The sequence below is a fragment of the Patella vulgata genome, chromosome 1 (genome assembly GCF_932274485.2).
Source record: "Patella vulgata chromosome 1, xgPatVulg1.2, whole genome shotgun sequence".
Lineage (NCBI taxonomy): Eukaryota > Metazoa > Mollusca > Gastropoda > Patellidae > Patella > Patella vulgata.
The window spans coordinates 79155240-79299418 of NC_065879.2; the positions used below are offsets into that span (position 1 = coordinate 79155240).

Sequence of the window (144179 nt, forward strand, 5' to 3'; positions counted from 1 at the left end):
ACTCTGTCTCTTTGTGTCTTTGTTAGTTTGTATTGAACGCCTGGTTAAACATGTCTATTATTAATGTCTATTGTTTGTAGTAGTCTGGGTTATCAGGTAATTTGCAGGTGCAAGGTGTAAAAGGAATGTAGCGTGTGTGTATTTATTCACGGTCGAAACGACTCAATATTGACATAGATCAACCAACTAAATAACATGCACGTTCAACAACTTTACTTACAGAGGAATTCCTCTACAGTTATATTGAACATCGGAACCGGCTGAACTATAATTATTTTCCTTTTAAACGTCAAACATTATCGGGGTCAATAAAAATAAATAACAGTACATCTTTACAAGCTGTTTCTGAAATGAAATGGGGTTTAACGTCCTACTGTTCTACTCTGAACTTGGCTAATGAAGACATACGCCATATTGTGTGCTATATGAGGGAACATTTTGCCCGGACAGCGGCCTACTCTTGTATCGAATTCCAACAGTCAAGGGATCTTTTACGTGCACGCGAATCATGTGTACACGGGACCTCGGTTTTTCGTCCCATCCGAACGACTAGACAGCTGTCCTTGTCAGGCCCCCGTCCTGCATCACTGACAAGGGAAACCACGCTGGAAAATCTGGATGAACTTTCTCGGCCAATGCAGCCCTTAGCAAAAAGTCCTACAGAATAGCAGTGTAGAATTCTATAGAAAATCTATAGAGTTTTTTGGGGGGCGTGTCCCATGTGTCCCATCCGAACGACTAGACAGCTGCCCTTGTCAGGCCCTCCCTCCTGCATCACTGACAAGTGGAAACCACGCTGGAAAATCTGGATGAACTTTCTCGGCCAATGCAGCTAGGGGTCGAACACCCGACCTCCAGGCTAGCAAGACATCGTCTTACCCACTTAGCCATCGTGACCCCCACAAGCTGTTTCTAGTTTTGGATTTAAGAAATGGATGAAATGTTTATTAATCCATCAAACATATATTATGCTAGAGCCTAATCTGCCTATTGCAGGTCTTTTTTTATGTTATCTAAAACCTATCAAAAGCATAGGCAACGCTAGAGCGGTCGTTAGCCTGCGATATTTATTGGATTTGGATACATTTTGTGGTGGATAATTTAACGAAAATTGGATAATCGAGACATAATTTATTATCGCACGAAAGTTAGTAATGACGTTCGAGGCTAGACTAAAATTGTATATCTAATATCTCGGTTCAGAGTGAAGATATTAGCCTGAAATTTTCAGCATATTCTCTTTTCACATTATCTATTGTTTTAACTATTATAGCGAGAACTTTCAGCTCTTTTTTTATCTAATCATACCTAATGCCAGCAAATTAATCTCCAAATTTTGTCCACATTGACTACGGAGACTGTAAATGAAATAAAATGGAATGGGGTAACGAGACAGTTCATCTACGAGACAGTTCATCGGGATTTTCCGTTGTGACCCCCCCCCCCCCCCGGGTCAGAACAGTAGGACGTTTAACCCCATTTCATTTATCGTTATATAGATCTATGTATATAGTAGATAGATCTAGGTTTGCTTTTCTATAAAATGGATAAATACAGTAACGAGCCTTAGCAGTTACGGCGATCCCATTTTGACGCCGGTAATATACGGGATGAATATAATATTCGAATATTTTATAGATCAGGGTTTGGAACCTCCAAAGACCGGAACTGTGTATTGTATAAAGGACAACAATATAAAATAAAGTATAGAACTATGTGTTTAAAGTGTGGGGTATTTGCGTGATGTATATTTATCGAACAACAATAATACAGTTAAGTCCTGCTGAACGACCGACTCGGTACCACTGAAGAATTAAGATTCAAATATTGCGCTGTTAACGTTTAAACAATTTTATTTTGGGATAACCACTTCTCTTTGTCTGTATGCGAGGTATCGCCTTTAATATAGCTTTTGGGCACTTGGTTAAAAAAGATACATTATGTAAGATTTAGATAAAGAGCTAGTCATTCTTGCTATAATATTTCGAAAATAGATAATGTAAAATGAATAATTTGAGAATTTCATTCAAATTACTCAATTATATTGCGAGCGATAAATATCAGCCTTTGAAGGCGTGCATTAACTGCAACCACCGTTTTGCTCCTCCATTTTTAGCTTAAATCAAAATATGGCTGAATTGTTCTAATCTATTTAATATCGGATAAATCGGATGCCATCGAAAGTTGATTATGACTTGGATAAGTTAAGTGATGTCCAAATAATAATTTAGATAACATTTCAGGCCTAAAGAAAGACCTGCAATAAAGCAGATTTAGCTCTTGCATAATGTATGTTCTATGATTCGCATTAATTATCGTTTGTCTACAGTTAATGAGAGAAATCGCTTCGCTTCATTTTTTTTGTTTTTTGGCATCAAGTTTGGTTTATATTTTCCAGCCCTACAATAATAATAGATTTCACACTTCCCATTTCATAAAACACACTTCAATGTGTCTTTCTTTGTTTCCATTCACCAGTGCAAGACTTACCTGTAGGCTTTGAAGGTTGAAAAGTCCAAATATGGGTCTAACTCAATTTTTACCAAAATTTGACTTACTAGGTTTTTCCAGATTACAGGGGCTTTAATACATGCACGGTAGTTCTAAACAACGGCTATCATCCTCGGTTTTACTCACTTTTGTTTAACACATCTTACATGAATGTTGCGGATTAAGAGAGGCCTCACAATTGGAGGGCCAATTTTCAACTAAATCCTACCCATGCATACTGGTCCTAACAGCAAGGTTTTACAGTATAAAGTAAACCATATATTGATAGTGTTTAAACTGTATTTGGTTGAGGTATATTTATTGTCGTGTGTCATCCCTCGTCTACATCAACATACAATCAACATACAACAAAGATTCTCCGTGTCATGGCAACGTTTAATAGATACACTAGTTTCCTTCCACACCACGGCATCGGTCAATAAGCTGGACACTATTTTTGTAGGAATGATTAGTAGTATGGCATCTAAGTGTAGATGTGTGTGTGTTGGGGGGGGGGGGGTATAACTGGTTGTTTTGTGGATGTTTGTGATTTTGTCATCATGTATGACTGGGTGAGTGTGTGCGTGTGTGTGGGTGTATGTGTGTCTGTGTGGTAGTGGGGGGGTAATATTAGAATCAAACGTAACCCCTTATTCAAGATCCCCCCGGTGGGGGGTCTGTCCAGATCAATATTATCATTAAACATAGTCCCTTACGAAATTTACGCCGTTTGTCTACAATCAGCTCCGCTTGTGAACACACACTAAGCAAGTTAACACATTTTAATTCCTGCATAGACGATTTTCATCGAAATATTGAGAAGTATTTATTCCCCTTCCTTTTTTTATATTAATTTAGTGAAATTAAAAATGTTTAGCTTGTCTTTGTGTGTATGGAAGATCTAAAACAGTTTAGAACGGTATAGCAAAATGCCGGCCATTCAGGACAAAGATCTATTCTCGAAGTAGATATTACATGTAAAATGTCAATAGTGGTCATTTATATGTGAGCCATGTTTGTTGATTACACATAGTTAATACATACGCCACTTTTTGTTCAAATATAACAAATCTAAAACAATTCTTCGTTATGTACCTAACTGTTCCGAAAATATACTCCTTTTTGGCTTTTTGAGAGGAAAAGACACCATTTAAACTGGGTATTCTGCAGGAGGGGGCGGGGATTGGGGTGGGGGTGGGGTGTTCGTTTAAGTATGCAGAATGTGAAGATATGCCCTATTTACGTTGCCTCCTATTCTTCATTGAATTATTGACCTGGTCAACGCGACTACACGATATACTGTTTGTAAACTTTGCTGAGGGATAATTAAAACGCAGTAATAACTTGTAAATTCTATTATTTGATGCAAAACAACACGTACACGAAAGTATAGCGTAGACAAGTGTATCCCGACAATGTCGACCCAACCCCGGTTTGATCTATGTGATAAGGTCAACTTCATGTTTGGTCAAAGGTCAGGAGATGTAAACAGGGCTAGCACCTACCGCTGATTTCAACCCTAACCCTACCTGGACCTAGTCCCATTGCTTACCCTATACCCTAACCTTAACCTACAATCTCGCCGACAATCACGCCCCCTAAACATATTTAAAGCTCAGCGACCTTGACGAAAATTGAGCTGGCCTTAACAAAGAGATTTATTATAGCCACCTAACTTTACCATGCAACCGGATGTTAGTGTCTGATTAGAAACGTATCACAGTGGTTCAAAGAGTTCCGTGGAGTGGGACTAGAATAAATAGTTCTAAGAGTCTTCAACACAGAATTAACCAGTTTTATTCACTGAAATATAGTCGTTCGGATGGGATGGAAACTCGAGGTCTCGTGTACAGCTTAGCGTGCACGAGGGGTCATTTCGGGACTAAAATATGGTTCAATTTTATTTCAGTTATAGAGAGGGAGAATTGTCTCCAGACAGTGGCATTTCGACATACTCTTCTTTTAATTTCAACTACCAAGAGATTATGAGAGAAAGAGAGAGAGAGAGAGAGAGAGAGAGGTCCACTCGACACAAACTAGGTCATTTCAGGACTAACATATGGTTTAATTTTATTTCAATAATTCGCTTGCACGTAGGGGTCTTTAGCAGTAGGAGGAAACCGGGGAACCCGTAGAAAACCCACGACCCTACTCCTTGTCACGTACAAACGGGGAATCGAAAGGTAGGTCGTAGCGCCGCTATCGTGGCAAAATGTCTGTCATAACGAACTGCATGGTATTTGCCCGTATTCGTTTACTCGGTTCGAGCAAAATAAAAAAAACGAAGACGTTAAACCCCATTTCATTTCATCAATCAACGAGTCTTACTAATTTGTGGTGTTTTATTTTATCCAATCTAAAACACGAATCTTATTTTGTTTCTTTTTTTTTTTTCGTTTTTTTTTTTTTTTTTTGTTAAATTCCAATTTTTGTTTCACTTGTCTCCACCCTAGGGCCTAGACATACCAATAATCATACTGTTAAGTATTAGAAGTATACCTATAGCCTTGACAACATAATAAAGTGGAGGGCATTGTAGGAAGTATACCTATAGCCTTGACAACATAATAAAGTGGAGGGCATTGTAGGGAAGATGTAGATATATGAAGATATTTTTGTCTAATATTATAGCTGTAAAAGACAACCCGGTCACAACAACGACACAACACCCTCTCTGTTATAGCATCAAAAATATAAAGAAACGAAACGAAATTTAGAACTGTGCGAGGCTGACGATTTCGATATAAGATAATATATTTTGATAAGGATATTTTTAATATGTTTCAAAAGTAATTACCTTTACTTTCCATGGGGATAATTCCCAAATCATATGAACTGGAAAATAATCTAATATGAGTCATTTCAATAAAGAACGAACGTGGGTGTTTTTCATTATGAAACTTATTTCTTTAAACTATAAAAATAGACGTGCAGACGCACACAAAAAATGGACTTCGTGATTTTGAATTAAAATATGTGTGAGTAAAGTCTAATTACACCGGGGTAATACTATAATATGTCAGGGTTAGCAGGTACTTAAAGTGGCAATATTGTTATTTAGTAATTGAACTGTGAATACACAGGTCTCAAGCAGGGGCGGATCCAGGAATTTTTGCAGGAGGGGGTTTGCCAGGTTCCTGAGACAATGTATCCCCCGCCCCCCGCATTGCCTCTATCGTCATTTTGGCGTATATACATACACATTGAGCCTTTTAAACAGAGAAATTCAACATCTCGTTTGACGTCAATTTTGTCTATATCATTATCTCGTGCTTTGAGTGCCCATCTTGTCCCACATCTGACGATAAAGGATAAAGCACACGGTCGAGAAACTTTTCTCATAAAAAGTTTTGATTTACAAAAAAAAATATGTAGCTGAGCGGGGGGGGGGGGCGACCCCCCCCCCCTCTGGATCCGCCCTTGATCAAGTCTTTGCATACTATTAATATTACGTTCATCTACAGAATGAATCAATTTTACGAACCTCCACCAAACTTCGATTCAGGGGCGGGGCCAAAGGGGGGGGGGGCGGATCCAGAGGGGAGGGTCGACCCCCCACCCTCTGCTCAGCTACATACATTTTTTTTGTAAATCAACACTTTTTATGAGGGGGGGGGAGGGGTAACGTCAACTCTACACAAACAAAGACATTTCGGGACTAACTTATGCTTCAATTTTATTTCAATAATTCGCTTGCGCGTAGGGGTCTTTAGCAGTGGGAGGGTGGGAGGAAACCGGAGGTTGGGCAGGCGATCCTACTCTTTGTCATGTACAAGCGTTGAATCGAAACCACGCCGGTTGGTGAAAAATATTTTTCAATTTGATGTCGTTTGACTGTAGGCCTACATATTTTTCAAATTCGATGATATGCAAAATTTGAAACAAATCCTCTTGGGTATGAACGTATTAACTGTCAATTTATTATGGGAATTACACATTTTTTACGGCAAAATATCTCTGTGGGTCAGTGATTGTATTTTCGGTAACTGGGAAAGTCTAAGTTTATCTGGAATGTGATATTATTGAAAATAAATTACATTTTATTTCTTGGTCAGACTGATAACGAGTTGCCTTGATACTCTTAAAAAAAAAAAAAAAAAAAAATTGGGGATAAAATACAAACTTACATGGAATGCAAACTTTTTGCTGAAATACGCCATGCTTCAAGTAGCAATATCGTCATAGGCCGCGTCTTGTCGTTCGGAAGGGACAAAAGCTGAGGTCTCGTGTACATGTTGGCGTGCACGTAAAATAACCGTTGGCGTATGGAATTCGGGTGAATTTGGAAATAAAAGCTCCATATCCAATAAAGGTCGAAATGAACTGTCTTTTTGCGTTATTGTATGCCGAGTCATAGGCAAACCCATTGGCATTAAGTAGCCGAATTGTTTAACGCGTGCGCTTTAGATTATAAGGGCTGTCATTAGGTCAAGTGGCGTAGTTTTAATTACTCACTTGTACGTGACAAAGAGTAGGGTCGCCTGTTCATCCTCGTAGGTTATCCACGGGTTCTGCAATTTCCTCCCACTGGAAGTGAATTATTGAAATAAAATTGAACCATATGTTCGTCCCGAAATCACCTAGTGAATGTTACTCTCGGAAGATTGTACATATTGCTTAAAATAAGTCAGAAATTGACATCGTTGACCATTTTTCTGTATTTTGATGTTTACGAAAAATTCATTGTACTTATCACTGCAGTATAGTGTTAAAACCGTTGTTGTCATTCTTAGTGTTTAACGTCCGCTTACGACGAGGGTGATATCGCAGATAAGTTGTCTTTTTTTTCATTTTTTTTTATTATCTTAGCGCACGCGCATGGGTCTTTCCTCTAGAATGAAACCAGAGTACATATACGCTCACACCAGGGATCGAAACCACAACCGCAAGCCAGAGGTGACCGGTCAGCTGGAGCTCGAAGGGTGGCACTCTAGACCACTAGGCCATCCCAACCCCCCTCTTAAAACGATATGTGTTTGCATTAAAAATACAACCGTACATGGTTGTGTTTTTAATGTAAACGGGATATGTTTGGCAAAGAAGTAAACCTTACCTTATTTTTCGAAGTTTGGGGCTATTCAAACAATTACAAGATTGAACAGGTGAAACATTGTAACATAATTGTCACTTCACAATTCTGCATGTCCTAGCAAGGTTTTGGATGAGTTGGATATTATCATGTTAAATACAATGGTCCAAGGATTTATCAAAAACAGCTTCAACCCAAAACACCACGTATTTTGCTTAAAAATGCTCTTTATCATATATTTTTGGGATCTTTTGGGATATATGTTGGGATCTTTGTGGTTATAAAGCTCAAGATTATTGTAATATTTATGATTTTGAAGTTGAGAAGTTGGTTAGGTTGAAATGTAGGGCCGAAAATTGTATGTTTATTTGTCTCTACTTCCAGCTTGTGTATCTCAAGTTTTTCATGGTGAACCTCATACATACTTAAGGGCAAGAGTTTGCTACATGTTTCCATCTGTGGCAGGAAGCGTTCTACCCAACGAAAATTTGGGAAAAAGTTAGAGCCGGGGAAATATTTAGTGATCTGTGGCAATAATCACAAGGATGAAAACAAGAGTTGTCTTTCTTGCTTTTCTTCCATTTATTTACGTGTTTTTAACCATAACCAAGATAAAAGAGTACAGTTTAGGGAATATTAACAGGCCCGTAACTAAAGTGGGGGTCGGGGTACGCCCTTTTGTGAAGAAATGAACGATCATATAAAAAAGTTGCCCCCTGTGAAAAAAAATCATCGGTAGATGATATCCTCAGTGTTTCCACTTATAGGCCTACGGATATATTTTATCCAGATTTCTGGATCTTTCACCTTTATCAGTATCTTCAAATGAGGGGTATGTTGAGGTTTTTTGGTCAAATTTTCTTCAAATGAGGGGTCTTTTGAGTTGAGGAAATAGCGTTTCCGGCAGTTCAATTTTGAATTTTTTTCTGGAAGCCGGGGGGAGATACCCCCCCCCACGTGACCCCCTCCCAATAGATAGGCATATACATTGTCCGTCAAATTTACAGCACCCATGAGAACACTTTCCGTCCCCATCGTTGCTCTGAGCTATGTTACGGCCCTGAATATTAATCATCACTACATATAAAAAGGAAAAAAATATTTTTTACATGTGTTGTTTTAAGAAAAATACAGATGGTTTGAAGTAATGAAAAGTTGTTTTGGGGTGTGGACGTGGTTGTAAATTAGGACTATCCACTGAACTACGTGTCTTAACATTACTTCCTGCTGGATGAAATTTATTGAAACATCCTTGATGACTGTGGCTTAATTAACACCTAATACAAGCGTTTTAAAATATGACCAATTTGTGCAATCATGGTATATAATTATTGTAAAATACCATTATCTTCAATGATTTATATCACTGTCTATAAGTCGTTGATGCGCTTGCTTTAAAGATTTTGCGGCACTCGTATTTTTTGGGAATGTATCGTTAGAATACGACGTGCTGGAACGAAATCTTGACAGCTGAAATCCGATAACGAGTTTGTGGAAACCCGACTTCCAGTAGGCCTACACGTTGTCGTGCATGGCAGAGTTAGAATTAGATGAAAGTATACCATGCGCATAACACAATGAGTGACGTATGTCTTCCAGATCTAGAGAGAGAGAGAGCGAGAGGGGGGGGGGTAATGTCCACTCGACTTTAACTAGGTCATTTCGGGACTAACACATGGGTCACTTTTATTTCAACAATTCGCTTGCGCGTTGGGGACTTTAGCAGTAGAAGGAAACCAGAGAACCCGGAGAAAACCCGCGAGGCTGGACAGGCGACCCTACTCCTTGTCACGTGCAACCGGAGGATTGAAAGCACGCCAGTTGACTCAATGACAGACCTTATGATACAGCGCGCACGTGCTAACCATTCGGCCATTCACCCCCACAACCCCTTTCAGATCTATGGGACTCCATTTCTCGACCCTCTTTGTATCTCAACGTTTTTAACGACGTTTTCGTGGCTATTTCAGATCATGCTTGAACAAGTAATAGGACCTACCGGATAAACCTACTTATAAATTTATAAGGTCCGTTTAGTAACTTTTATTTGGTTAATAAGTTCGGCGGTTAAAAACAAAAAGACGAAACAACTTAATATTTAATGGATTCTAAATGTTACAAATTAATTAAAAATTTCCTCCTTGTGTTCATCTTTGTTATTTGTCACTATGATTCGTGCAGTAGCAGATCAATTTGTCAAACGGCGAACTAGATACATGTCTGGTACTTTCCAGGCAGCGTGTTTGACATGCTATAATTGAGGTTTGACACGACCCTTGTCCATTTCTTGAACCCATTACCTTTAACTACTACTGCTACTGGGGTCATTACTGGGGTTAACGTCCGCTACCATCGTGGTGATATCGCATTAACCATTCGACCCTTCTTAACCCTTTCAAACCCGATGGGACTCGTGTCCCATCAAATAGTAAATACAATGTATGTATTATGGTCAGTATTACATTATAAGTCAGTTTTAGGTAGGTTGGGTTAAAGAAGTGCAGTCTTAGTGCACAGAAATTTGTAGAATGTCACTTCATTGTCAAAACGAAATCATGGTAATGTTTTTTTAAAGAAAATCTGTGTGCATGTTTGAAGACACAGAGAAAGCTGAAGTAAGTTAAATGATTGTGATTTTTTTTTATGGAAATGTATCCAAATCGAAAGCCTTTCATGAACTTTATACAAAAATTGGGTAATATCTACAATTACTGTCATATTTTTTTTTCGGTGGGATCTACCAGTCCCATCAGGCAGATTGTACACCTATCTGGGTCCCGGGACTCTAAAGTATCAATATGTTTTTTTTTTCCAAATTTATGTGACTTTTCCTTTGCGAATTGTCTGTTATTTTTAAATTTAAACCTTATAATATAAATGACACATAGGTCTGTGAAATGGCGCGTAGCTCGAATCTCGTTCTCACAGTAAATTATGTTACATGTAATGTATTCTTATGTTGTAATAAATTGTAAATTATTAACTACATATTTGTTTTTCAAGTTAAAATTGTTTACACTTTTTATCAAATGAATTTAACTATGAATTATTGTTTCAAATTGTTGAGAAAATACAGTTTTCTTTGTTTGAATTGTCTTTATACATAGTCTTGCTGATTAAAGTTATGATGAAAATAAAGATTTAAACAATAGATTAAACTTTTTTGTCTTTTTCGTACTGAAAATTAATTATCCCACCGTTCGTCTGGAAGTCCCCCCCCCCCATCTACTTCGGCAGAATTTGCAAAACTTAAAAATGATTTTGTGGATACCCTAACCAAACCCAAATCATCTGTAAAATATCATAAAACAAGAAACTATTTTAAATCTTAACCACTTGGGCCTTAAAGGGTTAAACTGCAATCTCCCGAACTATCCCACAATGCACATCAGCCAGCCAAAATGGCGGCGTTAAGTTGATGATAAAAGATTCTATTATTACTGAAGTAATTTTATCGTTTAAAACAAGTTAAAAATAAATATTTATTTAGCGGAATTAGTACCGGTACAATGACATCCCTACATTTTGTTGTTCAACCCCTACCGGGTACAGACGACCAGTTAAACGACAGGTAATGTATAATCGTGGATTCAAATTGGCTTTGAATTTTTCGCTTTTCTTCAAAAGGAATGGGCATGGTCTGGCCCAATATATGGGTAAAAACTGGGGAACGTTCGTAAACGATTAGGCCTATTTGAATTTTAATCGAAATAAATAACTAATTAATGATCAGTAGTAAGCATTGAACATCGCGTTTGAATCGACAGAGAGCAAAGGGCAGTTTTTGATAAATAACTTTTTATAACCGATCGGATTAGGCCTATGGTTTGGAACTAGCCTAGTTACTTTACTTTAGAATAGTAACAATGTCTAGTCGGACTAGCCTCTCATCGCATCATTACTGCCAGTCCCTATACACATGTAATATAAAAATAAAGCTTTACACCACCTTGCTTCTAAGGCTATTTTGGAATCCTTGCCGTCTATTTTTCACCTTGATTCTTCTCTGTTCGCAAAAAGGAATCATTTCTCGACACATCTGACTCAAATTTATAATAATTCAACACTATTTTCAAGTAGCACTATGCCCAAACCATTCAATGTCCCAAATCACTCAGAAAAAACTAATCATCTTCAGCATTGTGCCTTTTAGGCTACCCTGATGTGGTCTAATTTGAAGACTAGTCCGTCCAACCAGACTAGACCAAATTCCTTGACCTGGCCCACAAACATGGCACATTTAACACGTTCCCTAAAGATACAAGTTGCAGAAGGCATTTCATAGGTCAGGCTATTATTGTTTTGGATAGTAAATAGATTTTCGTTAAATCATAAGTATGGAGGTAATATAAAACAAAATTTAATTGTGTTAGATTACAACAGAAAGACACAGATATTGACATTTTTAGGCTACAGTGCCCATGATTAGGCCTGTATCTCAATTCTTTCGGATAATATGGCAGCGTGTGGAAAATACCAAAAAGGCTTATTTATCTGAGTTGTAAGAGATTACATGTACAGTCTGTTGTTGATAGAAAGGTCGGGGCTTATTGAACATTCATCAGTACCTGTTGGCCAAATGGGACTAGCTCGGGATTCTCAAGTTAAGATTGAAAGTAGTGGGAATCTTTCAACCTTTTTATATCCCCAGCAGTGGCAGATATGGCCAAGATTGAAAGTAGTGCGAAACTTTCAACCTTTTTATATCGCTCAGCAGCGGCAGGCTTAGCCAATGTAATGGTAAATGTCATTCTAGTATGGTATGATTAGCTAGAACAATTTGATATTTTTATTATAGATTAGTCATTAAAATTTTTATGACTGCATTCCAAGCAATGATAAAATATTTATGATTACAATAGGACAGATATATTATGTCTTGGTGAAGACTAAACTAAGCTTTCCATATTATAGGACCGGTCTGCGTGTGTCACAAAGAGCTGTGCTTGTGATAGGGCGGTATAATGAGCAATACATGTAGTTAGGGAAGTTTCGAACATTCTTTTAGTGCTAAAAAAGGGTTAACACCTAGGCTATGGAGTGAAAAGATCTATGTACATTTCTGAATTTAAGTTGGAAGACCTCAGAATGGTTGACCATTTATATAGTCCATTTGATGTTTGCATTTCAGATTTCGTGAGGTTGCTGATAAATTCAGTCGACATGGTTTTACATCCTCATCGACTCTGTCCATGTTAAAAAATGTAGAAATTGTACAGTGTGTTGTTGGACCTAATTTTATAGCTTTATTATTAGAGGTAAGGTGAGATTATGTAATTAAAGGACAATATTGGTGTCAGTCATTACCACATATGTGATAGAACTGGTTAAACACGTTCCAAATATGCATTGGAAACCACATGGTTGTTCTAGACATAGTCAAACTTGTTTGTACTAACTGGGGGGTTGGGAGCCCGAATGGTTAGCACATGCCCGTTTTATCATAAGTTCTGTCATTGAGTTAGCTGGCGTGGTTTCGATTCCCGGGTTTCCTCCCACTGCCAAAGATCTCTACACTCAGGTGAATTATTGAAATAAAATAGAACCATATTATGTTAGCCCGAAATGACCTAGTTTGTGTTGAATGGATGTTAAACCCTCTCTCTCTCTCTCACTCTTTGTCAATTTGGCTGGCAAAGGTGCTGCAACCTACTTTTATTTGAAATTCCTACTACCAGGGGATATTTAACCCTTGTGCGGGCACATCACACGAAAAACATTGTCGGCAGCAAGGGGTAATCTGAGACCCCACCGCAGACATAAATTTGTTTTTGGATGCATAATTATAATCAAATACGATCAAACTATGGCTTCATATAAAGACTGAATAATAATCAGAGTAATATATTTGAGTTATTAACAGTGATGATATGAATTATAAGGTATTTTTGAAACCATACAAATCTACAATTACTTAATTGTCATTTCCATGTACAATCGTCTTTTGATGAGGTTGGTAGAGTACCTAGATTTACTTTCAGATCTAGATTACTCAAATGACCAACACAATATATTCAGTAAGAAAGATTTCAAATACAAAGCTAGCATAAGACCCCTTGTGTCCGATAATGTAATACTCGTAGTTTCTTGTCAAATGATGAATGTTGCCACTGCCTCACTTCCGTTCTATTTGCAGCATTATACTTGACATTAAGTAGCTGACAATGTATAAAATTCTCACTAGACAATTATGAACCAGTTCCTCACAAACGTTAAGGATATGTACAGTATTGTACACACACAAGAGACAGTGTGTAAAAGACATGCATGTAATGTTGATGTAGGCAGTTGAACATGTTATTTTGTTGTACATTTCAGGATGGACGCGTTTGTCGTGTGCCATTTTCTGTGGTTAATGAGAGATTGGATTTACACAAATCTAGTGAAAATAAAACGTAAGTTTATTGTTCAATAACAGGAGCCAGAGTTTGGTTTCTAAACGTCCTTTGTGGAAATGAGAAATGATAAGCTTCCTAGATGGAAATAAATCACCTTTCACAGGCATTGTCAGATACAGATTCAGGCCTTGACAGACACAATCACTCTGGTGACTGTCATTTGTTTTGGCAAAGAACAATCTGATTGAAACACAGATCCTAATTCGTTTCGTTTTTTATAGTTCAAAATTTCGTTTTACTTGTCTTTACTACACTTGGATCTGGAAGAGTTATTATATAACCCGCGTTATGGCTGTTGTGAGGGATTAGCCAATGAAATGGTCTGTTGCAATGAGTTCTTGGCATAAAACTATGGATATCCTACAAGATAACATCAATACTGATTGGTTAATCAAATGTCTAGGGGTATGGATGGCCGAATTGTTAGCACGCACGCGCTGTATCATATGGTCTGTCATCGAGTCAACTGGAGGGGTTTCGATTCCCCGGTTGTACGTGACAAGGAGTAGGTTTGCCTGTCCAACCTCGTTGGTTTTCTCTGGGTCCTCCGGTTTCCTCCCCTCTGTTAAAGACCCCTATGTGCAAGCGAATTATTGAAATAAAATTGAACCGTGTGTTAGTCCCGAAATGACCTAGTTTGTGTCGAGTGGACGCTAAACCCTATTTCTCTCTCTCTAATCAAATGTCTGATGTTATAGGGTCAAAAGCCGCTTGTATGACCCCTGACACAACCTCCCACTACAACTGGTCAGAAATTCATGTAGTGTAGGCCATTGAAAGTATAAAAAAAAAAACGAAACGAAATATAGATGCGTATTTTAATCAGATTGTGAATCTCTGTATGACCATTGACACTGTAATTAAATTTAGCACTGTTTTGTCTGAAATATAGCCTGGAATAATCAAGTCTATTTGTAACAGGCCCAGAATTCGATTTACAAATTTGTTTTGTAAAAATAAACATAAGAAAAATAACTTCTACTATACGCAATAAAATTGTATTTTATCTTTCTTTGTTTTGTTTTTCAGGAAAACTACAAAGCCGGAAAAACCGGATCGTAGTACAGCTCCAAGTAGTGGGACATTGGTTGTAGAAAGTCCATTAGTACTTGTACCAGATACTCTATCAGCCACCTCAAACCCACCTGCTGGGTAAGAGCTATTCCATTTAAAAATACATGGGGCAATGGTAACGCCAGCACCAATTGTAAATAGTAATAGTGTGCCTTTTATTTACTTGCAAATGTAACCCCATCCCTACCCACCAATAAAATCTTTTCATTTATTACTCACCAATACAGTCTTGTTTTTGAACAAGAACAGGTACAATAGACTTGGTAATCTACTTCTTGTTCTTGATGCAACTCATTTCAAAAAGAGCCTAGGCTCCGACAATTCAAGTAATATTGACATGAAACCTGGTCTCCTTCAATCAACAGAATATTATTTTGCATTAATTCATCACCCAACAGAGAGTTCTAGAATTGGCAGTTCCATCAGTAGGCCGTAGTGCTGCTGTCAGGGCAAAATTTCCCTCATAGCACACTGAATGGCGTGTGCCCATTTTCATTAGCCCAGTTCGGAGCAGAACAGTAGGACGTTAAACCCCATTTCATTTCATTTTTGCAATCCCATCACCCCAGGTAATTTTAGATTGAATAGTCCATGCAGAATAATTCTGTGATGGATTTAATTTAAAGATATATTCCTTTGTGGAATATTAGGTCATCTATTCCACTTAAATATTATTTTATGATTTATTCTAATGAATAAAATAAACTCATACACCTTAGTATTGAAATAAGGACATTCTACAGGATCAGGATGATGATGATGATGATGATGATTATTCTTGATGCTATCCATGGGACATAGTGCTAATTTACAGATTGTGATGAGTTCTAAAATATGTGCCAAATTTTTCTTTGTATTAATTTGTAATGGGACAGAAAAAAATGAGGTCAATCTGAATACACATTGGCGTGCATGTCATGTAAAAAAAACCCATGATAATTTGAAACTGAAGAGGGGGATTGGGTGGCCAAATTGTGTTATGTGTGCACGTAAGGTCATAAGGTCTTTCATTGAATCAAGTGGCATGGTTTCAAGGAATAGGGTCTTCTGTTCGACCTTGTAGGGTTTTTTTTTCCAGGTCCTCCAGTTTCCTCCCATAGGTAAAGACCTCTGTATACAAATTATTGAAATAAAATTGAACCAGATGTTAGTCCTGAAATAACCCAGTCTATAGGATGTTAAACCCCATTTCTCTCTCTGTTTCTGGAAACTGATATGTGGACAAGACATTGAACCCAAGTACTCCATTATGCTTTATTTTAGGCGATGGGGTTCTGCAGGCACAGGGGCCAACCCGACACCTACAACAAGATCAGCTAGTCAACAAGGTTACAGTCGAATACAGAGAACAGTACATGTCGGCAGAGGTCGAAGGTCAGGTGTTATAGTAGGTACAAGACCATTAGTTCCTGCTTCAGTTGTGCCAGAAGATCTCATTAGTCAGGTGAATAACAATCTTTCTATTTCTTCATAGATTTATCAGTAAATGTCTGGGTGCCGTATTGGCTTGCTAAGCAGGGAGTCAAGGGTACCATCACATTTTTGGCTAAGATTTTCCAGCGTGGTGTCCCCTTGTCAGTAGTGCAGGAGGGGAGGGGCTGACAAGGTCATTGTCTAGTTGTTCAGATGGGACGGAAAACCAAGGTCTCAATTACAAGTTGGTGTACACATGAAACAACCTTTGACATTTGGAATTCGATATAAGAGTAGGTTGTAGTGCCGCTGTCCAGGTAAAATTTCCCCCATACATGTAGCATACTGTATGGAATAATCGATGCCCGGCCGGTGCAGAAAAAAGTAGGATGTTAAATCGCATTTTATTTGATTTTGTGTTTTGTTGGTATTTCAGTGTCAAGTTGTTCTACAAGGAAAATCTAGAAATATGATAATTAGAGAGTTACAGAGAACAGTAAATATATTTAATAGATATTTTCAACATTTCTTTGATACACACAACACTACCTGTCCTTCACGTAAAACACTCCCGCCAATTTAAAAATTGAGAAAATAGCTCCCGTAAAAACAACTCTTCTAATTTATATTGCAAGAGTAATTCTACATTGTATTTATGCTTTAGTTTTGTTTCATATTGTTTTTATGTCATTTATATTTCCTCGAATTGTCGCCAGTTTGATCACTTTGGCAGCGTGATTAGTGCACACATTGCACTAACTAAAAACCAAACCGATTTTGCAAACCTATTTTTGTCCCCCCACCATGGCTATTTGCCCTACAGTAATTCCAATTTAAAAATGTTGCACAGTTCTGACCATCTCCAGATGTATTGATAGCGATAATCAACGCAATGTCAATTGGACAAGCGGTACATGAAAACATTTTAAACAAACGTAATGTTATTACTAGACGTGTCATTCTATCATTCCCGCGGATATTCTCCATCTACATCCGGCGACATATTAGGCTGTCAAGTAACATCGTATTCTATTGGCTGATTTCAGACTTTATCAAATTAAAACGAGTCTTACATTAGCATTCAATATGTTTGGTGAATAATTATAGCAGCCCTAGTTTTACCATGGAAACGCTCATTGCTTGGAGGAGGTCACTATACTAAAACACATGCAGTTTTAAAAGATAAACAAAAACTGAAAGTACGTTAGTTTATGAATCTCAAAAAGGAGAGCGATTTAGCTAATTTGCGAGCGTATTTAATGACTCCCCCGAAGTTAAGTCGAGGTGCGCCCTGAGACGCAAGAGCGAAAGAGCGCCTTGGAAACATTTTAAGCAATGTAATGTTATTACTAGACATGTCATTCTATCATTCCCGCGGATATTCTCCATCAACATCCGGCGACATATTAGGCTGTCAAGTAACATCGTATTCTATTGGCTGATTTCAGACTTCTATCCAATTAAAACGAGTCTTACATTAGCATTCAATATGTTTGGTGAATAATTATGGCAGCCCTAGTTTTACCATGGAAACGCTCATTGCTTGGAGGAGGTCACTATACTAAAACACATGCAGTTTTAAAAAATAAACAAAAACTGAAAGTACGTTAGTTTATGAATCTCAATAAGGAGAGCGATTTAGCTAATTTGCGAGCGTATTTAATGACTCCCTCGAAGTAAAGTCGAGGTGCGCCGTGAGGCGCAAGAGCGAAAGCGCGCCTTAAACGTGAAGGACTGCACAACTGTATTAGGATCGCACAATACTCAAAACAAAACCGATAAGACAAACCTGCAGACAAGATAAACTACACAGACATTGCAAGAAATAATCCAGAAATATCAAATAAAAGTATCCAGGGGCCTGTTATATTACAGGCTTCACTCAAAATGGAGAATAAAACAAGGAATTATTTTCAAGAAAGATGTAATAGAAATAATGCACCTTGGTCGTCTCATGAAGGGCGATAGTCTGCCAGTAGGATATGAAATAGAATTTCAGATAACACTAACAATTAATCTGTTTTGTTTTAACTAGTAACATGTATAATCTACCGGTCAGTCTAATGGCTTGTTTTCTTACTTTCGGTTTAAATAAATGTGACAACATTTGTAGTTTCGTTTGTCACTCATACCTTTTTTTATATCAAAATATTTCTCTGGTAAAATGCAATTGATTGGTTGTTAAATTGTTTAACCAATCATAGTTTGACACAGAAAATATCTTTCAGTGCAGCAAGGGCTTGTCGACATCTCAAAGGAAACGGAATTGATGGATTTAAAAAGATAATGGCTTCTAACTTCAGCATTTAACTGAAGCCCTAGAATAAGCAAATAGACATTGCATATTGTTATTATTGTAGAATCTAGATGTAGACATTGAGTATTGTTATTGTAGAATCTAGATGTAAACATGGCCGTCAACAATCTATTATCCCGTGATGATGAGGGTGAAGATGGTGATGAAGACTCGCAGGATTCATACATGCCAGATGATTTGATATCATTATTAGATAGCGGCATGCATACAGATCATCCTGGAGTTATAATTGATGCAGACGCCATGTTTCAGGAAGATGTCTTTGGTTATTCTTCTCTTAGAAATCGAGCTTCAGGAACTCGATCAAGATTAGGTAAGATTGTTTCTCTCAACACTTATCTTTAGGTAAAGTTGTAGTCGGTATAAAATTTACAAAATTTTCAAAATTTTCAAAATAATTAAAAGTCCTTGACCGTCAATTGATGAATCGCTTGCGCCCTAAAAGAAATATCAGTCTAAGCAAAGGTAAGATGTATTGAAAATTATTCGGCATCAACTGCAGACGATATACAGGATAAAGTCAGCCCAATCCAGCGCTGCATTTTTTTTACCGAAATCTTTTGATGTGCCTCTTTTTTTATTGCTAATAAATGCATACTGGAATATTATATAACGTTGATATTTTGATTTTGTTTCCTTAACTATATGTTAATTAATCAATTTGAGTGTGGATTAAGCCATGGCAAAACTGATATTTTCCAAAAAATTTAATGATGCTTTAATGCTGTAAAATGTTGTAATTCTAAAATATTTAAACACTAGTGGATGACCCGACGCTCCATAGACTGTGCCTATAACTCTGAAATCAGAAGTGGTATCCCAACATCACTTACCCTGTATTACTCCCCTGTCCGAGCTACCCCTATACCCCAAATTCTAGAGTCGGGACAGCCCTAGTGTAGCAACCAATCCTGAACAGAAAGGCAAACAGACAAACGATAGTCACAAATATTAGTATAGATTAAACTGGGTATTGATTCCTTGTATAGTTTGCTAATAAATTTTAAAATATAAATCAAGACATGGATATTGTCTGACAAGAATGATCTTAGTAAATTGATCACACCAAATTCCATTTCATTCACAATCAAGTTAAGTTTTTCCCATCTTCAATAGAAGGCTTGATCCTGCTTTAACTATGTGTACATCTTATCCAGGCCTTCATGTAATACCCTGCATATTTTGGCACTAATTTAGTTTGGGGACAAACCCAGCTTGTGATACTATCAAAGTCCTTGATCGTCGTGAATACCAAGTCTAACGCTTTTAAGCTAAAATGTTTACATGTGATAATCAAGTTGCAAAGTTATAGGTTTGTTCAATGTCATGGTTTCTGTGGAGGTCTCTAAGTCACAACCCCTGATTGAACGCTACTGTTCACGTGTCTGTAGATAATGTAGCTATAAGTTCGGGAATTGTGAAGTAATCTAGCAAAGGCCATATGTTGTAAATCTTGTAGTCTTTGCCTCAGGAACATGAGTGTTGCCAAGATGTAAACTTCCATTTGATTCCATTTCATCATTTTTTTGTTAACTATAGGTGAAAGAGATCGTGATTCTGACCGAGACCGCGAGAGAGATTCAATCTTTCGTATTCGAGATCGTAGACGACTAGAACAGACGTTTAGTGATGGTAATGTGAAGAACCTGGAGAGAGATAAAACTGACAATATAAATAACGACACTACCAAGAAAAATAATCCTCCTAATCAAAGTCCAATCAGTTTTGGAGAAGATTTACAATGGTGGACAGAGAAGGTAATAAATATATTGTTTTGTAGTGGAGAGAAAGAGAGTGAAATGGTGTTCAATGTCAGTTCCATATAAACTAGTTTATTCTGGGACTAGCATGTGTTATATTTTTACACGCCCACATTGAAATGTGGTCGTATATTGTTGTTGCCCCCGTCGGTCCGTTGTCCACAATTGCTTGTGGACGCTCTATAGGTCAAAGTTAATATCCGATTGAATTAAATTTATACACAATGTTTAAGGTCATGAGATGACGAATCCTATTGATTTTCAGCTAGTTTCCGATAATTACTGCCAGAGTTATGACCCTTGATCACTTTGAAAAATCTTGTGGACGCTCTAGTCACTCTAGAGGCTAAAGTTAATATCCGATTGACTTTAAATTGATACACAGTGTTTAAGGTCATGAGACGAAGAATCCTATTGATTTTCATCGATTTCCGATAATTTTTGCCAGAGTTATGGCCCTTGATCACTTCAAAAAATCTTGTGGACGCTCTAAAGGTCAAAGTTAATATCCGATTGAATTAAATTTATACACAGTGTTTAAGGTCATGAGACGAAGAAGTAGATTGATTTTCAATGAATCTTTATGACTTGAACAGCTAAATCCATGATGTTAAAAGTTTTGTATACTAAACGTTAGCATGGGGCAGAACTTTATAACAAATTCTAAAGTTTTTCTGATAATTACTTAATGAGTTGTTACTCTTAATCAGATTTTAATGTATTATAAATGTTTCATTACCGAAAAAAAGTAAAAATATGTGACAACTCTTGTTGACTGCCCGAACGATATAGCTGCTGTGGGCGTATGTTTCGTTGCCTGGCAACCTGCCTGGCAACCTATCTTTACTTCAACAATTGTTTGTGAGTAGGGGAGCCACAGCGTCTAAGGAAGTAAGATGCTGGCTTGCTAGCCGTAAGGTCTCGGGTTCGATCCCAGCGTTGACTGAGAAAGTTCATCTGGATTTTTCCGGCGTGGTTTTCCCTTGTCAGTGGTGGTGCAGGGCGTAGGGCCTAACAAGGACAGCTGTTTTAGTATTTCGGATTGGACCCATGTACATGTTTGCGCACACATAAAAGATCCCTAGGCAGTTGGAATTTGATATAAGAGTAGGTTGTAGCGCCACTGTCCAGGCCTAATTTCCCTCATAGCACACTGTATGGCGTCTGCCCGTCTTCATTAGTCCAGTCAAAGCAGAACAATAGGATGTTAAACCCCATTTCATTTCATAAGTCATACTGATTTGTGACCCTGTGTAACTGGTAAAATATTTGTAGAAAGAAAATCTGTAGTTTTTCAATCGTATAAATGCGAGATTTATTAATAATCTGTAGATTTTTCGGTCATGTAAATGCATGATTTAATATTAATATTATGCTATCTTTTTTAGGAAGGAGAGTGTCCAAGGTTTAGTCATATAGCTGCTATGTATAGTGATTTGGTTGCTATAGGAACCAATGGACAGTTATATAGTTGGAGATGGAATGAAGGTGATCCCTATAAATTTATAGATGTAAGTAATCAGTTTAAGTCTGTGAAACCTGATTTATATGCGAGACAACTCAATTACTGAGGGATCTTTTATTGTTCAGAACTAGTAAAAATATGTTTGATTAAAAATGGCTTCTTAAAACAGCTATCAACTTTTTTATTTTTTTTTACACTAAATCATACTAAGTCTGGTTTTTATTATGATATTGTTGATATTTTTACAGAATTCCATTTTACGTCATCCTAAAGCTGCAGCCCTGTGTCTGCTGTCAGAGAGGATTGTGGGTATATCGGCATGTAATGTACGAGCCTCTGTTTTCACAGAATCTGGCAAGGTAAGTTAAACATGTCGGCAATGAAACGATCCACCCTATATAAAAGACGGGCAAAAAAGTAGGATGTTTAACTCTATTTCATGTGAAAGACGGTGCCACAGTGGCTCACTGTGTAAGGTGCTGGCTTACTAACCAGGAGGTCAGGTGGTTCAATCTTTAGGTTGGTCAACATTGTTACTTTGAGTTTTTTGAGTTTGACAAGGAACAGTGTCTAATTGTTCGGATGGGACAAAAAATGACAGCCTATGTACATGTTGGTCTCCATGTAATGAATCCTTGACAGTTGGAATTCTATGAAGAGAAGATACAAATGCCGATTGGGCAAAATTTCCCTGCGTTGTATCCATATTCATAAGAAATGAAATGGGGTTTTAACATCCTACTGTTCTGCACATACACCATACAGTGTGCTATGAGGGAAATTTTGCCCGGATAGCGGCGCTACAGTCTGCCGGGCCCTGATATTGAATTTCAACTGTCAGAGAATCTTTTATGTGCTACTTGGGACCACTGTCAAGGGAAACCACGTCTGAAAATCCCGATAAACTTTCTCGGGCAATGCAAGGATCAAACATTGGACCTCCGGGTTAGCAATCCAATGCCTTACTTAGCCACCATGGCTCCCATATTCATAAGCCTGGTCGGTGCAGAAAAGTAGGATGTTAAACCCCATTTCATTTCTATTTTAAAAATCTCATTAAACCCCACTCTGTATTCATCATTAGTTTCTATGTGAACTATTTTGTTTCCTTGTATGAAATATTAAAAAATACATAGAGGTTTTTGACACAGTAATGACCTACGATGATGTAACGAGGTTAATATCCAAAATAACGATCGTGGAGAAATGATGATTACACCATCATAGGAGTTTTGTGAAACTGAAAGTAGTTTAACTCAGGAAGTGATATTTCAACCCCACCCGGCCTATTGCCCTCCTCGGCTGGAGTTTCCTTTATACCTCAAATTTCAACCTCAGGGTATCTGTAAAACCGCCAATACCAAACAGACAAACAATAAAGGTATTAATCACATAGAAATGTGACAAGATACTAAAAACCTGTTTCAATTGATAATATTTTTTTGTTTTAGGTCGCCACATGGTTAGATGAAAGTTTAGGATTGGTGTCACAGAAATTAGAACATGCAGCCCAACTATTTACTGAGTTTCAGACAGACAAAATCGTCTCATTACATACCTGTACTCTGTATACATGTGCTAGACTAGAGAGTGGGGCTCTATATTGGTGGTAGGTATTCTATTAGTAAGTGCAGGGGGACTGCACCACACACAATTACACAAAACAAATCTACGGACAAGACACAATTTTCAGAAATCACAAACAAATGTACATATCAGATTAAGTGAATGGACCGGGGGCTAGTCGTAAGCGTCCATTGCACTGTACAGTCCCAGGCCTTTAGAGTGGGGCTCTATATTGGTGGTATGTACTCTATATACATGTGCTAGGCTAGAGAGTGTAGCTTTATATTGGTGGTATGTACATTTCACACACTGCCACCCTCTTCCTACACTATGTTGCTGTTATTATTCATAAAAGTCTTCAGATATTTCTTCGCGATACAAAGGTACAAATTTATGCGGTACTTAAGTGAGGAGCCATGATGGCTCAGACAGTAAGGTTGACACCAGTGTTGGTCAAGAAAGTTCTTCCAGATTTTGCAGCAAGGTTTCTCCTTGTAATTGTTCAGGAAAGCGGACCTGGCAAAAAGTATATCATCTAATCGTTCAATTGGTACAAAAAATAAATGGGGCAGGTTGGATATGGTACATCTTGATTACCCCAGTGGTCTCATTCCGATCTATTCCACTATACCCTGGGTTCATCGATGGGGTATTCATGTATTCAAATTATCTGCCCTTGATCGTAGCTGGATTCTATGAACCAACAAAAAACAGTTTACAAACCAGCCTTAGCCTCATTGCTTACGTTCACAACAATATGCCAGCTTGCGTGTTGCCACAAGATGAGTTACTGCCCTTTGCCAACTACCTTCGTATTTAACAATTTTTTTGATTGGTTGATAAAAATAGCAGTCATCAAGGGCTGATAATTTGTTTACATGTCTCCCCCATGGATGAACCCAGGAGTTTGTGGAGTGAAATGGAATGAGACCACTGGAGATACTGAGGATGAATATTATACTGTCAATTACGTTACGGTACATTATGGCCAGTGGTGTCAAGGAATTTTTGTGTTGATCATGTATATCAATGGTGTAACTTATGTTTTTAGGGTGAAATAAAAACTGATTTCTGTTCTATAATTTAGGGGTGTGATGCCATTTGCACAGAGAAAGAAAATGTTGGAGAAAATGAAGTCCAAGAAAAAGAAACCCAAAGATTCCTCGACTGGTTTAACAGAAATAGTTGCTGGTTCTCTGGTAAATATTGTCTTCATTTCTAGAAATGTTGTGTATATATTTTGTCATAGCTTGTCTGTCCCTTCTCCATCCAATGTAGAATGTTCTTAGTAAAATGTCCACAGTATGTTAAATTCCATTTCATTCACGATTGAAGTAGGTTTTGTTAATTTGATTCCATTTCATTAATCTTTTGTTTACTATGACCGCTGGCCTAAAATTGAATCGCTAATATCTCGTTCAGAGTGAAGCAATTTGACTGAAATTTTCAGCATATTCTGTTCTCATTATCTATTTTTTAACTATTATATCAAAAACTGTCAGCTCTTTATCTATTCTTACCTAATGCCCAGTTACAAATTTACTTAACTTTCAATCACTGTTTATGATAAATATCTTTGATCCAGAAACTCAAAACTTTGCACGTGGTTTCTTATTGATGTATTTGATACATTAAAACAACAACAGTTTTTAAAGGGCTATATTTTAGTTAAAAAAAAAGGTGAAGAATTTGGAGTAAATTCTTAACTTAAGTCTGAGATTGGTTTGTGAACTTGGGCTCTGTTTTCATTAATCCAGTTGGTGCAGAAAAGAAGGAAGGATGTTAAACCCCATTTCATTTTTTTCTAAGTTCATTATGAAGAATGATTTACAGTTACAAAAATCCCAAATCAGCACATAAAAATGAGACGTATTAGCACTTTAGTTTATTACCAAAACATTGATTTACCTTGAATTAATCGTGACTAATGCACGGGATGGTCGAATGGTTAGTATGTGCACGTTGTATCATAAGGTCTGTCATTGAGTCAACTGGCGTGGTTTCGATTCCCTGGTTGTATGTGACAAAGAGTAGGGTTACCTGTCCAACCTCATGGGTTTTGTCCCCAGGTCCGCCAGTTTCCTCCCACTGCTAAAGACCCCTATGCGCAAGCAAATTATTGAAATAAAATTGAACCATATGTTATTTTGTGTTGAGTGGACGTTAAACCCCATTTCTCTCTCTCTCTCTCTGACTAATGCACATGTAAACTCAATGTTTAATTACAGGTATGTCTACGCAGTGCACCAATATATTTAGTTGGTAATCTAGGATTTACCATGGTTGATGGAGTACCAAAGGTCGGTGAACTCATGAGCTGTGCCTGGTCTTTAGCTGATACCTGCAGATTTAAAATACGTAAAACACACAGGTATGTAATTCTCTACTAACTATTTCAAACTCTGATTAACTGTCCATAGCATGGAACAAACTAACAATGTGAAACTGCTATCACTCCCTTTTGAACCATGATCTTTCACTGATGAACATTTTTGTCATTAAATTATCCAAGAAATCATTACTCTAAACTAATATTTAGTATGTATAGAAAGTGTTTAGAAATTACTAAGTAGTCATTAATTAACAGGTGTGTAACTAGCTGTAAAAGATGCCACCAAAAGTGGTGTATATTATTTAACAGTAATGGTCTTAATAGAATATTAGAATAGAAAGAGTAATTTGTACTGTGTATACAGCGTGGGGTGAGAGACGGGTTCCGGTCTGGTGTTATACATGTTTCTGTCACACCTACAAACAATTCCTTGGCAGCCTATCAGATGCTTTTCCTCCATGTTTATTGGCCTCCTACACACATATTCATCAAGTGTGGGTCCTCATGTTTTGGTACGTTTACCACCCCAACTCTCTTTAGCCCTCTCTGAAATGAAATGAAATGGGGTTTAACGTCCTACTGTTCTGCTCCTAAACTGGGCTAATGAAGACGAGCATACGCCATACAGTGTGCTATGAGGGAAATTTTGCCCGGGCAGCGGCGCTACGGCCTACTCTTATATCGAATTCCAACTGCCAAGGGATCTTTTACGTGCATGCCAATGTGTACATGAGACCTCGGTTTTTCGTCCCATCCAAACGACTAGACAGCTGTCCTTGTCAGGCTCTCCGTCCTGCATCACTGACAAGGGGAAACCACGCCGGAAAATCTGGATGAACTTTCTCGGCCAATGCAGGGATCGAACACCCGACCTCCAGGCTAGCGAGCCACCGTGATCCCTTTTAGCCCTGTCTGTATAGGAAACAAATGTTAATCACAGAATTGTAAAGTTACAACTAGAGTGTACTATACTCAATGGACTAAATGATTTATTGAGAAAATTTGAACTTTTTTTTCATTTTATTTAAGTGAGAGTAAGGTCAGTGATAAAACAACTGATGGTGGTAGTACTAGTAACCCAGAGGTCAAAGTTGAAATGCCACCACCTTCTCCTGAAGGTTCCATTAGTAGTGCTCACAGTTCTGCTTCCATGACAACACCTATATGTCACAGTAAGTAACACAATCTAAATAAAATAAAGCGATAAGTGGTTGACATCTGATTTTAATTGGTTGTAAGTAGTAAGTAACCATGACAACTTTCAATCCTCACATCCATTTACTATTATGATAACAACACCATGTAGTACTAGTAGTAGACTGACCATGTGACTAAACTGAAGGGGGAACGAGGGGCGAAATTTTTTTTTTTTTATTTAATGTTATTTTGGGATGAAACTTTGTATATACTAGAAAGACCATTTAGTTAGCTGATTTTTTTCATCAAATCCCAAATCGGACATTGGTTGCCATGGTTACCAACGAATCAAGAAAAAATGGGGAAATTCGTAGGAGTGCTAGATCTCTGTTAATAATAACTCTACATTTCTGAAACTTTCACACCTTATAAACAATGCATAAAGCTAGGAAATGACAGAGAGACATTTGGAGTCCACTGTATTTTTATTAATTTATAAGCATTTATATAATTGTGTGATTTTTTTTAACGAAACATGAACTAAAAACTGAATTATTTACAAAAATAAAAACAGTAAATACAAAAACTCTCTGTTATCTCATTCAAAAGACTTTTATCTATAACTGTTGCAAATTTCAAGTAAAAATATTAGTAACTTTTTGAGATCTAGTAATTTGAAATTGCATTTTCGTCCGAAAAATCAAATCAGAGAAAAATTACATCAAAAAGTAAATCATACTAAATGGTTTTATTTGGGTCATAACAAACAAGACTAAAAACAATTACCGGTCGACAAAGTTGGACATGGCTATAAATATTACGATCCTCATAAAATGTTTTATTTTTTTAATCACTGTTTATTAGAAATAATTAAAAAAAACTATTAAATTCATCGGTAAATATCGCTAAATAAGCTTGCTGGACATCGATCGTAGTCTTGGACTTCTTATAAAGTAATATTGTTATACAAAAAAGAGTGGTTAACTGTGTCTATATAGCGTGCGCATCACGGCATCCCGTTGCTAGGTGACGGAATTCCGTTAGACCAATGAGGAGATGTCGTTGTTATTACGTCGGATATATTAACCCCGCGATCAGGTCACCTAACCAAATAAGGAAATTCTCGAGCATTTTTGGCGCTTAGAAAAACGAGTACACACGGAAACTGACGGGAATTAATAAATTATTTTTATTCCCATCATGCTATTCTTTGTTTACTATTTCCAATGGTATATCAAACATGGCTGTCAATGGACATGTGGAGGCTTAAAATCAGGATTTTTTAGACCTTATTTTATCATAATTCGGACATGTACAGGTTCAGAAATGTTTACCATTCGACAGAAAATGTACTTTTTTACATAAAAAAAATGAAACTTTTGATATTTTGTTTTTGGGGACTCAAAGAGAAGGCTTCAAACTATCAAGAACTGTCATTACTTAAAAAGTGAAATTTTTTAGAAAATTCAATTTTTTTCGACCCCGCGTTCTCCCTTAAACTCATGACAATGCTTCAGTTACAATACCAAATATGACCAGTTATCCTTATAGCTTCTTTGCAGTTATGTCCTTTATGTCAAATTTAATAATGTTAGTAATATCGTGATTATAACTTATTTGCAGTCATGTCCTTTATGATAGTCATGTGCTTCATGATATATTTAACACTGCAATCTGATTAAAATACAGATCTATATTTCGTTTCATTTTTTTATACTTTCGATGGCTTACACTACATGAAGGTCTGACCAGTTGTAGTGGAAGGTTGTGTCAGGGGTCGTACAAACGGCTTTTGACCCTATGAAGTCATACATTGATTAATCAATCAGCGTTGATATTTCTAGTGGCTTACCACAGTTCCGTGCATGGCATGGCATTGCAAGAAGTCGCTGTAACAGACCATTTCATTGGCTAATTCCTCACTTCAACCAAAACGCCAGTAATATAAGAACTCTTCCAGATCCTAGTGTAGTATAGACAAATAAAACAAAATTTTGAACTATAAAAAAAAACGAAACGAAAAAGGATCTGTGTTTTATCATGGCAATACCTTTATATCTTAGTTGACATGAAAACATGGAATTCTTACCATAAAAGTCATAAGCTGGGACGTTTTGACACCAAATGGATTGAGCCCATTAGTAAATTTAAATTATTTGCCAATGGAAACTCTTAATAAGCTTTGATGGTCAAGAATTCAAGCCTTGAATAGCCAGGAGGCTAATAGTCATTATCCTAAACAGAAATACTAGTCATTGAAAATTTGCATATAAAAGGCCATTCAGTCGTGCAAGGCTGGTGTTGCATAAAAATGTTCACAAGAAGTTTGTTTTTTGTTTTGCTTAAATTATTTTTTTCTGTCAACAGAACGTAAAAAGACGCATACCCCAACAAAAGATGAGAGTGAGAAGAAGGAAGAAGAATCTTGGCCGTTAAAAAATGTTGTATTTGTAGAAGACAGCCATCTTAAAACGGTTCCTGTTGCCAGAGTATTAAAGGTAAATCATGAATAATCCAACATCAGTAGATATCACTGGTTTTTACACTTTTAATTTATTGAAATAGTTCATGGTTTAAAAATACATTATGGGAGATTAGATAAAGAGCTGACAGTTCTCACTATAATAGACTAAATAATGTAAAGGCAATCTTCTGAAAATTTCAGTCAAATTGATCCACTCTGAACCGAGTGTTTCGAATTTCATCAGCCAAATAGCTGGTTTCTTTAGTGAGAAATTTTCTTAGTGTGCCGTTCAAAATTTCGCGGCACACGTAGGAAGATCTCACGGCACACTGGTTGAGAATCACTGCTCTAGACCACAGGGCTATCACAAACACCCCCACACACACACACACCCCTCAAATAGTTGCAAATTTGTTGTTACTTGAATGAAATGAATAAATCTAGAGGTGGTCAGTGAATTCGAGGTTCGAATCCTGCTTGCACTGAGACAAACATTTGGGATTTTTCAATCTATTAAGTATTTGTTGTCATCCAGTCTCATGTCTTTGACTTTATTGTGTATAGGTTGATGGTTCATGTGTAGCTGTTAGTTTTACCAATAAAACAGATTATCCAGCCTCTAGTAAAGATGATGCCCAGAGTTTGTTAACAGATTGCCGTTTATTACGTAAAGACGAACTACAGCTAGTTAAAGGAGTCAACTCACCTCGTGTACCAGATTTCTTCCAACGAATTCCTAAGAAAGTAACTATTGTGGAGAATGGAACAATTTTATCTGTGGCTGTTGATTGTGAAGGTAGAACTCGATTAAATTATTTAATTAAAAGATTACCTGTATTGATGCCTATTCTTTACCATTTCATTTTCAATTTGGGAACAGGACGGAGGGCCTGACAAGGACAGCTGCCTAGTCGTTTGGGTGGGACAAAAAAACGAGATCCCGTGTACTCATTGGCGTGCACGTAAAAGATCCCTTGACCGTTGGAATTCGATAAAAGAGTAGGCCGTAGTGCTGCTGTCAGGGCAAAATTTTCCTCATCACACACTGTATGGCATATGCCCGTCTTTATTAGCCCAGTTCGGAGCAAAACCGTAGGACGTTAAACCCCATTTCATTTCAATTAGGGAAAATATACTTCAGCAAAAATGCCAACTGGACACTGAATTTTCCATGGGCAGTTTTCATTTAACCCATCTTCTATTTTATAAAAGATGTAATTCCTTAGTGTGCACACACACAGAAATGTCATTTATGGCGCTGGAAATAATTATCTTTGACAAAAATTGTGGATTTGAGCAGAATGTTTTTTGTAGCAAATATTCAATGCAAATTCATTAAATCAATCTGTAATTTATTATTCATTTCCGTGATGATAATCCATGAATTATCATACATGCCAACTATTCCGATTTTGTCGGAATCATTCCGATTTTCTGAGTCTAATTCTGAATTCCGATTTTACTCTTTATAATTCCGTTTTTTAAAATTTATTGGAAGAAATTTATTATATTTCATTCCTGACCTTTTTGATTGATAAAATCCCTCTCGTTTTATTTTTACATTGACGACTGTCTCGGCATTCTCGCTGTTTGGTGTGAATCTGATGGCGATACTGTTTATCGTAGTACGAGTCGGTAAAACAACGAAAATAGTCGAGAATATGTGTCATGTTTTCCTTATTATTATTAATATAAAATGGAATAAGCTATTATGTCTGGACTAATCAAGATCAAAATGTCATGTGGTTATTTCCGTCATTTGCCGTGTCTAATTTGCATAATTCGCGGTAAAACGACGAAAATAGTCGTAAACATGTCTCCAGTTTTCTCAATTATTATTAATATAAAATGGAATAAGCTAATATGTCTGGATTAATCGAGATTAAAATGTCATGTGGTTATTTCGTCACAGGCCGTGCCTAAGTTGCATACTTCGCGGATATTATTTGCTACGCGGAGCCATTCTCGTATACACTCGTACAGTACACGGCGGGTTTACCGTTAGTTGCCAGTAACGTTGTTGCTTCTTCCTTAGCCATATTTCCTTCTGACTTGATAAAAAATGTTTTCAAGCTGTTTTCCATGTGTGAAAAAAAAAGATTACAATTATAAATAAAACCCAGTATAAATAATTTACGACTTCTACTTCTGTGTCGGTCGTCAAGACAAACAAAATGGCCTCCAAAACAAATGTCAGACAGAAATACCGGGAAACTTACGTCAAAGAATTTCCAGGAACCATTACGTGCTCGCGTAGAGGCGACGAATTCGCATTTAGTTTAGTCTGTAGGAGTGATTGATGTGTTGCTTACGGTGGTATTACGAACATTTTGAAACTAAAAAACACTTGAGCTGCTCAAACCTAAAAGCCTCTTACGAAAAATCTTCACTTAACAACAAATTTAGGTCATGCCTACATGTAAATGACCAAAAGCATATATGCATACTTTCGTATATAAATAGGTAAAAAAAACCTCAGATGCATGGACCTAAATCACCAACTGTTTTTATCCAATAATACAAGGTACTGCTTTAAATAGGTGCTAATTTCTAAAAATTTTCATGCAGCGCCTCCAGCGCTCATGGTGCTTCGCACCGATCTAACTTGGACCTGCAGTCCTCGCTCCAGCCTCAATACAAGAGCATTCTGATTTTCAATCTCCTCAGGTTGGCATGTATGAATTATTGTAATTAATCTTCTCATAGAAGTAAAGTTCACAAGGAATATTATGAGATGATTTATATATTTATTTAATAACTAAATGCTTGGTTTCCACCCACAGTTCCATTCGCCAATCCCTCACTTCTTCCAGAACACGTCAATGATAACAACTCTTCCAGATCCTAGTGTAGTAAAGACAAGTAAATCGAAATTTTGGCACTATAAAAACGAAACGAAATAGGATCTGTGTTTTAATCAGATTGATCAGGGAAATGAATTATATATTTTTTTATTAAAATATTTTTGACTTGTTTCATAGGAATACACATTATAGCACGATGTGGGATGAGGTTGAGTTACATCATCTATAATTTAAGTAGTGGTAAAATAGAACAGGATTGTGCTTTCCCGACCAATATACCATCGTTTCTGGGGACAAATAGTAGTGAAATATCATTACATCATAGTGGAGAGGTAAACTATATTTATTATATCTTAGTGTATCTTGACAAACTTTTCATTTCATTATTCTTTAAACCATGGTTTCGATTCCCCGGTTGTACGTCACAAGGAGTAAGGTCGCCTGTCCAACCTCATGGGTTTTCTCCGGGTCCTTCGGTTTCCCCTCACTGCTAAAGACCCCTATGTGTAAGCGAATTATTGAAATAAAATTAAATCATATGTTAGTCCTGAAATGATCTAGTTTGTGTCGAGTGGAGTTACACCATATCTCTCTCTCTCTTTAAACACAGATTAACATTAATATAATCTTTTTATTTTACAAATCCATAAACAGGTTGTGTTAATTTTTTGTCTTTGCAAAATATCGCAATAATTCCATTTATCACAGTAGAGAGGTGAACCATATTAATTATATCCTGTTTTTTTTGTCATTTCATTATTCTTGAAGGAAAATGAAATGAGGTTTAGATGAGAGGTTCGAGTTCTGCCATACTTGTATTTGTGAAATCCTACATATTGTTTTGTATATACTCTGTTTAAATATTTATAGGATTCACCAGTACCAGTACGAGATGGTAATGGAACGATATATCCAATGGCAAAGGATTGTGTAGATGGTATACGTGATCCCTTATGGTTCAATCTACCACCAGTACGATGTTTGAACATTAAAGTTCAGTGTCTAAATAATGTCTCGAATAACTTGAAGAATAAAGCAGCCATTGTGGTTATGGCAGTCAAGGTAAAGTTTAACATAGTTACCTTTCTTTACATTAACTTTAAAGATACATTATGGCAGATAAGATAAAGAGATGGCAGTTCTCACTGTAATAGTTAAAAACTAGATTATGTGAAGGATATTTGCTGAAAATTTCAGTCAAATTGATCCACTCTGAACCAAGATTTTAGAGATTGAATTTTTGACCTATTGCAAGTCTTTAATTAGGCCTGAAATGTTATATAAATTATTAATTAGACATTAATTAACTGATCCAGGCCATAATCAACTCTCGATGTCATCGCTAGTCTCCGATATTTACTGGATTTGAATACATTTTATGATGGATGATTTAACGTCAAAATGGATAATCAAGACTTTGTTTTATTGTACCGACTTTAAGATGATCAAGGCTAGCCCTAAAATTCAATTGCTAATAATATCTTGGTTCAGAGTGGAGCATATTTCAGCATATTCTATTTACGTTATCTAATTTAGCGAGCACTGTCAGCTCTTTATCTCTAATCTCCCATAATGCCCCTTTAATTATTGACCATAGGTAGAGATGAATACAAACACACCTAGTTTAGATTGGCCATGTTTTCTAATGTCATGATTTTGATGATTATTTCCAGCACCAGAATTTGATGCCGTATATATTAAGATGTGATGTAGATAGAGTTAAGTCCCTTATCAATGGTATGGAGTTGGAACCTAACTCGACCACCAATCAGAAGTTATTAAAGGATATATTGGGTGAATATTGTGATGGTAATCGTAATATTATACACATGACAGTAGCTATGTGTGTACCATCATCAAATAAAGACTATGATGCAGGTTGGTATATAGTCACATCATTCCTCTGTAGTTGAAAACTTTCAATCTCAATTATTCAGTCATATTGAGTCTGTGAGTTGAGTACTGTGGTTTCGATTCCCCGCTTGAATGTAACAAGGAGTAGGGTCACCTGTCCAACCTTGTGGGTTTTCTTTGGGTCCTCCCGTTTCCTCCCACTGCTAAAGCACCCAAAGCGCAAGCGAATTATTGAAATAAAATTGAACCATGTGCTAGTCCTGAAATGACCTAGTTTGTGTCGAGTGGATGTTAAGCCCCATTTCTCTCCTCCCTCTCTCTCTCTCTCAATTATATTGACTAATCGTTACGAAAGTTATATCCATCTAAAGTAAACTCCTTTCCATTCCTTACCCCAAACTAAGGAGTATTTGGTGTTCAACAGATTTATTAAATTCTTGACGGTGGAATTCTAAAACAGACCTGTGAAAGGTTATATAGCATTTGTGGAGCCATATCAGCTGAGTGTGCAGGAGTTCCTTGGTGTCGATCTTAAGGATTTTTCAGGGTGGTTTCCCAATGTCAGTCATGCAAGGGCCTGGCAAGGAACAGTGTTTAGTCGTTTGGTGAACACGTAAAAGAACGCTTGACAATTTGATTTTGACATCTGGTGCAGAACAGTAGGAGATTCAAGCCTATTTCATTACATAGATATAATCTGTGATCTCAGATGGCATCTGTCCACTATACTTTGTACCATATTTAACTATGAAGTGTTCTAATAACTTGTTTTATGGTAGATACAGCATCCAGCAGTACATTTACATCCACTTTAGAAGCTATTAATATGGAAGCTTTATCATGTGGTAGAGAGAACAGCAGTCGAAGGTTAGTTATTTATATTCTGTATTTGTTGGGTCGGGATAGGGGTCTGTTGGTTTCTTTACAAGGCTGTTATTGGTCCCCTCCTCCATTCAACAATATTGGTTTCGTTACAAAGCTCTTAGGTTTATAATTAGGGGCAAAGATATTTGCTTATGCAATAAATAACAAGTGAAGAATATGCCATTGTATCAAGAAATGAATATATACTAGCAGTCAGTTCTTCAACTGTCACCTTCACTTGGTTGTTACATTTGAAATTATAAACAGGAACCCAGGCCACGAAACGTTTAGGTCAAAACTTCACATAGAGATTGAAGGATTGTATTGACCATTACGTTGCTGTATTGTTCATATTGACCATTACATTAATTATTGATCATATTGACCATTACATTACTGTTCATATTGAGCATTATATTTCTGCATTGTACATACTTACCATTACATTTGCTGTATTGTACATATGGACCATTACATTCCTGTATGTTTATATTGACCATTACTTTCCTGCATTGTTTATATTGGCCATTACTTTCCTATATTATACGTATTATGTTTTCAGTATGAGTGTAAGGGAGCTGATAAGAAGAGCCTCTTCCACGTCACGTGAAGTACGAGATCCAGTAGCCGACGATGGGGGATTAATCCCTGCCCCAACCTGGTCACCTGACCCGCCGTCCTACGAATCAATCAGATCAGGTGAGACTTATATGATCGTTGAATCTCAGCCCTAATATTCTAGTTATGGGTAGAGGGGAAACAGGGGTAGATACATATGGTTGAAGTGATTCAGCTGGAAAATAAATTTGTGGTTGTATGAAAGTTATGTGGGCATAACACCAGATAGCTAACCATAGCAGCTACAATAATAAACTTCTAGAAACTTTCTCAATGCCAATATTCAAATGCTGAGATAAATTAAGATATTTGACTGATTTACTAAAACATTGGCATTTTTAAGGTTTGGGACACCATATTGAAAGATCTGGTTAATATTCATGACTTCAGAATTCATTTTTTTTATTAAGAGTGCTGTTTTAATTCGGGGCACTTTGAATTTTTCTAAAAGTGGATGATCAGAGTAGGTGTCGTTATTATCTATCTTTCATTACAGCTAATATTTTTATAATTTATGCTGAAGACGGTTAATATAGTTATTATAAACTTATCCAATCGTAGTTTACATTGGATTACTACCGCAGTCTTGCTTCTATCTGGTTGCTATGGTAATGTTATTTGGGTTTGGTTACAGTAGTAATGTTTGATAAGTTAGCTGTGTAATTTTGTTTGGTTTTCTGTGGCGTTGAATTTTGGTAAAGTTGTGATGGAAGAGGGATAGTTTTATAATGGTTTGGGTTAACATGTTGTTAACATTTGTAACATATATTGCAAATTTTTGCTTACTATTTCCAAAAAGATTGAATATTTCTGGGGTTTTGTTAATGTCACATGAAATATAACATGTTAGGAATGTAGTTGCTATACTAACATTTTTGGGCGTTGTTATGGTAATGATATGATGACAAGGTGTCATTTGTATCTAAAGGTGACACTCAGAGACCAAACGTCATGAGATCATCGTCAAGCCCCGCCCTCACTAGTTTAAGTTTACAAGCCGAGCTTTCAACCTTGTCTCTTCCACCAGTGAAACTAGAGGATAAAGAAAGAAGACGGAATGCCGTGGAGATTCTCCGTATCCTGTGTGAAAGCTCTGTTTTACAACCGCATCTAGAACAACTCCTCACTGCCAAGTAAGTATTTAAAGAGACATTTATCTTTATTTAACATACATTATACAAGAGCTAAATCTCCCCATTACATGTCTTCCTTTAGGCCTGAAATGTTATGAATTATTAATTAGACATTAATTAAATTACCAAGACCCTAATCAACTCTCGATGCCATCAGATGCCTGCGATATTTAGTGGATTTGGATAATCAAGACTTTGTTTATAATCGTATTAATGATTAAGGCTAGCCAATAATTATATCACTGATTCCTTGACTCAGAGTGAAGTAATTTGACTGAAATTTTCATAATATTCTCTTTTCATTTTTTTTTTTTTTAAACTATTATAGAGAGAACTGTCAGCTCTTTATATAATCTTCCATGATGCCACTTAAATCTTTAATTTCAGTATTAATACTGAAACATCAAAGAAAACACTTTTATAGTTCCTTGAACATAAAATGTCTTCATTGGCATGGTGCAGAAATTGTAGATTGTTAAACACAGATTTCATTTCTATTTCCTAAAACATAAACAGCCAACTTATCTTTCTTAATTCTTTTCAGGAATGCGGAAGGTTGTACTCCGTTTATGCAGGCTGTTTGTGGTCGTGCATATTCAGCTGGAATTATAGTAATGGATGCAGCAAAACGTGTGGCTACATCACATAATAAATCTAAAGATACAAAAGCTGTACTGATGAAGATGTTGTATCCCAGTGGTTCTAGTCTGGATAATTCACCTCTACAGGTCATCTGTTGTAATGATACATGTAGTTTCACATGGACTGGTGCTGAACATATAAATCAGGTAAGTAGTTAGTAGGGTACTTCGTTAAAAAGACAGTCAAAAGTTACCTCCCCATAAATATGAAGGAGATAATTCCCCTCTACAACTTATCCCATAAGTATTTCCTGTGAGAATATGAAGAAATGATAAAGAACTGAAATCCTTGGGAGATAACTATCCACTACAGACCATCCTTTGTTATGCCTTGGTTGTACATGACAAGGAGTAGGGTTGCCTGTCCAACCTCGTGGGTTTTCTCCAGGTCCTCTGGTTTCCCCCCACTGCTAAAGACCACTACATGAAGGCAAATTATTGAAATAAAATTGAACTATGTGTCAGTCCTGAAATGACCTAGTTTGTGTCGAGTGGACGTTAAACCCCATTTCTCTCTCTCTCTCTCCCTCTTTTGTTATGATACAGGTAATTTCATAATAGATTAATCAGGTTTGGCATGTAGTTTGCAGGGTACTTTCCCAGTAAACAGTTAATATCCAAGTAATTTCTTAAAACTTGGTGCAATTCTTGGATTGAAAATACCAGCACTTTTAGCTTCCAAACTTTTAAAATGTGTGCTCCAGGACAGTGTTATTCATTGTTTTTCTTTTAACTTGGTTTTATATCAAGCACAGTTGACTTTGTGGCTGGTCATTATGTTTATAAAACATCTGGTTTGTTGCAATTTGAAGTAAGACCCTGTTCTTTTTATTACAGGATATATTTGAGTGTAGAACATGTGGTTTGACCGGGACACTGTGTTGTTGTACAGAATGTGCTAAAGTTTGTCATAAAGGACATGACTGCAAGTAAGTTATTAATCACAATTTTATTAACATATATTTATCATAAAGGACATGACTTTGTCATAAAGGACATGACTGCAAGTAAATTATAATCACGATATTACTAACATTATTAAATTTGACATAAAGGACATAACTGCAAGTAAGTTATTAATCCCAATATTACTAACAAAATTATATTTGTCATAAAGGACATGATTGCAAGTAAAAATTGTTGACTTTTCAATTACGATATAAAATATGCGAAGACGTTGCTGTCCATGCAAAATTTCTGTCATAGCACATTGCATGGTGTATGCCCGTCCTCATTAGCCAAGTTTGTTTTTTTTCTCTTGGTCCTTCAGTTTCCTCCCACTGCTAAAGACCCATATGCAAGATGAAATTATTGAAATAGAATTGTACCATGTTAGCGTGGAGTGGACGTTAAACACCATCTCTCTCTTTCCTCCATTAGCTCGGTGAAGAAAATTAGAACGGTAAAACCCAATTCATTTCACAAACTATTGAAATAAAATGGGATTTAACATCCTACTGTTCTGCGCCGACTAGGCTAATGAAAACGGGCATACACCATACAGTGGGCTATGAGGGAAATTTTGCCCGCACAGCGACACTACAGCCTACTTTTATATTGAATTCCAAGGAATATTTTACATGCACGCCAATGTGTACATTGGACCTCGGTTTTTCGTTCCATTCAAATGACTATGTATTGTTCCTTGCCAGGTCCTCTGTCTTGCCCCACTGACAAGGGGAACCACACTGGAAAATGACGAACACGGAACCTCCAGTTTAAGCCAATGTCCTACTCACTGATCCATCGTGGCTCCCATTATATACTATTGATGATTTATTATAACATGATTGACATGTATTTACAGGTTAAAGAAGACATCACCAACAGCATATTGTGATTGTTGGGAGAAATGTAAATGTAAAGCATTGATAGCTGGTCAACAGGGAGCTCGTAGCACCTTACTTAGTCGTCTATTGATAGAAACAGATCTAGTCACCTTACCCAATAGCAAGTAAGTTTCCATTGTGTTATATCGAGCTAGAGGAAGTCAAAGTGTCAATATGTTCCAAGTTCGAATCCCGGGGTGGTACCCCGGGGGGCTGATAAGGAAAGTGTGTTGAATCGTTCAGATGGGATATAAATGAAATTAAATGAAATGAAATGGGGTTTAACGTCCTACTGTTCTGCTCCTAAACTGAGCTAATGAAGACGTGCATACGCCATTCAGTGTGCAATGAGGGAAATTTTGCCCGGGCACCGGCACTACTGCCTACTCTTATATCGAATTCCAACTGCCAAGGGATCTTTTACGTGCATGCCAATGTCTACATGGGACCTCGATTTTTCGTACCATCCGAACGACTAGACAGCTGTCCCTTGTCAGGCCCTCCGTCCTCCATCACTGTCAAGGGGAAACCATGCCGGAAATCTGGATAAACTTTCTCGGCCAATGCAGGGATCGAAAAACCCGACCTCCAGGCTAGCGAGCCAGCGTCTTACCCACTTAGCCACCGTGATGGGATATAAGAAAGCGGGGTACCAACATATACACATTGATCAGCAAATTGAAGAAGATTACACAGAAATACCTCTGTTCAGTAAACTCCCCTCCCTTGCATTGAACATATCATCAAGAAAATGAACATTACCATATTGTAATCTCTAAAGTATTGTATTAAGGAGACATTCAACACCATTCCATTTAAATCCTAAGTCATACAAATTTATAATGGTTTTCTAGTATTTTAACGAAACATTTATTGTTGATATTTTTAGGGGTGAGAATATTTTATTGTTCCTAGTACAGACTGTAGGAAGACAGTTAACAGAACAACGTCAGTTTCGCCCTTCAAGATCTCGAGTAACTAGCTCACGGAAACCACCTATAGCTGCTGAAATGGGTAAGTTTCCTCTATTTTAAAGATATGTACCTTTGAGATTCAAGGTTTTAATCATGTAGATTAAAAGATATATCTCTTTTTCCAAGAATATTTGCTGCTCCAAAAATATAATTTTTGATTAGGAGGCGGGAGGAGGAGTCTTTCCTGTTTCAAAAGGTGAATGAGTAAATGACTCATGTGGTTATCTAATTACAAGGTTCAGCCGTTTTAATCCTAAAATTGGCCGTAATTGTGTTTAGACCAGATAGCCACCAAACTAAATTCTGGGCCCTTACTCACGAAAACTTAAACCAAGATACAATCGAAATTTTAAGAAATACTGCAATTCGATTGGCTGACCAGTAAAATCAATTTGCATATATCCAATTTGCATATTGGCCAGCCAATCGAATTGCAGTATTTCTTAAAATTTCGATTGTATCTTAGTTTAAGTTTCCGTGAATAAGGGCCCTGATCACTTAATATTTTTATATTGTATTTTTTATAACAGATATAGAAATGCCTGAACATGATTTGGAGCCACCAAGGTTTTCCCGTCGAGCTCTGGAGAGAATACTCAATGATTGGACAGCTGTTAAAGCCATGTTGATGAGTGGTGAAAAAGATTCCTCAAGGTAAATAGAAGGATAAAGTTGCTCAATAAGTCTAGATTTTAACTAGGATGAGGTCCAAATCCTGACGGGCCGAAAACTATCTTCTTGATTTGTCAGGGGTGGTATTTGAAAGGCTGACAAAGATACTATGACTTTGGGAAGGGACGCAAAAAAGAAACAAGCTCCACTCATGTACATGTTCACATTGTACACTTATTGGAACCTTTAAAAGTTGGAAATATATATATGGAATAGTAGGCTTAAACTACGTTGCCTGATGCTGTTTAAATGTTATTTTATAACTTAAATGACCTTTTTTCATAGTGCTAATATAATGCCTGAAAAACTGTTTCAATGGAATACAATTACTGTTTATTACTGAGCGACGTTTCGACTCGGCTTCTCTAGTCATTATCAAGCTAGGGGGGTTGGATGGCTGAATGGTTAGCGTGCGCGCGCTGTATCATAAAGTCTGTCATTGAGTCGACTGGCGTGGTTTCGAATCCCCGGTTGTACGTGACAAGGAGTAGGGTCGCCTGTCCAACCTCGTGGGTTTTCTCCGGGTCCTCCGGTTTCCTCCCACTGCTAAAGACCCCTACGCGCAAGCGAATTATTGAAATAAAATTAAACCATATGTTAGTCCCGAAATGACCTAGTTTGTGTCGAGTGGACGTTAAACCCCATTTCTCTCTCTCTCTCTCTCCATTATCAAGCTATGATAATGACTAGAGAAGCCTAGTCGAAACGTCGCTCAGTAATAAGCAGTAATTGTATTCCATAGAATTGTGATCTGTATATAATGCCTGAAGCTGTTTAAATGTTATTTTATAACTTAATGGCTTTTTTTTATAGTCCTGATATGTCTGATGCTGTTTGAATGTTATTTTAACTTAATTGTTTATTATGTTTTTATAGTCCTGATATAATGTATGAAGATCAGATGTTTCTACACTGTCAGAGTGGTACAGCTAGACTTGATAAATTTACACATTGTTTACTCGTTAAATGTAGCTTTGAGGTAAGTAAGGACTTCCAGTCGTAGGTAGAATTAAACTGTTTCTGTCGTTTACAGTCAGGTCTAAAAACATCTTAAAGAAATGTTTGTTTCAATGACCTGATAGCTTGAACTGTCATTTACACATTTGATGTGACCACTACAAATAAGCTACATATTCTTAAGAGAAACCAGTTATTAATTACTACTGTCAAACGTAGGTCAAGACAGCCATTGAGGACAATGCTGGCTCACTAACCAGACGGTCCTGTATTTGACACCGATGTTGGCCAAGAAAGACAGCCATATGCCGTAAAGTGTTCTATGAGGGAAATTTTGCCCGGCCTACTCTTATGTCGAATTCCAACTGTCAAGGGATCTTTTGCACGCATGCCAGTGTGTACACAGAACTTGTTTTTTCGTCCCATCCAAACGACTAAACATTGTCCCTTGCACCTGCAAAAGAACATTGTGTAGTTGAGATGAAAAAATAAAGTCCCAAGTACACGTTGGGTGTATACATAAAGGAACCTTTGCCAGATGGGATTTAACGAAGAGTAAGTACATTGAACCCTTTCCTTTTCATCCTTGAACTTAGTTATTTTTTTCTGTCTTAAAGATGTTGGACACTCTACTGACAACATTAATCCGAGAAATACAGAATGAAAATACAGCCAATCGTAAAGATGAAGCTAAAAAGGTTGCAAGGAGATTTGTTCGATCTGTGGCCAGAGTGTTTGTGGTATTGAACGTTGAGATGACACCAAACTTCATCAAGAAACGAAAGTAAGTTTTTGAAAGTTAAAAGGAATTTTAAAGCAATACATCCTAAGTAACTTAAAATAAGTAGACCTTGTTGATTTTATATGTAAATTGGTTTTGTGGTATGGCAATCTGTCTTTGCTGAAATTTTATGTCTCTGTTTCCACCCACTGCTAAAGACACCTAAAAAATGTTATTTGAGTTTAAAAACTTGAAAATATGAAATTAAAAGCTGTTGAGAAGAGCTACCCAAGTAATTTTGGTTTAACCAAGAAATAGAACACAAAATTTGAATAGATATACACAAAGAACAAAAGTTGAAATTGTATTGATTATGTGCTAAACCCCATTCCTTATTGACTAGGGGGTGTTGAATGGCCGAATGGTTAGCACCTGCGTGCTATATCATAAGGTCTGTCATTGAGTCAACTGGCATGGTTTCGATTCCCCGGTTGTACATGACAAGGAGTAGGGTTGCCTGTCCAACCTTGTGGGTTTTCTCCGGGTCCTCCGGTTTCCTCCCACTGCTAAAGACCCCTACGCGCAAGCGAATTATAGAAATAAAATTGAACCATATGTTAGTCCAAAAATGACCTAGTTTGTGTCGAGTAGACATTAAACTCCATTTCTCTCTCTCTCTCCCTTATTGCCTACAGATATTTCTTTATTTAATAAGCACTTTCCAAGGGTTTACAAGAATATTGGTCTGGTTGTTCCGATTGAAGTATTGTCTTGATGAGTCATCGTACAAGAACCCTTTCTCTACCTCGTATTGCATGCACAAAGATTAAACTATTCCTTTCGCAATTCAGTTTTACTAAGTGTAAATATTTTTTGTGATTTTCAGCGCTGGTATTACAGGATGTCAACCTATAACTAAATGTAAACGTGTGTTTCAAGCATTAATACACCTGTCTATAGAAGAACTAAGTGAGATAGCGAACTCATTGATATTACCTGTCAGGATGGGTGTGGCTAGACCTACAGCACCCTTTTCTCTAGTCAGTGCTAGTCTTGATGCATTTCAGGTAAATATTTGATAGAAGTCAGGTATAAAGCGCTAAGGGTAGGGGAGTAGGTATGGTCATACAATATTGGAATGGTCAACCCCCTCTGATATTGGCAATGGGTAACCCTTTGGTTAAGATTATTTCTTAAAATACCTTAAAAACAATTAAAACAATATGGGTTTCTGTGCAATATTACAAAATTAAAAAAAAAATTGTGATATTCTGATACTATGTGATCAAGATTTGTGCATCCTGGGTTAAGCTTTCATCACCATTTTGAAGTAGTTTTTGACTAATTATGAAATTTCCCATTTTGATTTTAGGGAAGCGAAGAATTATTTAATGTTGATCCCTTACCACCACGACCCTCATCAGCTGATTCTAGTAGCCAATCGCTGTCTTTTATTAGTAGTCGTCATCACCCAGCACCTGTTAGTGAAGATCATGCCCAGAATCAGCATAGTTTAAACTTGTCTACAGCAGATCCAGAGGTTTGTCAATAATCCACATATCGTCTTGGTGTATTTTTTTAAAATAATCCATTTCGAGTACAATTTAGTATGGTGGTTCCGGCCTTTTCAGTGATGCAGGACGGCGGACCTGACAAGGACAGCTGTCTAGTTGTTCGGATGAGGCGGAAAACTGAGGTTCCGTGCACACATTGGCGTGCATGTAAAACTGTTGGAATTCGATATAAGAGTAGACCGTAGTGCCGCTGTCCGGGCGAAATTTCCCTCATAGCATACTGTATGGCGTATGCCCGTATTCATTTGCCCAGTTCGGAGCAGAACAGTAGGACGTCAAACCCAATTTCATTTCATTTACATTTTAGTATGGATTAAGCTGTGAAAAAATTAGATAGTGTCCATAAAATACAAATTGCTATCATTGGCTTTAATCTTTCGAAAGTCAAATTTCGTCACTAATCTCTATATGGAAAGATCTTAGACTTTTTAGATCAGACAGATTTTTATGACAAATTAGATGTTTGTAGCAGACTAAACCGGGTTGGTGCCGGCGTGTCATTTAACACCATTTCATTCATTTGTTCTGTCACTAATCCAGCTAATCTGATTCAAGCATCTAGATCAAACAGGGTTAGCTCCAATCTGATTAAAATATAGATCTATATTTCGTTTCGTTTTTTTATACTTTCGATGGCCTACACTACATAAAGATCTTATCAGTTGTACTGGAAGGTCACGTCAGGGGTCAGACGAGCGGCATTTGAACCCATGACGTCAGACATTGATTAATCAATCAGTGTTGATGTTTCTAGTGGTTTACCCACAGTTCCGTGCATTGCACGCCAAGAACTCGCTGTAACAGACCATTTCATTGGCTAATCCCTCACTTGAACCAGATCCTAGTGTTGTGAAGACAAATAAAACGAAAGGAGATAGGATCTGTGTTTTAATCAGATTGGGTTCACTCCTTTAAATGAATCTAAAATTATTATGGTAAATAAACGGAATTATGCTTCTTCATTTGAAGCAAAAATTTATGTCATTCACTAAGCCAATCACTAATCTGATTCAACACCTACATCAAACCGGTTTAGCTCCTTGAAACGAAACTAAAATTATTAAACAAATGGATTTCTGCTTTTATCTTTCGAAATACAAATTTAAGTCATTCAATTGCTAATTCAAACCACTAATCGGATTTAGAACCTAGATCAAAACAGGTCCAGCTCTTATAACTCTGTGTTTGATCTGTATATAACCAGGTTGAAGTTGTGGATGGTATGGGAGGTGAAGATGACCAATCAGAACATCACTCAGACAGAGATAACCAATCAGAACACCATTCTGATCGTGACAACCAATCAGAACACTCAGATCATGAAGCAGATCATCCACCACCTGATCCAGAAGAAGGTTTGTTGAGCTGGTTTTTACCCTTTTTTTTTGGTATCCAAAGCCTGGTGGGTGCAGAAAAGTAAGACAATAATATAATGTGGCACCATATACAACGAAATTATTATCAAATCAAGAGGATGGATTTGACAGATCCGGTTGGTTTTTTTTTGCACAATCTCATCACGAATTCCCTGCTGAAATACTAACAGGGTTTTCAGATGCCCACCTCTATGGTTTATAGTTTGAAATGCTATCTTTGCAGTACTTTGAAAATACTCTGAAGCGTTAGAGTTGCATTTTAGTTGAAATTTGTATTTATTTTATGTTGGTCTGACCCACAGGACCTGCTGAGAGTGATATGGATTTAGATCTATTGGCTGAATCTGAGAGCGATAGTGATAGTAGTCATAGCAACCAGGATAATGTCAGTATTCAACGTAGTGCTGTTACTGCAGCAACTGCTGGATCAGATGCAGGTGAGTTTATTTATTACCTGTTTTACTGTCAAGAAGGAAATCTTCTCAAATGAGAAGTTGTATCGGATGTTCTAGTGTGTAGACATGCCTTGTGCATGACACTATCCTACAAAACTCAACTAGACTGTAATTTAGATTGTTTTTCTTTTTTATTTTGTGTTGTTGGAGAGAGAGAGAGAGAGAGAGAGAGAGAAAAATGTCCACTTGACACAAACTAGGTCATTTTGGGACTAACACATGGTTCAATTTTATTTCAATAATTCGCTTGTGCGTAGGGGTCTTAATCAGTGGAAGGAAACCGGAGGACCCAGAGAAAACCCACGAGGTTGAACAGACGACCCTACTCCTTGTCACATACAACCGGGGAATCGAAACCCCGCCAATTGACTAAATGACAGACCGTATGATACAGCGCGCACGTGCTAACCATTCGGCCATCCAACTACCCTGGGGTCTGCTGCATCAGCTGTGTAGTTGTTGAGTCAAATTGTCATATTGACACTTTAAATGATCTAATTATCCATCAGCTGTGTTGTTGTTGAGTCAAGTTTGTCATATTGACCCTTTAAATGATCTAAGTATCTCAGAACATCATGGCTTTGATTTCATTTATACAGGTCTCGGCAGTTTGGCTCATTTCTCAGAAGATTCGGCTGAATCATCTAATCAAGAGGATGATTATGAAAGTGAAGCGGGTGAAAGTGAAGAACATGATACAGATGAGTTTGTGTATTTAGATGAACAGTTAGAGAGACGTTCTACGCAACCTACAGGTAACACTATCTCACTTTTCAGACTGCCCAAAACTACCCTTAGACCCCCTCCCCAAACAGCCTAGTCATGTGAAGAGCTTTTGCGCCACACAGTCATAGAAAACAAACAACTGTTCACAACACTCAGGGAGGTTGGCTGTCCCCAGATATACCGATATGAACTATATTACTTTTCTTTTAATTTTCTTCAAGCATCATGGCTTATTCCATACCAAAGTGCACAAGCATTCAACTACAATCATTGATGTTACTTCTGAGCCATCTCCATAAAGGAAATTAAACAAACGTAATTCACATAAGATTTCCCACAACTCATTTGCCATAAAATTATTTAAAATAACAGTTGAATTTTAAATAAAATATTTGAAAGAGAAGAAAGTTGACATGATCTGAACGCAACATAAAAAAATCAAATATGACATAATTCACATCAGATTGCCCATAACTTCAATTTGAAGGTGTCATTACTGAAAAAGAGTAATTGCATAGTTTTAAATTTCTAGGTGTCTGATGCAGGACGGAGGGCCTGACAAGGACAGCTGTCTAGTCGTTCGGATGGTTACGAAAAACAGATGTCCGATGTACACAATGACGTGCACATAAAAGATCCCTTGACAGTTGGAATTCGATAATAGAGTAGGCCGTAGCGCCACTGTCCGGGCAAAATTCCCCCCATAGCACCCTGTATGTCTTATGCCCGTCTTCATTAGCCCAGTTCAGAGGAGAACAGTAGGATGTTAAACCCCATTTAATTTCTAAATGTCTGATTAATTTTCTTTAATATATGTTTACAGGGTCACAAGGACAGAGAACTCTACAAGCACCTCAATCTATGCACTGGGCATTACGTCAACGTGACCCCCCTAGTTCCAGACCACCACCAACTACTAATACAACCACAGCTACAGGTACAGTAGATTTAAAATCAGTTTGAAAAATTATGATTTGGAATGTTTATAATATAAACTTTTGTCATTTTGTCCATCAGCAAACTGTTTTGCATTCTTATAAACGATAACTAGCCTACTTTTTAGTTAAACACACATTTTGCAAGATCTAAATCTGCCTATTTACTGAATTATGATCCGATTTTTATCGTACCGACTTTAGTAATGATGATCGAGGCTAGGCTGAAATTTCAATTCTCAGTTCATAGTGGATCAATTTGACTGAAATTTTAAGCAAATTTCCTTTTTTAACTATTGTAGTGAGAACTGCCAGCTCTTTATCTAATCTCCAATAATGTATCTTTAAGTTAGAAAAATTATGATGTAGAATGTTTATAAGGTAAATGTTCATCTTTCGTGCCATGGCAAGCTGTTTAAATCAAATGGATTTTGAAGAATATTTCAATATATTTTTTAGGTGGAAGCAGTTTGATATACATTGATCCCACAGCTCTACGCAGGACTACTGCTGTCACAACTTCTGCACCAACCAATCAGGATAAAGCTGTTACTATGGAAACAACAGCCAGCCAATTAGGTCGGGCATTTGGTATTGTAGTACGACAGATAACAGACTTAATGAACATGTTACCCAACTACTCAACACTGGCGCCCAATTTACCCCGTGTGCTGGACATACTCGATAATGACATCATTGAATTACAGGTAACATTAAAATTTCATTCAAGAGCAGAAAAGTTGATTATTGTCTTGAGGTTGCAGACAAAAATAAAATTTTATTACTTGATTATAAATAAAGTAGTATAGATTCTGATATGGTTCTGCATGCTTCAAACACACATGGGGGGTTGGATGGCTGAATGCTTAGCACATAGCGTTGTATCATAAGGTCTGTAATTGAGTCAAAGTGGCATGGTTTTGATTCCCCTGTTGTACTTGACAAGGAGTAGGCTCACCTGTCTAACCTTGTGGGTTTTCTCTGGGTCCTCCAGTGTCCTCGCACTGCTAAAGACACCTATGCACAAGCGAATTATTGAAATAAAGATGAACCATATGTTAGTCCCGAAATGACCTAGTTCTCTCTCTTTCTCAAACACACACTAAAATCACATGTTTATGTTGTGTTGTACATGTTTACAAACACCAAATAAATATTATAAAAACACAACACAATTTATATGGAAAACAATCAATTTGTTTGAACACATATAGCACAACTTATCGATAAGTGTTCTCTTATTGTAATCTTATCATTTATGCTTGATAACAAATGGAGAATATGTATCGATACGTCGTGCTAAATGTGTTACAAACCAGTGATTGTTGTTCATATAAATTGTGTTGTATTATTTATTGTACTCGATCTTTAAATGCCACTCAAGAATTATAAAGGAAAATTTTAATGCTATTTGGTTTTTTTTCTGTCCACTGTTGGAGCCACGCCGGCTCGCTAGCCTGGAGGTCCTGTGTTCGATTCCTGCATTGGCCGAGAAAGTTCAGCAGGATTTTACAAAATGGTTTCCCCTTGTCAGTGGTGCAGGACGGAGGGCCTGACAAGGACAGCTGTCTAGTTGTTCGGATTGGACAAATAACCAAGCAAAATTTCCCTGTATGGTGTGTACACATCTTTATTAGCCCAGTCGGAGCAGAACAGTAGGACGTTTGACCCCATTTCATTTCATTTTCTGTCCACTGTTCAGTTTTCCTGTATGAATTAAATTTATATTGTAGGTCTATTTGGAGGGTCACATGCATCAAACGTGGGATTGGCTCATCTCAGTTTTAGATACAACTGAAGCTCAGCTACGATTTGGTACAGCTCTAAGTAACACAACTGATCCTGTTGCACCTGCCCATCTACAACATCCTCCACCTAATCGTAATCTTCGGGAACGATCAGCACAGCAACTGGAGACGAGAATCTTACAGCAGATAACCACAACAACGACTGGACGTAGAACTAGATTTGGTGCTTATGGTAACATACATTTGAAAACACGAAATGTGTCCAGATCTGGCTAAATGAAACACATGGGTCAAAAAATGAATGTTTACGTATAAAATTATATTCAAAGACATTAAAATTGGTATATGACATGTGTAATTGTGTTTAAAAGTAACCAGTCTTTGATATACGTCATGATATTCATTTTCAGAAAAAGCTTATTGATAACTAATATCACATGCTTGAAACTGAAAATCAGTGCAGTATCTCAAATAAGGCTCCAACAATATGTGTCTTATTTAGCTAAATTGTTAAGATATTTTTTTTATTTATCAGGCCGTGGCCAACAGATTCGAGTAGCAATATTGTAATTGAAATAAAAAACAAAAAAAAACTTGTCAGGCCTGTGTATAGAGTTAAGCCATACAACAGTATACAAATATCTCATACATGCACGAAAGTGTGAAAAGTTATACTTAATTACTAACAATATGTATATCATAACAAGGTTACAAAAAAAATTACTATTATTAGTGACGTCTTATAAACTAGTGATTAAAGATACATTATGGGAGATTCTATAACGAATTGGCAGTTCTCACTATAATAGTTAAAAACTAAATAACGTAAAGGCAATTTGCTAAAAATTTCATTCAAATTGATCCACTATGAACCGAAAACTAAGCGAATGAAATTTCTGCCTAGCCTCGGTCATTACTTAAGTCAGTACGATAAACAGCATAGTCTCAATTATCCATTTAATTGTTAAATCGAGACGGAAAGTTATGCAGTAAATCGGCTCACAATCCACTTAAGATCGCAGGCTAGCGAGGCCATCTAGAGTTGATTATGGTCTGGATAAGTTAATTAATATCTAATTAATAATTTAGATAGAGTTGATTATGGTCTGGATAAGTTAATTAATGTCTAATTAATAATTTAGATAACATTTCAGGCCTAAAGAAAGACCTATAATAGACAGATTTAGCTCTTGCATAATGTATGTTTAAATTTCTTTTTGGCAATACTTGAGACTACTGGAGCTTCTAATTAATAGGCATATTCAACACTTAGTAAAATGACAAATTGTTCCCACATTTTATCTTTCTCATGATGTACCAAATGTACGTGTCCAATAGGTTATTGCATGATTGATTAGTAAATAGAGAGGCAGGGTGTGAAATGACATAAATGAAAAAGAAGCTCAGCAATGTACCTCATTTCTCAAAAGAGTTGAAGCCTCTGAATCTGTTTTAAGAAAAATTTTCGTACAAAACTCAAGAATAAGCTCAACAGGGTACTCAAAAGAGCCAGAATTTCTGAAATTTGAAGAAAATCTTGAAACAAGAATAAATACTTTCTTGTTATTAAACAATGTGTATTTTTGTATCAGCAGGTACAGATGGTAATTCAGCTCGTCGTGATTTCCTTACCTACGCCCTATCATTGATGAGAGCCCACAGTGCAGAACACTCTGACAGTCTACCCATAATAGACATTGCCGCAATGAAACATGTGGCTTATGTATTTGATGCTCTCATCTACTACATGAGAAGTGGAGCCGAGACAGATCTCGATACAGTCCGTGATGGAATCTCTGTGACCTCTTGGCCTGATCACGAAGAGAATGAGAATGATGAACATGATGACGACACAATTAATAATAGCGTTGCTATGGACACAGATAGCATCGATGGTGAAAATGATGCACTGTCTAAGCTTGGGCGCAAACATCCCTTTTTTCAACGTTCTGACTCCACTACTTTCCTGGGGTGTCCACCACCAGACCCATTCCAAACACCATTAGTAGAAGCTCTACCATTGGCTGATCAACCGCAGCTGCTCCAATCAAATTCTAGACGAGAAGATTTATTTGGGATGGGTAGACAATCTTTTATGACCAAACAGTCAGGGGAAACAATTCAAGGAACAAATCCTTTAGATAAACTATCGAATGTATCATTAGCTACACGAGCGGCAAGGTTATTTTCTGCAGGCTGCGTGAGCTCAGGAAATCAAAACTTACCAAACAGTTCAACCACCAACACACCAACATTCACTATTGGTGCTGGTGCTTTGGGAGCCTCTCGGTCATTGCCTAGCAACCATAATAATAACACCACCATCTTTAATCTGCGCAGTAACACAAGAGATTTTTCAGCATCAGCTGAGGGAGGAAGCGTCATAGTTGGTCTACAAATTCCTCTTCCACCTCTCCCTGTTCCTCCCCAACCAATGAACATACCAACCGATCTGTCTGTCTCAACCCAACAAGCTGTCAATCAGAATGTAGACACACCTACATCAAGTGAATCTCAAACTTCAGGAGCACAACCACCACCACCACCGCTACCTCTAATGGTGTCATCACAATCTGGGTTGTCAGCAGTTTCTCATTCATTTAATGTTTCACCCATCCCTAGTATGCATATTACATCACAGCCCAGTCTGGTCAGTGTCTCTCAATCTCTAGCCACTTCCAACATCCCACTACCGCCTCATCCAAGTCGGGTGACAGTTTCACAGTCTTTGGCAACCTCCAATATCCCGTTACCACCATCTCTTGCCAGCTCTAGCATTCAAATATCAACTCAGTCTGGTCTAGTGACAATCCCACAGTCTCTGGCAAATTCTGGTATCCAATCTCATGCAGCACTAGTAACAGTTCCACAATCTTTGGCCAGCTCCAGCATCCAATTAGCACAGTCACTGGCTAACTCAATCCAACTTGCATCGCCAACTCTGGTTACAGTACCACAATCTTTAGCTAGTTCTGGCATCCAGCTACCAGCGCAGCCTGCTCTAGTCACAGTTTCTCATTCAATGTCAAGCTCACCTAGCCACCATTCTGGTATGGTTACTGTTCCTCAGCCAATCCTGGTTCCACAACCACCAGCTAGTTCTAGTATCCAGATCCTAACACAAGCTACACCTGGTCTACTACCAACACCTCTGCCACTGCTTGCTCCCCCTTTGGGTCCGGCATTACATTCTAGTGATGGTGCGTCTTCAGTACCGATAACTACTCCTATTCTCATTCCGTTCCCTACTACTTTACTCCAGCCACCAGCTCTGTTACCAGTTGTGACACCATCTACATCCAGTGCCCCCACTTCACGACCTTCAGCATCAAGTGTTATAGTACACTTCAGTTCTTCTCAGAGTACTCCAAGTCAGTCAGCAATAACAGAAAGTGAAGAGAACCAGTCAGAAACAAGCATGGACACATCTGGACCTGCAGTAGGTGACAAACCTCCTGCTGCCTCAAGGTAAGAGTTTAGATATGCCAGAGGGAGGAGGTTATTGTCCTGAGTGGTCGCGCTGAAGATCATAAGACGTGTGAGTAGGGTTGCCTGCTTAACATCGTGGGTTTCCTCCACCTTCTAAAGAGCACTGTGCGAAAGCACATTATTAAATCCAATCTCATGTATCTCTCTCTTTCTCTTTAGATGTGCTGATACAATTTTTTTTATTTCACTGATCTGTTTAAGCTGATAATAAACTCGTAATTAAGCCCTTCTGTATAATATATAAGGATCTCGCTATAATAAAGATGTAGTCATGATCAGTGACTTAGTGAAGTTCTTGTGTAATGTTTTGTCGATTTGAAAATGAGTAATTAATTTCAACAGTGATTCTGTTCCCAGTTCTTCAGATGCACCAACACCTCCAATAGAAGGCTCTGATGATATGGTAGGAGCCAATGAAAACGTTTCTAATACAGTTGTCATAGAAACATCCTCAACCTCTCAAAATACTACATCAACAGTCAGGTAAGCATCTTACATTATTAAATGGAATGATGTAATAAATAAACGGGTGTATCTGGGTAAATATGTTACATTATTAATATTAAATGGAATGATGTTATAAATAAAGGGGTATATCTGGGTAAATATGAGAAAAGAGATGAAATTTGTAAATTGTAAAAAATACATTATGGGAGATTAGATAAAGAGTTGGCAGTTCTCACTATAATAATTAAAAACTAGATAATGTTAATGTAAAGGGTATTTGCTGAAAATTTCAGTCAAATTGATCCACTCCTGAACCGAGAATTTAGCAAGTGAATTTTCAGTCGAGCCTTGGTCATCATTACTAAAGTTGGTTGTTAAATCTTATAGATCGAAATGATGTAAAGATCTGATTATAATTGTCAGTTTCGAATTAATAGTTTGATTAAATGTTTGTTAGTCTCAAAATATAGTTGAATTAAATGTTTGTTAAGCAGCATTTACACGATACAACCAATCCATACAACCGTTGGATGCAACATATTGGACAGATGTTGACACGATTACAATGGTTCTATTCGTTGTAGGCCTATGACAACATTTGTTCCTTCTTAGTAACTGAATAAAATAGACCTCAAGGTGACACTTCTCATCCCTGTCCTCTCGTATTTTGGATGCCGCAGGTTCCACAAAGTCCATGTTCCCTATACATTGTATGACATTGTCTAATATAACACACGCAATTTGATTGGCTATTGCATCAGTCCGTCAGATGAGAATAGAACTGGTCCTATCCATACAGCAAGCTATCCATCCAACCATTTGTCTAATGCAGTGATTCTCAACCAGTGAGATCTTCATAAGTGTGTTGCGAAATTTTGAACGGCACACCAAGAAAATGTGAAAATCCACTTGATCCCAATTGAGTATTCACTGGTACGTTCATAGCTGTGTGATTCTTAATTAAGTTTGAGCCATTCTATGTTTCTATGACGAGCCTGTGTCTGCGGTTGTATGCCGTCTATGACTTGCCATGTTTTTATTTTGAAAATTCAGATATTTGTCCCCCGCCTTTCGAAGAAAGCAGGGGACTATTAAAATGGGTTCGTCCGTCTGTCTGTCTGTCTGTCCGTCTGTCTGTCCGTCACACTTTTTGGGACACAATAACTCTCTTCCTAATTGAGCTAGAATGTTCAAACTTGGTGTATGTGTTTATTAGGTCAATACCTTGATGGAGTTCGAAGATGAGCATTTTCCGCTTAGGGTAAGCAGAGATAAGCAATTTGATTGGTTGATGCTTTGGGACACGATAACTCTCTTCCTAATTGGACTAGAATGTTCAAACTTGGTGTATGTGTTGATTAGGTCAATGCCTTGATGGAGTTCGAAGATGAGCATTTTCCGCTTAGGGTAAGCAGAGATAAGCAATTTGATTGGTTGATGCTTTGGGACACAATAACTTTTAATTGAGCTAGAATGTTCAAACTTGGTGTTTGTGTTTATTAGGTCAATGCCTTGATGGAGTTCGAAGATGAGCATTTTCCGCTTAGGGTAAGCAGAGATAAGCAATTTGATTGGTTGATACTTTGGGGCACGATAACTCTCTTCCTAATTGAGCTAGAATGTTCAAACTTGGTGTATGTGTTGATTAGGTCAATGCCTTGATGGAGTTCGAAGATGAGCATTTTCCGCTTAGGGTAAGCAGAGATAAGCAATTTGATTGGTTGATGCTTTGGGACACGATAACTTTAGTTCTAATTAAGTGAGATTGATGAAACTTGGTGTATAGTTTCATTACAGTAATACCTTGACTAAGTTTGATAATGAGCATTTTCTGCTCAGGGTAAGCAGAGCAATACGCAATTTGATTGGTCGAGACTTTGGAAAACAATAACTCTCCTACTTTGATTGTTAGACTATAAGTAAAGATATACTGTTTGATTGTTCAATACTTTGTAAAAGATAATTTGTGATAAATTTATATGTGTCCTCTAATTATTTTCCTATTTCGGCGGGGGACATCAGCCTCACTGTTGGCTTGTTTTCATATATATTTAGCCAGGTGTGCCGCTATTTTTTCGTGTGCTCTAAAGTGTGCCGTTGCCTAAAAAAGGTTGAGAATCACTGGTCTAAAGACTAAAGAGTTGGTCGGATGTATTGTAAACGCCGCTTTAATCTGAAAATGATATTTTAATTTCAGGCCAGCAAGTATATTAGGTGAGATGATACCACATGATATACTATTGGGACGATGGAGACTAGCTCTAGATTTATTTGGTCGCGTCTTCTGTGATGATGTTGGGTCTGAGCCAGGCTCCGTGATCAGTGAACTTGGAGGATTTCCTGTAAAAGAAAGTCGCTTTCGACGTGAGATGGAAAAATTGAGGAATACCCAGCAACGGGATTTTACTTTGGAGGTGAGGGAACAAACCTACTGATTGGGAGTGGGTGTATGGCTTGTAATGTAGCGAACTAACCTATTGAGAGGGGGTTGTCGAATGGTTTTCTGTCATTGAGTCAAGTGGTGTTGTTTCGACATCCATCTTGTATGTGACAAGGAGTAGGGTCGCCTGTCAAACCTTGTGGGTTTTCTTTGGGTCCTCCGGTTTCCTCCCATTGGGGACATGGTGTATAGCTTGTTACTATTATGTAGGGAACAATCCCTATGATGGGGGAAAGGGTGTCCAAGGTTTAATTATTACCATGCAAAGAGTTATCTATTTTTTTCTTTGTGTTGGTCGAGAAAGTTCCTCAAGATTTTGCAGCATGGTTTCCCCATGTCATTGGTGCAGAGCCTGACAATGAACAGTGTGGAGTTGTTCAGATTGCCATATGTTTAATTAAAGACAATTATCACTTAAAAGGAATGACATTAATGGTTGATAAAATCAATGAATTGGAACAAGACATTTTTGTTCTATAGAAGACTGAACTGGTCGCCTAAAATTTATAGATCTGTGTTTATTACTGACATAAATTTGAATACCGTACGGGAATTAAAAATGAAAAATAACGAGGTGCCCCTATTTTTTATTACATACGAATTTAAATATTTTGTTGACACATGATTTTTGTGTGTGGTCTAAAACTGCCTGCTTAAATAACGATAAGAGTTATGTCCCTTTATTTTCTGTAAAAATGTCTGACAAGAAATTTTTTGAAATCCCATCACCGATTTAAGGATTGCCCATGTTTAATTAAAGACATTTATCAATTATAAGGAACGACATCAATAGTTGATAAATGTGATGACAATTTTATTCTATGGTATACTAGATCGTTTGGATAAAAAGTTATAGATTATCTGTGTTATAATTATAAGCGACCCATGCTTAATTGAAGACGATTATCCATTACACCGAAAATTAAATGTAGAGGTCAATTAAAATCAATGGATTAGAAAAGAGTAACGCTGTAGACTATATTTTCAAAGATGTCTTTTGATTTTATCTGTAGGGACTAGGTAATTATGATCGACCATTGCTTCAAAAGATCCCTACTGTTCTGTTCTTTAGTTGACAAGACTAGATTGTCAAAACTGTCTCTTGATTTAATCTATAGGAGCTACAATTATATCCTTTGGCCATCGGGCCAAAATATCCCTACTTTTCTGTTCTTAAGTAGACTAGATTATCCGGTTATGGACTAGATTATCAAAGGTGTCTCTTTTATCTTTTTGTTTGCTTTCTTTTAATTGAAGGTGGAAAGAGACCGAGTAAGTCTACTAACAACAACGTTTAAACAACTAAACACACACTTTAATCGGCGTACCAACACAACAGGACCACCTATAGCTGTACATAGAGTTAAAGTTACATTTAAAGATGAACCCGGTGAGGGGAGCGGAGTGGCTAGAAGTTTCTTTACAGCTGTGGCTAATGTAAGTAATAACAATAAGATAACATGTTTAGTTTAGGAGCCTTTCTTCATTAGCCAAAGTGGCCCGAATGGTTAATGCCTGCGCGTTGCATCATAAGGTCTGTCATTGAGTCAAATGGTGTGGTTTCAATTCTCCGCTTGTACCTGACAAGGAGTAGGGAGTAGGGTTGCCTGTCCAACCTCGTGGGTTTTCTACAGGACCGGTTCCCTCCAAGGGTTAAAGGCCCCTACGCGAAAGCAAATTATTAATAAAATTGAACTATATATTAGTCCCGAAATGGCCTAGATTGTGTCAAGTGGATGTCAAACCCCAGTGAATTTATTACTATTATGTAACATACTAAGAACCTAACTACATTTTTTGGGCACCAACCACCACCGCCCCCCCCAGTCAAAGATTTCCCCGAACGCCTATGGCCAAGCTGGATCGGTGAGTATGTCACTAGCTTGATAGCCAGGAGGTCCTTGGTTCAATCCCATGTTGGCTGAGAAAGTGCCCTAGTTTTGCAGGACGGATGGCCTGGCACCAAACAGTGTCTAGTCATTCAGATGGAGCTATAAACCAAATTCCAATGCACGGTTGGCAGTTTGTATTCAATGAATTTCATTTCATTTCATCTGTAAACATCCGAGCATATGGGAATTAGGATAGTTTGGGATAGGTGGCTGTCAATGAACCCACTATTTGCTAATTTGATAATTGTAAGACTAGTGATATAATTAATGATCGTTTTCTGGGATAGGTGGCTGTCAATGAACCCACTATTTGCTAATTTGATAATTGTAAGACTAGTGATATAATTAATGATCGTTTTCTGAGATCTTGTTCATTTTTTTTTATTACAGGCGATTTTATCACCAGAGAAACTACCCCCATTAGATGGTGTGATGGTTGGAGGCAAGAGTATACAATATAGTATGTACATATTGAGAGCTTTTAAAAACACAGTTTATGCTGTAGTTTTAATTTAAATGTATTTTATTGCAAATAATTTACATAGGAATCAGGATATTTTATAGAAATTATGAACCATCTACCCACCAAAAATGAGATAATTCATAGGGGAATGGTGTAGCTTAAGTCAATGTAAGAATTTACCGATGTTAAAACTGTTAGGGAGGTTATTGGGGGATTTTTCTAGAACTTGTTATTGGAGATCATTTTTTGCCACACATTAAAGAGGCATTATGGGGGATTAGATAAAGAGTTGACAGTTCTTGCTATAATAGTTAAAAATTAGATAATGTATATAGAATATGCCTAAAATTTCAGTCAGATTGCTAAACTCTGAACCAAGATATTAGCTTTTGAATTTTAGTCTAGCCTTGATCATCATTACTAAAGTCGGTACAATAAAAAAAAAACAAAGTCTTGATTATCTATTTTTACGTTTAATTATTTTGCTAGCGATCGCATCGAGAGTTTGGGGGATCACGTGGCTAAGTGGGTAAGACGCTAGCTCGCTAGCCTGGAGGTCGGGTGTTCGATCCCTGCATTGGCCGAGAAAGTTCATCCAGATTTTCCGGCGTGGTTCTCCCTTGTCAGTGATGCAGGACGGAGGGGCTGACAAGGAAAGCTGTCTAGTCGTTCGGATTGGACGAAAAACTGAGGTCCCGTGTACACATTGGCGTGCACGTAAAAGATCCCTTGGCAGTTGGAATTCGATATAAGAGTAGGCCGTAGTGCCGCTGCCCGGGCAAAATTTCCCTCATAGCACACTGTATGGCGTATGCCCGTCTTCATTAGCCCAGGTTAGGAGCAGAACAGTAGGACGTTAAACCCCATTTCATTTCATTTCATTTCATTGCATCGAGAGTTGATTATGGTCTGGAAAAGTTAAATAATGTCTAACTAATAATTTAGATAACATTGCATGCCTAAAGAAAGACCTGCAAGAGGCAGATTTAGCTCTGCATAATGTATGTTTAAGTGCCTTTTATTCAAAATAGCTAAAATGGTTGAACTGTGTTTTGTATTTATGATTCTAATTATCTTTTCTGTATAACTGTAACATATAGAGAGGGTTCTGTTAGATGGGATGCATACCATGCCTTGCAACTAACAATCAATACTTCGGTTGTGTTAAACCAAATAGATCTTTATCAATGGCTGATGCAAACATGTTATGTTGATCAACAATTTCAAGATGATGACCATCAAACATTTTAAATTCATATGAAATCAGGAGCCACAGTGGCTCAGTGAGTAAGGCAGTAACCAGAACATCCCATATTAGATCCAGGTGTTGGCTGAGAAAGGTCCTCATAGTTTTCCAGTTTGGTTCCACTTATCAGTGGTTGTTCGGTTGGATCTAAAATGGATGTCCTCTGATCCCTTGACGTTTGTCCAGGCAAAATTTCCCACACTGCATCACGTATGTGCATCTTTATTACCCCCAGAAAAGTAAGACTTTGATTTTTTTCACGATAATTCTATTTCTCAACAGATTTAATTCAACGGTTACGATCACGAGAGAGGGAAAGAGAACGAGAAAGGATGCGAATATCATCGATGCAGAGACAGAGAAGTCGTGATCGGGAACCAAGGCGAACCCTATCCCACGATGCTCCACCATTCTACATGCCTTCAGACGGAGGTTCAGGATCAAACACACCCAATCCCAGCGAACCTACAACTGAAGGTGGCGACACCATAGCCCAGTATAGAGGACAACTCGGTGAAAGGTTATATCCCAAAGTTCGAAATATACAGCCAGTAAGTTGTTAGATTTATTTTCTTTCATCTCTACCTCCAGGGGTGTTAGATGGCCGAATGGTTAGGACCAGTGCGCTGTATCAAAAGGTCTGTCATTGAGTCAACTGGCGTGGTTTCGATTCCCCGGTTGTACATGACAAGGAATAGGGTCATCTTTCCAACTTCGTGGGTTTTCTCCCGGCCCTCTGGTTTCCTTCCACTGCTAAAGACCCCTAACACAAGTGAATCATTGAAATAAAATTAAACCATATCTTATCCCCAATATGACCTAGTTCGTTATCTCCAAATATTCATTGATATCAGTCCTTTTATTGCTAGGGAGGTTGGATGGCCGAATGGTTAGTATGTGCGCACTGTATCATAAGGTCTGTCATTGAGTCAACTGACGTGGTTTCGATTCCATGGTTGTTTTCTCCAGGTCCTCCGGGTTCCTCCCTCTGAAATAAAATTAAAAATCATATGTTATGACCTAGTTTGTGTCGAGTGGAGGTTAAACCCCATTTCTCTCTCCTCTCATTGCTGATAACAGGCCCAGAGTTTACAAAACATTCTCAGACTTAAGTTAAGAATTTACTCAACTTTCAATCATAGTTAATGAGAAATATCTTTGATCCAGAAACACAAAACATAGTTTCTTATTGATGTATTTGATACATTAAAACAACAAAAGTTTTATAAAGGGCTATATTTTAGTTAAAATAAGGCGAACAACTTTGAGTAAATTCTTAACTTAAGTCGGAGAATGCTATGTGAACTTGGGGCCTATTGTTGTATGTGTAGAACCTCAACATTAAATGTTGTTCTTTTTGAATAGAACTGATTTATTCGGGTGAAAGACTTCTGGAAATACTTATCTTAGTCCAGTCCATCTATCTAAAGCTCTGATATTTTGTCAAATAAATACAAACTTCCAGCTTCCCAGTGTGGTTCCAAAATCCCATGTTGTCTATACTTAACAAATTACAGTGGTAAATGATCGGTGCTCATACCATTTAAATGAGTTAATTAAGTTATCTGGTGATTTCCAAACTGCTCATCATTTTGATTTAAGTTTTCATTTTCAAGATTGTTACTGTCTGTGTGGTTGAGACAAACTGTTTAATTGTTGGGGTTTTTTTTCTTTCAGACCATGGCACCAAAGATAACAGGAATGTTGTTAGAGTTATCTCCCGCTCAACTGTTACTATTATTAGCATCAGAAGATTCGTTACGTCAACGTGTTGATGAAGCTGTTGATATAATTATGTCGAGAAGGTAAGAATTGAATTAGTTACTATCTTTAGTATTTATCTACGATTTATGTCGATGATCATCACAAAATTGCAGGCACTAAATTGAATTATTTTGACTGTTCCGTGAATGTATTGATTATGTTTATATACAAGCATTTTAAAAAAGATAAATCTGTGCCAGACAAAATGACGGGCACCTGAGGGATTGTGTCTGATAAAGCTTGAAATTAAATGAAATGTGTTTAACGTCCTACTGTTCTGCTCCGACTGGGCTAATGAAGACGGACATACCCCATGCAGTGTACTATGAGGGAAATTTTGCCCGGACACGGCACTATGGCCTACTCTTATTTCGAATTCCAACTGTCAAGGGTTCTTTTACATACATGCCAATGTGTACACGAAACCTTGTTTTTCCATCCTGTCCAAATGACTATACGTTGACCTTTGACAGGCCCTCTGGGTAACCACGCTGGAAAATCCAGATGAACTTTCTAGGCCAACACAGGTATTGAACACGGGACATCCAGGTTAGTGAGCCAACGTCTTACTCACTGAGCCAGCAAAGCTTGAATTAGTGCCCGACAGGTGCTTTATTATATCACTTTATGCACTGATTGACTTTCTATATTTAACAGAGAAATGAGTGCCGAGTCATTATTAGATTTAGATATATTCAACCTGTCATCTGATAAAAAGAAGTCAGGATCGTCAGATCGTAAAAGTGATTTAGATGAAGAGGAAGAAATAGATGACAGTGCTGCCCTGTTCTGGCAGCCCGGAAAACGGGGCTATTACTCACCGAGAGCCGGTAAAAATACACCAGAAAGAATTAATGCTTACAGAAATGTTGGACGGTAAGTAAATTAACACGCATTATTTAAAGATACATTAGTTAAGGGTTTAATAAAGAATTGGCCATTCTTGCTGTAATAATTCAAAAATAGATGATAAAAAAAGAAAATATTGAAAATTTCAGTCAAATTACTTTATTCTGAATGGAGTTGTCACTGTTGGAAGTTTGGATTAGAAATAGGCATCAACTGTGTCCGCACCGTCTACGAGAATGGCTGATCGTTTGATTGACAGACGATAACTCCCACCCACCTATTCTCGATTATCAAGTAACATTCTCAATGGCTGTGGTACCCTCGCTTGGTAGGCCTTTCAAGACCAGTTTCCGTTAGTGACGTAAGTGACTAACAGTAAACGTTAGCTTGGTCGGCTATTTCTTGATTTAATTTTAAATGTACAACTGTTTAAATAGAAGCTGTATCCAAGCCATCCGAGGGTCTACAGAGTTTATTGTGATCTTGTCATGTAAATAAAGGTCTAATTAAAGGACAATATTGGTGTCAGTCACTATAAAATATGTTATAGAGCTTGTTAAATACATCCCAAATATAATTTTAACACAGAGATCATTGCTACGATAGCTGAGTAACAAGCACGTGAAGAAACGGGAAGTGCCGTCAAACATGACAAACACAAGTTGTCCTTCTATATAACAGACTGAAGTAACGAGCGGTAACAGACAAACGATCGAATTTCATTTCACTGATAATTCAGTTGAAGATGAAAAGTTGTTACATGAGACGATGAGAGGATATCTGACAATTCAAAAAAAAAATTGGATGTCAGTAGATAAAAAATAACGAACAAATTAGAAAAAGTCTGTGCATTACCATGTTTTTATTAAGAACAGAATGAATAAAAACGGGGGAATGCACGGGATTTTTCGATTTTTCTCGTGTCCCTTATCTAGTGACAGCCAATTCTATTTTTGAATTGTGAGATACCCTCTCACCGTCCCATATGATAACTTTTCAACTTCAACGGAATTATCAGTGAAATGAAATTCAATCGTTTGTCTGTTACCGCTCGTTACTTCAGTCTGTTATATAGAAGGACAACTCGTGTTTGTCATGTTTGACGTCACTTCCCGTTTCTTCACGTGCTTGTTACTCAGCTATCGTAGCAATGATCTCTGTGTTAAAATTATATTTGGGATGTATTTAACAAGCTCTATCACATATTTTATAATGACTGACACCAATATTGTCCTTTAATATTTTCTATAACATCTGAAGCCTAAATAAAGACTTGCAGTAGGCAGATTTAGCTCTTGCATAATATATGTTTAAAACTAAGTGTATTTGAACATATATTTAATCAACTTCTGTTCATATTTGCGGTAAAAAACATGAAAAATTGGTAATAGCAACCATGTGTAGAAATGGAAAAAAATAACATCTGATTGTTTTAATTGACTAATATAATTGTTATTGTCTTTTACAGGATAATTGGTCTATGTTTACTACAGAATGAAATCTGTCCACTATTCTTTAATCGTCATGTATTGAAATATATATTAGGACGTAAAATAGCCTGGCATGATCTCGCATTCTTTGACTCGGTCACCTATGAAAGTCTGAGAACGCTGGTTGAAGATGGTGAAACTAAAGACTCATCTCTAATATTCGCTGCTTTAGATTTAAATTTCTGTGTTGAACTGTGTCCAGCTGAGGTATGTATATTGTTTTAATGTTCTGACAAAAAGCATTGGCCGAGAAAGTTCATCAGGATTTTCCAACATGGTTTCCCCTTGTCATGGATTTGCTTCCTTGCTTGTACGTGACAAGGAGTAGGGTCGTCTGACATTTGTTTTCTCTGGGTCCTCCGGTTTCCTCCCACAGCTAAAGACCACTATGTGCAAGCGACTTATTGAAATAAAATTAAACCATATGTTAATCCCAAAATGGCCTAGTTTGTATCGAGTGGACGTGAAACCCCATTTCTCTCTGTCTCCCTATAAGCTGTGATTCGACAGACTTTACAGAATCGTATATTGGTATGAAAACACACGCCTATCAATATATTAAACAGTAGGCATGGTTCTAAAGAACCTGTTATTTATTAAATTTGTATCATGGATTGATCATACCCCGTTTTATAGATAGAACCTGTAATTTATTATATTTCGGTATCATGGATTGATCATACCCTGTGTTATAGATAGAACCTGTAATTTATTATATTTCGGTATCATGGATTGATCATACCCCGTGTTATAGATAGAACCTGTTATTTATTATATTTCAGTATCATGGATTGATTATACCCCGTGTTATAAATAGAACCTTTAATTTGTTAGATTTCAGTATCATGGATTGATCATACCCTGTGTTATAGATAGAACCTGTTATATTTCAGGGAGGAGAACAAGTAGAACTTGTACCAGGGGGAGCTGATATTGAGGTTAATGCCCAGAATGTTCATGATTATGTTAGAAAATATGCTGAATATAGAATGGTTAAAGTTACAGAGAAATCTCTTAAAGTAAGTATTTGTGTATAAATAATGAAATAACTTGAAATAGTCCCTTATAAACCATCTTCTAAAGAATGCTTGATCTCACTTTAACTCTGTACATATTGGGGGGTTGGATGGCCGAATGGTTAGCACGTGCGTGCTGTATCATACGGCCTGTCATTGAGTCAACTGGCGTGATTTCGAATCCCCGGTTGTACGTGACAAGGAGTAGGGTCGTCTGTCCAACCTCGTGGGTTTTCTCCGGGTCCTCCGGTTTCCTCCCACTGCTAAAGACCCCTACGCGCAAGCAAATTATTGAAATAAAATTAAACCATATGTTAGTCCCAAAATGACTTAGTTTGTGTCAAGTGGATGTTAAACCCCATTTCTCTCTCCGTACATCTTGTCAAGGCTTTCACGTAATATCCTGGATATTTCAGCACTAAATTTGAGTGGGTATTCACCCAGCTTGAGAGCCTATCAGTTTCCTCGATCATCGCGAATGCCAAGTCTCGCACTTTCCAGCTAAAATGTCTACCTGTGATAATTAAGTTGCAAAGTTCAAGGTTCATTCAATGTCAAGGTTTCAGTGGAGACCGCTATATTTGATTTGAGTGTGTTAGTGTCACAACTTCTGATTTGACAATACTGTTCGAGTGTCTGCAGTAAAGGGAGAAAACGTAGCTATAAGTTCGGGAATTCGAAAGTAATCTAGCATCGTCCAGATGTTGCAAAACTCTCAGTCGGAACATATTAACCAGAAGCATCAGTGAAAGAGGGCAAGTTCACAACAGCAATTTAAATAAAAGTGCAAAACGTTCAGTAGCTTTTACTCTCCTTTTGTTAATTTCTTTATTGTATTTGCTAGACTTGCATTTTCAACCATTTGCTTGACAAGTGTATCATGGTTAAAACATTATGTAATGTTATAATAGAATTTTGAATTGAAATAGCTATTTGTATATAGCAGAGTATAAAGATTAAACATTTGTCTCTATTTGTATTTCAGAGTTTAAAGAGTGGTGTATTTGATGTTTTACCATCCAATGCTCTGGAAGGTTTAACAGCAGAAGATTTACGTCTGTTATTAAATGGTGTTGGTAATATCAATGTCCAGACACTCATCAGCTATACATCATTCAATGATGAGAGTGGTAAGATTAATTTACTGTCCTCTTCATTGAGTATGATGCTGGCTCACTAAGTTGAAATTGCCAGGTTCTATACCGGTGTTGCCCGAGAAATTTCCTCAAGATATTCTGATGTCCGTGCCTGGCAAGGTACCACTTCTAGTTGTACGGATGGTACGGGAAATTGAGGTGTACACATTGGCGTGCACCTAAAATAACCCTTGACAGTTGGAATTCAATTGCTGTCTGGGCAAAACTTTCCTCATAGCACACTGTGGTGTATATGCTTGTCTTCATTAGCCCAGTTGGTGCAGAACAGTCGGACATTAAACTCATTTCATTCATATCTTTGCCCTTTTTTCACAAATGAGTAGGGTCGTCTTCCCAACCTTGTGTGGTTTTTCTGGGTCCTCCGGTTTCCTCCTACTGCTAAAGACCCATATGGACAAGTGAATTATTGAAATAGAATTGAACCATATGTTAGTCCCAAAATAATCATCGAAATGAATCAACTAGCATTCTAATTATGACTAGTAAAATAAGCATTTGATATAACCACTACCGCTTTGAAGATTTTGCCCTTTGGTAAAAAATGATTTTCAAACTGATGTTAATTAACCAAATAATTTTTCGGGGATTGGTCCAGGCTTGTAGTGGTTGACGTTCATATTAATTAAGTGATTTGAATGAAATTTATGTTTAATTGTATATTATTACAGGAGAAAAGGGATTGGTCCAGGCTTGTAGTGGTTGACGTTCATATTAATTAAGTGATTTGTTATTTGAATGAAATTTATGTTTAATTGTATATTATTACAGGAGAAAATGGTGAGAGGGTACAGAGATTTAAACGGTGGTTCTGGTCAGTTGTAGAAAAAATGAACAACCGAGAAAGACAAGACATGGTACGTATCTTATTAAATACTCTTTAAAAAAAGTAGGGGATATTGAAATGCAAATACCTATGCAGGTTGTGATATGATAAATAGTCATGGACACTTGACATGCTTTGAGAGTATGTTCACAGATAAAGAACTTACCGCCCCAACAGAACCACTGAGCTTCATGTGCGACACGCAATAGCGCCATACACATGGGAGGTGTTCATTGTCAAATTTGACGCTTCAAGGAAGGGTTGATGAAAACTGCCGCTTGCTGGTTTATCCTATCCATGTTTGCTTTCCTATCGGTTCTCGCATAAGATTTACTGTTTAGTGTATCTTTGCTTTAGTGTGTTACGTTTAATTTGATCGGAAGACGTGTTCATTGACGTCAACGTCAACTGACAACTCTGCAACAATTGGCTGTGGCACTGCAAGAGGAGTGGGTCAGATTGCCCCAAATCGTGATTGGACGGTTGATAAGGAGCATGCCATGACGAATTGCTGAATGTCTGAGGATTGGTGGAGCATTTACTCATTATTAAGACAAAAATCAAAAACGTCCATTTTCACTTTTGACGGTGTATCTCTTTGCGAGTGAAATGGGGCCGTCAGATAAGCCGCCCATATGAACTGTTTATGTTCATGTGTAGGCAATTGGCCTGTTATTAACATACACTGGTTACCTTTAATAAAAACAGCAGTGCATTTCAGCAGTTTTGTATTGTTTCTGAATATCCCCTACTTTTTTTGAAGAGTATATAACACAGACAGCTGTTTTTTTTGAGTGGTTGATTCCAGATAAAAATGTCTCATGTTCAAATCCTGCTGTGGAATAAGAACTCTCACAATTTTGATGTCTGTCAAGCGCGGACAATACTCTAAGCAGAATTATCATATTGTGTCTCGTAGTGAGGATTTTGTAAAAATTTGCAATTTTTCTCGAATCGAATCCTTCCCATTACATTAAGACTGCAAAGTGGATGAGTTTTGTGCTTTAGATGTCATATTGTAGAGCATGAGATTCTTCCTTTCAGTAATGTGAAATAATCATTATGGTACTGGTTGTTATTTCAGGTATATTTTTGGACATCCAGTCCTGCGTTACCTGCTAGTGAAGAGGGATTTCAGCCTATGCCAAGTATTACTATACGACCAGCTGATGACGAGCATCTACCAACAGCCAATACATGCATATCTCGTCTCTATATTCCTCTGTATTCATCTAAGACAGTTCTACGGGCCAAATTGTTATTAGCCATTAAGACTAAGGCCTTTGGTTTCGTGTGATCGAAAAGATCTTAATATGTGAATATATTATCGACAACATCTATTTTCCAACTAGCTAGAATATCTGTGATCATTAATTAAGACTCGCTGTGAATGGAGTATCATATGATGGATTTTGGATTGATGTGAAAGGACATTTTAATAAATCATTGTTTAGGTTTCTTTGGTTTTAAGAACTTCAGACAAATAATGTTGGTTTTTAAAACCATATGTTTTCTGTAATACTTACATGTGACATATAAAAGTAGTTGGTTGAATTGTATATTAATAACTAATTGATTCAGAAGGACAATTTTTTAGGATTAGCAAGTGAAATATACATTTCATGGACGTTTTAGTAAACTGTGAATGAAAAGAGGAAATTGAAACAGAGGAAACGTTAGCAGTATTGACAGTTTTTAAACAGATGTTTGAAAGATTGGGGCATTTAGTATGATATCCGTCTGTGAACCGAAAATTACTAGCTTGTTACAGGACTTTACAGAGTCCTTCAATTCCAAGCCTTGCTTTTTATATATGTTACAGTTGATATTTAAATTAGAAAATCTAATCCAAGAGAAAAAAGATGAACTGTTCTGTTACAGGGAAAAAAAGATATATTGAATTGTATATTTTAAGTACATTGCTTGAGTTTGTAATTTTTGTCATGTGACATGCACATTAACTGACCGGTAGATTTCTCTTTAAGATATTTTAATGCTAGTCAGCCATTCACTGGCAAAAACTCAAAACAAGTGCTATTTGAGTAAGTTTTATTAGGCAAAGTATAAAGTGAATTCATTGCTCTGAAAATGGTGTTAGTTTCAAACTTGGGATTTTCAAATTCTGATGACAGATTTTAAATGATTTATAAGTTGTAAATAAACAAAAACAACTTCAGAAACATTTATTAATTGAAACTATTAAAAGGTATATGAATCGTTGATTCATCAATTCATTAAAGGGTGTATTCAGCTTGTGTGATTGTTGCTTTACACAAATAATTTGTTTAAATTTATATCAGGACAGTGGACACCCTCCGCATGACTTGAACATTGTAAAGCAGTATGTTTGTAACAAAGTAAATTCTAGAAGACAATAAATAGTTTATATTTCTTTAATTCTTAAAGAAAGACATACTTTCTCCAATATTTTAATTGGTTGAGGGTTTTTTCAATGGGCATTCAGACATTGTCTAAGAATTTTGGACCATAAAAATGGGGATTTATAATTAAAATAATTGAAGATGATTGTGAATTGGATATATTGTGAAGTTATTTGTATAATATATTATTGTGGGTACATGTAACAACCTGTAATTGTGTACAAGATGAGAATAAAAAATGAACATTAATTACAATTTAAGTTTCTAGAAAGTTCTGGCCCCCAAGTTCACAAAGCATTCATTATCAGACTTAAAGGAGCTAAATCGCTAATATTTTAATCTAGAAATTGACACAAATGGGTCGCAACACATATAATAATGTAATGTGAATGTATACAAACTGATTTACATTCAATCGTTTTTGTTTTTACTGCGATTTCTAATCAGTTATGTTTGGCGAAATACGCCAGAAGTATCAATAGAATGGCAATCTCTAGCGTCTGGTTATTCCACTCTATACCGATAGTACTTATTGCGCATGCTCTCCAGATAAGAATATGGCGTCCCCGATTGACATGACTTGTGGAATATATCTAGCCTCTTTCTACGAGTCCCTTGTTAAAAATGTGCAAAGTTTTGTGTTTCTGGATCAAAGATATTTCTCATAAACAGTGATTGAAAGTTGAGTAAATTCTTGACTTAAGTCTGAGAATGCTTTGTGAACTCTGGGCCTGGACAATTGAAGATTACACCAGAAATATTATAAGTCTGAAAAGGGTAGATCAGTTGGGTTGAAACAAACTTTTGCCACCAACAAGTACAATCACTGAATGAATCATAGACACAAGAACTGCAATTGTAGTGTTATTGTATTTCGTACCAGATCATCTTGTGAACCTACCCATTGAGCACATTATCGGCAACAATTTAGGAATGACAGCAGAAGTTTCTGCAAGATAGGTGCCAAAGCTCTAGACATCAGATCAAAACCATGGACATATTTGAACCATGGATGAGATCTGGATTCATCACCTTCAACGAGAATTCGAAATTCAGTCTAACCAATGGAAGGATGATGTAATGTCAGCTGTGAAATATATTTTTATGTTGGCTCAAGAAACTCTTCCTGACATCCAGGCAATGCAACATGTACACCTTGAAAGGGGACTATGTAGAAAAAAATGGAAATCATTGACTTTGTACAGGTATTTCACAGATAGGCTTATAACTTTCCAGCAAGCCCTCGTACATGTTTGTGGGGGGGAAAAAGGCAAGTTTTACATTTTGGAACTATTAGTAATATTCATGGATAGTTTTGAATGGCTCATTCATATTTTTTAGATTTTAATATTTGATATAATTTAATATTGTGTTTCATAGGACTGAGTGGTACCCAGCTTGTGGTTGATCCATCATTTTGTTTCACCCATTAACCCTCCAAATGGGCAAGGGGTATTACATAGTCCAAAAGGCATCCTAATAAGTTTCCTTGAATTGAAAACTCTAGTTTTGGTTTTAGGCTGTCTTGATCCCTCTAAAGAAAAGATGCATGAAATATCTATTAACTTGGAGCGTCCATTAATATTGCTGAAGTCTTGCGAAACTAGGATTTGTTTTGTTTTGGTCTACAATATACATGTACATCCACTTGCAGCGTGGTCCACTGTCTTGACCTCTGTGATAGACATCGAAAGGGAACTGGACAAGACAAAAGGAACAAAACATGAACACAGCGTAGACATATCATTTACAATTGGATCCCTTAAAAGCCACTGATCCAATTCCCAATTTCAGGTAAATAAAGTTAGTCCCCCGTGTGTGTATCCCCTGAAATAGAATTTTGTCAAAGAACCAAGTCCTGTGTTAATATTTAAAGTAACATTTACTGATCTAAATATTTTCAAAACCGAAATTCTATTATGACTTTCTGAAAGATTAATCCATGTCTACTTGAATCATTCACACATCAAAAACGAACCAAACATAAATAAAGATGATATAATAATAATCTATTTCGACAACCTGATTCACTTCCTACTACACTACCGGTAATTGTATAGATCTTGTAAATTGTAAAAACTTATGTATTAAATCTGTACACGACAAAAAATGATCCAAGTGGATGTCAAATGTCCGTAAAATGTTACCATGGCGACGAATGCAATCGAGAATCTGCTTCAAAGGTATACTTTATTATATACTTTCAACCTTCCGATAATTTAAAAAAATCAGTATTATAGCTTAGCTTTGAGTAAATGAAGCTTACATTTGAAAAGAAGGGAAGATTATTGAACGTTGGTTGTTTAAATGGTACTACACCTTCCAGGGGTTCTAAAAGTTTCTATCTTTGATCATCTAATTTGTTTTGTTTTCCCTATTGGTCTGTCTATTTACACATATAGAAATATTCAAAGAAGTTGATATTATTGTCTTTTATATAACAGCTTATACACCCAAAGTGTTGCCATCAGTGTTCTCTGAATCTGGGCAGACCGAACTAATTTAATCCCGCCCGAATATCACCCTACAGATAAACTCTTAGGAAACGTTTTGGCTACGATGCTTACAGTTTGCTTATCCATTTCTTAACCAATAAATGTAAAAAAAACAACATCCCGTGGGTTTAAGATCAAGCGACTCGAACCATCTCAAATGATAACGGATAAAACCATCGACTTTCGTCGTCCGAAGATTACCCATTTGTGCAGTGCGCGCGCAACAAGGTCAACAAATGGCGGAGAACTTGAATTTGGAAAATATTGCTAAGTGATTCAGTGTCCATTGAAACAACACAGGTAATTTTAGTAAGACTCATACGCCATTTATGTTTATTATCCTTGTTCAGACGAATGACTGACCTCATTGCCAATTATGTGTTTAGTACCGAAGGTCAAAGAAAAACTGAGACAAATCTCAAAAGTAGCAGTCTTCACTTTCCTTGACATTTCAGTGAAATGTCAAGGAAAGTTGACCATCATTTATCAATGTGAAATTTTCACATTGATAAATGATGGTCAATGCAAATCAACTGTCAAACTGAAAACGACAGCCAATGGGCTTTGTACGTAGAAATCGGTTAATAAAAGCATCCAGTTTGAAACTCTACAAATAGCTGATAGGACCGATTTAAAGGAGCCAAAACCGTACATGTTTTAGGACTAACTTTTTATTAAATTTTTGGGCTAATCATCATGTCACAAGTAGTAGGCCTATAAGTAGTAAGTACGAAGTAGGCTACATCATCATATACACACATGCAGGTCTGTGTGTGTGTTACTGTTTTATAAATGATAACAAAAAACAATGCCTATTATTTATGTCAGAAAAATGCAATGGGCAGGGACGTACATATCGATTTTGTTTGGGGAGGTGTTTAGCAAAAATAAGACTGACTAATAATGCATTGGCCCCTAATACAAGGGATGCATCCACAAGCCGAGGACCGCATGCACAAGCTTCCCAGGGGGGTGTGCCATTTCCTCCTGGACTTTTGGGGAAAGATTTTGCAGAATTCTGATAATCAGAAAACTTATGAGGAAAATGAAATGTTAGGGGTTTAAAGTAGCTAAGTCTCTAACTCAATATCATCCAAAATCTTCAACATTGAAAACACAAATTATTGGTCAAATTAAGTCAACATTCATGTTGTGATCTTACCGGAAAAAGATGGGCTTTTGATATCCAATATTTAAGACAAAATAAACATTTTACCATTGGTACACGAATCGTGTACCATAATGCGCTTCAGCCCCAGTTGTATCAAGAGACTCGAGGGACGAGGCTAGACACATTGCACCAAATCAAACGGCGTATGTAGACTGGAAAACCCAGACACTAGAAATTTGCACTCGCTTGAGACTGCTGGCTTATTTCGCCGAACATAACTGATTTGAAATTGGAGTAAAAACGGAACCCATTGAATGTAAATCAGTTCATATACATTCATATTACAGTATTATATGCGTTGCGACCCACTTTTGTCAATTTCTAGGTCCCAAATGTTAGCGATTTAGCTCCTTTAAGTTAACGTCCTACTGTTATGAGTCTGACTGAGCTAATGAAGACGGGCATACGCCATACAGTGTGCTATGAGTATGAGGGAAATTTTGCCCAGGCAGCGGCACTACGGCCTATTCTTAATTATATCGAATTCTAACTGTTGAGGATTCTTTTACGTGCACACCAGTGTGTACACAGGACCTTGGTTTTCCGTCCCATCTGATTGACTAGACAGCTGTCCTTGTCAGGCTGTCTGTCCTGCATCACTGACAAGGGCGAATCAAGCTGGAAAATCTGGATGAACTTTCTCGGCCAATGCAGGGATCAAACACCCGACCTCCAGGCTTGTGAGCCAGCATCTTACCCACTTAGCCACTGTGATCCCCCGGAGTAAAATGGAGTACCTGCACTGTACACATGAGAATTAGTGTTATTATTAATAATAATATTATTAAGAATTTTGCAAGAATAGACAAAGTACTTTGAATCTGTGACAACTTATGAAAGTAATAATTATAATTACTGTCTGCAAGGAGAACATTTGTTGAAATGTTGTGCGTGTATAAACAATTGATTGTTTTCCATGTAAATTGTGTTTTTTTCAGCATTAAGATGATGTCTACTATAAACTGTACACCTATAAAACAACAAGTTGAATCAACAGGGATTTTAACACCTGCTAGAAGTTTGCCGAGATTGAATCAACAACAAACACCTGATTATAGACATGTTTCTTTTTCTACACCTAATTTATTACAGGTAATCTACCTGTATTTATAGTTACTCAGGTTAACTTTCAGCTAATTAAGATCATACTCCTCGCAGTATTTCGTTTGATTAGAGCTAATCCCATTTAACAGTGCTGTAATGGAAGCAAATTCTTGTTCTAAATTATTTATGACTGGTCAATAGTCCGATTAACAACCAATATCGGTAGCTAACTGCGTAACAATATCAATTTTATGCTTTAAACAAAGCTCCAAATTGGACCAAATATTTTTACATAACGTTATGTCATGACTTTTATTATGCCCAATTAACCAGTGCATAGCAGAATGTTGCAGAAAAACTAATTACTTGACAAACGAGGCTATCAACACATATACAATCTAAACAATACTGTTTGGAGACAAACAATACTTTCACCATTTTTAATACCTTAAATCACTGACCAAAATTTTAGGGAAGATACCAGATTAAACGAAGGGCTGTGAAATTGCTGTACTTGGGATAGATTTGATTGAACGGGAAGAATAAACACACTCCCTCAAAAGCTCAAGTATCAGAAGCCAATCCAGCAATGGCCAGAAAGGGATTTCTTGGGCCATTGCTTCAGGAATATGATTAAAATGGGCATAAGTCATTCACTGTGCTATGAGGGACATTTTGCTTACTTTTATTTCAAATTCCAACTGCCAAGGGATCTTTTACATGCACGCCAACTCAATGTGTACACAGGACATCGAAAATTTGGTTAAATCTGAACATTGACATCTCTACTGTGGTTTTAAATCTGATAGTAATCTACCGGTACCGCAGCATGAGGTCACTGGCAAGTAGCAACTTTAGATATTTAAAGTTTTTTTCAAACCATGATGTGCGGATACCTGTAGTTCCATAGTTTGAGGCTAAAATTACAACATCCAAATGACTGGAAATTTATATAATACAAATGTACCCGAGACGAATATTGCTTCTGATTTGTTACGGTATTGCTTTTGATCACTGCTACTGTGAAACATCCAGCAGTTGCTTTAAAGATACCTTCTCACGTACAAACTGAGTGATTTGATGATTTATTTGGACAAAAAACATTCAAACTAATTATTCTATCAAAATTTTGCTACAAATCCTTCTCAAAACATTTTATTCGCCAAGGAATACCCCTGCTGTAAAAAGTCTTATTAAAAGATGTCATGTTTGTGGCACGTAACTTGGTTGATACAGTAGGCCTACATTGTACTTACTAAAGGGTGCGAATCAGAGGAGAATTCATTTCATATACAAGCGATATCTGTCTTAAATCACTGTTTATTTATCATAAATATCGATGACAAATTAAATTCTTGGATCCACTGCCCAAGTCCTTTTCCATGGTTTTTATTTCAGAAACTATTGTACGTTTAAAGATGCATTATGGGAGATTAGTTAAAGAGCTGGCAGGTCTCACTATAATAGTTAAAAATTAGATAATGTAAAGGGGATTTGCTGAAAATTTTAATCAAATTGATCCACCCTGAATTGAGTATTTGGCTATTGAATTTTGGGCATAGCCCCGATCATCATTACTAAAGTCTGTACGATAAAAAACATAGTCTCGTTTATCCATTTTTTGATTTAATCAGAAGCAGCAGACCGGGTTATAATCCAGTTAATATGGCAGGCTAACGATGCCATCGAGAGTTGATTATGTTCTGGATAAGTTAATGAATATCTAATTAATAATTTAGATAACATTTCAGGCCTAAAGAAAGTCCTACAATAGGCAGATTTAGCTCTTGCATAATGTATCTTTAAGCTCACCACCAAGCATACATCTCTAGTCTTATTGTCAGGTTACCGGTTAGGGAAACCCTTACATTTTTGTCTTGTATGCGCTCCATGGGTGTTTTCCCAGGGAATCCAGTATTTTTCTAGTAAGACTGTATGTTTCTATTTTCCATCTATCTGGCCTACATGTACATGTTTATACCAAAATTGCCATACTTTTATTGTAAATAACCACCCGATATATACTTTTGTGGGAAAGTAACTTTAAAATCTATACAAAGCTTTTATGGTCTTGAGCTAAAGAAGCTAATTGAGTTTTAACCATTTCCGATAATTACTAGCTCTTATTAACTTAATCCCAACATTTTCTGGTTGCCTGTCAACCTATCTTTATGCAGATACCAGATTTTAAAAAAAAAACTATGCCAGGTACACTTCAGACAGATATCCCTGAATGTGAATATTTTTAGGACATGCTTGTACTGTGTATGTTTCATTGCCTGGCAACCAGTCTTTATACATTATACATGTAGTTACCCAATAAAAAAACCCCAAACAACATACATGTACATGTATTTGATGGAATATAATCCAAGTTGTAGCGTGAAAATGTAAAAATTGAGGCTTATAATCCACTGGGCATATGTGTATAAATTATGCATAGTCAATAAGCCAAAAATGGCTGATGTTGGTGCCAGAGTGTGATCTTTACAGATAGCAAAGGCTTAATTCAGACTAATCAATAGATCCTGTCTGGTCAGTCAGTGATAAAGTAATCTGTAGGAAACGCGCATCAATTAATGGTTACTCAATGGCATAAGATACTATAAACAATTAATATGTTGTCATTAGCAACCAGGTAAATAAAAATACTAATTAATTGATCAGAAACTCGTGTGTGATGTATATACCGGTATGATATTGTACACAGTAAATTATGATTTAATCATAATACATGTACCAATGAATTGTGAATTAGATCATCTTGTTTCGTATTACCATGGCGATGACGAGTCTTACAATTTTATCTAACAATTTATAGCGTCGTATTAAGGGTAAGTATTATAATATTATTGAGCATATAAATGGGGTCTGACAAGAAACGATGCCTAGTTATTTAGATTAGGCAAAAAAAACTAAGTCCTGTGTACACGTTGGTGGATATGTTGAAAACCTTTGGCAGTTGAAATTCAACTAACAGTAGGTGGAAACCATGCTGTCTGGGTCTAAATTTCACTCACAGTATACTGTATGGCATATAATCTATGCCTGTCTTCATTAGCCGTGTTTGTGCAGAAAGAGAGAGAGAAATGGGGTTTAAGGTAAGGGGCATTATTTAAGGTAATTATGGTGAGGCTGATATAATTTTTATAGACGTAAGTTTTACTTAATAAATGAAATTATGGTTAGAGTCAATTACTGCTTTTTACTAAGCGACGTTTCGACTAGGCTTCTCTAGTCATTATCAAGCTATGATAAAAAATGAAAATATGACAGGACAATATATACATGTACACCACAATGCTAAGTTAATGATGACAAACCAGGGATGTAACTTAATACGTGTACCTAATGGTAATCTGATTTAATTGTACGCTAATAAGTTACATCCCTGGTTTGTCATCATTAACTTAGCATTGTGGTGTACATGTATATATTGTCCTGTCATATTTTCATTTTTTATCATAGCTTGATAATGACTAGAGAAGCCTAGTCGAAACGTCGCTTAGTAAAAAGCAGTAATTGTATTCCATAGAATTGTGACCTGTATACTCTAGTTCAATTACTAAATGCCATTGAAACAGTTTATGGTTAGAGTCAGATACAGAGTTTACTATATATTCAAATGATATTCAAATCACCACATGGACATATATATACATTTAAAATTAGTAAAATACTGCTTATGATAAGATCAATATTAGAAAGCTATTCAAATCACATTTCAAATTTTATAAAATATTGTTTATAAAATATAGAAAGGGAAAATACTATTTAAATACATGTAGCTGCAAGGATTGAATGCTATTCAATTAATTGATTCTTTTTGGTTTATTCTCAAATTTCTAGAATTATGAACTGATCAATTATTAGATATTTTTTGGTTCACCCTCTGATTTTATGAATTGTAAATTAGTATATTTTCCTTTGATTGTGAACCTGTATCTATTAATGGAGAAAAAAACCAGACCAAATTGCTATTTCAAATTCTTAAAAACAAGTTAAAACAGAAATAACATGAGGTTTAATGTCTGCAACAAATGAAGATTGATATATGTATGTCTCTGACAGGAATTTTGCCCTGGCGGCTGTACATTTGCCTACTCTTATTCCCAACTGTGAGCCTCAACGATTAGACACCTTTCCTTTCCAGGCTATTGGTCTTGAACAGCTGACAAGGGCAATCAAGCTGGAAAATCCGGAGGAATTTGTCGATTGAACCTTGGTTATTGAGCTAATGTTATACTAACCTTTGTTTAAATTTAATATAGAATTAACTCCCTTTATTCTCTTGGATCATAAGGTCTGTCATTGAGTCCAGTGGCGTGGTTTAGATTCCCTGCTTTACGTGACAAGGAGTAAGTTCGTCTGTCCAACCTCGTAGGTTTTCTCCAGTTTTCCCCCACAGCTAAAGATCCCTATGAGCAAGCAGATAAGTGTTCAAAATTAAATTAAACCATATGTTAGTCCCAATATGACCTAGTTTGTGTTGAGTGGTGTTAAACCCTATTTCTCTTTCTCCCTTTATTCTTGGCCTTGGTAATGAATTTATTTTCATTGAATACATTTTATGATTTGATATTATTTCAGAAAGCCGAAAAACGAAGATCAAATATGGCCAAAGATATCTTACTTGGAAAGAAACAGGGCTGTGGCACACCATCCTACCCCTCTCCACTTGATCGTATTAGAGATGGAAGATCAAAGGTCAGCCGAGCAGAACAGCTGGGATTGGTTGTTGAAAATGAGGCTTCATTCGAATTGAACCAATCATTTCCAAAGGTTGCTAAATCCAAGATGAAAGAAGTTCTAGATGTGACCACGCCCAATTTGGATCAGTTTGAATGTAAGTAGGGGAAAGGGTCAGGGATTCTTTGGTCATTTTGATGCCGTAACCGGCTCAGAGCAACGAGGGGGATGGGGCGGGAAGTGTTCTCAGGGGTGCTGTTAAATTGACAGACAATGTAGATCTATTGTTTTTATGGTCGACAATTTTTTCACAAGGGGCGAGCCATTTTTTGGCAGTAGGCAGACTGCGTGCCCCCAATTAAGGGCCTGATGCTAACATACATGTACATGTTTAGTCAAGTCTGAAAATAAGGCACATTATCACGCACAAATTCAGTCTTTGTCAGGCACATGTCCTATGGTCAGTATGGTGCCAGTCATTTTGTCTAGCACAGATTTGGATTTTATTTTATTTTTTTTTATTGATGTATATATCCAACATAAAATTATGATATTATTACAGTATTAAGGTACTAGTTCATTAATGTCTCACATATTGCCATGTACAACTAAAACTGTTGTTATCGGAACTGCATATATATAGTAAATTACAGTATTTTTTTTGGTTACAAAACAAGAACGAGATTTCTGTTTGTGTATTAATTTTAAATAAAGACAAATTCATAAAGGGTGTTATACAGTTATTACCCCAAAAATGTATGGATGATAATTATGATGATATCTCATATCAACAATATCTGATGTAATGTAATTATCTGAGATAGTGGGCATTGTATCTGTCTAATGTAATGTGTACTGTAATTATCTGATATAATGTGTACTGTTATTATCTGATATAATGTCTATTGTAATTCTCTGATATAATTTCTATTATAATTCTCTGATATAATGTCTGAACATAATTTTATGATATAATGTGTATCAGAATTCTCTGGCGTAATATGTATTGTAATTTGCTGACGTAATGTGTAGTGTAATTTGCTGATGTAATGTGTATTGTAATTTGCTGATGTAATGTGTATTGAAATTTGTGAAGTAATATGTATTGTAATTATCTGTAATGTGTATTGTAGGTATAATTCTCTGATTAATGTGTATTGGAATTCTCTGATATAATGTGTATTGGAATTCTCTGATATAATGTGCATTGTAACTGTCTGATATAATGTGTATTGTAACTGTCTGATATAATGTGCATTGTAACTGTCTGATGTGTATTGTAACTGTCTGATATAATGTGTATTGTAACTGTGGGATATAATGTGTATTGTAATTCCAGGTGAAGGGTTAAACGATGTCAGTTTTTCACCAGGCTTTAGTAAAGGTTCGTTTTCGATTGCGGAGACATCATTAGACCTGTCATTGAATGAGAGCTGGTCATTCTATAATTATGTTGGAGGTGGAGAAACCGGACATGTGTTTCCTCAGGCTGTTCGTAATCCTAATAAAGCCATCTGTACCATCAATGCTAAAACGTCCGAGGTGAGCTTAGATCTTGAAATTTCAAAGTAACACTTTAAAAGCTGCTAGTGGGTGTATACCTATTTGTTGCCAAGCAACATTGTGTTTTGATTAGGCATTGTTCATGCATCCACACAAAAGTTAAAGACTTTAAGGAGAGGCACCATGCTAAAATGGGCTGTGGGAAACCCTATTATAAGATTATTGTTTGATTATTTCCTTTCAGATTCTTGTAGCAAATGAAATGGCTTGTGATTTATTTGGCTATGATAAAAGTCAGCTGATTGGACGGAATTTGAAGGATATGATACAACTGAAATCATTGGATCAGATGTTTTTATCAGAATCTCATCTACAACTGAATGGAGATATTGTAGATATATCAGGCAAAGTTGTGAGTATTGGAGCTCATTTTGAGATTAATATAAAGATTTTTGTATATTTCTAATGTTACATATGAAATGGAAGGGTATTGCTGTGGGTTTAATGAATGTTTCCTAACATTCTGCACACAGAGATCCATCTACTTCATTCTTCGAGAATAGATCTCTGCCCTAAATGGCCACCATATCCAAAAATTAGTATCCGGTTCACAGCTGTCATACACACAAAGACTAAATAAACTTTTTCAATGTTATTAAATGGAAACAGAACAAATACTCAACAAAATCCTCGAAGTATATGTAGTGTTTTTGACGAAAATCATCGATTTTGGACTTAAAATGTCGGTCAACTGTAGACAGACAGCCTAAGTTTAGTATGGTATTCTATTCTAGTTTGATGTGACAGATAGCGATGGTATATCCATACCAGTATCATTGTGGGTTAAAAAACTTGATAATCAACATGATTCCATAGAAGAAGTAAAACCTCTACTAAAATGTCTGGTTGTCATGGAACCAGTGAAAAGAACAGTTGCGACAGTAACGTTCACAAAACAGGTACTTTATTTGCCAATCTGATTAAAACACAGACCTATTTCGTTTTGTTTTTTTATAGTTCAAAATTTTGTTTTACTTGTCTTTACTACACTAGGTTCTGGTTGAAGTGAGAGATTAGCCAATCCAAGTGTCTGTTACGACGACTTCTTGGCAAATGATGCACAGAACTGTGGATACACCACTAGAAACGTCAACACTGATCAATGTCTGACATCATAGGGTCAAAAGTCGTTCGTACAACCTCTGACGTGACCTTTTACTACCACCGGTCAGATCTTCATGTAGTGTAGGCCATCAAAAGTATTTTAAAAAAAATGAAACGAAATATAGATCTGTATTTTAATCAGATTGTTTATCTGCTTATACATGTAATTAAAAAAATTTAAACCATAGATGTCAATAGAGTTTCTCTGATATTTTCGGTAAGAAATCTGTACCTTTTCTGTCAATTTCTTATTTTGAATAGAACATAAAGGCGTGTTTTAATAACTACATTGAGGGGGTAGAGAACATTTACCCATTTCAAAAATACGGGACGCCACCATTTTTACCTTGTGGTGCTTGCAACATACGGTATCTAATCACCACACTAGTTTTCTTCTCTTCCATCTTCTGGATAGTTTGTATGTAACCGGAATTAGCCATTCTTGTCCACAACTTGATGAAACCATGGAGTTATGTTGGACTTTTTGTGTTTTAGGGTCGTATTGTATCATGTGATCACCAGATGGCGTTGATGTATGGATGTAGTAACATAAGTGATGTGATTGGTCTAGAGTTAAATCAGATGATACCTGCGATAAGATATCCTGTTGATGATACAATACCCAAGGTAAAATTCAATCTTGGTTCATCTATCTAAAGCTCACCCTTTTCAATAAAAAAAACTAACAAGGGAGGCAACCCAAATATTACCTCAATCTAGGGTATATCATGACCAACTGTGTGTTAAAATAAATCTCAATATATTGAAGATTACTTAGTTTTGTAGAAATGGGTCAATCTATAAATGTTCCCCTATTTCTATTCAGATGCAACTTGAATGACTAGACGCTCTTTCCTTGCTAGGTCCTCTCCTGCAGCTTTGACACGGTCATAAGAAGCTGGGAAAATCCAGAGGAACTTCCCCAGGCCACCACAAAGACTTCTGAATAAAACTATTTTATTTAAATTTCCAAAATATATTAAGGCTTACTTTTTTGATGTCCTACTGTTGTGAGGTCCTATTATTATTGTGGGTGCCTATTAGTCACTATCAAATGGGCACAAAACCAGACCCAACTTTTCTACAGTTTTTTGGGGGGGTTTTTGCGTAGAATACGATGCCTAGTGGTAATCAGTCCGCTGTTGGAGCATTTTCAAGATATTTGAGGTCAAATGAAATCATTTGCACTGAAAGTGAATACGCAGCCATTCTTGTATCATGAAAACATGCTGAAAATGATCGAATATCTCGAAAACGTGGACTGATTACCATTCGGCAACCTATTCTACGCAAAACTTTACTATAGAAAAGTTGGGTCTGGTTTTGTGCCTTGATGGACAACCCCCCGCACTGAGCCTCTGGTCTATATTGGATGTTGATAAAAGGTTAATTCTATATGTGTATTACAGGATGTAAGAAGTCAGACAGCTACAGGAAGAACAAAACATGGAGCCACATTTCCACTCAGTTTACAGATCTGTTCAACTAAAGAGATGTCTGATATTGAACCAGTTGTCCAAGATGGTGAGAATATTTAAAGAATCTGTCAGAGATTTATAATTCCACTATTAGTATTTCATTCCCAGGGTTTCTAAAAAAGCAGGTCTCTACTATAGGTATTGTTTTTGTCCTGCAATCATTTAATATATATAAATCCTGTAGTTCAAATGTCTAAATAATGCCTCAAACCTCAAAAGATATGTAAATAGCTTTCAATATTATGGGACCATTTATTAGTTTTTTTTAATTTTTATATAACAATATTGCTACTTTAATTCCACTTTATGGCATCAGAGACCAACATTGTCCTTTAATAAGAATATTGCTGTTTTATTTCAACTATATAGCAGTGGAGACAAACATTGTCCTTTAATAACAATATTTTTTGTTTTATTTCAACTATAAATTCCATAGCCCAACATTGTCCTTTAATAACAATATTTGTAGATGATGTAGAAGAAGAAAGTCTATATTATGGTATTATATGGGTGTTTGCTAATATTAGTGGCATGATATGCTTCCTACCTAATGGTAAAATACACAGTGTCAATGAAAGTATGGCCAGATTGCTTTTTGGTTTTCAGAAACAAGATTTAATTGGAAAAGTAGGTAGAAATATTTATTTTAATTTACAAATCTGCACCCTTGGAATTGTATGATTAATATATGTTAACCTGTGTGTTGTGGAGAGTAGGTCCTCTGTTGGAAAAGTAGCTAGTCATTCGTTAGATATGGTTCCATGCTCGTAAAAGAAACTTTGACAGTTAACATTTGGAATAAGAGCAGTTGAAGTAGGAAGTTAAATCAGAAAGTTTTTTGTCTCAGACTAAATGACTCTTGCCGAAATGATCCCTTTGTCTTATACGTGAGGCATGGTATATATATTCATGTAGGAACATTTGATACCACTCATATTTGAAATGTTCACATATTTGTTTTGTATTGTCAGGATATATCGATATTGATACCAGATTTATTGGATGTGATTGATGATGATGATAATGAAGATGATGGAATAGCACTGCCTCCTATTGATGATGAAATTATACTAATCCCAAAACCGATACCAAAGGAATCAAAAGGTAATTTATCTTCTTTGAGGTAAAAGCAATAGCAAAAGCTCAGTAATAGTCATCTTCAATAGAAGGCTTGATTTCACTTTCACTCTGTACGTCTTATCAAGACCTTAATGTAATACCCTGCATATTTCGGCACTAATTTCGATTGGGTACTCACCCTGCTTGGGAGCCTATCAGATTCCTCGATCATCGCGAATGTCAAGTCTAGCGCTTTCCAGCTAAAACATCTACCTGTGATAATTGAGTTGCAAAGTTCAAGGTTCGTTCAATGTCAAGGTTTCCGTGGAGGTCGCTATGTCACAACCTCTGATTGGACGATACTGTTCACGTGTCAGCAGATAATGTAGCTAGCCATAAGTTTGGGAATTATAAAGTAATCAAGCAACGTCCAGACTCCAGGTGTTGTAAAACTCGCAGTTGTGCTTCAGAAACATGAGTAATAGTAAATCATAGCACCATAATAGAATGAATGAAATGGGGTTTAACATCCTAATTTTCTGCACTGACCGGGCTAATGGAGATGATCACAGTTATTGTAAACAGTCACAGTTGTTGAAAACCATACCATAGTAATAGTAAATCACAGGACCTTGTTTTTTTGGAACATGTGTTTACCTTTCCATTGCCCCCATCCTGCACCATTGACATGGGTGAGTCACGCCAGAAAATCCCACTAAGGCTTCTCGACCAACATCTTGATCGAACTCGAACCCCAACATCTTACTCACCGAGCCACTGCAGCTCCTCATTAAATAGCAAAAGTGTCCTTGTAATCTATATTGTGATTGGTTCTTTTTTAAGCAGATAATTCAACATGCACACCCGACATATCATCAATACCTGTTGCTATTAGTCAAATCAATCAGCTGCATCTTGATACTGCCTTGGTTAAAACTTCCACACCAAATAAATCAGATACCTCTGTAGCGTAAGTAAACTTACTGTTTTAGCCGTCATTCCAGGTTTGGTTTATGTTGTTAGTATTGTGTAATAGAGGTGTAACTCTAACATTATTAATACACTGACTCAATCAAATCTGAAATGAAATAGCCAACATCCTACTTGTCTACACCAACTAATGAATATGGACATACCTGATGCTATCAATGAAATTATTGGAGGTATTTAGCATACCTGATGCTATCAATGAAATTATTAGAGGTATTTAGCATACCTGATGCTATCAGTGAAATTATTAGAGGTATTAAGATACTTGTCTTTTGTTGGTGAAAGTGACGTCACTTTTTTTTACAGTGTATTTACTCATTTGACTTATATCATAACATAGTTTGACTCGAATCTTAACAGACTTTGACTTTAATTGGGATTGAACATACTTCGAAATATACCATAATATACATTGACTTGTACACACGCAGTACCATAAAATACTTTGAATTATATCATTTATGTCATAACATAGTTTGACTTATGATGTCATAACATAGTTTGACTTAGGAAGTCATAACCTAGTTTCACTTGTAACATAGTTTGATTATATCAAAACAAACTTTAACTCCCTTGCCTCTCTTCACATGTGTGATTTTATTATGTTTTATTATTTACAGATCTACGGAAGAAAGTCCGAAATCTACAAAAGATGATTGTTTAATAGTCGAACATATAGATGACGATTCCATTAAGAATATCACAATCAACGATTCTATTGACCAATCAAATAACAATAATAGCGTGGAAATTGTTAGCGACGGACACATTAGTATTTCCTCCCAAGATACGTCTAAATCTAAAGTTGTTTCAATTCATGAAATAAACTCTTCAGGTAATGGCAGTAGTTTAACGGAGAGTTCCGTCTCAGCCGAAGAAAGTTCTGATGATGGAGTTAACGCAGATGTCAGTGGTGATATTGAATCAAGTTTTGGTTTGAAAGAGGGAAGCAACTCGAGTCTGAAGCAAAAAAATGCGAAAAATTGGACTGGATTAAATATGGCTCGAAAAAAGATGTTAGAGAAACTTGACACTAGTTCAAGTAGTACTGATAATTCACAACAGTTTTTAGACAGTAAATTAACAAGTTTTCTCCCCTTGTTATCAAAACAGCGTAACAACAGTCAGTTGTTTTATAACAGTGATACCCAGATAGATGACGAGTCAAGTTATTTCAGTCATGATAGTCAAGACACATACTCCAGTCCTTCCAGTCTTGAACACTCAACTGATCACAGTCCATCCTCGATGAACAATCAGAACAAGTGTAACAAAGCGAAACATAAAAGATCACTGAATATTTTAGAACAACACCAGTCTTTTAGTTTTAGTGGAACTGGTCAACATGCAGATGGGTGGAACATAGGCAAGTTTTCTTATTATAATTTATGACTTACGGGTTGAATAGGACTATAGTAGCTGAGCAGGCAGGCCTCTGGGCTATAAAATATCCTGGCTTTGAATTCTAACGTCGGCTGTTAAGAACATGCATGAACTGTTCCTAGTTGATCAGATGGGACAAGGTAAACTGAGGTCCACATGTGTATACATTGGTGTGCATGTGAAAGAACCCTTGACAGTTGGAAATCGATGAAGAGTAAGAAGAAATACCACTGTTTTACATTAATTTCTACAATCAACATACATGTTGATAATTGACTTTATTTCTACGTTTTGCTAAGTTAAGTATAAATGGATGACATTTCTAAAGATTGTAGTCAAGTTTATCCTGAAAAACAATCTGATTAAAATACAGATCATATTTCGTTTCGTTTTTTTTATAGTTCAAAATTTCATTTTACTTGTCTGTACTGCACTAGGATCTGTAAGAGTTGTTATCATTGACGTGTTATGGATGATATGAGAGATTAGCCAATGAAACCGTCTGTTAAGGCTAGCTTTTGGCATGAGGTGTACGGAACTGTGGGTAATCCACTAGAAACATCAATGCTGATTGGTTCATCAAATTTCTGATGTCATAGGGTCAAAAGCCGCACATGACCTGACGCGACCTCCCAAAACAACTGGTCAGATCTTCATGCAGTGTAGGCCATCGAAAGTATAAAAAACGAAACGAAATATAGATCAGTATTTTAATCAGATTTCCAGGAAAAGAAATGTAAGAAGACAATATTGAAAATGAAAGTTGTATTTTGTTTACAGGTATAATGTTTCAAGTAAAGAAAGTAGAATTAGGTGATGGCAGCCATATTTTCTGTATGTGGATATCCCGTGATCCAGAGGAACCCGGAGAAGGAGGACGATCGTACGCTAGTTTAACTCTTGCCTCTAGTTTCAACAGTACATTAGATCAGTCATTAGCTGGGTTAAGTTTAGGAGAGGTTTGTATCAAAACTATATCTCTTTTATTAACACGTACGATCGTACTATTGACTAAATTGATGCAGAATTGTTCAAAGAAGAAGCATGCCAATTTTCATGTCGGTCGGACTTGAATTCGCGGAGCCTTAGGCTTTTTCAAAGAGCATCACCCCAAGAACAAGATGGGTAGCGGTTAGCGACAAGTTCCTGGTCCCATAAAATATATTACTTTGACCAAGTAAAATACTATTTATGGATTACAATTACTACGGTTTATTTCTCTGCAACGTTTCAAAAGAGCAGTATGAATTATCCACACTTCTCTTTTATATAACTATGTCCTTCTTTGATCTATCATTTCATCTTATTTATGTTGATATATACTTGATCACAACTTAAGGAGCCACTGTGGATAGGACGCTGGCTCGCTAGTCTGGAGGTTGCGTGTTTGATCCCTACATTGGCGGAGAAAGTTCATGTGGTTTCCCCTTGTCAGTGGTGCAGGACGTGGGGGGCCTGACAAGGACAGCCGTAGAGTCATTCGGATGGGACCAAAAACCGAGGTCCCTTGTACACATTGGCATGCATGTAAAAGATCCCTTGGCAGTTGGAATTCGATATAAGGGTAGGCCATAGTGCCACCGCCCGGGCAGAATTTCCCTCATAGCACACTGTATGACGTATGTGCCCAGTCAGAGCAGAACAGTAGGAAGTTAAACCCCATTTCATTTCAGATTACAACTTGTGAAATCTTGTTTAAACGTTGTGATAAAGTAAACAACAATAATTGCTATCCATAAATAGTGTTTTATTTGATTATGTTCCAATTACTAAATGCCATTCAAACAATATATTACTTCGACATTTGGGATCATAAATTATCATAAATTTTGGATAGGGACTTTTCGATAGTGATCTTGGATTTAGCACAAATGACTTGGTGCCCCTTCCCAATCTATAAATGTATGTTTACTGTAATAAACTATAAAACATACTTATGGAAAAACAATTACTGATTTATTTAAGCAATGTTTCGAAGAGTATTCTCTCAACGTTATCAAGCTAAGAGAATACTCTTCAAAATGTCGCCTAAATAAATCAGTAATTTTTCTTCCATAAGTATGTGTTATAGTTTATTGCTCTGTCCAGATACTAAATGCCTCTAAAAGAATAGTATGTTTACTGTCTTTGTGATTTATGAAATGTATGATATTGCAGGTTTTATGTAATAAAGCTAACTCGGAATCAAAGATAGAAGATACTACAGAGGATGAGAAGAAAATAATTGATAGTAAATCACCAGAGTTTGGTCAATACAGCCAGAATTATGATACGTTGATGTCTATTGGTAAAGGAGCATTTGGTTTCGTTAAACTTGCACAACGACAAACAGATGATTTACAGGTATGTCTAACAAAATGTTTTTTAGCACACCTTTCATCAGGTGATAATGGGGGGGGGGGGAATGGCCGAATGGTTAGGGTGTGCAGGTTGTAACATAAGGTATGTCTTGAGTCAACCATGGTTTTGATTCCCTGGTTGTAGGGTCGTCTGTCCAACCTCGTGGATTTTCTCCGGGTCCTCCTTTTTCCATCCCACTGCTAAAAGACCCTTAGGTGCAAGCGAATTATTGAAATAAAATTGAACCATATGTTAGTCCCGAAGCTACCTAGTTTGTGTCGGGTGGACGTTAAACCCCATTTCTCTCTCTTGCCAGGCCCTTTCGTTCTACATCACTAACAGGGGTGAACCATGCCGGAAAATTCCAATGAATTTTCTCGTCCAACGCAGGGATTAAACACAGAACCACCCGGTTAGCGAGCCAACGTCCTACTCATTGAGACACCGTGGATCCCCTTTCATTGGGTGCTACATGACATTTTGCAAACAGAGAACTATCTATTTTGAAAATTGATCTCAGCCCCGAATTGCCACCATATTGAAACATTAGTGTACTAGCTATCTGTTACATCTTTCATACCCACAAAGACCAAATAAACATTTTCGATTTAATTAGATATGATAATAGAAGCATACTTAATGTTTTTTTTACTAAAGTCATTGATGATTGATTAGAAAGCTTTGTGTCTGTTTTCAAGCAGAGCTAATTGTAAACAACTGCATGTAGTCACTGACTTTATAAAAATTCAAATAATTGATTTTACCTTCAATATTGCTGTTAGCCTCTATCACACAACTCATAACTGTTTATGTCTACTATGACAAGTGAATGTTTGAGTGGGTAACAGAAGCTATGTGCTGGTGGTGGGCATAGAAGAAAAAGCTTCCTTTGTGCATTTATTTCTACAATCGACATACATGTTGATTAGGGCTGGGTATCGATAGTGATTTTTACTATCGATAATCGGCAATGAAATGTCGGTCGATAATCGATAGTATTGAAAACAAACTTATTTTCACGGTCGTCATCAAGACTGGATACAGTGTAAGTTCAAAGTTCAAAACCATACGAAGTTGCGAAAGATCGTTTGCTCCTGTCTAAGGAGATTTATTTGGAAAACATTAATAAAACTTGTTATATCACATATATATACGTAAATTGATGTTGTTTATTATTAAAATAATGCAGCCGTGGTTCCGAATGAAGAAATATCGTAAATAATTATGTTAAGGGACCAAAATATCAATATGGCAGACGAATTCTGAAGCTTGCAAGGGGAAATAACTCTATCTTTATTTACACATCCGGGTATCTCCGATTTAGCGATATTCAACAATAATTTCTTCAAAACTAAAGTAACGTTTCAATGAGAGTGAATTTATGAAAACGGCTGTTCAATAAGCAGTCACAATTTTGTTATGTGTTACATTGATACTTGATAGTAATTAAAGTGAGCGGTGTATTATGATTAACTGAAAGAAAACATTGACATTTCAGATGTAAGAAAAATAGACGAAGAGCGATAATCGATAGTAACCCACCGCTATCGATAGTGCTTTTCTGGGCTGTCCAATCGATACTATCGATTTATATCGATATTTTACCCAGCCCTAATGTTGATAGTTTACTTATTTCAATGTTTTCCTATACTGAATATAAGTATACAGGTCACAATTCTATGGAATACAATTACTGCTTTTTACTGAGCGACGTTTCGACTAGCTTCTCTAGTCATTATCAAGCAATGATAAAATATAAAAATACTCCAGTTCAATTACTAAATGCCATCGGAACAATTTATCAGATATCAGTATGGAGATGTGGCAGTCAATCTCATTGATCAGATATGAAGAACAGAACGAAAATATGTACATGTATGTAATAATAAATATTGTTGTGTACATGTATATATTGCCATGTCATATTTTCATATTTTATCATTGCTTGATAATGACTGGAGAAGCCTAGTCGAAATGGGTCGTTCAGTAATAAGCAGTAATCGTATTTCATAGAATTGTGAGCTGTATTCTCCAGTTCAATTACTAAATGCCATTGAAACAATGAATATAAGTGGACGACATTTCTACAGGTTGTAGTCAAGTTTATCCAGAAGAAGAAAGTAAATAAAGAGAGTTGGGTTGTGGATGAATCTGATGGTCGTATACCACTAGAAGTCAGTCTGTTACGTAAATTACACCATCCTAACATTATACAGGTTAGTTCATGTCTTTATATATTTTATTTTTGTCAAGAGTTATGTGGTCCAAAAAATATGGTGTTCCTAAGAAAATTGACTTTTTGAATGTGTTCACAAAAATGACTTTGAATCCTTACGTTAGCTTAGAAGATCCTTCAAGATTTTTCTAACCCTGTCTACACGTGTCATGAGTGGCACCTGTGAATTTGACTAGGAAAGAGTCTTGTGAACCCCTTTCGGCCCATGCAAAATTCTCCTGCTTTCCATGTCACACACAACTATAGACATAAACAAATTGGAAAGGACATCTTTTTCTATTTTGGCACCAAATCAGTTTAACCTCTAGTGTTATAAATCAGATCGAGATTTGTGATCCGAATACTTTTGTTGACTATCCGACGTGCCTACCTTTAGCCGCAATTATTAAGACTATCCATGATAACCCAAAAAATCAATGAGGTGAATAAATTTGTGTATAACTACTCCTGTAATCTGCGGCCCTCCCACTTATCATTTTTGCTCAATCAACATGAATGATAAAAGTAAAAAAAAAAACATGTGCGATTTATTCTGCCAAGGTCTTTTGTCTCATTCTGATAATCTACTACTATTGAACCAATCAGTGAGTGGGAATATACGTGACCTAGGTCGTTATGAATAAATTTCATTGCGGGAAGTCAAAACACGGTCTAAACTCGTATGCTGTAAACTAGCGCAGGGAATGAATGAATATTTTTTTTATTTAGACTATTGTTTTCTTTGTACTGCATTAATAATTTGATTAGTTACTATCACTAAATAATACGCATAATGTTGACATTTATGCTCAGAGCTACCTACGTGATCAATTGCATTGGGGAAAATTTCAAAAGTAATCAAATGTAAAAATGGCTAAATATAGAGCACACGGAATGTCAGAATATATTGTAACGGATAGTAAAATGATTCGAATAACCCTTATTTTGTATCCGTTAACGAATATCCGAATAGTAGTTTCAACACTAATAACCACCCCCCACCCCCTTTCTGACACATGTATTAATTGAAATCATGTGATTATATTATAGATAATAGATGTGTATCAAAATGATGTTTTTATACAAATGGTGATGGAGAAACATGGTAGTGGTATGGATTTATTTGAGTTTATAGATCGCTGTCCACAGATGGATGAAGCTTTAGTTAGTTATATGTTCAGACAGGTAGGTCATGTCTATATTTTATAAAATCAGAAAACATCCAAGGTAAAGTTCAAAATGCCTAATTTTATGATAATGGTCTATCTGTTTCTTTTAATCATCCTTCTGTTTCACTCTTCTAATGAAAGATTGATGATGATGATGACCAGAGACAAGCTTATTATTGGTTACAACATAGGTATCATTATCGGCGCGCTCCAATATTTGTTGAATAGGTCATTTATACTGATGTTTGGACCGATATTTAATTGTTGTTATCAGTATTTGTATCTGTGACCGAGAAAGTTCATCCAGATTTTCCAGCGTGGTTTCCCCTTGTCGGTGGTACAGAACAAATGGAAGTTTATTTTATCAACAATGTAGGCTAGGTTTGGTTTATCATCAATCTAGGTATAATTTATCGACATTGTAGATTTAATTATCAACATTGTAGATTTAATTATCAACATTGTAGATTTAATTATCAGCAGTGTAGATTTATCAACAATGTAGATTTGATTATCAACAATGTAAATTTAATATACTAACTCTCTAGGATTAATTTATCAACATAATAGATTTGCTTTATCAACAATGTCAGTTTCAACAATTCCTAGGACATTGTTGAACTTATCAACAATGTAAGTTTTAACAATTCCTAGAACATTGTTGAATTTATCAACATAGTTTATTAACAATGTAAGTTTGAACGCTTCCTAGAACACTGTTGAATTTATCAACAACATAGGTTTAATTTATCACCACTGTGTAGGAATTTATCAACAATGTTTGCAACAATGTAGTTTCAATTCATCAACAAATGTAGGATTAATTTATCAACAATGTAGGGTTAATTTATCAACAATGTAGGGTTAATTTATTAACAATGTAGTTTTAACTTATCAAAAATGTAGCTTTAATTTATCAATAATGTAGTTTTAATTTATCAATAATGTAGTTTTAATTTATCAAAAATGTAGGGTTAATTTATCAAAACTGTAGTTTTAATTTATCAACAATGTAGGTTCATTTTATTTATTTGATGTGTTTTAGATGGTGTCTGGTGTATCATATTTACACAGTTGTAATATTTTACATCGGGATATTAAAGATGAGAATATTATATTGGATGAGAAATTTAACATAAAACTCATAGACTTTGGTGCTGCAGCTTACATGAAAGAGGGAAAATTATTTGGAACTTTCTGTGGAACTTTGGAATATTGTAGTCCTGAAGTCATCAGTGGAAATAAGTAAGTTATAGTTAGGATATTTTCACAGGTCCCAAACTTTGACTTCGTTGTTTGTCAAGACATGTACACAAGTCATGATGCAGGGGGCAAATGGTCAAACTTGTGTGCTTTGAATTAAAAGGTCTTGCCATTCAGTCGAGTGACGTTGTTTTGATCTCAAACTTATATGAGTGGGATCCCCTGCATAAACGCATGTGTTTTCACCCGGTTCTCTGATTGCTGGGCCGCCACGGGGGCGAAGTGAGTAAGACTCTAGCCCGGAGGTCACAGGTTCGATCCCGGTATTGGCAGAGAAAGTAAATCAGGTTTTTTTTCCGGTGTGGTTTCCCCATGTCAGTGGTGCAGGACAAAGGGTCTGACAAGGACAGCTGTCTAGTCGTTTGGAGTTGACGACAGCACGTAAAAGGTCTCTTAGCAGTTGGAATTCGATATAAGAAATAGTGCTACTGTCTGGGCAAAATTTCCCTCATAGCATACTGTATGGCGAACTTGTGCACACTCTACATATAAGCATCCAACTGTGTTTGGGGGATGTATTGGTGTAAAATGTTTTGGAAATATTAATATTGCTGTTAATATGTTGTATTTTAACTATAAATTTTGAACAACTCTTTTAACAGATATAGAGGACCTGAATTAGAAATCTGGTCCATGGGTGTTACGCTGTATACCCTTGTGTTTGGTGAAAATCCATTTTATGATGTTGATGAGACACTGGCTGGTATTCTCAATCCACCCTGTCAACAGTCTAAAGGTATTAACGGAATATTCCTACATACATGTATAGTTTAGTAGAAGTCGTCAAGTCTTGAAATAGGACACCTGTTGTAGACATTGTCATACACAGTTTTCATCTTTTTCATGTATAACTACTCTCTAGTGATTGTCATACATCCTGGCACAGATTTGGCTTTTCTCCTGGTGTTGGCCGAGAAAATTCATCAGGATTTTCTGGCATGATTTCGCCATGTCTAGTTGTTTGGATGGGACATAAAACTGAGGTCCCGTGTACACATTGGTGTGCACGTAAAAGATCCCTTGGCAGTTGGAATTCAATATAAGAGTAGGTTGTAGTGCCACTGTCTGGGCAAACTTTCCCTCATAGCACAATGTTTGGCGTATGCCCTTCTTCATTACCCCAGCCAGAGAAATAGGGCGTTAAACTCCATTTCATTTCATTTCCTTTATCTGCCAACTAGTATAATGAAGAGGGGCATGTGCCATACAGTGTTCTATGAGGGAAAATTTGCCTGGACAAAAATAATTGATTTTACGTACATGCCAAGGTGTACACGGGACCTATTTTTTTCTTCCCTATTCGAACGACTCTATTCCTTTATCTATTACAGGTCTGATGTATTTAATATCATGGATGTTACATGTTGATCCAAAGAGTAGAGCTACTATACAGGATTTAGAAGAGAATGCATGGGTTAATCAAGATATAGATATCAACTCATACAGCTGGCAAGAAGTTCTACCCAATTGCGGTAAGATATAAGACCATGTTGGGTGGGTATTAGTAATTGTGGTAGGAGGCAGGGATTAGTAATTATGGTAAGACTCGATATAGGGAAGGGGGGGGGGGGGGCTAATGATCTAATGCATGCTCTGTACATCACAAGGTTTGACATTGAGTCAGATGGCATGGTTTTGATTCCTGTTCATTCTCATGGGTTTCTAAGGGTCCTCCGGTTTCCTCCCACTGCTAACACTAGGGACAGGGTATCATTCAGATTTGATGAAAAAAGGAAAGAAACTGAGCTTACCATCTAGAATCTAATACTTGTATCCAATAGATTGCCATCCAGAAAGTATTAAAAGCCATCAAGATTCATCAAAAAAAAACCGCCTAGTTTCTGCTACCGTGTAGTTTAAGAAACACTGTTTAGTTTTGACATTGGTTGTCTAGTTTATGACCATTTAGTTTAGTTTTGATATTGGTCGTCTGGTCTATGACCATTTAGTTTCATAAACTAGACCACCGATGTCAAAACTAAACAGTGTTTCTTAAACTACATGTAGCACATACTGGGCATTTTTTGATGAATCTTGACGACGGCATTTAACACTTTCTGGATGGCAATCTATTAACTGGATACGAGTATTAGATTCTAGATGGTAAGCTCAGTTTCTTTCCTTTTTTCGTCAAATCTGAATGATACCCGGTCCCTAGTGTAGAGCATCCTACATGCAAGTGAAATATTGAAATAAAATTGAACCAATATGACCAACTTTGTGTTGAGTTGATTTTTTACCCTCTTTCTATTATTTCAGAATTTACAGGAAATACAGCTTGTGACAATAGAGGAGATGTTTCTGATGATAGCCAACTAAATAACACCGATCACACGGCTTCAACATCACTTTGCTTAGATCAACTGTCTATTAATGATGACCAATATTTTTGAGTTTATTATCAAATTATTGATGTAAAGGAGCAGTTCCAGATGGAACAGGACCTTGTTCATATAGACAATTTTATCCAATCACTCATGCCATTTGAGATTATTATTATTATTATTACTACTATCACTACCCCTACTACTACTAGTGCTACTATCTACTACTACTATTAAGTGCTATTACATGTACTATTATTAACAACAAATACAGAAGTAATTAATGCTATTATAAGACATTTAATCACTGGAAATATTATTTTTATACGCCCACATTGAAATGTGGTCGTATATTGTCGTCACCCCCGTCCGGCGTCCACAATTGCTTGTGGACGCTCTAGAGGCTAAAGTTAATATCCGATTGACTTTAAATTTATACACAGTGTTTAAGGTCATGAGACGAAGAAGCCTATTGATTTTCAGCGATTTCCAATAATTACTGCCAGAGTTATGGCCCTTGATCGCTTCAAAAAATCTTGTGGACGCTCTAGAGGTCAGAGTTAATATCCGATTGACTCTAAATTTATACACAGTGTTTAAGGTCATGAGACGAAGAAGCCTATTGATTTTCAGCGATTTCCGATAATTACTTCCAGAGTTATGACTCTTGATCACTTCAAAAAAATCTTATGCACGCTCTAGAGGTCAAAGTTAATATCCGATTGACTTTAAATTTATACACAGTGTTTAAGGTCATGAGACGAAGAAGCCTATGGATTCTCAGCGATTTCCGATAATTACTGCCAGAGTTATGGCCCTTGATCACTTTGAAAAATCTTGTGGACGCTCTAGAGGCTAAAGTTAATATCCGATTGAGTTCAGATTCATACACAGAGTGTAAGGTCTTGAGACAAACAAGTATATTGATTTTCAATGAATTTTTATGACTTGAACAGCTAAATCCATGATGTTAAAAGTTTCCTATACTAGACGTTAGCATTGGGCAAAACTTTATAAAAACCAAACAAATTCTAATGGTTTTCTGATAATTACTTAATGAGTTGTTACTCCTAATCAGATTTTAATGTATTATAAATGTTTCATTACCGAAAAAAGTAAAACAGCTAAATCCATGATGTTAAAAGTTTCCTATACTAAATGTTAGCATGGGGCAAAACTTTATAAAAACCAAACAAATTCTAATGGTTTTCTGATAATTACTTAATGAGTTGTTACTCCTAATCAGATTTTAATGTATTATAAATGTTTCATTACCGAAAAAAGTAAAAATATGTGACGACTCTTGTTGACTGCCCGGAACGAGTTAGCTGCTGTGGGCGTATGTTTCGTTGCCTGGCAACCTATCTTTGATGTGTTTAAAACTTTAGTAAAGGATTTAATGGGACTCCCCAGATATATAGAATGTCAATTTGATTTTCTAAAAACAAACTTATACAATCATTGTGTTAGATTTACCCAAAGCTATGTTCAATACAGATTTATGAGATCATCTGTTCAAACATGAACACTTTTATCTGCAAATATGGGGCAATATGGCATTTGCAATAACCAGAGAAAAATGAATTTTATACATTTAAATTGGGCAGCAAGCAATATAGGTATATTGTCAATTAGAATATACCCTTGAAAATCCACCAAACATAGGAGTTATTTGTTCAACCCTTGCAAAATGTGTAGGTGGGCGGGGGTCCTCCAGTTTCCCCCACACTGCTAAATATTCATACACGCAAGTGAATTATTGTATTAAAAGTGAACCATATGTTAGTCCTGAAATGGCCTAGTTTTTGTGTTTAAGTGAAGTTGAAACCAAATTTCTTTCTCTTTACAAAATGTGAACCATTATGGTGTTAAAATACCCTACATAAAATATAAAGCAAACGACGATTTTTATAATTAATCAATACTTGGTTGGTGCTGAAAAGTTAGGCATAACCCTATTTAATTTCCAAAGGAAGACAACAAACGGAACCAGATTGACTAGTCAAAGAATTCAATAAAAAATATATTTTGGTCCTTTGTCAATCGGAGCCATGATAGCTGACTGAATAAGGCGCTGGCTTACTAACCATAGGTCCCCAAATTCAGTGTGTTAACAGAGATTCCTTTAAATTTTCGTGCGTGTTGTCCCCTTGCCTGTGGTTCAGAGCAAGGGCCTGGCATGGAACCGTGTGTAGTTGTACGATATTCACTGCACCCTTGACAAACGGAAATCGACGAAGAGTGTAGAATGAAAAAACGGGTGTAGACGTTGACGTGCATGATAAGAACACTTGACAGTTTGATGGAAAGTAGCGGAAACTTTGCTGTCCGGGCAAAATTCCCCATATAACTTTTGCCCGTCTTCATTAGCCGGGCTGGTGCAGTTAAACACCATTTGCTTGTTATCTGTTAAAACCAGTTTATAATCGGAAGGAAAAGTTACATATGGTAACGCAGATATTCAGGGTCTTATTCTTGTAAAATTATGGACATTTGGGGTAGGCCATATCTTATTCTTGTAAAATTACAGACTACCAGTTATAGATACATTAGTTAAGAGTTTAATAAAGAGTTGGCCATTCTTGCTATAATAATTAAAAAATAGATGATAAAAAAAGAAAATATTGAAAATTTCTGTCAAATTTCTGGAAGTTTGGACTAGAGATAGGCATCAACTGTGTCTGCACTGTCTACGAGAATTTCCGGAGAATTTCCGATCGTTTGATCAACAGACGATAACTCAACCCACATATTCTCAATTATCAAGTAACATTCTCAGTGGCGATAACTCAACCGAGATATTCTCGATTATCAAGTAACATTCTCAGTGGCTATGGTACCATCGCTTGGTAGGCCTTTCTCGCCAGTTTCCGGTAGTGACGTCATTGACTAACGGTAAACGTTAGCTTGGTGGGCCATTTCTTGATTTAATTTTAAATGGACAACTGTTTAAATCCAAGCTGTATCCAAGCCATCCGAGGGTCTACAGAGTTGATTTTGAGCTTGTCATGTAAATAAAGGTCTAATTAATAATTTCTATAACATCTGAAGCCTAAATAAAGATTTGCAATAGGCAGATTTAGCTCTTACATAATGTATGTTTATGTTATTCATGTAATATTACATGGTAACCTGGCTACTAGATATATCTTATTTCTGTAACATTACATTTAACTAAGATATTCAGAATATCGTGTATATCTAATTCTTGTAAAAAGTTAGGTATATCTATATTTGTATACAAAAAAGTGTATCTATAAATTTGTAATATATTCTATTTAATTAAACGTTGCATAATCTGGTTCATATATAGATGAAATAAAGGATTCTATATATTTCTTATGTATTATAGTTTTCTGAACTGATATACCATCCCATTTAAATTTTACCGCCAACCTCCTTAAAATTGTACATTTTTGACTTCTTGGTGGATTTTAGCTAAATTAGTGAACATGGGGTTCCGACATGGGGTTGAAATTAAAGAGAAAATTTAAACATTTTGGACCGATCCTCAACTACAGGTGGGGGAAGGGGCTCACTAGTCTCCCATTATACAAAATATTATAAATATAGCTTCAATAATGAACGTTTTATTATTGCGTTTACTCAATCCATATTGCCTGCTCAAAGTACATGAAAGATAATGGCTAATCCTGATATTAACTCACAACTGAGCTTGCATTTGAACACAGCTAATGTTTGTGAACTCTGTATCTCAGGGTTGTTCAGCAGACACTGGAGATTTCACAATAACTCTAACCCGCGCACAAGAGAGCATTCCCCGGTGACCTAAGGGGCCTTAGCATTGGCACTTACACTAAGTTATACAATGGGAATAATCTATGTCGCCAAATTGATATTCCGATTGTCCAAATGTTCTCGGAGGAGGCTATGCAAATTACAGACATTGCCAGGAAAATGTGAACCTGCTGCGTGATGCAAAGCATTTTGGGGAAATCGTCCATTGTCTTGAGACAAGTTTTAAAATGGGACCTCAACAACTGACTTTAGCGAATAGATGGCATGTTATTGGAATCAGGAAGGTTGGGATGTCATAGAGACAGCTTGCCGGCAGATGGGTAACTATATAATCTACAACCCTCTTAAATAAAGTCATTTTTATTATTATCTGCGGACCATTTGTCGATTATTGAGAAAACGTCAACAGACTAACGAGCTAAAGGACCTTCAACGTTCGGGCATACCTCGCAGTAGCCTACGTCTGCAATGCATGAGAAGCGGCTCTTTTGTATGGAACATCAAATGGGACAATATTCATGATTCTTGTTTCTACATTCCAGTTTGAACATTTTAGACACGAACGCAACATTCTACATTCTTATGTCAACATTTCATTATTACACCAGAGGGCGTTAGCGTGTGTGTACAACTTTGATACAGACTATAGATTAGAAATCAAAAGTAGACTTTTCCACGAGTGGAAGTTGGCAGGGCTGGGGCCATTACATTGCCAATGTAATTAATTACATTACCATTACTTTTTAAATGTAATCATTACAATTACTTTATCATTTTTAGCAATGTAATTTATTACCATTACCCATTACATTGAAAGTAATTAATTACCATTACCCATTACTTTTTATGACTATATAAATAAAAAAACATTTTCATAGAAATTAAAAAGACATTATTTTTCTGCCATGAAGTACCTACAAAATCAAACTCAAAATAATCCTTGATTCACTTAATAGATATTTGTTTATGAATTATTATTTCTAGCAATTATAACATCAAGGCAAATTTTATAGTGACGGGCAGTGGTGACAAAAACTGACATTTTCACTGTATGACTTGAAAAATGAATCAAAACTATAGTTAATTAACTGTATTTTCTTTTAAGTAATTTTTTAAAATTTTTAATCAGTCCAAATAGTTTTTCTATAATATATTGTATAATAAATGGTAAATTATTCAGCCTGATTCTAAAACAAAGTATATACTAGACTTGCCTGCAAGACTGAAGGCTTTCACCGTGCCAAGGCGTCACACGATCGCCAGATGCATGACAAAAGACTATCCCCACCTCTCACCCCCTAAACAAACACACACTCCCCCACCCCCCAAATAAAAACACACATTTGCATAACTCAGATATTGACATGTTCTTTGCATGCGCAAATGGAAAAAGAACAGTTTCGCGAAATGGACGAAAAGCAATGTCGCAATAGATATTAATATCAAAGTAAAATGACATGGGGTTTAACGCCATTCTGCTCGGAATGGACCATGAGGAATGTTTCGAACGTACAGCGGCGCTAGCCTACTCTTATATACAATTCCAACTGCCAAGGGATCTTTTAGTCACACCAATGTGTATGCGGGACTTCGGAATCGCGTTCATGTCAGCTACTGAAATATGTAACTGGTTCAAAAATTAAATATCGCCAATTTTCTGGTTTCGTGCACGTTAAAGATTTGACGTCACTAACATGTAAAAGTTTACTATTAATTACAGACAGAGTCCAGGATCAAACAACTGAAGCAGTCAAGAGCCAGGATGTTCGCGACTACTTTGTTTTTTTATATTTACTGATACTATCATATTTCATTATTTGTTAGCGTAGGACATTGTCATTTATATATATACTAGCAGGATACCCGGCATCGCTCGGGGGTCATAACTCCGAAACCTGAATTGGTAGACTAACGCCACCTGGCCTATGTTACTCCCCAGTCCGAGCTACCCCTATACCCCAAATTTCAGACTCGGGGCAGACCTAGTGTATCCGCCAACCCCGAACAGACCGGCTTCGCTCGGGGATCATAACTCCGAAACCGGAAGTGGTAGACTAACGCCACCTGGCCTATGTTACTCCCCGGTCAGAGCTACCCCTATACCTTAAATTTCAGACTCAGGACAGAACTAGTGTAGCCGCCAACCCCGAACAGAAAGACTTCGCTCGGGGGTCATAACTTCGAAACTGGAAGTGGTAGACTAACGCCACCTGGCCTATGTTACTCCCCGGTCCGAGCTACCCCTATACCCCAAATTTCAGACTCGGGGCAGACCTAGTGTAGCCGCCAAACCCGAACAGACCGGCTTCGCTCGGGTGTCATAACTCCGAAACCGGAAGTGGTAGACTAAACCGGAAGTGGTAGACTAACGCCACCTTGCCTATGTTACTCCCCAGTCCGAGCTACCCCTATACCCCAAATTTCAGACTCGGGGCAGACCTAGTGTAGCCGCCAACCCCGAACAGACCGGCTTCGCTCGGGGGTCATAACTCCGAAACCGGAAGTGGTAGACTAACGCCACCTGGCCTGTGCTACTCCTCGGTCCGAGCTAACCCTATACCCCAAATTTCAGACTCGGGGCAGACCTAGTGTAGCCGCCAACCCCGAACAGACCGGCTTCGCTCGGGGGTCATAACTTCGAAACCGGAAGTGGTAGACTAACGCCACCTGGCCTATGCTACTCCTCGGTCCGAGCTAACCCTATACCCCAAATTCCAGACTCGGGGCAGACCTAGTGTAGCCGCCAACCCCGAACAGACAGACAGACAGATACCCGGCTTCGCTCGGGGGTCATAACTCCGAAACCGGAAGTGGTAGACTAACGCAACCTGGCCTATGTTACTCCCCGGTCCGAGGTACCCCTATACCCCAAATTTCAGACTCGGGGCAGACCTAGTGTAGCCGCCAACCCCGAACAGACCGGCTTCGCTCGGGGGTCATAACTCCGAAACCGGAAGTTGTAGACTAACGCCACCTGGCCTATGTTATTCCCCGGTCCGACCTACCCCTATACATCAAATTCCAGACTCGGGCCAGACCTAATGTAGCCGCCAACCCCGAACAGACCGGCTTCGCTCGGGGGTCATAACTCTGAAACCGGAAGTTGTAGACTAACGCCACCTGGCCTATGTTATTCCCCGGTCCGAGCTACCCCTATACATCAAATTCCAGACTCGGGGCAGACCTAGTGTAGCCGCCAGCCCCGAACAGACAGACAGACAGACAGACAAACGACAGTCACAAATATATATATAGATAGATTAAACATGTATTATATGTCTTATTATAAAAGTCTATAGCGTTATGTTCTTTCGTAATCATTTGTTTAGGGGGGTTGGATGTCTGAATGCTTAGCACGTGCGTGCTGTAGCATAAATTCTGTCATTGAGTCTACTGGTGTGGTTTCGAATCCCCAGTTGTAGGTGACAAGGAGTAGGGTCGCCTGTCCAACCTCGTGGGTTTTCTCCGGTTTCCTCCCACTGCTAAAGACCCCTACGCGCAAGTGAATTATTGAAATAAAATTGAACCATGTGTTAGTCCCGAAATGACCTAGTTTGTGTCGAGTGGACGTTAACCCCATTTCTCTCCCTCTCTCTCTTTAAGTACCTTAATTGTTCGTACCTTTCTAACCATGGTAATTATATAACTGTTAAATCAAACAATGGATAACTCCTACCTCTTAAATGATTTATATAATTAGTAAATAATCATTATTATCTAATGATTGTTGTTTTGTGACATATATAGTATAACCAATATATACATTGTACTTTTATAATCAATATGATACTGTGCATAAGTCGTGTTTATGTTCTTATGATTTGAATTTCTTCATGCAATATTTGTAAATCGCCAGTAGGAATAAATGTCTCTTATATAGATACGTTATGCTGGCTGTAAATACACGGTAGGTTAGCCTTTGGGACTGATTGTAAATCCCCAGTAGGAATAAATATTTCTTATATAGATACATTATGCTGGCTGGAATTTGCACGGTAGGCTATAGCCTTTGGGACTGCGCTGTATCATATTGTCAACTGGCTGGGTTTCGATTCCCCGGTTGAACGTGACAAGGAGTATGTCGCCTGTCCAACCTCGTGGGTTTTCTCCTGGTCCTCCGGTTTCCTCCAACTGCTAAAGACCCCTACGCGCAAGCGATTTATTGAAATAAAAAAATTAAACCATATGTTAGTCCAGAAATGACCTAGTTTGTGTCGAGTGGACGTTAAACCCCATCTCTCTCTCTCCTTTCATTCAAATATATATCAATTAGGCTTTCTATAGATGGAGTTCCCCCCAAAATATTAGATTGTCTTTTTGAGAAAAAGGACCTCTCAACATGCTCGTACAGCGGCGCTAGTCTTCTTTTATACAGAATTCCAACCGCCAGGGGATCTTTTACGGTCACACCAATGTGTACACGGAACTTCGGAATCGCGTTCATGTCAGCTACTCAAATATGTAACTGGTTCAAAAATTGATTGAATATTCAATGAAATATCGCCAATTTTCTGGTTTGGTGCACCTTAAAAATTTGACGTCACTAATAAAAATTTAACATTAATTACAGATAGAGTCCATGCTCAAACAACGTCATGCCTTTTATCACAGGTGCAATATTCGATACCACTGTACGATACTACTGCAAACGCTTAATAAATTGGACTGTCTTATAAACAGCGCGAGCCGTCGATTTCTGTCCAGGTGATTACCGGTATAAGATAATTTTGACACAGAAGCAACAATATTAATTCAAAGGCTAATTATTACACACAGCAATCAACTATTTCTGTTACAGGGTCACTAAACCCATATTTTGGAAAGAAGAAAACACTCATAGTTGAAATAATTTCAGTTCAAATATCATCACTGATAAAAGCACTCTTGAATAGACTCTATACGTTGACAAAACGTACAGATTGTATCCCCCACTTATGTTTCGTTTAACAATGAAAGGTGCCGTGTTCAATTTTCGATCCCTTTGTTCTGCTACTCCTGAAATTTGGGACTATTGTACAATCGTTTTATGTATAGCACTACCGATAGGCCTCTCTGTGGAAGAAGTTCCAAAAAAGAATTATGTTGACTTTTCGAGAATTAGACCTCTAAAAATGCTCCAAATCGTAAAAATACGACGTTTTCGATTTTCGATCTCTTTTTTCGGCTACCCCTGACATTTCAAAAAATGATACAGTGGTTTCACAAAACAGAGTACCCATTAGCCACTCGATTGAGAAAGTTTTTAAAAAATCGTTGGGAGACTTTCCGAGAAACATGCGTACAAAGTTGCTCGAAATCGTAAAAAAACGTTACTTTTCAAAGTCACATAACTTTTTAAATTTTTGATAGAAACATCCCGCTTAAGTACCATCAGATAGACAATTTAATTGGCTATTAAACGATATAAAACTTTAACTAATCGACAAGAACACAATTGATATATCGCATTTTCCGCACAGACACCCATTTTTCACAATTTTGTCAAAGTTTGGATACCTTTCTTGACCACTTCCGGTGATTAGAGGATTTTCATTTATAGTTCATGAACTGGTTTGGTCCTTCGACTTCATATATCTGAAGTTTCAGAAAAATCGTTGGAACCGTTTTAAAAAAATAAGAACTCTACGATTTGACCAAAATGCGAAAAAAAGTGAAAAATCAAAGTTAACATTTCAGAACAAAACTTATATTGTTGGAATCGGATTGATGTCAGCTATCCAAAAATATAACTGAAATTTCAAAATTCCAAAAAATAAAAAATTTTGAAAATTTTGAAAATTTTCCATTATTTACCCAAAAAATGAGAGCGACGAAGTTTCAAAATTCCACAGTTTTGAACTGCTATTTGCTCAGAAATTTCTCCAGTTATCCAAAAATATAAATATCTAAAGAATCCATTGAGAATTAAGAGAATAATGGCCGATTTTCAATTTTCGTGCACGTTAAAGGTTTGACACATTTCCGCTATGCGCACAAATTTCGAAATAGCTTTAAGCAGTAGCTGCACACCAGTTTTCATATAGAAAATCAAACTTCAAACCTCTATCTCTTATAGTTGCTGAGGTCTAGCTTCCCCCAATTAAAAAAAATAATAATGAAAGCCTAATTAGTTTTAAGTAACCATAAAATGATGAGATACTTGAAGGTCATTGTTTGGTTTGTCTTTTAATCTAACTGACTGATTGATTGATTGATTGACTGAGTGATTGGCTGCAAATTAGTACTAATCTTTGATTATAATATACATCTTAGCAGAAATCCACTTCTTAGGTTACATGTCTAAAAAAGGTTCCTACATAAAAAGTAATAAAAGAAAATGTTTAAGGCCTTCTTATCTTTCTTATAATTTTTTAAAATTGATTTACATCTTTTTTTTTAGAATTATAATGAATTGGATTTGTGTCAGATACACTTAATTACTTCTTTGGTGCTATAAAATTTAAGGCTTGCATATTGGAAATATTTATATATGTCATAAAATGTAATTGACCATTACATGATTTTTGGAATGTAATTAATTACATTTCATTACTCATTACTTTTGAAATCTTCCATTACTCATTACATGGCCATTACTTAAAAAATGTAATGATTACATTCCATTACCATTACCCATTACCATTACCTCAGCCCTGGAAGTGGGCCTCTGTTGTGTTAACAGTAATTAGTTGCATGAAACAGAAATTAAGCTCGAGATATAATAACAATGCAAATAACTTCTATAATTTAAACAGCTCGAAAAATTAGGACAAAGGCCATTCTTACATATTCGCTGTTATTTGGTTACTTTTTCACATGTTTACAAATAAGACCTACACGTGTTTCGAATATGGCAAAAATGGATGATAATGCTGTGTTTTAAATGGAATCTATTCACTGTTATGTGTTTACTTTTTCATATTAACTATAACTATAGGATAGTGTTTGCCAATTAGACCTACGCGTGTTTCGAATGTGGCAAAAATGGATGATAAATCTATAGTTTGTATCAAAGTTGTACACATACGCTAACGCTCTCTGGTGTAATAATGTTGATAATTCATTATATTTTTCTGGACATTTTCATTTCAAGATTTTAACTTCAAAACTTTTTGAAACGGGTAGAAAATATTTTCATAAGAGTTCAAATTCCAGATTTTTTTTTAGATACTTTCAGAAACCAATGAATTGATTTCTTTGTCCTGTAAAATTAAGAAATTATTTTTTAATTTTAATATTTAATGATATATAAAAGTTACCGATAAAACGCCGAAAATGAAACATAAAGTCAATTATTTGTTTAAAATGTTGACTTTTTGCATGAAATGTTGACATAAGAATGTAGAAACAAGAATCATTAGTTTAGAATGTTGCGTTCGTGTCTAAAATGTTCAAACTGGAATGTAGAAACAAGAATCATGAATATTGTCCCATTTGGTCTTCCACAAAGCATCGTTGAAAAGGAGTGGTTATCCCACCGCCCCCTATCCCACAGAACTGTTCATAGTCGGCTGGATATGGCGCCAAGAGCCCCATCAGACGGCGTCTATTGTCACTTGACCATAATGATGCACAGTGCCAGATTAAGACCTATAGAGGCCCTAAGCATTTAGAAGATTTTGGAGCCCCCATATAGTATACAATTCAAAATGTAAACAATAATAAACCATAAACAATCCGTTAAGCACCATGGTTAGAGTTATTCGGGGATTTTATACACGTCATTATATATTGAGAAAAGACAAAAACAATGAAAAACTAATTAAAAGTTCCTAATCAAGTTTTAGATTAAATATTTTGAATTCGTCATCATAACAAAGCAGAAATTCTGAGGCACTGAAGGAAGACTGGTTACTTCCCAGCACATAAACCTTTGGATGTTGCGATACTTTTTGTCATTGCTTGATAATGACAGAGAAGCTTAGTAGAAACATCACTCAGTAATAAGCAGTAATTGTATTCCATAAAATTGTGACCCGTATAGTCTATTCCACACGTTTTGTTTTTTTTGAGAAATCATTTTGGTGTTTGTGAATCAGCCGCTTTGGATTATTTCCACATTGTCTGGTAGAAAATGTTTTCTTTTTTTCATTATATATGGAGCTTGTACCGGTACATGACGTTGTGTACAGATTTCTCAATGTCCACTGTGTCTGAAATATTGATAACGACATCAATTGAAATGGACTAATATTGAATTCTAATTCATTTTTTAATTTTGAATATTATGGATATTATTGAGTTAGAGGTTTAGCTCCTTTAACACACTAACGGTGAATGGCTTTTTTTCCACACATTCAAATACTAACCGGGCCCGACCTTGCTTAAACATACATTATGCAAGAGCTAAATCTGCCTATTGCAGGTCTTTTTTTAGGCCCGAAATGTTATCTTAAATTATCAATTAGACATAAAAGATCCCTGTCACAGTTCTCACTATAATAGTTAAAAACAAGAAAATGTAAAAGAAATTTGCTGAAAATTTCAGTCAAATTGATCCACTCTGAACCGAGAATTTAGCTATTGAATTTTCCGTTAAACCCCATTTCATTTCATTTCATTTTCATTTATTGAATTTTCGGCCTAGCCTCGATCATCATTGCTGAAGTCGATACGATAAAAAGCATAGTCTCGGTTATCCATTTCACGATTTAATCACGAATGAAAGTTGAGCGGCAAATCGGATCCTAATCCAGTAAATATCGCAGGCTAGCGATGACATCGCGATAAAATTACATTTTTCGAAACAATCCCGAGTAAAAGGCGTCTACAGCACCTGCTGTTCCTAGGCGGTCACCCATCCAAGTATTCACTTCAGTTTAACTTCAGTGATAGGACGAGAACTAGTGTTTTCAACGTGCTATGGCCGTAGGCGAGAAAAGATAAATATTATCTAGGGTCATGCTTACCAACGTGACCAGAAAATTACTTTTTGTCCCCCGCCTTTCGAAGAAAGCAGTGGACTATTAAAATGGGATAGTCCGTCTGTCTGTCTGTCTATCCGTCACAATTTTTGAGACACATTAACTCTCCTTCTAATTGAGCTAGAATGTTCAATCTTGGTGTAGGTGTTTATCAGGTCAATGCCCTGACGGTGTTCGAAGATGAGCTTTTTCTGCATTGGAAGCAGAGCGATATCAATTTGATTGGTCAAGACTTTGGAACACAATAACTCTCATTCTAATTGAGTTAGAATATTCACACTTGGCGTAGGTGTCTCTTAGGTGAATGCCTTGATGGAGTTCGAAGATGAGAATTTTCTGCTTTGAGACACAATAACTTTAGTTCTAATTTAGTGAGAGTGAGGTCGACACTTGGTGTATAGTTTAGTTTGATCACATCAATACCTTGACTAAGTTCGATAATGAGCACTCTCTGCTTAGGGTAAGCAGAGCGATAAGCAATTTGACTGGCCGAGACTTTGGGCCACAGCAACTCTATTTCTAATTGAGTTAGAAAGTTTGAACTTGGTATGATGGCCGTAAGCTCGATAAAGAAAATACATTCAAACCATAAAATTTCTTTATTCAGTCCACCATAGGATTTATAAATAAACCTTGTACATAGCGGTATTGAAACGCGTCACCGTCCCTTTAAGTTTAACTTGAAACTGCAGCCATGCCGTTACCAATAGCCGATGTCTTGTTTACCGTTAGCCTTTCACAGAGACACGACGAATTGAGACCTTAAACTAGCAGTTTATACAGTTTACCGTCAACACTCAATTTCCTGGAATGTCCGTTCACCGTGTGACATAACTATTGAGTATCCATAGGGAAACTTTAACGTTAAAACGTTGACAACGGTTTCAAATAGTTTGAGACCGCTGTTTACTCGCCATCTTTCATTTGCACGCTTTTTTGCACACTTCCCGCTTGCTTACATCATCCGTTATAATAAAGAGAGTCCCCCCCCCCCCTTTAACCGTTAATTGCGATAAAAACAAACCAAAAATGTAAACAGTTCGGCTGCGGCCACATACCCGGTCCCTAAATTAGGAAATCAATTTACAAACTAATATCCAGCCTTAATAACTGCAGCCGTTTAAACATATTAAATTGTCCATGTTAAAACGTAACATCATTTAAAGTTATTAAATACTATTAAACGTTAAATCACTTAAAAGTCACTTTAACACGTTAATTACCATCTTCCTTCTCAAGCAGTAGAACCAATTTAGCAATAGGTCGGCGTAGTTGAGTTGTTGACGTTCTAACTGTAGCAGCTCTAACTAGCCCTTTATTATCAATTTCTGTTGAAACGATTCTTCCCATTATCCATTCGTTTCTAGGCAGACTGTCATCACACACAAGAACAATATCATCAATCTGGACATTACGTTGAGGATGACACCATTTATTGCGCTCCTGTAAACATATCATATATTCCTTCTTCCATCGGGTCCAAAACAGATTAGCGAGATACTGAAAACATCCAGGCGGTGATAAAACAACTTGAGTCTTAGTAGTTAAGATGTGATTGGGCGTTAAGGGATCTAAATCATCTTTGTCAGAAGAAAAGAATGTAAGAGGTCTGGAGTTTAAGATGTGTTCGACCTCGCACATTAAAGTTCTAAACGATTCATCATCTAGACATCTACCATGTTCCTTGAGGAGAAAACTGAAGACCTTTCTAATTGAGCGAATTTGGCGCTCCCAAATTCCTCCCATGTGGCTTGCAGTTGCGGGGTTGAATATCCAATCAACGTTGAAATGCAGCAATTTATCCTTGTCCATTTCATCTAATGCCTGGCGAAGCTCCCTTTCGGCACCAATGAAGTTGGATCCATTATCACTTCGTATCTGTCTAACGGGTCCTCTTCGGGATATGAAACGTTGAAGAGCTTGTATGAATAAATCCGCTTCCAGAGAGTTTGAAACTTCGATGTGGATACTTCTGCTAGCTAGACAAGTGAAAATAGCTCCGTAACGTTTAAGTTCACGTCGTCCATCCTTAATGTAGAACGGTCCGAAATAATCTAATCCCACGTAGGTAAACGGTGGTGAGGGGTTGACTCTTTCTGCTGGCAAATCCGCCATTTTCTGTATGTTTGGTTTAGCTCGGTTACGTCGACAGGGAACACATTTAGTTATCACTTGATGTACTGCGGCGTTGGCTCCTATTATCCAATACTTTTCTCGTAGAGATGCTAGAACATGACCTCTTCCTGCATGAGCAAGTCGTTGATGAGCATGACGAATGATGAGTTCTGTCAAGTGACCCTTTCTGGGAACAATTACAGGGTGCTTTGAGGGTTCTGAGACGTCGGCTCTGTCCAACCGTCCACCAACTCGTAGAACACCATTATCGATAACTGGATCGAGTTTCCATAAATTTGACAAATTCTTCGTTAACAACTTTTTGCACTTAAACTGTTGGCGACGATTATTCTGATTAAAGTCTGTTGATCTAAGAACTTTAAGTTCTTCTACGTATTGATGTTCGTGAACGTACTTAAAAAGACTATTTTCTGCTTCCTCCATTTCTAAAACAGTTATGGGTAAGCTTAAGTTTCTGAATGAGGCTTTCCTCCGTTCAGTCATAAAGGCTTCTACAGATTTATTTAAATGATTCTGATCTTTTCTATCCTTACTCAAACGCAGTAGAATTGATTTTAACCGTGAAAATATAACCACAGCACATTTTAATCTGTGCCAATCTGAATAGTGTTCAATAATCATCTTCACAGGATTAACAGAAAAAAGTTAAGTTCGTAACACAATTATAAACTTCATCCTTTACTTCAGGATCTGATGAGGGAATTGTCCAGGTAGCACTGGTTGTGTGAACCATTCCTCCACTGGCTTCCATAAGAATTCCGGACCTTTAAGCCATCTGTTTGACTGTAGGAATGTTAGGCTTGTTAAACCACGCGAGGCGTCATCAGCTGGGTTACTTTTAGTGTCGATATACAACCATTGGGATGGTTCTGAGCAGTTACGAATCGTTTGAACTCTGTTCGCCACAAAGATTTTGAATCATCGTTGGTCATTATGAATGTATCTTAAGACAGTAGTTGAGTCTGTATGATAAAAGACAGAATCCGGTTTATCCGTCAACTCCTTTAACAACAGTTGGCCAATACGTGTTGATACTGTAGCGGCCGTTAGTTCGAGTCTTGGTATTGTAACTGTCTTGATGGGTGAGAGTCTACTTTTACCTAGTAAAAATGAACAGTGTATTCGATCGTTATTATCCTTGAGTCGAAGATAGGCAACAGCTCCATACGCTGTAGAACTTGCATCCGAAAATATATGAACTTGGTTTGATAGTATAGGTCCAAATTCAACTGGTTTAAAACATCGTTGAATCTCTATCTTCTCTAAAGCTAGGAGATTATCTTTCCAGTTTAACCATTGTCGTTGATACTCTACTGGAATAGCATCATCCCAGTCAAGATCAAGGCGGCATAAACCTTGTAGTATTCGTTTGGCTGTTAACGTTACCGGAGAAACAAATCCCAGTGGGTCATAGATTGACGATACCATGGATAAAATACCTCTGCGGGTTAAAGGTCTGTCCTTTAAGGTGATTGTGAAACCAAAAGTGTCTGATGAAACAACCCATTTTACGCCCAGTGCCCGTTCTACTGGTAGGTCCAAATCTAAATCTAACTCGCGAACTTCCTTAGCCCTTTCGTCCTCTGGAATGGATTCAAGAACCTCTTTATCAGAACAGATGAACTTGGTCAACCTAAATCCACCTTTAAGGCATGCACCTTGCAACCTTTGGATTAAGTCTTTAGCTATTTCTGGAGTCTCGACACTTTTAAGGCAATCGTCAACATAAAAGTTATTACGAATCACATCTGCAACAGTTTTACCAAACTCTTCCTCTGATTTATCCGCAGTCTTCTTTAATGCAAAGTTTGCGCAGCTGGGGGATGAGGCAGCTCCGAACAGATGGACACACATACGGAAATCCTCTAAGTCATTATCGATGTCGCCATTTTTCCACCATAGAAGTCGTAGGTAGTCTCGATGTTGAGGTGGGAGCATTACCTGATGGAACATCGATTCGATGTCTCCCATAAATGCGATACGTTCGTCCCGAAACCGAGTTAAAACACCAATTAATGAGTTTGTCAGATTTGGGCCCTGTAGTAGCTGATTGTTCAAAGAGATACCTTGATACTGCGCACTGCAATCGAACACTACTCGTATCTTATTTAATTTACGAGGGTGGTAAACTCCACGATGAGGAAGATACCACGAATGTCCTTGTTTCGGTGAGGCATTTTCAGGAACTTTCTCGATAAAACCCTTGGCGATACTATCTTGAATAAAACGTTTATAATGTTCATAATACCGAGAATCGCTTGACATCTTTTTCTTCTGCCATTCGCAGCGTTTAACAGCTTGAAGCCTGTTATCTGGGAAGAGAATATGCTCTTTACGAAACGGAAGTGGGATCTGATAGTGACCGTTTACGTTACTTATACCATCATTGACAATTTCTATAAACTTCCTGTCATCTTGAGACAAACCATATTCTTCTGAGTTTTGATTGATTAGATCCACATTAAAGTCTCTTTCAAAGATTTCAAGAACTGTTTGCGGTGAGAATATTTCCTTGAACCTTTCTATTTCTCTAACAGTTATGCGATTTACCGAGACTTCGTTTGTTAACAAAGATTCTTCTACGGCGACTGGTCCACATATGGTCCAACCATGAGGCAAGCGCATGGCGAATGGTCCATTTCCTTCACTAGGTTTTACTTCTAACGGTCCTAGGGCTACAGGACAATTACTACCGATGAGAAGTCCGATTCCACATCCTTGGATAAGTTGAGGGACTTTCTTTGCTATATCTTGAAGGTGCTTCCATTTACCAACGATTTCTGGTGTAGGAACCTGTGAGAGTGTGACGGGTATTTCACCTACTGTGTACGTTTTAGGTAATTCTATTCCATTATTGCCATCAATGTCAAGCACCAACAGGTTATTTATTATTTCTGAGTCTAACATGTTTTGACCGTGCATGGTGCATAGTTGTACTTTCGTTGGGATTCCTTTGGCGTTTAATTTCGTCTGTGTGTCTTTTAGTAGAAAACAACCGCTACTTCCATTATCATAAAAGGCAAGTGTTATAACCATTTTATCTTTCCACTGTAAACGTACTGGAAGGATGGACTGTAAAATAACAGAGTTCAATGATCTGGTTACATTGCACACAGTTTTAGGAATAATATCTGATATCAAGTTAGCTGTGTTTTCACTAGCCTTAGACAATTGAAGATGATCATCGGCCGTTTGAAGACTGAATCCATCAATATGTAAAGTTGTTGGATGTTTCTTTTGACATTTACCGCATGTGGCCTTTTGTAAACATCCCTTAGCCATGTGATTTGTTTCAAAGCAACTAAAGCAAAGTCTATTGTTTATTAAGAAAGTCTTCTTGTCTTCCATTGTTTTCTTCATAAAAGTTGGGCAATTATCTAAACCATGAGTACCCTTACAAAGTTTACAGCTAAGTCTGACCTCTGATAACTGATTTTATACCCGGTCCCGTTTGAGAATCCGGAATTCGGCGATACTGAACTTGTATTTGTAGCAAAACTTTTCTGTTTGGGTATAAAACTTTTCTGTTTGGGTATAAACGGTTTCCTAACATGTCCATGGAAATCTTTATGCTGATAATTCGGTTTACTAGCTTGATTATTCGTTGAACTTGATTTCACCAAAGCGTCTTTACCGTATATGGGATCGTTTGCAGCTTCAGCAGCATCCTTAATAAAGTCTACCAGATCAGTGAATAATGCAGTTTTCATTTCAACCTTTCGCATTCGGACAACACGTTCTCTCCATCTTGCTTGAAGACTGTATGGGAGTTTCTGTACTATGCACTGCATATTTGGTGGGTGATTCAAGACTAACATATACGATAAACTACTCATGGCGTTTCTACACTTGATGAGAAACAGAGAAAACTTCTTTAATGCTGACGGATCTTCTTTAACTAAGGACCAATTAAGAACTTTGTCTGTGTACGATATTGAAAGCTTGTATGGGTCGCCATATTCTTGATCCAAAAGTTGTAACGCTTCTTCAAATCCTTCTTCGGGATCTAGATGTAAACATCCGTCGATTAAATGTCTAGGCTCTCCTTCTAAGTGCTGTTCAAGGTAGTAGAGACAATCGGCACTGTTGGAAACTTTAGACCGAATCCTTGCATTGAAGGCTTTAATGAATGGCGTGTATTCTATCGGGTCGCCTTTAAACTTATTCACTTCCGGTTGAGGTAATGTCATTGCAGCCATTAATTGTCTATGCATCAAAACCACATCGTGTTGACTGTGTTGAATCCAAACATTCAGCGTTTGTCGGTTGAAATTCATTGACTGTGGGGTTAAGGCGTTGACCTTGCGGTGCGGTATTCTTCAAGCAGATAGGCGGTGTTTGTTCTCGCGGTTGACGATAAATAATCGGTGTACTTGAGACAGGTTGATTTAAATTACTTTCACTTTTTCGTTTATCATTTATCAATGGCGGTGTGACTGTATGTGGAAGATCACTTGGTTTTATCGTATTAGGTTGATTACTGTTACTTGAAGATTCGTTGACTTCTGAAAGAACAATATATTCGTTTGACAATCTGTTTAAGTTATCTTCATCAACGATTTCAAGGAAAGCCTTCTCTCTGGCTTGAGCTTTAGCGATTTTCACTTCAAGTTCTAATTTCTGAATTTGTTGAGTTTTAGACAACATCGCCTGTTCAATTAGTAGTTCTGCAACTTTCGCCTTTTTCCCTTGCTCGGATCATAGAACTTGAATATTTTGACGAACTAGACGAGGTCGAACTTTTGTGACTTTTCTTTGTATGCCTTGATTGGTTTGAACTGGTATGTAAAGTACTATCATCATCGCTATCTCGTTCTGCTACTGTATCTTCATTATTGTTCTTATGAAGTTCTATTATCAAGTCTTTACGTGAAGCCATGTTGATAAACTGTTAACAATTGACTGTAGAAAAACTATCAAAATACTATAGGACGTGTCATGCACTTTTAACTATGGAAAGTCACTTAACAACCACTCACGAAGCGGTGTTTACAACGTTCATTTCAGTCTATATACGATAGAGCGGCTATTCTATTTGACGATCACAATACTATACGTGGCGAGAAATCAATAATTATTACTATTTGAAACTAATATGATGGCCGTAAGCTCGATAAAGAAAATACATTCAAACCATAAAATTTCTTTATTCAGTCCACCATAGGATTTATAAATAAACCTTGTACATAGCGGTATTGAAACGCGTCACCGTCCCTTTAAGTTTAACTTGAAACTGCAGCCATGCCGTTACCAATAGCCGATGTCTTGTTTACCGTTAGCCTTTCACAGAGACACGACGAATTGAGACCTTAAACTAGCAGTTTATACAGTTTACCGTCAACACTCAATTTCCTGGAATGTCCGTTCACCGTGTGACATAACTATTGAGTATCCATAGGGAAACTTTAACGTTAAAACGTTGACAACGTTTCAAATAGTTTGAGACCGCTGTTTACTCGCCATCTTTCATTTGCACGCTTTTTTGCACACTTCCCGCTTGCTTACATCATCCGTTATAATAAAGAGAGTTCCCCCCCTTTAACCGTTAATTGCGATAAAAACAAACCAAAAATGTAAACAGTTCGGCTGCGGCCACACTTGGCGTAGGCGTTCATTAGGTGCCTTGATCGAGTTCGATGATAAACATTGTCTGTTTACGGTAAGCAGATTGGTTGATGCTTTGGGGCACGATAACCATGGTTATAATTAAGTGAGAGTGATGAAACTCTGAGTATAGATTCATCATATCATTACCTTGACTAAGTTTGATGATGAGAATTTTCTGCTTAGGCTAAGGATAGATAAGTAATTTGATTGGTCAAGACTTTGGAACATAACAACTCTGCTTTTAATTGAGGTAAAATGTTTAAAATTGATGTAGATGTTCATTAGGTGAATGTCTTGACAGAGTTCAATGATTAACATTTCGAGCTAAAGCTAAGCTTTATCGATTTCATTGGTTGATGCAAGAGAGTGATGAAACTTAGTGTATAGTTGATAATCAGTTTAATTGCTTGATGCTTTTGAAAAAAATAAATATGTGATTAATTAATATGTATCACCTATTTATTTTGGGATTTCGGCGGGGGACATCAGCCTCACTGTTGGCTTGTTTCAAAACATTCATGGGTAAAGGAGTCTACAGCACCCGATGTTCCCAGGCTGTCACCCACCCAAGTACTTACTGGGCCTGACGTTGCTTAACTTCAATGTTCAGACCAGAACTGATTTTTTTTTCTTGTAAATAATTTTATTCAAAAAATATTACATGTAATTACAAATTTCTAAATATACCATTTATATACATGTATCACCTGCAGCCAAAACGTGTAGAGAAATACAATTCCACAACAAGTTTCTCCATGCTAAACAAACTATACATTTTTATAAAGCTTATTTAAACCAAAATGCAGAAAACTAATGGACAAGGGAACATACGGAAGTTTGGATCTCCTTTTATAGAAGGGGATCACGTGGCTAAGTGGGTAAGACGCCGGCTTGCTAGCCTGGAGGTCGGGTGTTCCAATCCCTGCATTGGCCGAGAAAGTTCATCCAGATTTTCCGGAGTGGTTTCCCCTTGTCAGTGATGCAGGACGGAGGGCCTGACAAGGACAGCTGTCTAGTTGTTTGGATGGGATGAAAAACCGAGGTCCCGTGTACATATTGGCGTGCACGTAAAAGATCCCTTGGCAGGTGGAAATTGATATAAGAGTAGGCCGTAGCGCCGCTGCCCGGGCAAAATTTCCCTCATAGCACACTGTATGGCGTATGCCCGTCTTCATTAGCCCAGTTTAGGAGCAAAACAGTAGGACGTTAAACCCCACTTCATTTCATTTCATTTCCTTTTATAGAAAATATCAATAATTATTGATAACAGTATTTATAGTCTGGAGGCTCAGTGCGGGGATGCGCATAAAACCAGACTCAACTTTTCTATAGTACAATTTTGCGTAGAATGTGACTCCGAGTGGTAATCAGTCTGCCATTGGGGTTGTTTTCGAGATATTTTTGATACAAGCCTCAAAGTGTTTTGGTTCTGTTGTTCAGTAATATACACCCTTAGACCTTACAGTCACAGCTTAATGGGGAGTAACTGCTGCATAAATGTATGTTAGCTGTAAATGAGAGTATTTTCCATTTTTGGATAATCAAGGGGAGAGAACTCCCGAGACTTCAAAGAAAGAAGCATGGTCTTTTTTTATGAATGAATAGATGTATGAAAATAATAAATGTATGAACTATAGAAATATCTTCATTGTGTACACCAGTGATGGGATTTCAAAATTTTTCTTGTCGGACATTTTTACCGAAAATAAAGGGACATAACTCTTATCGTTATTTAAGATGGCAGTTTTCAGACCACACACAAAAATCACGTGTAAACAAAATATTCAAATTCGTCTGTAATATAAAAATAGGTGCAACTCGTTATTTTTCATATTTAATTCCCGTACGGTATACAAATTTATGTCAGTAATATTTCTACAAAATTCGTAATACGATAGAATGAAAGCGTGCCCACTACTGCCGATCTGTACTGTTTCAAATTCCTCCAAAATTACCGTATTTTCGGGTCATAAGTCGCTACATTTTTCAGCAGAAGTCCGGCATTCGTCTTATACTCCGTTACGACTTATGTACAGAGGGTAAGAATGTGATATCCCGAAATTTTTTGGGCAATAAACGTCGCTATACCACAACGAGAAATTACACCATCCGCTAAATAATCGCATTCTACTCTAGCACGCGCTATCGTCTAAAACAATTAAGTACTTACACTATTCCAATCGACATATTCGTCAACATTGCCTAGATTACTTATTTCTTTATTTAAAAACATAAACCCCATATAAATATGATCATCAAAATAGAATCTTTTCTTCGACATTAGAAACGTGAATTTAGTCACGTATTCATTTCATAATTTCACGCGTCTCGCGAAATTTCTAATACCGGTTAAGCACTCGGCAGATTCCGTTACTCTACATCTAGCCTCGGCTGTATGACGGTAAGTGATATGTACCTAATCAGATTTTCTTCAAACAAGGACAACTTTGCTCTGAAAATTCTAAACACGCTTCGAACGAGGCAATTTTGATAACTTCTTTCTAAAACCGGCAAGTTCGTAGGTACATATCACTTACCGTCATACAGCCGAAGCTAGATGTAGAGTAACGGAATCTGCCGAGGTTTTCCGAGTGCTGTATCCGCGTACTCGCAATGAATGTCTTGTATTTTTCGGATATGTGTGTGTACACTGTACACCCCCACAACACACTTATGCAAGATCTATTTCCACGTTCCAAAGTAAAAGTTTGGTGCTAAGACTACCTTAAGATACATTTTAAATGTGCCTATTATTAATTAGAACAGGTTTCGCACATTTATTGCTTTAAATCTTCTTAGTGCTAAAACGGAAAATTTCACCTTTTGACCTCCAGGGTCACAAAGAACAATTAAGGTGAATTTAGCAAGGTTACATTTTTATTGAAAGGGTAATTACTTTTGATTATTTTCAGCTTATTTTCATGATACAAGAATGGCTGCACATTTACTTTCAGTGCAAATGAACTCATTTGACCTTTGACCCTGATAATCACGAAAACACCCCAGCGGCGGAATGATTACCACTCAGCATCTTATTCTATGCAAAATTTTACAATAGAAAAGTTGGGTCTGGTTTTGTGCCCATTTGTTAGACATCCACGCTCACTGAGCCTCTGGTCTATTAGTTTAAACACAATCTGAATAAAATACAGATCTATATTTCGTTACGGTTTTTTTTATACTTTCGATGGCCTTCACTACATGAAGATCTGACTGGTTGTAGTAAAAGGCAGCGTCAGAGGTCACACGAATGGCTTTTGACCCTATGACGTCAGACATTGATTCATCAATCAGCGTGGACGTTTCTTGTGGTTTACCCACAGTTCCGTGCATCGCACACCAAGAAGTTACCATAACAGATGTTGTCTCGTGAAGCACTTTTTGTATCAAAACAGTCCAGTTTACAACTCTGTCTCATAATAGGCTCTAGCCTGGTCATCACAAGGAGCAGAATAATAACAAAAAATAGCACTGATACCAGTAATGTAACATGTATAATGCCACTCTGGTCATTAGAATGCAAGGTAGCATAACGTGCTGGGTAGTTCTCTTTATAAGCTTCCATCTTGTTAAGTAGGCCTATGTTTTCATATCTCTTATCTGCAAAATAGTAATAGGGATTGGAAGTGTCATCTGGTCAATACTAATAGATAAAATTTTGGTAATTTAACTATTTTAGATTATATCTCTAAACTCTAATATTTATCAAAATGGTGGCGGTGGTGTTGTGTACATAAGGTGCAGAATAGATCGGCGTGTGTCTATTCCTATTAGACATTCAGCTTTTATGATATTGTTGGTTGTAAGGGATTCCTATATTGCTCATGGAATTAAATTGAAGGTAGATAAATCCTAAAGATTTAATGTTAATAAGGTATGTGGGCTTTATTAAACTTTTGCTGCTACGTATATATTGCCCGTTTACATTTATATTGTCAATTATTTACTCAATTGAGTAAATCATTTAATACTTTGAATTAAGCATAACATTATCAAAGATAGGTTGCCAGGAAACGAAACATATGCCCACAGCAGCTATATCGTCCGGGCAGTCAACAAGAGTCATCGCATATTTTTACTTTTTTCGGTAATGAAACATTTATAATGCATTAAAATTTAGAGTAACAACTCATTAAGTAATTATCAGAAAACCATTAGAATTTGTTTGGTTTTTATAAAGTTCTGTCCCATGCTAACATTTAGTATACAAAACTTTCAACATCATCATGGATTTAGCTGTTCAAGTCATAAAAATTCATTGAAAATCAATCGTCTCAAGGCCTTAAACTCTGTGTATCAATCTGAAGTCAATCGGAAGATAACTTTAGCCTCTAGAGCGCCACAAGATTTTTCAAAGTGATCAAGGGCCATAACTTTCGCAATAATTATCAGAAATTGTTGAAAATTAATGATTCTTCGTCTCATGACCTTGTGTATCAATTTAAAGTCAAACGGATATTAACTTTAGCCTCTAGGACATTTACAAGATTTTTTGGAGTGATCAAGGGCCATAACTCTGGCAGTAATTATCAAAAATCGCTGAAAAGGACACAGCGGACAAGCAAACTCTCGGGGGTGGCTCCATCCGTTTTCATCCGCTCCAGAAATGGACAAAATTGACGAAAATTTGAGAAAACAGAACAGAAAAGAACGAACGGGGGAAGTATGTAGCAGGGATGTTAAATGGATATTCATCGGAAGCCTAGCGGATGGAAGTGGATGACAGCTCCGAAGGGGTTAGGCAAACTCCAGACATCCTTCAATATACCAGATACATCCCAGATACAAACGCTTTGTCCGTTTTGAAAACTTTATATACGAGATACATACGCTTACATCCTTTCTATTTCCGTCCTACTAACGATGTATAGACGTTACATGTACCTCATCTTTCCTCCCTCGTTCCGTTTTCAACTGGAGCAGATGTGAGTTGCAAGGATGCACAGAGGATGCAGAGAGGATACAGTGGACGTTAAACGATGATAACGGACATGGAACGTTTGGTGCTCGTATATGTCGCGCATTTACATCGTACACGGCAGAAAGTTCATCCGTTATAAAAGTTTTGTGCAGCTCAAAACTTTCTGCACGGATGAAATCAAAGTGAACGGATGCTCGATAGATAGAGCGTATGCAACACGTATGCAATGAGTACACAGCGGATGCATGGCGTTTTCAAACGGAGGGCACGTTTTTTTCGCCGTTTTACATCCTCTTTGCAACCGTAAGTGCAGTGGGACCAGGCCTTTAAATACTGTGCCTTTAACGTCCACAAGATTTTTTAAAGTGATCAAGGGCTATAACTCTGGCAGTAATTATCGGAAATCGCTGAAAATCAATAGGCTTCTTCGTCTCATGACCTTAAACACTGTGTATAAATTAACTTTAGCCTCTAGAGCGTCCACAAGATTTTTTAAAAAGTGATGTAGGCAAATTCTGGCCTACATCTGAACCTAACCAACCTCTCAACTCTTGTATCCTTCCGCATCAAAATTATGAATATTCACCCAAACCTGGCAGAAAATGTATTTTCAAACACCTTTCTTTCATTCTACACCAAAATGTCAACAAAAATCGTCATGCAAAAGGGGGAAGTACATGTAACATCACCAAAGGAATCTGTCTTATAGCTATGTTTTACCATCCCTGGCTAACATATGTACATATAAACTAAAATATGTGCAATAAATATGAATTATGGTTAAAAATAGGCCTTGATGAAAAATAAAAGGCCTTGATGAAAGAAAAAAATGCCATATTTGATCTATGACCACCTCTCTCTAATAAAAGGGTCACAGAATACACAATTTTCACAAATTTGGGAAAATTTCAATGTTTTCAACATCTCAAGGCTCAGAGGCACCATACAAATCTTTATTGTAATTCTTGTGCTGAAGCAAGATGTTTGGACCTTTACATCAATTGCCTGAAAAAATGAAGTCCAAAAAGTAGTTATGACAGAGTTGAAAACATAAAGGAGGCCTGAAAAGGAGCAAAATTAACATTTAAATGTTCTATAAGTAACATAAATGCAACAAATACCACAAATCCTAGATTGTGATAAGAAAATATTGAACATTAAGCTGACATTTACACATCTACACCATTTTTATATCAGTGTGTTGTCTCATTGGCCTGACATGTCTCTGGGATCTAAGTTTGACTTTAAACAAAACGGGTTAGAAATCTTTGAAATGTACAAAATAACTATTTATTGGTGAAAAATAACATTCCTAGCTGTAATTCAACCACAAATTCCATTTGCTATCATTTAATTGTCAACACAGATGCAAATAAATCTCTCAAAACACATTAATAAAAGATAGGTTGCCAAGCAACGAAACATACACCCACAGCAGCGAAATCATCTGAAATCATTGTAGGTAATTGGGGGCGTTTCCAAGACAGTTCCATACAGATCAGATTATAACTTTTGTCGTTTGAAGGTTCACAAGGTTCTACAAACTGAAACAAGGGTCTCAACTCTGGAAGTAATCTACAGAATTGTTGAAATTTGACAGGCTTTTTCGTTTTACTAATTTTATATAATGCATATAAATTTCATACAGATCAGATGGTCACTTTTGTCATTCAAACATTCACAAGGTTCACAATCGCCATAACTCTAAAAATTATTGATGGAAATTGCTGAAATTCAACAGACCTCTGTTTCACAAATTTAAATGATGCATATAAATTTCATATATCAGATGATAACTTTCATCAATCGAGCATTAACAAGGTTGAACAAAAAGAAACAAGGGTCATAACTCTAGAAGTAATTATTGTGAATTGCTGAAATTCAAAAGGCTTCGTGGTTTCACTAATTTAAATAATGCATTAGAGCGTTCACAAGGTTCAACAAGCCAACAGTGAGGCTGATGTCCCCCGCCGAAATTGCAAAATAAATAGATGACACATATTAATTAATCGCACATTTATTTTTTTCAGTAAGTTTCATAACTCTCTATCATATAGAATCAAGATTATCTTGTCCCAAACCATCTACAAATGAAATCGATTAGCTCTGCTTAGTTTCAGCTCGAAATGTTGTAGCACAATGGGCCTTTCTGTCTGACATGGAAAGCGGGGATACCAAAAACCGGTCGCCACATCCTACGTACGACCCATGCATCTTTTCTTCCTACATATTTTAGTAGCCTTGTGATCGTCTAGAATTTGTCTCTAGCTGTCTTTGCTTCCACTTCACGTTGTGTATTTACTTCTTACTGTTTTCTTAAGACGTTTGTCTTCTCAGTAGTTATAACAATGCAACTGTTTGTTTATACATTTTATATATCAGGCTGGATACATATAAGCATAGTATAGATTACAATACTAAAGTCAGGCTGACCTTAAAAATATCTTTGTTTCACCAAACCCGACCCACAATCGAGGAGAAGGGTCGGTAGGTCGGTTTTTTTTTCAGATTTTTTTTTTAAGAGCTAATTTGACAGCTTGATAATTTTTCGGGTGCAAACATTCGTCTTCTTTTATTGGCAAACAAATCAATGACATCGGGATTTTTCTTGATGCACGACTCGCACACAAATTGCCACAAACTCACGTTTGAAACTCCCTCAACACGTTTTTAACGATCGTGCGGGTTGTGCCTTCATTTTTCTCGAAAACGGATATTGAAAATATCGTCGTCATGTTTAAAACGACGCCCCACAGACATAGAGGCAGAATCATTTCGTGGGAATGGACGTGCTTTCGTCTGCAACCATTTTGTTGAGAAGCGACACCTATGACGCTTTCGTCTTGATCAACCAGTTTCAATAATGAATCAAACCATAGCCATAGTAAAGGGAAATAACTCTCGTGATATATTTCAGGTTGACACACAAAATAAAATAAAAAGATCGCGGAAAAGTGCAATAAAATAATTTAAGTCGGGGGTGGTTTTAGTTAGTCGGTCGCGTTAGGCGAAACAAAGATATTTTTAAGGTCAGCCTCATTCTCAAACCCTAGCCAGCCAGACTCGATGTGGGCGAGTCTGCTGATAGAAATGGTTACATCTTTCCCCTTCTGGAATCAAGCTGCTGTCTAGGAACTCAGATGGAACCTCTCTAGAATCTAATGGAGGTCTGATTTAAAAGTTTACTATGGTTACTTTTATAGGACTCATGAATATCACGCACAGAACAGCCTGTTCATGGCCCTGAACCTGTGCAATTTCTGATATGATTGGTTAAATAATAAGCCAAATGATGTAATTAGTATATTTCCACTCACGTGTAACCTGGTAACATGTTGTTGACACATAGAAGCAGCTATGTTTTGGTTCTATAACTCTTTTCATGTGTCAACCTGTCACTTACATTTTTAGTGTACATTTAGTAAAATTAATTTGCATTTTAAATAGACTCATACCATAGCTAATATACTGACAATAGAGAATAATTTGTAAAGATACAAATATCGTTTAAACCACCTTATATCTCTATTCCTTGTCTATAAATTTAAAGATAGGTTGCCAGGCAACGAAATATACGCCCACAGCAGCTAAATCGTCCGGGCAGTCAACAAGTGTTGTCGCATATTTTTACTTCTTTCGGTAATGAAACATTTATAATACACTAAAATCTGATTAAGAGTAACAACTCATGAAGTAATTATCAGAAAACCATTAGAATTTGTTTGGTTTTTATAAAGTTCTGCCCCATGCTAACGTTTAGTATACAAAACTTTTAATATCATGGATTTAGCTGTTCAAGTCATAAAAATTCATTGAAAATCAATATACTTGTTCGTCTCAAGCTCTTAAACTCTGTGTATCAATCTGAACTCAACTCTGGCAGTAATTATCGGAAATCGCTGAAAACCAATAGGCTTCTTCGTCTCATGACCTTAAACACTGTGTATAAATTTAAAGTCAATCGGATATTAACTTTGGCCTTAGAGCGTCCACAAGATTTTTTGAAGTGATCAAGGGCCATAACTCTGGCAGTAATTATCGAAAATCGCTGAAAATGAATAGACGTCTTTGTCTCATGACCTTAAACACTGTGTATAAATTTAAAGTCAATCGGATATTAATCAATAGGATTCATCGTCTCATGACCTTAAACACTGTATATAAATTTAAAGTCAATCGGATATTAACTTTGACCCGTAGAGCGTCCACAAGAATTTTTAAAGTGATCAAGGGCTATAACTCTGGCAGTAATTATCGGAAATGGCTGGAAATCAATAGGCTTCTTCGTTTCATGACCTTAAACACTGTGTATAAATTTCAAGTCAATCGGATATTAACTTTGGCCTGTAGAACATCCACAAGATTTTTTGAAGTGATCAAGGGCCATAACTCTGGCAGTAATTATTGTAAATCGCTGAAAATCAATAGGCTTCTTCGACTCATGCCCTTAAACACTGTGTATAAATCTAAAGCCAATCGAATATTAACTTTAGCCTCTAGAGCGTCCACAAGATTTTTTGAAGTGATCAAGGGCCATAACTATGGCAGTAATTATCGAAAATCACTGAAAATGAATAGACTTCTTCTTCTCATGACCCTAAACACTGTGTATAAATTTCAAGTCAATCGGATATTAACTGTGGCCTCTAGATCGTCCACAAGATTTTTCAAAGTGATCAAGGGCCATAACTCTGGCAGTAATTATCGGAAATCGGTGAAAATCAATAGGCTTCTTCGTCTCATGACCTTAAACACTGTGTATAAATTTAAATTTAATCGGATGTTAACTTTAGCCTCTAGAGCGTCCACAAGCAATTGTGGATGCCGGACAGGTGCAACAACAATATACGAACACATTTCAATGTGGGCATATAATAAAAACTGAAACTTTCTACCCCGTCACCAACGAAACAAGGGCCAAAGTTATTTTAAGTCTTTCTCTCCCTTCTCTTTTTCCCCCTTTTGCATGCCCATTTTTGTTGACTTCTTGCTGTAGAATGGAAGAAAAGGGTTTGAAAATACATTTTCTGCAAGGTTTTGGTGAATATTCATGATTTTGAGGTGGAAGGATACAAGAGTTGAGACGTTGGTTAGGTTCAGATGTAGGCCAGAATTTGCATGTTTACTTATCTCTACTTCCAGCTTGTATATCTCAAGTTTTTCATGGTGAACTTCATACAGTACATGCTTTTGGGCAAGATTTTGCCACATGTTGCTCATCTGTGGCAGAAAGCGTTCTACCAAATGAAAATTTGGGAAAAAGTTAGAGCCGGTCTAAGAGATGTGAATTAACATTAAAGTCAATGAGGAAATCTTTAGTGATTTGTGGCCTGTCTGTGTGTGACAAGGCTGTGACTAATATGCCTTAGCTTTGAAAATATGAAGAATTCTTAGAAAATATGTATAAAATATTTTGACTACAGAAAAACTAAAAAAAAGTTAAAAAAAAAAATCAAAGTTTGGAGAAAAATTGTGATTCTTCTGCAATTTTCTCAATTTTCAGTTTTTATTTAATTTCTAACAGTAAGTAAAATATTTTAATATCAAATTTTGGCTTATTCAGCCTCAGAAAGCACAGATAAAGTGAACAGTATTGTAATTTCACCAAATTTTGTCTAAAAATCAGGAATATTCACATAAAATCTCCATATTCTCCCATTTCGATGTAGAAATTAATCCTTTCATGACTACTCAAATGAGTCAAAATGTCTAAAAATGCCCTTTTTTTTCATTGCTAATATAGGCTAACATAGATGGGATCTATAAGTTTGTCAGATTTAGAAATAGCTCCAACTTTCCTACAGAAAATTGAAAATTGGTAACACTGAATTAATAATGTACAGCATATATGGGTTTGTACAAAATGTTCAAAACAGGTGTTGGCTCAATTTTGCCACTACTTTACGCAGAAGAAGCATTTTTTTCTTCTTTGAAACATTAAATTCTTGCATTTGCTTTACATGTATGTAGAAAGCAATATTCAAGTCTTTCTAGACATTTTTCACTCCGCCATTCCGTTGAGAGAGACTATACATGTAAATGCCCCACCCCACCCCTTTTTATTAATGTGTTTTGAGAGATTTAATTGCACCTGTGTTGACAATTAAATGATAGTAATCGGAATTTGTGGTTGAATTACAGCTAGGAATGTTATTTTTCACCAATAAATAGTTTTTTGTACATTTCAAGGATTTCTAACCTTTTTTGTTTAAAGTCAAACTTAGAACCGTGAGGCATTTCAGGCCAATGAGACCACACCCTGATACAAAACTGGTGTAGATGTGTAAATGTCAGCTTAATGTTCAATATTTTCTTATCACAATCTAGGTTTGGTGGTATCTGTTGCATTTATGTTACTTATAGAACAGTAAAATGTTAATTTTGCTCCTTTTTCAGACCTCCTTTCTGATGTCAATGCTGTCATAACTAATTTTTTGACTTCATTTTTTCAGGATATTGATGTAAAGGTCCAAACATCTTGCTTCAGCACAAGAATTGCAATAAAGATTTGTATGGTGCCTCTGAGCTTTGAGATGTTGAAAACATTGAAATATTTCCAAATTTGTGAAAATAGTGTAATCTGTGACCCTTTTGTAAGAGAGGGGTGGTCATAGACCAAATGTGCCATTTTTTTCTTTCATCAAGGCCTATTTTTAACCATAATTCATATTTATTGCACATATTTTAGTTCATATGTACATATGTGAGCCAGGGATGGTAAAACATAGCTATTAGACAGATCCTTTTGGTAATGTTACTTCTGCAACCAAAGATTAGATTGATTCAGTCAGTGACATGTTTAGCGGGTGGGGATACATGTTTCAGTATAGATCTCTAAAATTACCATTAATGCAACTGATTTGTGATTTTTGGTTTGCATATTGTCCAGGGTTTCTAAAAATGTATTCTTTGCCAGTCTGGATATCTAAAAAAAGTAGAAAATTATTATTTTTTTTGAAAGATGCTACATTTTTATGACATGGCAGTAAAAAATTATATTTTTGAAACAAATTCCAGATTATGAGTGTTTTCTGTGTAATTTGTTTGTAACTTGTTTAATTTTTTCACAGAACCTAAATACTGCCTTTAATAAGAAAGATTTTTAAATTTTAGCACAAAAGGCCCATGGACCTGAGATGCACCACTGTACATAATGCAGCATGTATACTTAAAGGGCCATCATTTTTGCAGTTATTCTTTGATTTGATTTTCTTTCACCGGTATGTTGCCAGAACATATGGGAAGCATATAAAAAAGGCCTTTTGGGGATACCTGAAGTTACAGCCCTATATAGGACACAGATCACCAAATATTTCCATGCCGTCATCCACGAAACAAGGGTCAAAGTTATTTTTAGTCTTTCTCTCCCTTTCCCTTTTTCTCCCTTTTGCATGGCGATTTTTGTTGACTTTTTGGTGTAGAATGGAAGAAAAGGGTTTGAAATACATTTTCTGCCAGGTTTTGGTGAATATTCATGATTTTGAGGCAGAAGGATACAAAAGTGTATTAGAGGTTGGTTAGGTTGAAATGTATGGCCGAAAATTGCACGTTTACTTGTCTCTTCTTCCAGCTTGTGTATCTCATGTTTTTCATGAAGGACCTCATACATGCTTTTGGGCAAGATTTTGCCACATGTTGCCCCCTCTGTGGCAGAAAGTGTTCTACTTAACGAAAATTTGGGAAAAAGTTAAAGCTGGTCTAAGAGACGTGAATTAAAGTCAATGGGGAAATCTTTAGTGATTTGTGGCCGTATCTTTGGCCAAGTCAAATAAGAGTTGCGCCCCTTCCTGCAATAAATCCCATAGATCTTGCATTAATATAAACAAACATGAATCGTGACGATGAATTAGCTAAAAAAAATTAAGAGTGTTAGATATTGAACTGGCGCTGTTTATGATAATGTAAAAGACCGGATAATCTAGCCAATGACCAACCTATTTTTCTCAAATGTTGACAACGCATCCAGACTTACGAATATTTTTCTGGATGATAGAGACTACACCTAGAGTGTCCACAAGCTAAGAACATGATTTGCCGTACAATCAGGGGCCATAATCCATGAAGTTTCGGTTCGATACATGCCAATATCGAAAGGAACCAAGATCTTTTGGAAATAAACCTATATTTCAATTTTCATCAAAATCAGATAAGAATTGTGACTTGTAGTGTGGCCACAAACAAATTGTGGACGGACATGGGCGATGACAATATATCATGTCCACATGAAAATGTGGGGGTATAAAAAGAGAGTTGTCTATCTTTAATCACGAAAGTCAACAATCACGCTCCTTAAATTGTAAAAAAATTTATTGACATAATTACATCAACTTTACTTACCACGCTGAATTATGCTGCTTTGGGTAGCTTCCATTTTTAAGTGCTTAATAAGTATACGATATGCTTTTCTGTATTTTTTGGTATTATGCTGTAAGATATCCACAAGGTGATCCACTGTTGCTATTGATGGCTTTATTGTAACTATATCTTTTCTCTCTTTATCATTCAAATAACCCCGATTCACAAGGATATCACAAAGACTACCGATGTCTACACTTTTAATATCAGCCGTCCTTTTTAAATCCTCAACATTTTCTTGTGTCTGCAAATCTACTGGTTCAGTTGTCTTGGGGCTATCAGACATCATTTTGTCTTCCTTTGGTACATTTTGTTCGTGTGATAGAGATAGGTCTTCCTGTTCTTGGTATCTCTTCAATTTAACCTTCATATCTTCCAGTTCCTTCTCCTTTGCCCTTTTCTGGTCCTCAGATTCCTCCAATTTCTTTTTCATATCTTCATAATCCTCCAACTTCTTTTTCAATTCTTGATTTTCATTCTTCATCTTATTTCTCTCCTCCTCCAACTGTAGCATCTTTTGGCGATACAACTCCGTGGCCTTTTCAAACATATCATGTGTGTAATATTGAAACTCATTTTCTTTTATGGTTTTTAAAATCAGCTCCTGAATATCAGTCACGCCGTTTTGAGGATTGTCGTTGTTTATTAAAGCATATCTACGACCACAGTATTCATCTAAAAACAATCTAAATTCATCCGGTGCTTTTTTGATATATTCATCAAATGATACATCTTTTAATCGATCTTTGTTTGTAAAAACAATCACACCATATTTGTTAAGACACTCACCGAACATGTCTTTATAATTTTCAATTGTTGTCATTATGGACGATGTAATCCGATCAACTTTTAAGACGAAGCAGAAAATATGTGGTCCTGGATAAAGCTTGAATATGCATTTAACTAGTTCTTCATTTATTTCCGAATTAGATTTTCTTACATCTGATAATCCAGGCGTATCCAATAGTTTGAAGGATATATCTTTACCCCTCAGGTTTATCACATTTGTTAGTGAGCGGTTCTCTGTGGTTACAGAACTTGCGCTTACTTGAGATATAAATCCATTATTTCCAGACAATCCCAATAAATTATTGCCTAGGGCACTTTTACCAGCACCTATCTCGCCAATTAACATAATACGCATTGTTCGATCTGCAAAGAGTAAACAATAAAGGAAACATATAGAATTGAGTTAAAAGGTTTCCACGAAACTGAAAATACAGAATTACAATGATTAAGATCAAACCATTTTCTATCAAACATGAACCGACTGAGGCACGGTATCTAAAGGCACATGAGCCTATAGCCAGAGCAAAATGAACGATTCCACCTTTAATCAAGGAAATGGAGGAGGTAAAAATATTTTAATCGCACCTCTACCCCTAACGCACGCTGCGGTATCCCCCTTGGTGGAAGCAGATGTTAAGCCGCAAGAATGAACAAACTACAGCCGCCGCTAAAAAATCAAGACTGCTTTTCAAAATTTCTGCGATTTAAATTAATTTGTTGTTGAGATATCACCATCTAACAGGTAATTCAAACATAACGCTAGCAGGGTATTCTTCCGCCTTAAGCAATCTAAAAATGCAATAATAACATGCAAAATATCCAATCAAAACAATTATGATCTATTTCCCTTCTACAAAAAGTTACCTAAATATCTTAAATAATAATGTAAGGCGATATGAAATAGAGGCCCTGTAGCTATAGGTCGGGTAGCGAAAATATGAGGCGTATATTTCAGAATTTTAACGAAGCCAACAAACAGATGCATTTTTGTGCTTTTGGCCATTTTGGCAGAACCGAACCGGCCGAATTCCAATGTACTTTTAAACTTGCTCTGAATACAGGTTTAATAAACGGTTCACTTACCGTCTAATAATAATTTAGCCAAACTATTATGACCTGTTTCCTGTAGAGTTTCAACAAATGATATAAATCCACCTCTACAATCATCCATCAATAGGTTTATCAGTCTTTGGACTTTATCAACATCACAGTTCTCCGCATCAATAGTTTCTCTGTGACGCCGTGTAAGAACCCCCTTGCCATCCAAGCAAGAAATAAGAGGCTGTGGATTTGCAATTCCATCAATAAGTTTCATTTTAGATTTTTTCATTTTTGATAAGTCATCATCGACCATAGGACCTCTTTCATTTGCTCTGTGACCCTCTGCCATTTTTGTTGGTTGGATTAAATTGATGTGTCTGAAAATAGAATCGCAAACATTATCAGTACTCTGACTCGATCACCATTACCTTTCTGTTCATCTATCAAATCTATGATATAGTGTAAGAACTAGTGTAAGAACAGCCTTGTTATCTAGATAAGTTATAAAAGCCTCTGGATATAGCAAAATATAGCAAAATATATCAACACAAGTCGATAAATGTAAAAAAGACCAAGACTTTGCCGATTTTTATTTTTACTTTATGGACGAGTGTTGATACTTTTTGATTTTGATATTAAAAAAAAGACGAGTAGAAGATTTTATTTAACTCCCAACCCTTTCTTGCACGCACGCATGCACAAATAAATAAATATAATTCCTGTAAAGCAATATCTACTGAAGAATGTGTTATTGAGTCATATATGTAATTCCATCAACATGTTTTGTTTTAGCTTTTCGCATTGTTTGTATATCACCTTCGATCATAGGACCTGTTTCACTTGCGTTTTGGGTCTCCTGCATTCAATAAGGGCGGTGCTAATCGGCAATATTATCTATGAAATCAACCAAGCCCAAATATGGTGGACATCTTGGAATCCAATATGGCGCCTGCTTTAAGTGACTTTTAACAGTTTGTGAAGCTGGATATACTCACTAGATGCAGAAAGCATTGAAGTCTATTTTTGGCATTATAGTTTTTGAGATACAAATGACTGTCTAAAACGTGGTGGCCATCTTAAATTCCAATATGGCGGCCATTTGACCGAATTTCTGATACTTCTGTAATGTTCTTTGACATTGAAAATATGAGTTTATACTTGATTTTCTGTCCGAAATGCAGTAGAATTAAAAATATTGGCAAACTAAGTTATTTCGGTGGCCATTTTACAATTCAAGAAGCCAGCCATCAAAATCACCTTTTGGCACTTAAATGCCATTTACTATTTCGAAATCTATCTTGCAATCTTTCATAGGATAAGTTTTTGACTAACTGTTAGGGCCATCTGTACTTCTTATATGTATTTTTCCTGCATTCTATTATATATATATATGTTTCTCGCGGTTATGTATTCCGAAATTCAACAATATTTCGCTAATGATTGTATTGCTCCGAGTTCCAATGCTTGTTTGGCTAAACGTGTTTGATTATTCGTATGTTCGAGTTGTATCTCACTATGTTTTTCATATTGATCAGTATAATTGTAGGCCTACTGTTAGTGAGTAAGCCTATAGAATGTAATGCTGACATAGTACAATAGCTATACCTTGTCTAATAGTACTATAACTTATTGTGCATATAATGACTTTATGAAAGTGTCGATATAATACTGTAACATATACTCACAGTGTTAATCAGGGCCGTAGCCAGCTTGTTGGCTGTGGAGGGGCAGTGAACTTTTTTTTGCGTGGGGCGGGGGGGGGGGGGTGTCATGGAAATTGGACGGCCGCAAACAAGTTTTCCAGCCCAGAAAATCATTCTGTAGTGAACTCTGAACAGGGAACTTAGTGACAAGACAGAACATAACCAATAATAATTATTATGATGACCCCAGGCTGCTTTCTATTACAAACAGTGGGTATTTTAGAAATATGGTCGGAAACTTTTTCCGGGAGCCCCCCCCCCACTCTTACCACCGGCTGGCTACGGGGGTGGTGTTAATAAGCTGCAAAAGCTTAATTAATATTTGTATCTTCATGGCGATGTTCGTTTTCCTTTCGGTTTCATATTGGTAATTATAAAATCTACTGGGTACATACACATATACTCACTATGCTAACATATCGATACAATACTGTAACATACTATCTTTATACCCACCGTGTTATGAAGATGAAACCGCTTTAATTCTTAATTGAAAACCAATAAAAACAATCTTATATCATATATGAAGTACCCTGGTTCAGACGTTCAAGGGGAACCCCCTAAATCATCACGTGACACCAACTATATGGACACAGATCACTAAAGATTTGCCCATTGACTTTAATGTTAATTCTCGTCTCTTAGACCGGCTCTAACATTTCCCAAATTTTCGTTGGGTAGAACGCTTTCTACCACAGATGGAGCAACATGTGGTAACCTATTGCCCAAAAGCATGTAAGAGGTTCACTATGGAAAACTTGAGATACACAAGCTGGAAGTAGAGACATGAAAACATGCAATTTTGGACCCTACATTTCAACCTCTCAACTCTTGTATCCTTCCGCCTCAAAATCATGAATATTCACCAAAACTTGGTAGAAAATGTATTTTCAAACCCCTTTCTTCGATTCTACACCAAAAAGTCAACAAAAATCGCCATGCAAAAGGGGGAAAAAGGGAAAGGGAGAGAAAGACTAAAAATAACTTTCGCCCTACATTCGGTTTGACGGCGTAGAAATATTTCGTGAGCTGTGTCCAAATACGTCACCGAATCAGAATTTTTTTCGGTATGAATTGTCCTTTATAAATATAATTATAGGTTTCCTTGAGTATGACTTATTATCAGACAATTTTACTACAAATTAATATATTTTGTGTACACACAAATTATTTTCATATATACTATTTTTATTCAGAATTATTCATATTTAATTGATGTTCTCGGAAAATGCAATGAATTTAGTCTTTGTGTACCGAATGTTATGCAATATTGGGAAAACCCGTTTCTAATAAAATAAACATAATTCTTGAATTGGGTCAGTTTATTATAGTTGTTTCCCATTAGCCGTAATCCTTGTAGTGAATCTTGATTGCCAACGTGAATATTTGCCTTAGGACAATTATATGTTGCCGGATTGTTCATGTATTTTACAAGTGATGTTCTCGGAAAATCCAATGAATTTACTCGAGATGTACCAAATAAGCAATATGAAGAAACCCTATTTTCTAATACCTTTTTCTGAGAATTCTCAAGTTTTTCCCCGTCCACAATCATGGTGTTAGATGACCATCAGTTGAAATAAATACACAATATTTACCGCTGGTTGTATATATTGTAAGTACTGGTAGGAATTCAATAAATATGTGTACATTACAAATGTCCTAACGGAAATGTGTGATCATATCCAGCTTCAATAAATGCCAAAAAAATACCAAAAAATCACTAAATACCGAAAAAAACAACACTAATTACGCCTCCCCCCCCCCCCCAAAAAAAAAACAAAATAAAAAAAACAACCGAATACCAGTAGGGCTACGAATGGAGGCGCGGATCGTGCCCTTGGAGCCCTACTGGCAGCTGGGCGCTCAAATAAACCAATACATGCGGAGTCCGTTATTTTTCAATATTTAGGGGTTTTTTTAAAACGGTAATTAGTGTTGTATATTCGGTATTTAGTTACTTGTTGGTATTTAGGTTTTTGTTCGGATTTTGGGGGTAATTAGTATCAAGAAATCTTTTTCGTTATTTTTCTGTGTTTTTTGATACAATAACTCTCTTTCTAATTGAGCTAGAATGTTCAAACTTGGTGTAGGTGATTACTAGGTCAATACCTTGATGGAGTTCGAAGGTGAGCGTTTTCCGCTTAGGGTAAGCGGGGATAAGCAATGTGATTGGTTGATGCTTTGGGACACGATAACTTTAGGTCTAATTAAGTGAGAGTGATGAAAGCGTTTAGTTCATTACATCAATACCTTGACTAAGTTCGATAATAAGCATTTTCTGCTCAGGGTAAGCAGATCGATAAGTAATTTGATTGGCCAAAATATTTGAACACGGTAACTCTCCTTCTAATTGAGCTAGAATGTTCAAACTTGGTGTAGGTGTTTATTAGGTCAATACCTTGATGGAGTTCGAAGGTAAGCGTCTTCCGCTTAGGGTAAGCGGGGATAAGCAATTTGATTGGTTGATGCTTTGGGACACGATAACTTTAGTTCTAATTAAGTGAGAGTGATGAAAGCGTTTAGTTCATTACATCAATACCTTGACTAAGTTCGATAATAAGCATTTTCTGCTCAGGGTAAGCAGAGCGATAAGCAATTTGATTGGCCAAAATTCTTCGAGAATGTTATGATAATTCACAAAACGGGGCATTTGGAATTCGACTAGAAGAGATTTAATAAAACCACAGCCACACTAATCTGCAGCAAGATTATTAAACAAAATTGTCAATAAAGAAGAATTGTTAGCAGAAGAATTGTACAGTCCATATTTGAAATCCAGGTCTATCAGAAAAGTAGTAAATTATTCCTTTTAAAACCTTTACAAACTGCCTTTCCCGGCTGTATTCGTAGCCGCTGAAACCAGGTATACCTCTCTGGTCAGCCAGGGACTATGCACGCTGTTGCGACTGGAGACCATCTCCGTAAAAATAAAAATACACTATACTAGGGTTTCCAAAAATAGACATGAATCCAGCCAACCTTAGCTATGTTTACGCAACCCTAACATTCAATACTGAGAATGTAATCGTCATGGTTGCACACTTTCGACCAACCATTATGATGGAAGGCTACAACTATCATTGTGACGCATTCTGTATGATGTCAAAAGGCCCGCAACTCGCTGATCTTCACATTTTTTACTTTTTAAATTGGTAAAACTCTTTAGCATTGTATTTTTCCAAGCAATACAAGAACTGACGCGCCTAAAACTCAGACCTAACTTCTGAAATACTACATGGTCTTTCTAAGGACTTTGAAGCATGTCTTCCTACGAATGGTCAACACTGCCTAGTCCCAGCCTCTAATCGCATGTGGCTAGTGAGAACATCCACTCCAAGGTCTCCATTTGATGACGAAACAGTGTCTGAATAAATTGGAAGCAGGAGTCTTAGAATGGCCTCCGGATATTAAGAGGTACCGACGACCGACCATCTACTAATATAGATCTGCATGCATAGTTACAGACATTGCAAGGAAAATGTGAAACCCCCAAGTGATGAAAAACATTTTGGGGAAATCAGCCATTGTATTGAGGAAAGCTTTAATTGGCATCAGAATATATACAGTCGATTATTGGGAAAACTCAACAGCCTAAAGACGCAAAGGACCTTTAACGTTCGGGCATACCTCGCAGAGAAGCAGCTATTTTGAGACTTGTGAGATGTAATCCTTTTGCGCAAGTCATCGTTGAAAAGTAGTGTTTACATCACCGCCCCATATCTCACAGAACTGTTCGTAATCGGCTGGCTATGGCGCTAAGAAACCTATCAGACGGCATCTGTATTCACTTGACCATAATGATGCACAGTGCCATACACACGACTAAAGGATTAAGTTGAATATTACCTAGTTTTGTGGCGGTTATTTTCGTATTTTGCGGTTAGAATTTGTTTTTTTTAGATGTTCAAAACACAGCTTGTGCCCTCCTTTACACCCCCCCCCCCAACATGTGGCTCTGGAGCCCCTGATGTGGTGTTATCGTATTACTCATATCCTCCTATGTCCAGGAATATATAGTTTGTCTCTAGATATAGTTTGGTTTGGTGATATAATCGCCCAACCGCCGCATGAGCTAGGCAACTAAAAACAAAACACACCAAAAGAAAGGTAATTGGGAAGACTAACCGCTTCCAGGAAGTTAAGTAACTAGGATCTATGTTGTAGTCTCATATTTTTTTTAACCCCTTGGGGTTAGTGTTACGAGTTATTTTTAACAAGATAATAACTTTTATGAATTTTTTATTATCTAACAAGTTTTTATGTAATTAGAAATAATATTGCACAAAGCTCCTTGTCTTTATATATTTTTATGTAAATTTGTTTCTTAAATCAGGAAATTGATATTGAAAATATGGAAAAACTAAGGGGCTCAGGTATAAGTTAGTGTTTGGGTAACACACATACGACATTGGTGTTTATGTTGTGTTACTGAGCGCCATGGAAAACGCATCACTTAGTTTTTCGTATAACAAAATGATCCTGTAAACATATCTTATTTATTTTGCTTCTTATTGTGAACATTCAAATGGGAACACATCAATAACAACACATTTGTACACTTATGGATGTTTAATCTGTAATCAACGGTACAAAGTCAGAGGGGTCAAAACCAAAAGTACGACACAGATGTCAGTAGCGCGTGTGTCCTCCATGGGCTCTTACGCACGCTGTGCAGCGACGTCGCATGGAATTAACCAATGTTTGAAAGAAGGCCTGGGGCAAATTGTTCCATTCTTGGACAAGAGCAGCTTCTAAAGCAGCAATGGTGTGTATCTGTGGTCTCCGATACAGACGGCGTCCAAACTCATCCCAGACATGTTCTATCGGTGCCATGTCCGGAGACATGGCTGGCCAGTCCAAGACACTGGTGTTGTTAGCAGCCAGGTAGTCCATACTAAAACGGGAGGTATGCGGACGTGCATTATCCTGTTGGAAGTGCTGAAGTTGTGGGTGTGCTCGAAACATCGGAACAACAATTGGTTGCAAGACATCATCACGGCAGGCTACAGCATTAACGCGACCCCTGCAAATGTGTAGGGTGTTCCGGTGATGAAATGTGAAGCCTCCCCACACCATTACACTTCCCCCACCCCAACGATTCGTTTCGAAGACGCAGCAGTCTGCAAGACGTTCCCCAAGACGTCTCCACACACGTTGACGGCCATCAGCGGGTTAAAGATGAAAGCGACTCTCATCACTGGAGAGCACACTTTGCCAGTCTACTCTTCTCCATGTCGATATTTTTTACGTTTGGGATTATTGTGTGAAACAATATTTCATAGTATTGCATAATATTATACATACAAAACCACCTAGTAATAAAATATTTTGGGAAAAAAGTGATGCGTTTTCCATGGCGCTCAGTATATATCCTTGTTTAACACAATCTCAACACCACAGAACGGGTCTGAGGTTGAGTTAGCGCAGCGTTACACCAGTGTTACACTGATCTAAATGGCGTTAAACACTACACCACCTAAACCCAGGACTTGAATTGACCCAATGTATTCCTTAAGCCCAGGAAGATACGTTTATACTCCAAAATTATTATCCTAGACTAAATACTATGGGAGTTATTGGGAATTATTTGAAATGGCAGCCGTCTTGGGCGCCATCTTGATTTTCTGAAAACGCTTAAGGGGACCCAGGTTCACCCGACAGATTCTGAAAGAGGACACCCTAGATTACTAAAATCAGTCATAAAAAACTTTGTATACAATTTCCAGGTTCAGCCATAGTTCTGCCGGACTATTTGTTTCTCTGCAACGCGTATGATTTGTTGTTATGTTGACCAATGCTGTTGATAGGACAGATCACGTGATATATAGATAACGCTCATATTGAGTAACAGGTACATTGCTTTGTTGTGAATAGATATGTTTGAACAAAAACCTTTATCATGTTACAGCTAGGGTTTTTTTGTGTGTCCATAATACAGACATAACAGAATGATTAAAATAGAATTTTCTTAATAGCCTACAGAAAACGCCTATACTGTGACATAAAGTCGCCAAGATTTCCTAAATATTGATTAATTAAGTCGATTAGTGAACATTTTGAATACAATTTTGCCAGAGCAAAGGAAATCTAGAATTAAATAAATGATTCTGTATAATAAATGTCACTGCCCTGTGACGTGTCTGTTAACTCTTAAGTGTTGCCCCTCCCTCATTAGCGAACAGAATCCGGAGGGCCCTGTCACGGGCCCTGACAATCGGTCAACAGCATCTGTATATATATAGTCACCTTCTGCATGATTTTCTCATATATATATATATATATATATGTGTGTGTGGGAGGGGGGAGATGGTGGTGGGGGTCAGATCTTTTACTCCAGATGTTCATTAAATCTGTGCTAGCTCCTTGACCAATATTAAACACTTGCATCTATCATAGACGTTTACCCTAAACTCACTTGTCTTTATTTAAATACATTTGTTACCGTGTACCCCTTACCCACATGCCTATAAATAGATCTGTCATCGTTGACCCACATGCCTATAAATAGATCTGTCATCGTTGACCAACCATTCACTTGCCCAAACATAGATTTGATACACTGGCCCTGAATCTACTTGTAACAAAAACACAATAATCAAAACTATCCTTTAATTCTACTCTATGTTTAATAAATGGTGTACATGAAACATAAAATATTGATTATATAAAAATATATCATGATATATCTGGGCAAAAAATAAAACGGGCGGTTTCATGGGATTTTATTTTGTAAGAAAAATTTACGCGAGTTGTAACATAATCAGATCATCTAAAAAAGTGTGGATTCGACTTCTTTAATTCAGCAAGACTGTAACAAGGATTAAACTACACTACATGCATAACAACCAATACATATTATAATATTGTAATCTTTACGGCCATCGTCTTAATTCACGTCTGCCTCCATGGTTCTGTGTTGAGCTACTCAACTCAACTAACTGAATTGACTTCATCAGAAACCTAAACCAATTTATAGGTGAGGTATGAAGTTACATATTATTGATATTGAATAAAAAGAATTATGATGACAGCTGAATACTAATAAATAAATTATAAATTAAAGGTCGGCGGGTTCTCCGACATGACCATTTCAATATGGCAGTAGCTTATCTTAACAGTAATCATATTGATGTTGGTAGCAGTGGTTAGGTCAAAAGGACAGCAGAGATTTCACCCTTTGTTACACTATGGATGAATAAAGACAATGTTATTGTATAATCGAATGTGCATTTTTGTCTCGACACAGGGTGTTAAAATTTCGTAAAATAGTAGGCAAATATTTTAGCGCACAAATTGTCAATCGTACATATCCTGCCTCATCATTAATCGAAACAAGCCAACAGTGAGGCTGACCTCCCCCGCCGAAACCCCAAAATAAATAGATGACACATATTAATTAATCGCACATTTTTTTTTCTCAAAAGTATCAAGCAATCAAACTGATTATTAACTATACACCAAGTTTCATCACTTTCTATCAGATAGAATCAAAGTTATCTAGTCTCAAAGCTTAGCTTTAGCTTGAAATGTTAATCATTAAGCTCGGTCAAGACATTCACCTAATGAACATCTACATCAAGTTTAAACATTCTACCTCAATTAAAAGCAGAATTGTTATGTTCCAAAGTCTTGATCAATCAAATTGCTTATCGCTCCTTAGCCTAAGCAGACAATTCTCATCATCGAACTTAGTCAAGGTAATGATATGATGAATCTATACTCGGAGTTTCATCACTCTCCCTTAATTATAACCAAAGTTATCGTACCCCAAAGCATCAACCAATCAGATTGCTTATCTCTGCTTACCGTAAGCAGACAATGTTCATCACCAAACTCCATCAAGGCATTCACCTAATGAATGCCTACACCATGTTTGAACATTCTACCTCAATTAGAAGGAGAATTATTGTGTTCCGAAGTCTCGACCAATCAAATTGCGTAATGCTCTGCTTACCTTGAGCAGTTAATGCTCATTATCGAACTTAGCCAAGGTATTGATAAAATAAAACTATACACCAAGCTTCCTCACTCTCACTATATTAGAACTAAAGATATCGTGTCCCAAAGCATCAACCAATCAAATTGCATATCTCTGCTTACCTAAGCAGAAAATTTTCATCTTCGAACTCCATCATAGCATTCACCTAATACACATTTAAGCCAAGAGTGAACATTCTAGCTAAATTAGAATGAGAGTTATTGTGTTCTAAAGTCTCGACCAATCAAATTGCTCATCGCTCTGCTTACCCTGAGCAGAAAATGCCTATTATCGAAATTAGTTAAGGTATTGATGTAATAAAACCATACAACAAATTTCATTGCCACTCTCATTTAATTAGAACTAAAGTTATCTGTCCCAAAGCATCAACCAATCAAATTGGTTATCTCTGCTTACCCCAAGCAGAAAATGCTCATATTCGAACTACATCAAGGCATTGACCTAATCAACACCTACATCAAGTTTGAACATTCTAGCTCAATTAGAAAGTGAGTTATTGTGTTCCAAAGTCTCTGCCAATCAAATTGCTCATCGCTCTGCTTACCCTGAGCAGAAAAATGCTTATTATCAAACTTAGTTAAGGTATTGATGTAATGAAACTATACACCAAGTTTCACCACTCTCACTTAATTAAAGCTAATGTTATCGTGTTTCAAAGCATCCACCAATCAAATTGCTTATCCCTGCTTAACCTATGCAGAAAATGCCCCATCAAGGCATTGACCTAATAAACACTTGCACCAAGTTTGAGCATCCGTCTGTGACGGACAGACAGACAGACAGACGGACAGACAAACGGACGAACCCATTTTAATAGTCTCCTGCTTTCTTCGAAAGGCGGGGGACAATTACGAACCACATCAACCCAATTCAACACAACATTGAATAAATTTGTTTCCTTTAATGCCACGAATATTATTTTAAGAAAATGAACGATTTATGTTTAAAGTAAACCCAATCGAACGGAAATACACATGTTCCCAAAAACTCTTAACGGATATACACCTAATCTTGGCTGTATACAATTACAATTTAATATCACAGTTGTTATGGAAACCAATATTATTGATACAATATTGTTCAATAATACAATACAACAATCTGATCAAAACACAGATCATATTTCATTTCGTTTTTTATTGTTCAAAATTTGGTTTTACTTGTTTTTACTACACTCTGATCTGGAAGAGTTGTTATAAACCGACGTTTTGGTTGAAGTGAGGGATAAGCCAATGAAACAGTCTGTTACGGCGACTTCTTGGCGTGTCATGCACGGAACTGTGGGTAAACCACTAGAAACGCCCACTCTGATTGATTAATCAATGTCTGGCATTATAGGGTCAAAAACCGCTCGTACGACCCCTGACACGATCCCGAGTACAACTTGTCAGATCTTCATGTAGTGTAGGCCATAGAAAGTATAAATAAAGATCTGTATTTTAATCACATTGGCAATACAAACATATCTATCACAGTCTAACATCACAGTTTTAAAGAATACACCTGGAATAAACGATAGTGGATTTAAATATGCCTAATATGTTTACAACTGTAAATCAGAGTACAGGCTCCCCGAATAATTATACCATTACCTTTAAAAATGAAATGAAATGGGGTTTAACGTACTACTGTTTTGCTCCGAATTGGGCTAATGAAGACGGGCATACGCCATACAGTGTGCTATGAGGGAAATTCTGCCCGGACGGCGGCACTACGGCCTACTCTTATATCGAATTCCAACTGTCAAGGGATCTTTTACGTGCACGCTAATGTGTACACGGGACCTTGGTTTTTCGTCCCATCCGAACGACTAGACAGCTGTCTTTTTCAGGCCCCGTCCTGCATCACTGATAAGGGGGAAACCACGCCGGAATATCTGGATGAACTTTCTCGGCCAATGCAGGGATCGAACACCCGACCTCCAGGCTAAGCATCCTACCTACTTAGCCACCGTGATCCCCCATTACCTTAAAACATGTAACATACAATTATTTTTAGAATTATTATTTCTCCGATAGATACACAATAAAACAATTATAAAGAAATTTTAATATCATGTCAAAGATAATTATCAGCTACAATTAGTGTGATCCATGGATGATTACCCATTTATTTATGAGCGTTCCGTATGACACTACTTAGGTGATCGCATGCGAATCACAGACCAACTTTAAATCATTCACCCCATCTAAAATAACCACATGTAGTCAGTCAGCACCAACAGTTATAATTTAAAGCTGTAGTCAGTCAGCACCAACAGTTATCATTAATTAAGTTTTAGACAGTCAATACCAACCGTTATAATTAAAATGGTGTCCCCCAAACATCACTATTTCACTTAACTTAGTCTCTCTATTTTAAACAGATTACGATAAATTGATATCAATACTAAACGTGTACTCCTAACTGATACTGTATGAATCAAAATGAACACATTAAATCTTTGGGTTGGTACATAACATATTATTTATGTTTCTAACTATGTAACTAATATTTTATATATTTTATTTACAGTAGGCCTACTGGCTGTCGTGTTTTACATCACAGTAACTTATTCTGACCATGGTATATGCTACCAGGTTTAGGGACGGATCCATAGAATTATGGCTGTCATTAATATCGCTAGAAATTTACCGTCTCCCGTCTCGATTAGACCTACAGCTCAAATCCAAGTATCTGCAACCGAATTGCAATTTAATAATTTCAAGAATCTATTGTGTATTTCATATCACAATTCACAATTCGTGATGTCGAAGAAACATTACGATGATACACATATCTTAAAACGTGGACACATTGGTCACGAGGTATTCTACAAGTTCACTTCTACCATACTGTAAAGCTATATCAACACAAAGGGTTTTTTGCGTTTCATTTTTAAACTTACTTCCGACTGATGCCAACAGTTTTACCTTATCTAAGGCCTGTTTATCAGACACACAGCTGTAGTATAACGGGTCATCACCATCAGCATCTGTACTGTTGATCTGTGATTTACACCCATTGTCTATCAACCATCTAACTACATCTACATCACCATACCAACACGCATTATCTAACAATGAACTCTTGTATTTGTATGTTGTATCTACTCTAGCGCCAACTGATATTAGCAGTTTTACCTTATTCAGTGACTGTTTATCTGATCTACAGCTGTAGAATAATGGATCATTACCATCATCATCTACACTGTTGACCAGGTATTGACATTCATTGTCTATCAACCATCTAACTGCATCTAGCTCACCATTCTCACATACCACATGTAACAATGAAGTGTTGTATTTGTAAATTGTATCTATTCTGCCCCCAACTGAAGCCAACAGTTTTAACTTATTTAATGATTCTTTATCTGACATACAGCTGTAGTATATTGGATCATAATCACCATCTAAACTGATGACCTGAGACCTACATCCGTTGTCTATCAACCATGCAACCACATCTAGCTCACCATACCAACACGCTATATCTAGCAGTGATCGCGTGTATTGGTATGTTGTATCTACCCGACCTCCAACCGACACTAACAATTGTACCTTTTCTAATGGCTGTTTATCCGACTTACAGCTGTAGTACATTGGATCGTTACCATCATCATCTACACAATTGACCTGTGATACACATCCATTGTCTATCAACCATCTAACTACATCAAGCTCACAATGCCGGCACACTACATGTAATACTGTAGTGTTATTACTGATTTTTACGTCTAAATTACCCCCTTGTAACAGACCTTGTCTGAGCTCTTTTACATCATATGAATTTTTATAAACTGATTTGTTAAATAAGATATTAATTAAACCGGTTGGTGCTGACTGACAGATTTTTACCAGAGTGTTAAATTTACTATAAAGTATAGGAATCATTATTCGAACTTTATCGGTAGG

General features: G+C 36.8%; 3 protein-coding genes across 3 annotated transcripts; 2 read left to right on the forward strand and 1 right to left on the reverse strand.

The window, feature by feature from the left end:
* The first annotated feature begins 38347 nt into the window (after positions 1-38347).
* LOC126814147 (E3 ubiquitin-protein ligase UBR5) lies at positions 38348-69032 on the forward strand. The gene is made up of 27 exons (XM_056099860.1): positions 38348-38366; positions 39167-39313; positions 40078-40202; positions 40693-40816; positions 41711-41813; positions 42409-42575; positions 43399-43579; positions 43885-44052; positions 45291-45441; positions 45765-45899; positions 46517-46672; positions 47467-47580; positions 48038-48285; positions 49312-49558; positions 50919-52794; positions 53158-53298; positions 55460-55675; positions 56956-57139; positions 57985-58054; positions 59586-59854; positions 60981-61108; positions 61725-61943; positions 63385-63613; positions 64300-64425; positions 65408-65552; positions 66348-66433; positions 67487-69032. Exons 3-27 carry the CDS (start codon positions 40199-40201, stop codon positions 67697-67699), a joined length of 5700 nt encoding a protein of 1899 aa, XP_055955835.1. The 5' UTR covers positions 38348-38366; positions 39167-39313; positions 40078-40198; the 3' UTR covers positions 67700-69032.
* A 2459-nt stretch (positions 69033-71491) lies between these two features.
* LOC126814179 (PAS domain-containing serine/threonine-protein kinase) lies at positions 71492-96092 on the forward strand. Its single transcript, XM_050539198.2, has 20 exons — positions 71492-71578; positions 73388-73541; positions 78084-78339; positions 79522-79724; positions 79930-80097; positions 80480-80644; positions 81345-81476; positions 82259-82373; positions 82797-82954; positions 83299-83431; positions 84233-84356; positions 84997-85742; positions 86540-86718; positions 87917-88102; positions 90190-90315; positions 91365-91499; positions 92529-92728; positions 93349-93482; positions 94078-94218; positions 95006-96092. The coding sequence occupies exons 2-20, from the start codon at positions 73395-73397 to the stop codon at positions 95137-95139; spliced, it is 3582 nt and encodes a 1193-aa protein (XP_050395155.1). The 5' UTR covers positions 71492-71578; positions 73388-73394; the 3' UTR covers positions 95140-96092.
* A 20023-nt stretch (positions 96093-116115) lies between these two features.
* Positions 116116-132847, reverse strand: LOC126814287 (uncharacterized). The gene is made up of 4 exons (XM_050539373.2): positions 132741-132847; positions 130624-130958; positions 128734-129903; positions 116116-119075 (listed from the first exon to the last, which is right to left on the reverse strand). The coding sequence occupies exons 2-4, from the start codon at positions 130928-130930 to the stop codon at positions 118789-118791; spliced, it is 1764 nt and encodes a 587-aa protein (XP_050395330.1). The 5' UTR covers positions 130931-130958; positions 132741-132847; the 3' UTR covers positions 116116-118788.
* Positions 132848-144179: the final 11332 nt, after the last annotated feature.

Bases quoted from the DNA above. Each gene is read 5' to 3' on its own strand.
- LOC126814179 (XM_050539198.2), top strand. From the start codon at position 73,395: ATGATGTCTACTATAAACTGTACACCTATAAAACAACAAGTTGAATCA. The intron at 78,340-79,521 runs GTAAGTAGGGGA...TTGTAATTCCAG, and splicing joins CAATTTGGATCAGTTTGAAT to GTGAAGGGTTAAACGATGTC. The intron at 88,103-90,189 runs GTATGTCTAACA...ACATTTCTACAG, and splicing joins GACAAACAGATGATTTACAG to GTTGTAGTCAAGTTTATCCA.
- LOC126814287 (XM_050539373.2), bottom strand. From the start codon at position 130,930: ATGGCAGAGGGTCACAGAGCAAATGAAAGAGGTCCTATGGTCGATGAT. The intron at 129,904-130,623 runs GTAAGTGAACCG...TACTCTTTGCAG, and splicing joins GGCTAAATTATTATTAGACG to ATCGAACAATGCGTATTATG. The intron at 119,076-128,733 runs GTAAGTAAAGTT...ACTATTTTGCAG, and splicing joins AAGCAGCATAATTCAGCGTG to ATAAGAGATATGAAAACATA.
- LOC126814147 (XM_056099860.1), top strand. The intron at 46,673-47,466 runs GTAACACTATCT...ATATGTTTACAG, and splicing joins ACGTTCTACGCAACCTACAG to GGTCACAAGGACAGAGAACT. The intron at 66,434-67,486 runs GTACGTATCTTA...TTGTTATTTCAG, and splicing joins ACCGAGAAAGACAAGACATG to GTATATTTTTGGACATCCAG.